The sequence below is a fragment of the Notothenia rossii genome (genome assembly GCF_949606895.1).
Source record: "Notothenia rossii genome assembly, chromosome: 1".
NCBI classification, from domain to species: Eukaryota; Metazoa; Chordata; class Actinopteri; order Perciformes; family Nototheniidae; genus Notothenia; species Notothenia rossii.
Window position 1 is genome coordinate 21563784 of NC_136912.1, and position 113278 is coordinate 21677061.

General features: G+C 41.1%; 1 protein-coding gene across 8 annotated transcripts; it reads left to right on the forward strand.

Annotated features, from left to right (window-relative positions):
- The first annotated feature begins 9079 nt into the window (after positions 1-9079).
- Positions 9080-97691, forward strand: adgrl3.1 (adhesion G protein-coupled receptor L3.1). Of its 8 annotated transcripts, none has more exons than XM_079668290.1 (24): positions 9080-9265; positions 19203-19416; positions 34993-35102; positions 42247-42261; positions 43379-44167; positions 55164-55601; positions 56625-56728; positions 58364-58549; positions 60108-60146; positions 67148-67331; positions 71269-71391; positions 71623-71828; positions 73158-73334; positions 74293-74502; positions 78429-78649; positions 82569-82635; positions 83721-83812; positions 86630-86798; positions 88603-88782; positions 89313-89406; positions 91463-91591; positions 92313-92330; positions 92842-93144; positions 95065-97691. In XM_079668290.1, exons 1-24 carry the CDS (start codon positions 9106-9108, stop codon positions 95706-95708), a joined length of 4872 nt encoding a protein of 1623 aa, XP_079524416.1. In that variant the 5' UTR covers positions 9080-9105; the 3' UTR covers positions 95709-97691. The 8 variants fall into 8 exon arrangements, with proteins under 8 accessions (XP_079524416.1, XP_079524418.1, XP_079524417.1 ...); XM_079668292.1 differs by having other exon boundaries at positions 91553-91591; XM_079668291.1 differs by having other exon boundaries at positions 88603-88731.
- Positions 97692-113278: the final 15587 nt, after the last annotated feature.

The window sequence follows — 113278 nt, forward strand, 5'->3', positions numbered from 1 at the left end:
ATTTATTTATGCTTTGCTTTTTTCCTTGCTTTTTCATTAGCTAGCTAGTCATGCACGAATCAGCCCTCTCTATCGTGACAAATGTTAATAGGTATTAAACATGTTTTGCTACAATGGAATTTGCTTAAAACTATAATAATGAAATACTTTAGTGTCTAACACTAGCAGAAGGCTAAATACATAAACAAATAAAGAAGTAAAGAAAAAAAAGGTTGTTAAGTGTGAAGGCAAACAAAAAAAATAATAAATAAATGAAAATATTGCACTCTGTAAGGACAATCTAAAGGGTATTGTAATTATGCTAGTTAGCATTTAGCAAAACCTTTATATCTGATATTCCTCTTTTTTCTGAATTGTAAAAATAATTGGTATAATGGTGTTGCCTCAACATAGATTTGACAAAGATAGACATCAGATTGGAGAAATCCTTGCTAATAGTAGAGGAATTCAATCGCTGCAGTTGTCAGTTTTACGTGCATTTTTTTTAATGTACATTTTTATAGCACAATCATTTTATTATGGTGGAACAAATGTCGAAAAGTCAGATTCCAACTCAGTTTCTGCTCTTTTGAAAATATATTTGCATTGTCGTTTAATTACAAATGTCCTATTAAATTAGCCAATCTTTGTTTAAGTATTTGACGGTATAGGGAGGAAAAAGTTAAATGCCTAAGGTTATTAACTCGCTTTAAGATTCTCCTCGGCTCTCTCTGATTTCTCTTGGCACTCCCACTCTCTCGCTGCCTCCCCCCGTCCTCTGTCTCCATCCCTTTGTATCTCCTCCTTTATCCCATCTTTCCATCTCTATCATCCTCAGCCATTTTCCTGACCTCATCTATGCTTCTCCTGGTTTAACTTCTTCCTTGTCTAATATCCTTCATCTCCCCCCCTCCCCTCCCCTCTTCTCTTGTCTCTTGTTCTCCACTATTCCTCACTCTATTCTCCCTCTCACGTCCTTGCCTTAGCCGTCTTCTCTCCGGAGGGAGCGATGCAGTGTAGAGTTGATTGGACTGAAGCATTAGAAAGTTCAGAGCAGAGCAGAGCATGGTGTCTGTCTAGCCGCCAGGCAGTGAGGAATCAAAACAGCAGTGCCTTACAGACGAGCTCACCGTCGGTTGATTTTCAGGGTGGTTTCAGTGCATCGGATTTCTGGGAGCGTCCTCAGAGCAGCCAGAGGCAGCCATGCGGAAACAGCAGTGGTCCGGTCAAAGCCGGAGCCTCCCCAGACGCAGTTTTCTGACGGGCATAGAATGTCTAACACGAAGGTAGAGGATGAGGTACGCAGCCAAAAGCTTTGAACTATTTTAGTGTGGAAATTATTTTAAAGGGATACATCTCTTTAAAGTATAAATGTTTCTCAGGCTTTTTGCAAAAGAGTTTACATACAGCCTTGCTCTGCTCAGTCCAAGTTCATTATACTTGATAATATCATATACAAATTGAATGAAAGATTAATTGAACATATTTGGAAAAAGCTATGAAAAGGCCTAATGGAAATGTAATAAACCAACAAATAGGGAGGTAAGAAAACCAACCATTATACGAAATATGACTAAACAGTAATTAATAATACTGCCATTATTTTCTCACAGAGGACCTTGATTTGAAAACCACAGTGACCAAAATGTGACACTGATGTGGGGGTGACCTATACCTTTAAGGCTACTCTCTGCAGTTCTTTGCTGTGAAGCCACACAAAGGATTTACAACCAGCGCTGTGTGAAATATATTGCCAGGCAGGCCACTTATCTTTAGGGCATGGTGACAATTGTGCACATTCCTACAGTGAACCCACCCCTCACCCACCCACTCACAGTCACATACACACATGTGCACTCGCCTGTGTGTCTATCCTATGCCTGTTAGAAAACAGCCAGTGGGTGCAGCCATACTGCATCTGGCTGTACCGACCGAATGTATTGAAAATGGGAGGCACAAGCTGACATGCGTGTTTGTCCTGTTGAGTTACGATTTGGTCGGCACAAACATGTGACATCAACTCGTTCCTAATTGTGATTTTAATGTGCTCCGAGGGGGCTTGTATGGGCACTACCCCCATCCCAAAACACCCCAACATGTAACAGTACGGATACATGTTGTGGCTGACATGTCAAGACATTCACATTGTTGTGGGTTGACAATATGCTACCCAGAAGCCTCTTGTCACACCGAGGGGCCAGTCGCCGCTAATCAGTATCGGCATCATCAGCACAGGGCAATTACGAGGGCGGGCCTTCTACTTTAAAATCACTCATCTTAGTGTGTGTATGCATGTCGTATTTGTGTGTGTTGTTTGCATTGTGCCCATAAGTGTGTGCCGGTGTTTGCGTCTTGTGTCTCGTTACAGGTCAAAAGGCCAGACTCCCACCAGATCGCATCCTGATTAGTCATCTCTTCAGCTGCTTTCTGCAAATTAGCTTACTGGAGTTGTGTTTGTGTGTGTGAGTGAGTGTGTGTGTGTGTGTGTGTGTGTGTGTGTGTGTGTGGGGGGATATATATATATATATATATATATATGGTCAGTAATCAAAATTCTCCCACCCTGCCACCTGCGCTGATGATAATTTGCCACACTACTCTGTCACCCACACAGCCTCATTCCATCCTACTCCATTGCACGCACACATACGCACAAACACACACACATACACACACAAAGTGGTTAAACCTACCCTAGCAAGCCAACTGGAGGTAATTTACCGTAGCTCGGTGGACACATGCCATTTTACTGAACACGTTGCATGGCCCCCTGAGCTTTGTTCCGCTCAGAGTTCTCTCCAACAGAGCAAAGAATGAACAACTGAAGAGACTAAAGCGAGGGAAGAAAAGAACAGGTGAAGAAAAACTAAATGGCCAGGGGAAAAAAGAATGCATAAACTGCTGAGGTTCTTCCAGTGCAGTTATAGCCGCCTGCATAACAAATTGGTATACCTAAATTCATATTAAAACAATTAAAAGGTATATGCATCAGTGCATTTGTATTGCTTTCCAAAAACATCTCATTTTGCCTGTTGATTGTACTTCATCAACAAATATCTTGAACATAATTTCTTCAAATTGAGGTGTTTTACTTATGATACGCATGTTGTATTTCAAAACCTTCACAATTCAATAATCCCATTTGTTTCCACTCTTATTAAGGAGAACATTTACTGTTACAGATAAGAATGAAAAATACAAAAATTAGAATCACTTTTTTGTCCTTTACACACGTTCACATAATATTATTTTAGGAATATGCACAGGGTAGACTACTATTGCAGCATGGACATATTTTAGACTCTGCCTGGAGGCTGAGGGAGTGTAGGGCATCTGGTCTCCTAGTGATAAGCATGTGTGTGTGTGTGTGTGAATGTGGTGGTGTGTGTGAGGGCGCATGCACGTGCATTTGTGCGTGCCGTGCGTTGACAAGGTAGCCCAGTCCGGTCAGCACTCATTAGTGAAAGAGAGAATCCCCGAATGAGGCGTGCTGTGACAGGCAGGACTCTCTCGTTAGGGGACTCTGCGTGCACACACACACACACACACACACACACACACACACACACACACACACACACACACACACACACACACACACACACACACACACACACACACACACACACACACACACACACACACACACACACACACACACACACACACACACACACACACACACACACACACCGGGTCAGACTGCCTGGGTGCACAGAATAAGCCCAACATCAATTAGTTCATGGATGCATGCAATATAGTCTGTGAATGTAGCAGCCCCAGCAACAGCTATGTTAATGCCGACCCTGTAGGAAAAGTAGTTTCAGGGCAGGAAAATATAAAACAGAGAAACCAAGTGACTTCTGGGAACAAAACTGTCCCAGTGTGGTGCCCTAAATAATAGGTAGTCATTGAAATAATAATGAACTGCATTTTAAAAGATTAAACTTTGAATATAATCTTAAAGTATATTGTGTCACAGATGTTGTGAGTCTTATACGCTACAAAGTTTGTTGGCAAAACAGTCTGAAAAGAAGAAAAAAAAGAATGTATATATTTCTGGAATAATTAATTGCCGTCTACCGAGCAGATCGGACTGGGGCAGAGATGGATGGAAACAGTAGGTAAAGGACTTTGATCTAGGGACGGCCATTTGTTTTTGTCTGATCCTGCTTATTAGTTGATGTTTTGCTCAGTTTTATGCAGATGCTGCTTATCTGCCAGGGCGGTCCTCATGGGATATAACTAGCTCAAGATCAGAAATATAGAATCCATTTAAAATATTAAGCTAAATAATTTCATAGTTTTAACCGTGAGTGGGTTCAGATGGAGCATAATATGTTTGCCAAACCATTATGCGATCGTGTGATAATACAAGGTGTAAACGCAACGCATTACTGTATGTTATGATAATTAGCATCATTACTGCCTGTTTATCCATAATATATTAAACAATGAACACATTACGATAATGGAAGGAAACAGGTTAGAGAAAGTGGGCAATGCTTAAGGCGATCGCTATTGTCTATGTAAAAAGGACTCTGTAGATGGAACATGTTTTAACGTCATTATCCAAACATATGGGAGTATGTCGCCCTGCTGAATAATGAACATAACTTGAGTGATTTGAGTTTCGATTCTTCCTGGATCGCTCAAGGCAGTAACACAATTATTGTCTGGTTGAGACATCCTGAGCATGGTGGAAAATGATAGGGTTAATTAACTGATGGGTGAGATGGTGGCGCAGCATACGGGGTGATGGAATAGCTTTTGAATGATGGAACAGTGGAATGCTGTGGCTGGTGGCGTCCTGCCATATGTCAGCGTATGCCTCCTGTGTCTAGATGGGGACAGCTGGTCAGATTGTTCATGTTCAACCGGGTTAGGGACAAATCAATCAAAATGGGGCAGCTTGTTGAGTTGTTTAAGCGGAAAGAAGAATAAAGTCTATCTATTGTGATGCACTATCCATAAATTCAGTTGCAGCTCCTTATGTCGAGAAAAGTTGAATACATTTGTAAGGGCAGCATTTGAGGGTATTTTGTAGACAGTTGGAAAAAAAGAAAGTTGTTGGATTAAGACATTACCATGCTGCCATTTTGACCAGTACGCTATTGAGAAATGTATTTTGTATGTCAAGACACCAAACTGGTTGAATTGATGTCACATGAAAATAAAAGAAACTTCAAACATTGAAGATGCACAGCATGTCCATATTTTTTCTCACAATAGCATAAGTGTTGTTAGATTTTAAACTTGTGAAAAGCAATGTTAGATAAAAAGCGTGCATCAGCTTTTGGTAAGCCTTTCGAGAGTAGCAGTTAATTGTTTTCTGTCAATAGATCAAAGGTTGTATTTTGAACATGAACCAAATAATTACTTTTTAGTCAATACAGATATATTTGTTAGTATTCAGAGCTTAACATTTTAATTCCAGAATATTAAAATTAACTGACTGGATAAAATTGTATTTGCCTATTTTATGCTGGCATGCAAATTGTTTTCCTACAATCACTTGACTAAAATAGATTTCAGCCTGTTTGTTTTTATCACAACAATTTTAAATAGATTTCCAATTTCTAAGATTTATTTTGACAACCCAAAAAGAACAGAGTCAATAAAAGCCCCAGATGACTACACAGTTATTATCATCGTAATTGTCTCTGGTATGGGTCTGTTTCCAGAGATTCAGAGCTGCAGTGTACATGTGCCTCTGGGTATATCTGTCTCTCTGTCCTGTCTGCAGCATGAGGCTTTTTGTCATTATAGATGTTCAGAAGATGCATTATGCATATCTTGTACGTCTCTAGTGGTTATGGAAAGGTCTGCGTCATTCTGAAAAATCTGGCATTCTAACAGCAATAGTTGTAGCTTTCCAAAAATATCTAAGGGCAACGCTGTGCCAAAGCAGATATTCGCCATCACAGCATGGCATGATGGAGATAGCTGGCTATTGTCTTAGTCTCTGCTGGGCCAAAATGATATGGTCACACTGATCAATAGTCTCTGTTACACATGATGTATTTCCCATGGCTCTGGCTGTCAGCTTTACTCCATCTGTCCCCGGCTGTTGCACTTTTCTGCAGTCCCTCTTTCTTAGTGTGACACACATACACACAAATGCTACTTGGCTGGGTATGAGTTCCCTTGAGAACAGTAAACATTTAGGCACAAAACAGAACTGCTGTTACCTTTGAACTACTCCCATGAAAAATTATGTTTATTTAACATCAACTATGTTGATTGCAAAAGGACAAAAGGTGATTCAATGACCCTTGTGAATCATTAAAATATGAGAACAACATACACCTCCGTTTTGTACAGATAATATGCATAAATCTAATAGTTTTTCATAGTACACATTTTTATTTTGGAGTGAAGAAGGATATTGAGTTAATTGTCGGTTGATCGAGTGGGCGAAAGAGCGAGTGATTGAACAATTCTGGTCAGCTTAATCAGTTTAGAAAAAGATAGAGACATGGTGCCTACCAGTCTGTCACTGCTATATCTAATCTTTGAGACCATGCTCTTATTAATTGTTTATCGCTGATAGACCATGAAATGAACAATTAGATTGGAACATCAATACATTTCACACTTTGATGCTGATGCGGAATTTCAAGTGAAGTGAAACCTAATACAGGCAGAAGCATCATTATGCTGGCATTAGGCACCAACTTGTTGTGTTTCTCTAAAAGCGCTTAGTATTACATTTCCTTTACATATTTTAATTAATCTGCATATGGTCTATTGTTTACCGTTATTGTTAGTGTTTATTCAGTATCATTTTGGCTGTTTTGGAGCTATAAATGCTACAGAAATATGTGTTTTTGTGCATTAGAACCAGTTAGAGCTTAATGTGAGATAAATTAGGACACTTAAATCAATAGAAAAAGGAAGAACAACTTAATGAAATCCCTAAAGCCCCTGTCACACTGTCCCAAAATTGACACCAGATGGACACACGATAAAGGAAATGTTCAAATTCGGCTCTGATCGTAACAACATTGGGACCATTTTTGAGGGCATCTTAATCCATCGTATGACCTTCAGTGGAGTTTCTCAGGCTCCGGCCGCAACTTCGTGAGCGGTGGCAAAATCTTTGGCATGCCAAAAAAGTGCCGAAGGACCTTGCGAAGGTTCATTTTCGTGTTGAATTTGTGTGTCCATTTTGCCCTTCGTAAAGGCACTCGTGTGGGCATCTTGTCAAATTGTGTCATCTTCGTCTGATCATCGGTGCCATCAGGCATTTTCCCCCCCACGAAGACAATACGAAGGAAACAAGAAGCTGCCCGATTTTCTTAGGAAGGCAACACGACTACGTGAAGCCCTAGCAATACCGTCGTGTAGCCATCGTATTATAGTACGATGACATTGAGATTGCATTTATGGCACAACAAAATCATGTAAACATATTATGTAAATAACCCAATTTGTGTTCTGTGAAACTAAAAGGATATTACATTGTTTTTGTTACTTTCATTGCAGTTGTCTTAAATGTAATTTAGGTTAACATCCTGTTTTATTTAGATGCTTTTATTTTGAAGGCGAGTTTATGCTGTTGACAGGAAGTTGTTGTTGCTATGGAAACAACATGAGATAAGTCATATCTTCTAATATACATATCGTAAGGGGCTGAGAGGCAGGGTAGTGGGAGGCACCTACATTCCCAACAGGTGGCTCCAGCCTCTTCCAGTTAGCAGTATTGGAAGCAGGTGTGGAGACCTCACACCTGGTGCTAATCACTCCCTGAAGGGAGACAAAGCACACAGAGTTGCTCAGTTGTGTGTGGCACATGGAGGGAGCAGGAGGCTCCCAGTGTAACGAAACGTTTTTGTGAGCTGGTAAGTCGGTTAGCGGCCCGGCTACGTTAGCCTTTGTTTAATGGAAGGTATTTTTGAGTTTGATTACAATAAAGCCTTTTTTTGGATTTGAACACTGCCTCTGTCGTGATTGCTGCACTACCACTTTCCTCTTTATATGACCAGTCCTGTTACAATATAAAGATGGAGAAAGTATAGAATAAAGTGTATGTTTAAATGTTAGCACCCCCCGGAAGAGGCACAAGCTCTTACGTTGAGTCTGGATACATTCTAAATCATCAGTAAAGTCTACGACCATATTTTCGTGTGTGGTTCGGGTACCATCGTGTGGCCTTCTGTAGGCATCGTACTTGCTTCGGCTGTTGCTTGGCTGTTGACCAAGTTCGGGGCCATCTTCGTGCAAAATTCACAATTCCATATTCGTGTGTCCATCTGGTGTCAATTTCGGGACAGTGTGACAGGGCCTTAACTAATGTGTGTGGGAGTAGAAATATCATAATGTAAATGTTTGAAATCTACTCTGTAACAATGTGCATAATGAAGGGATCAGTTTGATGGTTATCGACCTTATCTCCTACTTTCTTGAAATGTCTAAATATAGAACACTTGTAAATATTCTATATAGGAAGGCACTGTTCACCACCACTCAACCCTAAATCGGATTTTACTTTTTCTCATATTATACCTATTCTTCATAGTTTAAAAAGTTGTTTCATATAGCCGGCATGGATCCTTTGAGTTATTATTATAATGCTTCTTAATCATTCCATGCTCTTTGTATTTCTCTCATCATCGTTTAAGATAATTATTGATTATTATTAGTATTATTAGTGTCTAGTCTACTATGACATGCCTACAGGAAGCTGCATTGACCTAATTGAAGGGCTGTTTGTTAAGGCATTCATCTATAATGCGTATATATAGTAACTGTATATCAGAGAAATAGTTTACTTCCATACATTCACTTTTTAAACGTAATGTTTTAAGCTGTTTTATCGGTATGATCAGTAAGCTCCATTGTTGTTTGAAGGATATATTTCACAGATGCAATTTGCAGTTGGTTGTCTGATATGAAGCTGGCTAAACTGTTTAGGAAATGTCGAAAAAAACAACTTTAATAGCAATTTCACTCATTAGATGTTTAATGGTTGCTAAAGATAATTGCATAAGGAGCTAAGAAATGTAGAAGGACAAATACTGTCTGTTGTGATAGCTTATATATTCCTAATACACGAAGATAAGGCACCGTGTTTAGACGTGGCATCCAAGTGAACACATCCTCTCTGTTTATTTGCAGGCCTGTATGGTGTCAGGAACACTGAGCTGTGAGAAAAACAGCTCACCACAACACCGTCTGGGCTCAGCAGGAAGTACCTCCATATTTACTTCCCGGTCACCCTCAGACGTCATGTGGAACAGATGCCTGCTCTTCGTCTTCACCTTGTTTGCTCCCATTGCCATTGGTAAGTGAAAGACAACATTGAGGCTGCTTTAAGTGCTGTTTTGTTGAACTGCAATTGTTGTATGGTGTTTTAAATATATTTGCTCCGTAATATAAAACCTGATTAGAAAAAATATCTAAATATTTAGTCTTTTTATATAATTGCAAAAAACTATTTTGGTTTATATTATTTTTTAAACAATTTGATACATTCGGTTGATGGTTGATGGTTTTCTTTACAATTGCTCTACCGCTTGCTTCTTATCCTCCTTATCCCGTGAAAGAACGATATCTGGCTCTTCCTCAATATTTTTTAACATCATCTTTTTTATCCGCTCAATGCTCTGTTTCCTTGTGAATGGTTAAAGATGATAGAAAGACAATCCCATTGTCCCCTGCAAAGGACATGCCGTACAAAGTATTTTTAAGACTTTAGATGTACATACATTTATAATCAAATTAATACATATAAATCAGCATCTGAAGAACATAAACATTCATTCTTTATACATTTGATCACAAGTCCTCTCGGGTGTTGGCAAGTTACTTTAACATTAAGATCAATTACTTATTATATATACCTGAACTGATGGAAATACAAAAAAGCTCTTGTGGCAAGGACATGGGGCGCCCGTTAAAGGTATCAGGGCACCCCGAGATGTTGGGTTTGAACTTGTAGGCAGCCTACTGTTGCAGGGTATAATGATTATCTATAAATAGCTTAACGTAAGCCCCGCAAACTGTAGGCAACACTATAATCCTCAAAGCGAAGCCATTATTCATGTAAGGGTTTTTGACATGTCAAAGAAGGAGAAGGACAGGTGTGAATTGTACAATTTACGATGTCTGATACCAATTGACATGGTATTGTTCCTCCTGGCTCACTGTCACACTGTCATGGCTAACTGGGATGCTTGGATAGAACAGAGCCATCTTTAATGTCATTAGTAACACCTGTGCTGGTCTAACTATGAGAAGTCAGCTAAGATAAAGGCTTATTGTAAAAAAACGTTCTAGTCTCCCTAATATCTTCTTAGAAAACAAATTGTACAAGTTTGCTTCTTCAAGTTTAGATTGACTTTATGCAAACAACCAGAAATGAAATAACGGCTCTCGGCTTCGACTACTCATCCATCCACCCCCCCCCCCCCCACACACAAGCACTTCCTCCAAACAGCTGCAAAACCAAGTAAACACTTTGCTCATTTACACAAATCTTCTATCTTATTGCAGTATACATTAATATCTTTCTCTAGATATTCATGCTTTCTCTCTCACACACACACATTCTCACTGCACACACACATGCACACAATGCAGATGCCACCCCAGTAGGCAGTCTGTATGTTTCCTCCTCTCCCCTGTGATGGTGGGCTTTGAAGACTCCAACAGGGAGTGCTGGCCCACTTGGACTTAATCCTATTAATGGCTACTGTCAATCATACCGTTGTGAGGAAAACACACACACGCACACATACACACACCCAAGCATGTAAGTGTTCACTGACATGCATGTGTGCACAGATGATTTACTTTAAATGATGAGATACTGTACACCCACAGGGACACGGATCCTCTCCTAAACACACGCATACACACACACACACACACACACACACACACACACACACACACACACACACACACACACACACACACACACACACACACACACACACACACACACACACACACACACACACACACACACACACACACACACACACACACACACACACACACACACACTAAGAGCTTTGCTTTAACACCAGAAGATGAGTTTCAGTCAAAGGTATTTGCATCAACGTCTAAAGAATAAGTCGACATATGCAAATCATGCTGTTTATACTTAGTAAGGATTAGTTGAAACAAAGACAGTTTAGCTTGAGGACCCACAGCAGCAAGCACTCCATATTTTGCACTGAGCCGTGTTGTGTCATTATTTCAGGGTTATTTGAAGACAAATAAAAGAGAAAAGCAAAGACAGAAATTCACAGTAACATGTTTTTTTCCTTTTGTTACCCGGGGTTCAGAGAACATTTCTGCCTTGTACACTGGTTAACCTGAGATGGCATACTTGTTTATTAATTGGCTTTGAAAACGTTTATTATTGGGATAAATTCCATGTCTCTGCAGAGGACATAATAAAACTGTGGGCATTACTGAGTATTAAAAATAAGGTCGATGTCTTTTCCTGGTAAATTCTGACAAGAAACATGTAGAACAACAACAACCAACTATGTATTAGTCATTTCGCAATACATTTGAGCCTATCTGTGGTAGGCTATTCCTATTTCAAAATGAGATGATACTTAAAATATCTGTGAACTGTAGTTTTAGGTGTGAAAGAATAACCTACACTTCAATATAAGTATATTGTCCAGGGTCAATACTAATAATGAAACCCAGCTTTATATTCTGGATAAATAGTTTTAAACAGTTGCACTCTAACATAGAGGAAAAAGATCAGATTTTGCAGGCAGTATTTGTTAGTAGATTTAACTCATTTTTATTTTCTCATGGGATACACTGAAAGCAGGAAAAACAACATATCAAATGTTGCCAGCCATATCCTTATTTTTGCGCTTTAAAAATGTGGTGGGATTTGTATAACTCATAAGACCCACTTTGCAGACACCAGCAGCGGCCAAATGCTTTGGCAGTTCAAGTGAGAGATCACCTTTTAAATCTCTCTCCTCTTCCCTCTCACCCTCTCCTTCTTTCCATCTATCCACCTCTTTCGCCACTCTCTTGTTCTTGGCCCAAATGTAAAAATCGATATCCTTTTGTTTCAGCCCCCTGAGGCAATGAGAGTGTCTGAATAAGATTGTCTGTACGGTCTGGGCCTGCCAAGTTTCTGTCACCACTTACACAACTAATGACAGACAGATTAACATGCACTTGCCAGTTTACACACGTTATTGCATGTGTGCAAAGACAAAGGCTAAATATTGGCGCGTTCATGTGTGTATTGGGTCTCTATCAAAATGGGCTTTGTGATTGCACCTACTAGTTTGGGAAAAAAAAGTGACAGAGATATGCAGAGCGAGTTCTTTAGAGGCAGGCGAAACAAAGTGCATGTTTTATTGGTGAGGCAGATGATATAAATAGGTAAAGTAAACGGTGACAGACGAGACAGGACAGTTTGTGCGAGTCAGAGAATTTACTGCCGCTCATGAAGGCTGAGTGGCTTTTAATTGGAATACAGATAGACCCCTTATTTTAATTGTGTGTATGTGTGAGAGTGTGTGAGTGTCATAATGCTCTCTTTATGCCCAGCGGGAACCCTGTGAGGCAAAACTGTAAGACATCTGATCCAAAGCCAGTCTAGACGCCTGCCTTACAATACGGTGTATTGATCCACCACGCTTCAATTAACCCTCTGTTCAAAAATTACATTCATGCTCACGAAGGCGGACATGATGCATTGAGAAACGTATTAACTAACAATCATAAACACAACACAACACAATAATGACCCACTGCCCTAAGCACTCCCCTCACACACACACAAAATGTCCTTCAAATCTTCAACCACTATCAAGAAACATATCGCATCTGAAAGTATGCTTAAAGTCTAATCATAGCCTGTAGTCCAACCCAGTCTCATGGCATTTCGTGTTCACCAACACGATTTTTAATCTATTGATTCGTGTTCACCAACACGATTTTCCCCTTTTTTTCGTGTTGCACAGCACGATTTTAAAAGCAATGTATTTCTACTGGTAATGTGTTTCGTGCCTGCAGCACGTCTTTTTCTCCGGTCGGGTCGTGGAAGACCGGAAGCTGTGTGGTTCATAAAAACATGTTCTTACTCAATATCAAGCCACAATTATTGCTTTTATTTTAAATCTTATAATTTCGGACTTTTGTTTCCTTTTCTCTGAGGAAAATAAATGGGGCTCAGAGCCTCAGAACACTGAAATCTGTATTTTTTCAATCTTTTTTTCCTTCTAATTTGTTATTCTTTTCAAAATAACACACTGTTATTTACTCACCAATAACACACAATTATCCTTGCTTTTATTTATTGGTTTAATTCCATAATCTCGGGCTTTGTTGGCATCCTTCAGGAACTGAATTTCAAAATAAAAATAACCGGAAACAGACGTAGGCATTTCGAGCGCTTACCCAAGATCCTCAGCTATGGTTTAAGCTCGCTGATTGGATGTTTTAGCCGCAATGCATGCTGGGATTTGGTGTTTATATGATATGAAATCCGGAAAACATTTTAAAAGAATAAAATAATACTTAATTCCGAGTGTTCTTGGTTTTCTCTTTGAAAGTCATCACATAACGGCATTGTAATACACGGTCCGGCTACATTACATATTACAGATCTGCCGTAGTTCTTTATTTATAGAGCCCTGATTAGAAGACCTTTGGAAAAACTGGAAGAAATGCCGCCGAAACTGAATACTTAACGTGAATCATAAATATATCAACAATTAAACAACATCTTCAATTTCTCTTCACACAATACGTCTCCTTGCAGTATCAACCTTAATTCGGCTGACTTTTATATTTGATCTAATTCGTAGATAGGTTATATGTACACCATAACGGTGCACAGCTGATATAAAAGGATTTTCTTTGAATATAAGAATGTAAATACTGAGTCTGAAATAGTATAGCAATATGCTATAAAATTATGTGAAAACATGAATAAAACTACACATCTTCAGATGTTGTACATACATAAGTGTCCTACACTGATAATACACAGTTATTATAGCTGTGTGTACCTTGTGTGCACCGCCTAGTGGTTAAAGCACGTTATTTAATTATTGTTTTTATGTGTTATATTTGATAAAAAAAATATTAAGAGTACATACTTTCATAGGGGGAAAGTAGAAGGTCTGTGATAGAAATATAGAATATAAAAAATCAAGAAGATACTGTAAGTGATCTCTACAATAAAACAGCTTAGTGCCAGATGTACAAAGATATTAATAGGAGGATGTGCAAAACAGAAAAAAAACGAATTAACCTTTATTTAAACATTGAATAATACTTTAGATTAAGGTCCTCTTTTAAATAAGAAAAACACTTTGGGGGTATCTACAGATAAATATTAAGCCTGACAAAGTACTTAACGTCTAATATATTGCTTTCCTGCAATGTTAACTATGTTGAAGCACTTGTTTTAACTGATATTATACATATGAATTATACTCTTATGTATGTAGATAGTATAAGAAATGTGCAGAATATGACAGTTTAATGGTGGAGGTACAAACCCATGTTGATAGATGTCTTGTAATGTGCTGTTGAGGAACCTGTGACCCAAGATTTTCATTCATTGCATACACCGTAGTTTTGTATATGATAGGTCAATAACCTTTGAAAATCTTGAAATCTTGAAAGGGATGTGCAAAATAGCCATTATACAGTCTTTAATGAACTATTAGTAGAGAATAACGAGTAATGAATATACTTTATTACTCGTTTCCATTCATGTCAATTGCAGATAAATGTTTAGTCTTCTCAAGCACCAACTATCAAATATCTCTCCTGATTGTTGGCAATTGGCAATCAGGTTAACCTCTGAATTGTGGAGTAGAATTACAAAGTAACAATGAGCTGTCATGTGGGTATATATTAATGCTGCGCATTATGGACACAAGCGATTTTCACCCATTTATTAATTATATGTTTTACATTTGATAACACCAATGTGTTTAATACTGCAACTTCTAATTGTGGGAAAAACGAAAACGTTCAGTAGAGACGTCCCATGGAACATTTTGCGAAACACAATAGCCAGCATGTGTAGTTCTGGGGGGGGCGTTCGATTCCAGTTTTGGATAGTCTGGCGTGGTTTTGTTCCATTTCAAACAGCTGTTTGACGCTCGGCGTAACCTTGGCGCACTGCCACTCCAACATCCAATCCCAGCGCTTGAAGATTAATCACGGGGACTGTAGTCCTAAACGATAGCTGGGGATTATGGGTAGTGTAGTGTCTTCGGCCATGCTAAACTCCTAGAGGCCTACGTCTGTTTCCGGTTATTTTTATTTTGAAATTCAGTTCCTGAGGGACACCAAAAAAGCCAGAGATTATGGAATGAAACCAATAAATAAAAGCAAGGATAATTGTGTGTTATTGGTGAGTAAATAACAGTGTGTCATTTTGAAAAGAATAACAAATTAGAAGGAAAAAAAGATTTAAAAATACAGATTTCAGTATTCTGAGGCTCTGAGCCCCATTTATTTTCCTCACAGACGGAAACAAAAGTCAGAAATTATACGATTTAAAATAAAAGCAATAATTGTGGCTTGATATTGAGTAAGAACATGTTTTTATGAACCACACAGCTTCCGGTCTTCCACGACCCGACCAGAGAAAAAGACGTGTTGCAGGTACGAAACACATTACCAGTAGAAATACATTGCTTTTAAAATCGTGCTGTGCAACACGAAAAAAAGGAGAAAATCGTGTTGGTGAACACTAATCAATAGATTAAAAATCGTGTTGGTGAACACGAAATGCCATGAGACTGGGTTGTGTACATGTAGTCATATCAGAGGTTGCGCTAGACTTTTTCGCTGCCCGTCATTTTGCCGTACAGGATCGTAACATTTCCGTCAAAATCCAGTATTACCGAACTCTTTAGTTCTCATGAACTAAGTACAGATCGCGTTCACACCGGAATAAGTTCCTGGGGGAGGATTAGGCAAATGAAGCCGCTGACGTCATTTCTTCTTCTTCTGCTTTGGGTTTACTGGCAGGCCGCAAACAATTTCACAGCGTATACTGCCACCCGAAGTCCCCGGCCGGAAGTCCCCGGAGTTGGGGACTGGCTTCAGTAGAAGCTGCTGGGACTCCAAGCAGCTTCTACTGAAGCCTTCCGCCAGAACGCCGACACCTCCTCATCTCCACCGCTCCCATGTTTTCTTTTGTGTTGCCATAAGTTAGTCTCTCTACGTTTCTGCGCTGGGCTAATGCTAATGCTAATAATGCGAATGCGAGGATAATAAAATGGCGGCTTCACAAAACTTTTTGGGAGTTTTACGGGGCGTGGTTTGCATTCCGCCCAGCCATAGGAACCTTTTTCTCCCATGAAAGTACCTGCTCTATAAAGGGGGTAAAAAAGGTTCTGATAAACTAATTTTAGTTCCGGCTCTTTTTGGTGTGAATGCGACATTTCGGAACTATATTGGAACTAAAGTGGGAAAAGTGCTGCGGTGTGAATTTGGCTATAGACGCAAAATATTCGGTTAATACGACCTCTGAGTCATATACGTGTGTGTGTGTGTGTGTGTGTGTGTGTGTGTGTGTGTGTGTGTGTGTGTGTGTGTGTGTGTGTGTGTGTGTGTGTGTGTGTGTGTGTTCATTATAAGGGATATGTTCAGTAAATGTCACTTATATATCAGTCTTATCTCTAAGCTAGCGCCTGTTATTATCGATGTAGTGCCCTCAGGTACCAGCACCACACACTTTTCTCCCTCTCCATGTTATCCCTCAGACCTTTTTTATGTGTAGGCCTACATATGTGTGTGTGTGTGTGTGTGTGTGTGTGTGTGTGTGTGTGTGTGTGTGTGTGTGTGTGTGTGTGTGTGTGTGTGTGTGTGTGTGTGTGTGTGTGTGTGTGTGTGTGTGTGTGTGTGTGTGTTAGTGTGTGTGTGTGTGTGTGTGTGTGTGTGTGTGTGTGTGTGTATGTGTGTGTGTGTATGTGTGTGTGTGTGTGTGTGTGTGTGTGTGTGTGTGTGTGTGTGTGTGTGTGTGTGTGTGTGTGTGTGTGTGTGTGTGTGTGTGTGTGTGTGTGTGTGTGTGTGTGTGTGTCTGTGTGTATGTGTGTGTGATGTTGTGAAGGGCAGTATTAAGAAGAGCCCGAGTCGAGTGTCATTGAGCTCATTCAGATTCTTTGCTGCATTCGTGTAACCATGACGCCCCTTCAGCCAATGAGGGAGCCAAGGGAGGGAGGACAGGGTTGCTATGGTTATCATGACAGGGAGAGCAAGTAAGGTGGTGCCGGGCCTCGGATGTTATAGGTCTGTGTGATAAATTGCGGTTAGTCGCCTTTTCAATGGGTTTGTGTTCACACGTATGCGAACATGTGTATGTGCATTTAACAAAACTTGACAAGATTAATTCTACAATACAAATAAAAGCGATGGAGCAACAAGCAGTCACGATCACTGGGCGTGTAGCCACATCCTAATATATTTCATTTGTTTACTCAACAGGGACAATGTGTATTATGTATATTGCACTAGATATAGCTAAAATTCTCAGATGAGGTCCAAATATAATGCTGTGTAAAAATAAACACAATCAAATCTACCTTACAATAAAAGGAGGAGAGCTAAACAAAACAAGCAAACACCTGAGCTGATAACCTATCTATCTATCAAGGGAGGATGCCTGATGCTCCCAGGGCTCACTGCTCTCAAGAAACAGAGAATAACAAAAACCAAGCTGCGCCACAACAACCAATATCCCTGGGTACATCCAGCCCCAGACCATCAATATCAAAGCATGCTACTGTCATCAAAAGATCTAATCTGGTCTTGTACACATAAGTAACAGGATAATAAAACAAACAAAAGAGCCATATTTGTTTAATTTATTTCATTAGGTTGAAAAGAAATCAGTGTGGGTACCATGCTTTACTTTTAGTTTTTGGGATGGTAATGGAGTTTTATATCAAATATACATCATGCAAATAATTGTAAGCAGGATAATATAAGATACCTGAATTTAAGTTAGATTTCAAAGAAGATAAACTAACCCATGCTTTATCGTTTAACATATTCGTTGTCTAGCAATAACTCATGCAAACTATGTTACATTGACTGATTAATAATCAACACAATTATTCTACTAAGATAGGTACCACACATGGCAAAAAGTGATACAATGACATACTGGTTGACCTCAAGAGATCAATTTAACATCACATTAAATGATATGAGGAGTCAGCAGGAAAGGCTATGTGTTATTGATAACATCAAAAATGTCTATATTCCTAGCAGTTGAGTAGGTTTAGATTACAGGTGTTGGAACATGGCATACTGGATACTTGATGGAAATTAGCCCTCTTTAAGGACATTTGTTTCAACTAGGCTTTTAACAATGACAATGTCAAAAAGGTCGGCCATGTACAAGGTCTGAGATGTGATAGCATCACCTGTTGCAAGGTGAGGCATGCTAGACGTATAGCTGCAAAAAAAATGTCTTCTTAATTTTGATGTATTTTTAGTTTACAGCGTGTGTTGTCTCAGATGGGAATATTTAGAGCATATGTCCCATCATCTTTGCACCACAGGTGAAAACTGCAGTGCAGAGGCTGCTGCAAGCTCCCTTTGTGAAGATTGCCAAGCATATAGGATATAAGATATGGAAACTTAATTAGTCGATGGCAGCTTGATTTCCTTTTGGTCTGTTCAGATGTTTCATTATCAAAGACAGTCTTCACCAGTTCTAATCATTAAACAAGCAAGGAAGCAAAGCAGCGGCAGTAAAAAAAAGATCCGGGCAGATCAGTGGTTTCAATCTCATTGGAGTTAATGACATGTTTCCTCTTTCAGGACAGTAAGTGTGGATGTACAGTTTGCCACACATTTGAAACTTCTGAGAATAATTAGGCATTGCCATCTTTAAATAATCTCTGCAGCACTAAATGCCTGTTAACATTTCCATGCAATTATTCTCTATCTAGAGTGATGTCTAAAACTGCTAACTGCAAAACAATAATTACCAAGTTGGTTCACTCGCGACAGTGGCCATGCCCTTATGAATAATCTTCTGTGATGCTATTGTTTTCACATAGCCTGGATAATTAGTCTATATGACATGGGTACAAATGCAGTCTTAGTTGAACACATTTTATGCTTGTACAATTTAGTCCTCCACTGCACATATTTCAAAGACAGACATAAAAACAAGTAGCATGTTTCAGTGTAGCAGGGGCATTAACCTTGTACCAATGTGTGTGTGTTTGTGTCTTTGTTTCTAGCCGGTGGCCGTGCCCCTATCCCTATGGCAGTGGTGCGGAGGGAGCTGTCATGTGAGTCTTACCCCATCGAGCTGCGCTGCCCCGGCACTGACGTCATCATGATTGAGAGCGCCAACTACGGCCGCACCGATGACAAGATCTGCGACTCAGACCCCGCCCAGATGGAGAACACTCGCTGTTACCTGCCTGATGCATACAAAATCATGTCACTCAGGTCAGTGTGTGTTTGAATCAGTGCTGCAATGTGTTTTGTTCTTCGAGATAGCTCTTGTGTAGAAAGGTTGCCGGAAGATTCGAGATTCAATATTCAAGGCTTTATCGTCATGTGCACAGTAGCTAAAGTGTAGATATGGCAATGAAAAACTTAAGTCATGCATTATACATCTGCATTATATTTGTTACTGGAAAGTTTCCACATTTATATTTTCCTCATCCACGTTGAATATATTTATATATATATATATATATATATATTAACTTTGTAATGCTATTTTATTTCTATTTCAGAAATATTTTGGACTGTTTAGTTCTTGTGGCTTAATTTTTCTTATATTGCCTTGTTTTTTATGTTGCTGCAACGCAAACATTTCCCAAATTTGGATCAATAAAGTACCCATCTATCTATCTATCTAACTATCTATCTAACTATCTATCTATCTATCTATCTATCTATCTATATATCTATCTATCTATCTATCTATCTATCTATCTATCTAACTATCTATCTATCTATCTATCTATCTATCTATCTATCTAACTAACTATCTATCTATCTATCTATCTATCTATCTATCTATCTATCTATCTAACTATCTATCTATCTATCTATCTATCTATCTATCTATCTATCTATCTATCTATCTATCTATCTAACTAACTATATGTCTATCTAACTATCTATCTATCTATCTATCTATCTATTTATCTATCTATCTATCTATCTAACTATATATCTATCTAACTATCTATTTATCTATCTATCTATCTATCTATCTATCTATCTATCTATCTATCTATCTATCTATCTATCTATCTATCTATCTATCTATCTATCTATCACATGCTCCTCCAACCATGCAACATGAATATAACATAAAACAAATACAACAATAAAATAATAATAAATAATAAAATAGTGCAAGAGAATGTTTTGAGATGTGCAAAAATGTAAATACAAATACAATTGAAATATAAATAGTGTGAACTGTATAACAACATTTGATAAACACATTGAAATAATGAATTATGTGTATTGTCAATGGCGTCTGATTCATGGTGCGCCTTGGTGCAAAATGAACAAGGCTGGCACAAAGAGATGACCCAAAAAATAAGCTTGTTAAATTGTTATACTACGCACTAGAGACACCTCTCAGTCCAGAGATCCAAGCTATAGGCGTGTAACTGTTCATCAATCAATCAATCCATGTTTATTTATATAGCCCAATATCACAAATGTTACATTTGTCTCAGTGGACTTCACAGTTTGTACAGAATATCAGTATGACAATACGACACCCTCTGTCCTTAGACCCTCACATCGTACAAGGAAAAACTTCCGGAGAAAACCCACAGTTTAAAGGGAAAAATGGGGAAAAAAAAAGGGATCCCTCTCCCAGGACCGACAGACGTGCAATAGATGCCGTGTGTAAATTGAAAAGATAATACATTTGCAACATAGGTAGTCCAAATGTTTGGAAAAACATGTGTGTATAATAGGAAGATGAATCCACAAGGATATCCATCCAGGACTTATGATCCATGGCCACAGCCACGACTCAAGATCCAGGTCTCGCGAACCAGGATACAGGACCGCAGGATCATCCATGACTCCGGATCCCGGTGTATATAGACACCAAAAAGAAAGAAATTTGGGGAAGCTGGGTTAATCGGAACATGAGAGTACACAGGTATAGACAGAGAGAAGGAAGAAGTAAGATGTCCCCCTACAAACTAAGCCTATATCAGCAAAACTAGGGGCTGAATCTAATCAGCCCTAACTATAAGCTTTATCAAAAATGAAGGTCTTAAGCGCACTCTTAAAAATGGATAGGGTGTCTGCCGCCCGAACACAAACTGGAAGCTGATTCCACAAATGTGGAGCTTGATAAGAAAAGGCTCTGGCTCCCATTGTACTTTTAGAGACTCTAGGAACAACCAACAACCCTGCATTCTTGGAACGCAATGCCCTAGTAGGACAGTAGGGTATAATGAGTTCTTTAAGGTAAGATGGCGCCTGCCCATTAAGGGCTTTGTAGGCGAGAAGAAGAATTTTAAATTCTATCCTGTGTTCTATAGGGAGCCAGTGTAAGGCAGCCAGCACAGGAGTAATGTGGTCCCTTTTCCTAACTCTGGTTAGTACACGAGCTGCAGCATTTTTAATCAGCTGAAGCGACTTGACTGACTTCTTGGAACACCCTGATAATAAGGAGTTACAATAATCCAGCCTTGAAGTAACAAATGCATGGACTAGTTTCTCTGCATCGTTTTGAGGCAAGATATGCCTGATTTTTGCAATGTTACGTAGATGGAAGTAGGCGGTCCTTGAAATTGATTTTATGTGGGCGTTAAAGGATAAATCCTGATCAAATATAAGACCAAGATTCCTTACAGTCTCACTGGAGACTAAATTAATGCCATCCATAGTTAGTATATCTTTAGATAATTTGTTTCGTAGATTCTTCGGGCCAAGTACAATAACTTCAGTTTTGTTCGTGTATAACATCAAAAAGTTTAAGGTCATCCACGTTTTTAAGTCCTTGAGACAGTCTTGAATTTTATTTCGATGATTAATTTCATCAGGCTTGATTGATACATATAGTTAAGTATCATCCGCATAACAATGAAAGTTTACAGAATGATTCCTTATAATATTGCCAAACGGAAGCATATATAATGTGAACAAAATAGGTCCGAGCACTGAGCCCTGTGGCACTCCATGGCTAACTTTGGTTTGCGTGGAAAATTTATCGTTGACAGACACGTACAAACTGAGAGCGTTCAGATAGATAGGACCTAAACTAGCCTAAAGCAGTTCCCTTTATGCCAACTAAGTGCTCATTTAGTATTCATCCTGCTAAAGTATCAATTGTGAAGTTCTGTATTACTAACACGTAACCCACTCACCAAGTTGACAGCAAACAACAACAATGTAAAAAAAACAGCACAACAGTGCATCACACCTGTCAGACGTAGAGTAACAGAAACAAGGAGAGAGGTGATGAGAAATCTGTGGCAACCAGTTTAACCTGTGAGCCCACCCGGTGCTTGCAGTTCCTGTAGAATGCCCTAAAACTGTAGAACCTTATCACACAATGGAAATGACTCAGGTGACACTTCCTCCACAGCTGGCCAGTGCGATAGGCTCCTCTCCTGACAGCGTGGTGAGGAGCACAGCAACGGAAGACAGGGAAAACGCTGTAAGGAATTTGCAGTTTTTAATCCAATGAGAGTTACATTTAGGCAGGGTGATAGGGCCGAGCAATCATTTATTTCTCCGTATTTCTAGCTATTAGAATAAATGGTCGGATGTAAGTCAAAGCCATATCCCAAAAATGACATCAAACACCACAGTGTAACTACATTAGAGACAAATAATTGAATTTGACAAGTTCTACAATAGAATAATGGTGTTTTTAAAAGTGTGTTCTTCTGGATTACTCTAATGGTCTCTTTTCAACCGATCAGACCTAGGTTGCATTCAATAGAAAATATAAACACATCCTTAAATGCTTAAGAGCTGCAACATGTATGCATAAACAAACTAAAACCTGCATTGTACATACAGCATCACTTCAAACACTTCACTGTTCATTCCTCTACTCCTCCAAACCCCTACACTTTAGACGCTGTCTGCTTATCCACCTCTCTCCCTTTGTCGCTCCACCACACAGCGACACCCACATGCTACTCTTATATTCATCAAACTGTGGCAACACCTTACAGCTACAAGATTATATGTCCAAACAACATATACTGAACACATATACATGTGTCTATATTTCTATATAGAAATAAAATGTGTATGTATTGAGGGAGTGAAGCAGCTGTCAGACTGTTGCACCGTTTTATTGTAAAAGTTTATGTGAGTAAGGTATCATAGCTATTTTAGCCAATTACATCCTGACCCATGTTTAAGAGTGAGTTAATCTCATGTCCATAACTTGATAATTAAGAGTTTTTGTCTTACTTTTACTGGTAGAGGCTATAAATTATGAAGCAGTGGTCTTATGGTGAGCTGTATTATGCATGGCTAATTCTTTGTTTCACGCAGGTATGATGATGAGCATTATCTGGCAATAATTGTAGAACAAAAATAGCAATGAGGGGAAAGCAATGCTCTGGGAAATTAGAATATCTGGTTGTAAATAATTCATTAATGTCACCATTAGTGCCTCAATTTTTCCGACCACATGTTTACTGACTTTGAGTGCTATCTCCTGCTGTCCCATTGTTTTCTCTCTCATCCTTTTTCTGTCTCAATATTGCTGTCATCTTCCTCCCTCTCGCCCGTTCTGCTGTCTCTCTATCAAACCACCTGTCTATGTCATGTGGCGCTGCTCTGATTGCAATTGCTTTGGCCTGGCTCGGGCTCTCCACTCGCTCTGGCAGCTGCTTGTGTGGCCACTCTCCTACAGCCCTTGCCATACATAATTTATACACATGCGCAGCCACACACACACACACACACACAGATACACACAGCATGTTCCACACGCAGCATACACTGCCCAGAGGCTACACCAGACTTTAAGCTCCAATTAGCAGAGCCAGAGGCCAAACGTAATCTTGAGGGATCCTCTATGGAGGTGACTCAGACCGGAAACAACTGTTTATCGCATATTGTCAGTATGTGTTTGTTGCAAATAGCTGTGAATGAGCCTTTTTGTGTATCGATGCATACAGTAAAGTAAAGATACGCTCATGCAGTGTGTTGCATATTGTATGGTCGAGTTGAAGGCTGTATCGGGGTTTTTCCACACATTGCAGTTGGTTTGGGTGTTCGACTGTGAGTTTTTTTAGCTCTTTCCCATACTCACACCCCCTCTTCTTCAGTCTGTTTCAGCCTGTCTGGTTTCCACTCTCTCACTCCCTCTATGTCTGTATCGTCTCTGGTTTTCAAGTCCAGCTCGACTGGCTGATAAAATCAGAGCATGTTCCGCCTGCCCAGTGTTTCCTCAGTATCACATTCTCTCTTTGTTTTCCTCTCTACCATTCTCCAAGGCCAGGGTGTGGGTGTGTGGGTGTGTGTGCGTGTATGTGTGTGTGTGTGTGTGTGTGTGTGTGTGTGTGTGTGTGTGTGTGTATGTGTGTGTGTGTGTGTGTGTGTGTGTGTGTGTCCATACCACATAATTGGTCTTGATATCAAAGCCTCATATCTCCAGAGGGTCTCACAAGGCTTCTCAGGCAACCTAGAGAGGACCTGATATCGCTGCATTTCCCAGATTATCTCCCCATTGGGATACACTGGGTTGAAGGGGAAACGACGTCGTGGCCATGAAAGTTACGCTTAATCTGTTTTAGCGATATACTGGCCTCAGTTCAATGACTCACTCTGTTTTATCGTGTTTCGAACTGAAATGCCTCTATTTCAAAATGGCTTCTGAGCAATTTAGTTTTAAGGTAGTTTCCTGCCTTTATTGAATGTAAAATGATCATGCATGCATTACTCTAATCTTTTGTTTTGTTAGGCTCACTGCATTGGCTTGAGTCGCCTCTAATGCACTCTATATGTGTTTTCGTTAAAGGTTTGGGATCACATTTACTTTTTCTGTTTTAAAGAAGCCAAGCTGGCTACATCGTGGATGTTGTGGTTGGTTTGAGTATACATTAAAGTGTCACAGGGGAGCGTTATCTCAGGGTAACAGAAGCATTGGAAGGTTCGGGTTGTTCAATTCTGCACAGGAACAGAGCTGAGAGCCAACATGGTGGAATGCCTGCAAGTTAGAGCCATCTATTGACATAAAAGTGACTTGATGGCTCCTACGGAGATGCTTCACAATGCACTCCTTGTCCCTTACTGATACTTGAGTGCTTCATGGACCGAATACCTTTCAGCGCACTCTCTCGTTCCGTCTCTCCATCTCACACGCGCATTCTGCCACTTGAGGCTGGAAGTGCGGACACTGAAGAATTTGTAGACAGTGCACACAAACTCTGTTTTGCTTCCTCTATCAAATAGTCTACAATGGTAGAAAATGCCCCTCCCATCTTGTCCCCTTGTTAGCCCTTGTCCCTTTCTCTATGCCTATTGCTCCCCCTTTTGCCTTTCTTCCTATCTCTCTTGAAGTAGTTCTTCAATACAAGGGGAAAACCACACATAACACAAAGTAGGGGAGTCATTCCCCCTTCTCACTTTATTTCTCTCCTTTGCTTTTGGATGTGTTAAATGACACCATGTTTAGTTTCCAATCTATGACTCTCTTGGCATCTCAATTTTTTCGTCACTCCAGTTTTTTCTCCCGTTTTCTCATTCCTCAAATTGCTTCTCACCCCCTGCTTCTCACATTCTTTGTCACTTTCTTTTCTTCCTTACCATCTGTTTTAGTTTTCATTGCCCTTTCCTGTTTTTCAATTCACTTTTTTTCTTTTCCCCTCTCAGGGGGAAAGGTGTGGTAGAGGCTGAAATGCATGGGCTTATTGGGTGCAGCTTGCTGCCTGTATTTTACATTGTGTGTTCTATATATTAGCACCATTAGGAGAAACTGCATTAGAGCCAGGACACAGAGACATCCATCTCTAGATTAAACCCAAGCCTTTAGCGGCCCCAGTTTACCAAGGTGCACGATCCCTGTAAACACACATCTATGCACCAGCCCTCTGTGCACACATCAACGATTACACATGCATGGATTCATAAACAGGCGTAGTTGATCACGCATGCATGCTCATACACTTGCACACATGCATAGACACACACGCGGAGAGAAATTGAGAGAGTTGCTCATCAGTTCCTAAGCTCGGTCAACTTCTTCTGGCAGCCTGTCTCTTTGGAACAGAGTCTCAGTCTTCAAAGCACTAGGCTAGTGTGCCAGTGTGTGAACCATTTGTGTGTATACGTGTGTGTGTGTGTGTGTGTGTGTGTGTGTGTGTGTGTGTGTGTGTGTGTGTGTGTGTGTGTGTGTGTGTGTGTGTGTGTGTGCACGAGTGAAAAGCTTACATGTATGGCTATCTGCTTTTGTATGGTGTGTGTGTGGTAGAGAGCCTGCACCCGTACGTTTGAACCTTTCACGCGGGAGACTGTAAAGGAACCTCTGAAGTTATTTTCCCTTTGACTCTCTGAATTATAGAAAACCACTTGAATCACGGAGTGCAATCTAGTGCTAGCCATGTGCTGCAGTCCAATACTTCGTAACCAGTGAACTATGTCATACTGTCTGCCTCTTTTTTTTTTTTAATCAGGCATACCTGCACTTCATCTGTCTTCTCCATTTGAGTCTAATCTATCTCTGTAAACACAGCTGAAGGAGGGAAAGGAGGAACAGATGATGACAGACACACATATAAATGAATGTGCTACACCCAAACATCCATCTTACATCTTTGATCATTATTCCAGCCCAGTGACTCTAAGAACAAAAACAATATTATCTGCTAAATGGAAATGTTGCACTGAGGCAATTGAGGCTGTGACTAGTGTGTGTGTATATGTGTGAGTGTGTGCATGTGTGTGTGATGCCTTAAAGAGGTGGACTAACCAGGATATTTACACTTATATATTGGTATTATATCTTCCTCATATTTTTTCAGTTTCAGTCTGTTCTCTCGTCTTTTCTTCTCTCCATTAACTACCCTGCTTCCCACCGAATGAGGTCATATCTGGAAATGTCCTACTTACTGAGTTAGTGTGTGTGTGCATGCATGCTGCCAGCCACCCTCATATAGTCACCACAGTTACAGGAGATGCCCTACAGCACCCTAGGGGCCCAACTGTCACCCTTGCTCAGTGCTGTAATTAGGGCCCACACACATACATGCATATGAACACACACACAAACATACACACATATCTAGATACAACTTAGAAGTGGAGACACACTTAAAGATGGACAGTTTCTGGCAGACATTCAGTCCGGAAACACACCTACACAAATTCGCCTTCAGATAGGTGACAGCAATGAACACAATTGTTCCATTGTAAGCATATCATTATATAATATTATTGTCCTTTACACATAGCTGCTTTCTCTATCCACCCATTCACACACCAATATATATTCACCCTGACTGACAGCTGTGCTTCTCTCCCAAAAACTCTGTATTTCTACATGCCAGAGTCTCCACTGTCTGACCCTTTTCTCCTGTCGCCACAGCTCTGCTAACCTTAGTTATCATGCTTCACCGAGCACCTAAGCTACATGGCTGCCTGAGAATGTTCTATACACCACACACACACACACACACACACACACACACACACACACACACACACACACACACACACACACACACACACACACACACACACACACACACACACACACACACACACACACACACGCACACACACTATCTATATTCTCTCTTTCCTACACACACAATGGGAATCCATGCCTCAGACAGCGTGACATGAAGACAGTGACTGGCTCCCTGACAGACTTGCTACTTTGACATTGAAGTGCAAAACTAAACCAGGACACACGGACTAGCCCTCCTGTCCCAGCCTAAAACGCATATACGCAACTGCATACATTTTTTTGTGCATCATGAGGTGAGGCTGACTAAATCATACAAGACAGTGTCTCGGTGTGGCGTGGCTCGTCGTTTTGGCGTCGATGTTGTCTTACACGCTTCTCTGCGTTTCACCAACCAAGAGCGACAGCCCAGCTGTCTGAAATGCTACTCGTCTTTTAGCCTTTAGGAGGATTTAGAGTTTGTGCAGGCAGGTGGGATCTTGAATTAAACTCTGGAGAATAAGGTATCACGTAGAGCAATACACACACACACACATATGTAAAGCAGAGAGTAACACAGGGATGTCAGCACAGGAATGTTGCTAGGTGGAATCAGGAGGAAGACTCTTTAGTGTGTCCTGGAATCGGACGACGTGGAAGTTGCCATGGTTACCAGTGGAAGAGGGGAGGGGAGGGGAGGAGAGTAGAGATGGCGTAGTTTAAAAAACTGTACTTGGCCGTGAGCCTGCCTGCAGGAAAGAGGCCATAATATGTTTGTGTGTGCATTATTTGAGTACCTCTGTTGATGATAGGACATATTATGTTAACAAATAATCACTTATTACTTGTTAAACAGTTCAGTAACCTAAAAGATAGTGTCCTGTATATATTTTTTAATATGATTCACTGTCCTCTACGATGAACCTTAAAGGCTGAACCATGTGTCACAGTTGCTGTCCACTTCATATTTATAATTTCACAATCATTCTCACCTAGCATGAGAATACAAGTACGCAGGGAGGCGCAGATAGTTTTACCATACTTTAAGTACATACACTATATATATCTACATGTTGTATGTCAAAAAATGACACTTGAGATGTTTGGACAGGATGGGAGAAAAATAGGAGAGAATGACATCCTTCAGCCAAATATTAATAATGTAACACATTTCAAAGCTTTTTCCCAGTAGGGAAAACAACATTATTTTACCTGTGGCTTGTCTGACAGGCTGCTCGAGAGCTGACAGAAACGTATTCAAGGACCGCAGAGGAGTGTTGTTGTGTATGTATGTATATGTGTGCTGCTGGTGTGTATGTGTGTGGGAGGAATAGAACAAGGGAGATAGATCTGTCATTTCTTAGTACGCCTGGTGTGGTGGTGCTGGCACAGAATGTGATGCGTCTGCTTCTCTATACCCGCTGGTAGACATATACAAAGACCTTCCTACACAAACACACACAGACATGTTTTTTCCTTCCTTTTGCTTTACCTCTGTCAATCACAATCCGTGCATCACTCTTCAATTACTTATTACATCCCAGTTCCTCTGCATCCTTCCACGGTTTCCATCACTCCATGTGTCCATCCCCAAGTAGCCCTACTGTATATGTGTGTATATAACCACATCAGGGAACTAATAAAGCAGAAACGAGGCCAGTAGCAGCGGAATCTCATATGTGGTGTGTGTGTGTGTGTGTGTGTGTGTGTGTGTGTGTGTGTGTGTGTGTGTGTGTGTGTGTGTGCGTGTGTGTGTGTGTGGGGGTGTGTGTGTGTGTGTGTGTGTGTGTGGGTGTGTGTGTGTGTGTGTGTGTGTGTGTGTGTGTGTGTGTGTGTGTGTGTGTGTGTGTGTGTGTGTGTGTGTGTGTGTGTGTGTGTGTGTGTGTGTGTGTGTGTGTGTGTGGCCGGCCTAACAGCTTTCTATCCTGTAGCGAGATACAGTAACTATGCTCTGTCTGCTGTCAAATGGGTTTCCTGAACTCCCGCAGGACATAAAGAGCCCGGTGAAATCATCTCTCCCCCTTCCTTGGATTATTTTCACAAACTGTCTTTTGTTTTATGCTTTTCCAACGGCTCATTCTCTCCACTTAATTGCTCCCAGTTTGGGGATTTGAATTGTATTTCTTTTCAGAATGTGTTACACGCTTAATAATCAGCACATCATGTGATTATTTTTTCTTCTTTCTGGAATATTGTATTGTTTTTTTTCCTTTGATAGTTTGGACTGCTAGCACAGTGCAATTTATAATGTGATCATCTAGTACAGCTCTCGTCAAATGACAAAAGGGTAATCTGATTGTTTGTGGAACCAAATGTTGAATAACTTCCTGTCAAACGGCAGCGACATAGAATAACCATAAACAGTAAGGGTAATGTATGATTTATTACATTACATTACATTGCATTTAGCTGACGCTTTTATCCTAAGCGACTTACAATAAGTGCGTTCTACAAGATACAAACTTGAAGAAAACAGAATCATATAAGTACATCAGGTTTCATAGAGCTAAAACATTTCAAGTGCTACTCAACTGGCTTTAGATAAGCCAGCCCTTTATTAGTATATAAGTGCTTTGTTAGTAATTATATCGCTCGAAGTGGAGTTTATGCTGCTTTAAATATATAAATATGTATCACATTTAAGACACAGCAATGTGAAAGAACATAAATCAATCTTCATGATTGCATGGTCAAAAGGCAAACGCATTCATGTAATATAAAACATAATATCTGATCTTTACTTGTAATATGTTGCCGCTAGTGCAGAAGCAGCCCCCTTTACAATAATGACACTGTGGGCAGGCTTTTATGATTGTATCGTGAAGCAGAAAGTTTACCCATGCTTGATGAAACACATGACTCAGAGACTTTTCAAGATACTTGAGACCAGGCTGGAATATCCCTATGTAGATTTATACATCAAATCCTTTTAATATCCATTGATAAAGTCCAACTGTGTTAAACCATGTCTCCCATGATCTGCCTTATCCTGTGTTCATATAGTTCAACTGTCAACAGCAACAACAAAAATAGTTTTCCAATCTTTTTCCTGCAACAAACCAAGCTAAATAAAATGATAAGTATACACTTCATCAGTTAACACTGTCTGTTTTGACAACTGCACAACTCTCAGAGGGATCTCCAACTTTTAAAGAGATTTCACACTATTTGAAGGCATCTATGTTCTTGCTGGTTTGAAAGAGAGGGCCAAGAGACAATCAGTAATACAGGAAGTTAAAATAGTTGCCAAGCAGTTCAGGGATTAAATATATATTTTTTTTTTCAAGATGTTAAGGCTAATTTGAAATTAGCATAATTATGATGGCATTATATATACACAAGTATGCACTTTACACTTAGAATTATAAAATACAAATAAAATAGTGAAAGGAAAAGTATAGCGCACAGTAAACAATAAGCCAAATCTACATGAAATATGTTAGGATTTTTCAGACAGCACACAACAAACGGGGATATTTAAATCTATGAAATTAAAACGTTACTAGCAATATATAGAATACAAAATAAAGTGCCTCCAGCTTGTCAGTGAGGATTATAATAATGAATATGATGAGACTTGACAGTCGAACAATATGCCTATGAAAATAAATGAGAAAACTCAGGCTATAATTAACATTAACAGTTACTGAATATAACGCACAGTTAATATTATGGGTAAAAAGTAACTTTCACACATTCCTGATTCTGATAACATATCAATAGCACCCCAATATTATTTGATATTCAGACGCCATTCCAGAAATACCGTATATTTTAAACATGTTACTCTGACTCAGTCGGTGTTGCAGAGCTTTGAATCTATTCAGATGATGATTACAGAATACTGTGCTGAGGCTTTGTGCGCCACTCAATCTCAGACACCTCTTTCAACTCATGAGGATTAGTTCTCAGCTTTCACTTGCTCTGTAATTATATAGTTCTTCAACACATCTGCACTGGAGCACATGCAGCCGGAAACACACACACTCACTCACAAATATTTATTCTATCTTACATCTTTCTGGCAGACACATGCATGTGTTAGCACATATGCGCACACAAACCCACACACACTGCATCATCCAGCGCCAGCCTCATCAAATCATCAGACAGTCAGTTATGTTTATATGAGGGATCGAGGCAGAGACGGAGTGAAGGGAGGTCTGCCAAACAAAGTGAAAAACATCAGAGAAAATAACAACAGCAGCACCCACTGCAGCATCGCAGCTTTCTCTCTTTCCCTGCCTGCCACCGCTCGGCTTTGTTAGAGAATAGTTTGTTTGTGTGCGTTTCGCACGTTGCAGGGAAGAAAGCCAGCAGGCAAGGCGGTATCCAGGCCACTGCTTTGTTTTGATGTGGTCATGCTAATTTAAAAAAAAAACTTTTTCTGCCAACACTAAGAAAACCACACAGGAAATAATATACAGCTTTTTCTATGTTTAAAAAAAACTAAAAAGGGTTGCAAAGGTGCGTGTAGGGGGTTATGTGCATGTTCTGCATCTATTCATCATTTGTCGAACTGCAGAGAAGACGTGGATTGCGAATTTTTGCTGATATTTTTATGTTTTGCCAGACTGCTAAACACATTGGCAGAGAGGAAATTAGTATAACAGAGAGAGAGAGAAAATACGAAGGAGATGGAGGTACTGGGGACATAAGGGAGTATTTTTTTTGGATCCGACTCAGACTAGTGGCTCAGACAGAATGGTGACGTCAGCACAGGCTTAAGGATGGAGGGATCTGGGGAGAAACAGAGGGAGGCTGGAGATGACGCCCTGAGGGAGGCAGGAATGAGAAAGATATTAAGAAGGGAGAGAGGACAGATGGAGAAAGAAGCAAGCAATAAAAGGCCTACCACATATATCTGGGTGTGACTTGGGAAACTGCAGCTAAGTGGGTTTAAGACAGATAAACAGACAGGGGAAAAAACAGAGGAATGAGAGACAAAGAAGGAGGAACGGAGAGGAATCATTTCTTGGCGGGAAGGATGAAGACGAAAGCTGAGAAAGAAATTGGTTTATTATCTTGGCTTAGAAAGTGTGGGGTGAAGAAAAAGAAAAGTAGTGCAGACTAAAATAGATAAAGAGGTAGTGATGGCGGAGAGATAGAGCGTGCAAGAGATTATGTCAAATCTTTGCTTTACTTTCTATCTAAGAAAGCAGTCAATAACCTTCAGTACTTTATGACTCAGTCGTGAAAGTCCCTAAGAAATAACTTTTGCTGGGACATGAATTAGAAAACACATACCCACAGTTACAGAAAACCTAAAATGACTCTGTTTTGCTCTTCTGAACACATTTGCAACTTTCGGTTCTCTGCTTAGGAGCTTTTTTTTATGCATTATTTTTTCCTTATTTCAGCTTTCTTTTGCCTTATGCAATAACTTTCTAATGTTGTGTGGTTTCACTGGCCGGTTCACTAGCATCGTTTTGTGCTGGATTCAATCCTTTTTTTTCGTTTCAAGATGAGCCATGTTTTAAGCCCAAAAGAGTTCAGGATTCTTACCCTTTAACTTGTGTGAGAAATAATTATGCCCATGGCAGCACTCTTTGAGTAACTTTTGAGCTCTAATCACTTGTTTTTATCTCCCATTGGGATGACATCATAACTAAAGTTTTCTTTTTGTTGCAAAAGCAAATATGTGAGGTCATACAATAGCACTAACATAGCATTTGCACTCTGATTCACCACTGTGGGCCATGCAGTCGTGTCCATTGGTCGGTGTTGCAGACAAAGTTTGTCCCCCGAGTCCACAACTTGCACTGATGACAGGTGACCGATGATGAAGGCACCGGGGCAAGAAATTAAAAAGCACAGAGGCGAGAGAAAAAAAAGGGAGGGAGAGGAGTGAAGACTGGCGGGTATTGGTATTAGAATATGACAGACACATACAGTTTTAAATTGTTTTAAACTTCAATAACCCCACACCTGAACATAGTCCCACTGGTCAGCAATCCACATCATTATACGTCTCAGTAAGTGGGGGTGTTGCGTACATTGATTCTCCGTGTTATAAGTGAATATTGAACCAAGAATTAAATTAGCTCTCATGCATATTTCATTATGCAAATTGTTGAATGATACTGTAAGAAAAGAGACTTGAGGGGTTTGGCATGCTCATTAAAAATATCTCAATGGGAGAATCTGATTTTTTTTTATGTGAATGTCGCCTGTTTGACAGGTGTGCAGACAGAGAGGGGAAGAGGGAGAGACACAACAGTTGTACAAATTGAAAGAAAATATTTAGATGAGAAGAGAAATCTGACTTTCAAAAATAGGCCTTTTCCTCTTGGGTTTCAGTCCCTAGTCTCAAAGACGGTATATTCTTCATTTCACGTTATTACAATAATGTATTGAAACCAGAATGCACCGTTTCGATTAAGTGTATCTTCAGTATGAGGTTACAGTTTATGCTATTTCTTCAATCTATCATGATAATATGTCGAATCCAACCAAGCCTCAACAAATCATCTTTGGTTGTAAGGCTTGGCCTTAACATGTTTAATTACAAACACTTGAGCATAAATATCAAGATTGCATTTTTATTGCCGCCTGCATGCATGAAAACACAACAATCAGGTGCATAATAAATACAGTGGGCTGTCTCACATAGCCAGTTGTAATAAGAGTGAGGAATACTTACTTTTTGTGAGTCAGAGGAGAGGGCCCCCCTGATAATTACAATTAATTATCTGGAGTCTGGGGCAAAATACTCTTAAAGCTATAGGTTATTGTTCTCAGTGCTGCACAAGCACCCAAACACACACACACACACACACACACACACACACACACACACACACACACACACACACACACACACACACACACACACACACACACACACACACACGCGCACACACACACACACACACACACACACACACACACACACACACACACACACACACACACACACACACACACACACACACACACACACACACACACACACACACACACACACACACACACACACACACACACACACACACACACACACACTAGAAGTGTCCTTTCCACAGCTCTTCAATCGCCACATTATACCACCTTGTGTATGAGTGTACTCAATGATTCCATTAGTGTAATGTCGACTCCAGGTGTACATGTAAGGACACATTGTCTGCCCTCTTTTCAATCTAAAGGGTCCTTAAACTCACGACCCTTCACTGACAGGGTGAATGTAGTGTACTATAATAATAATACATTTGACTTATAGAGCACCTTTCATTGCTAACAGAAATCCCAAGGTGCTACTATGAGAGGAAACAAATACGTACATCTCAATATATATAATCTGTCTGTATTGAAGAGTGCTTTGGAATTCAAAAGACAGACCTGTTATTGAGGGTTTGTGAGAATATCTCTGTGCATCTGAACTAACCTTTCGTTTTTTCTAGATGCAACAACCGTACCCAGTGTGCGGTGGTGGCTGGGCCAGACGTTTTCCCTGACCCCTGCCCTGGCACATACAAATATTTGGAAGTCCAATATGAGTGCGTCCCATACAGTAAGTACCCTTTTTGTAAAATGATTTGAACATGTTTTGGCCTCTTATCTCTGTAGTGACATACGTGCGTTAGTTTTTTAAATGATGTCATCTCAACATGTGTTTGCCATTTCCTACAAGTTGGATTGTGAAGACTGCAGTGTTTTACAATCATTCATAAAAACCACAGACACTTTATATGGGGAACTATGATCACACTTCTCCCCTTGGAAAATCCAAGAAAGGAAGGAAGAGAAAGGAGGATCGGCTCCAGTGATGGCAGATGGTGATTTGACCTCTGACCATGTGATAACAGACTGAGAGGTCGTATTCACTGGAGTGAAACATTCCTGGGACAGGGTCGCTGAATATACCAACAACTGTGAACGTTTCTTTTTTGTTTTCTTTTACTGGTAAAGTTTTCCCCTAAAATGTAGGTTACAGCTCATTGAATAAAACATGCACAAGGGTTCAGGGTCTTTTTGGAGTAAAGACATACATTTGCTGTTGATGTTTTAAAACTGTATTCCAGCTTAGAAGATTTGTCCAAAGGCAAACCCAAAATGCGACTTCTGTGTCTGCTTTTTGTCGAAAAATCTAAAGTGATTCCCCTGTCGTTGCTCTCACTACTTTTCTATCACAAAAGGCATTTTGAATTTGTTTTTTCACACACAGTTGTTGCCAAAACAAAAATGAATATTGCTTTATGCCCCAAAAAAAATTCATTTAAAATGCAATGAAAGAGGACATATTACTAACAAAAGGACAGAAACAGAATGTAGTAGGAAATAAACAACAACTAACTTCCTCGATTCAATAATAGACCTGCTGTGCTTCAGTGGAAGAATCCAAATGTACTTTCAGCTCAGTAATCTGTTGTTAAACATGGTTGAACCAAATACTACTATTGCTATTACATTGTACATGGCGTTTTTTGTAAAGCTCATGGAAACATGGTACAAGAGGCAGCGTGGGTGTGGATTTGTTTCTATTTCTGTATACAAGTGAAGCTCTTATTGGTGACATTCTTTGTTCATTACAAACATATCCGCAGTTTAGGTCATCTACATACACAGTTGGATTTTAAATACAGAATAAAAGTCGTTATCCAAAAATCAATTTAGTAATCTGTGTAAATCTTACTTTTGCTTAAAAAAAAAGAAGATTGTTGGACAAGTGAACTGAGTCTTTCAAAAAATGTAAAGTGCCCTGTTTCAAGTTATTGTCAGTTCTTCAAAAAGATATAAACCAATAAGTAAGTTTCTCCTCAAGCATAATTATGTGCAAAAGGAACGTTTTGATTCCAAATATTCAACTTTTTTCTGTCTTCCTTCAATAACAAATGTGTGTGACAGCTTGGAACAAACGTTGTGAACTGTAGTTCTTTCAGCATAATTCCTTCTAAAGTGTTTCAGAAATCACAGATACTTATCTTGAATCTTTGCCTCCCATTGTCTGAGTGTACAGCCTTGGCACCACGCTCCATATAGACGGCCAAGGTGATCTCCCACACTGAAGCATTCAATTATGTCTGGCTAAACGGCTCTTGCCTGGCATCTAGAATGACCAACAGATTAAATAATAGGACTATCAGAGCCCTCTCTGGAGCAGAGGGAAACACAACCTGATACCTGCTTAATGCCCCTCTGAGTGCGCGCACACACTTGCACGCCACACACATCACAAGCATCAAAACAGGGTGTGTGTCAGTGTGTGTTTTAACTCTTGTTTCCTCCATTCATTTAGAACTTGTCTGCACATTCTGTCTTCATCCTTGTTTTAACTGAACGCCAGCTTGAAAACACAGCGCAACCGTATGTCATAGATTAATCACTGGAAAGAACAGTATCTTATGAACAACTGAGTGCAAAGGAAGATGAGTTGCATGCTGATCTGATAAACAATGAGTCCGTCAGGGTAACGTTTCCCCCAGCAAAAATAGACAGCATCTGAAACCAAAGTCATTAGAGAGCTCAGCTAACAGAGGGAGGGACAAAGGGAGAGATAGAGCATTGGAGGAAAGGATAGAGAGAGAGAGAGAGAGAGAGAGAGAGAGAGAGAGAGAGAGAGAGAGAGAGAGAGAGAGAGAGAGAGAGAGAGAGAGCCTTTAACAGTACATTAGCAGTTTTCGTGTACTGACTAAGTGTTCAGGCTGGATCAGGTAGCGCTCTGATACACTACCTGGCTCCTGTGGGTGTGTTTAGCAAAAAAGAAACGTTGCAGAGTAAAATATGATGTATGAAAAGTTGAACTAGTGCTTGGATACCATGACTTTACACTACACATTCTTATGTCAGAGAATATATTATGATTTTTTGTTCCCTGACCCCTCACAGGGCCCTCTCATTGCATCCTTAAAATATTTATGGAATCAATGTTCTTTGAAGGGGCGTAAGCGTGTCCGAACGTTAGAACTGAGATACTTTGCTCGCTGATATTCAGGTCGCAGATGCTTGAGCTCTCGTCTGCGATCAAGCTGGCGTGCGTGACATAGCAAATCAATGCTGTCAGCTGCGTTGTTGTGAAAGATACATTTGTAAGACATTAAGCGGTGATCTATCTCCAAAATGTTGCCATAAATCACGACGGATCAATAACCGAGGCTTGTTTTCTGAAATATATGAGAGTGTACTCAAACTGTCGCATCCCTTAATAGTCAACAACTTTAACAAATCATCATATTTACATTATTACAGGGTTGGCATTAGCACACTCAAATGGATGCAACATCAACGGGACAGCCATAACTCAAGCCAGCGATGCGGCGTCCCCTTAAACACACTGCTAGTGCTGCCTGTTGAGTGCAAACACCTGACCCAGAGCCATCATCCCTGAGGCCGGGCGTTGCTAATCAGAAACTGATTGCACAGAAAGAAAGTGAGCTGAGCTTCAAAGCGACACCACCTCGTGCTGTAGAGGAGCTTTTCCCCAGTACGGGCGTTGAAGTAGAGCGGTTATGTTTCCTACCGCATAGATATTGTAAACAAATCTGAAAGTGGGTTGTAAAACAGGTAATTAAATTGTGTACGGTTCCGTTTTCTGGGAAATGTTGCCCCTCCACCTCTCCTCCTTGGTTTTTTTCTTGAGGATTTTTGGCTTGCTCTACCTACCAAGCTCTTCATCTCTCCTCCCCGCACTGCAGGATTCTGGCTCCTTTCCAAAGCTAAAATCAAGTGCTCTCTCGCTTTTCTCTCTCTGGCTCTCAGTGGTATGAGTGTGTGGCGGTCGTGTGCCAAACTAGCCAGCTAGCTTTGGCAGTAATTAGCCACCTGTGTATACTTGCTCATTGCACTGCAGGCGGACTATAAATATCCATACATTAACACACTACTGTACAGAGTACTTTCTCAAGCCAGCTCTCACACATGGATACATGAAATCTCTACAAATACACAATTGGTGAAAATGATTTGGATCGTTTCATGTCATTGTCACTGCTACGTGCCGTAGTGTCACTATAAAACAATTCAAAAAAAGCCTGGAACGCCTGGGATTTTGTCTATCCATGTCCTCATCTCCACGCAGCAGACCCTGGCTCTCCAACTGTTATTATGAAGCAATTAGCCTACTACCACATTTAGTGTATTAATCAGAAAAGCCAGTGATATGTTATGCAATACCCATGCAGTCTATTTTAGACAATAGACGTGGCTCAGTAGGAGAGCTAATTAAAAGATAAAATCACCTTCTTGTCTGGCCAATTAAAGACTTCTGTCAGATTGGACCCTTGGAATAACTTCATCATGATAACATGAAAAGATCTGTGTGTGTGTGTGTGTGTGTGTGTGTGTGTGTGTGTGTGTGTGTGTGTGTGTGTGTGTGTGTGTGTGTGTGTGTGTGTGTGTGTGTGTGTGTGTGTCATTAATATGATTGCTCTATGTTATGTCCATGTGTGTGTGCATGTCTCAACGTATGTGAATGTACATTATAATGTATGTGTCCTTGTTTGCGTGTGTGTTTGGCGTACACGGGCAATTGTGTGTTTCCCGGGGAGAGCGAGGGAAAGATGGAAAGCAACCAAAGAGACGGAGGGTGAGCGAGCGTACGAGAGAGCGGGAGCGACAGCTGAAACAGAGATAGAGGGAAATAGGTTAGACGAGGCCAGCAGACGAGGAACAGAATGAATGAATTAACTGATAAAAAGACACAGCGGTGAGGTGGACAGGGTTAGGGTTGCGGGAAGTGGTGGAAATACAGAGGACAATACAGAGGACAATACACAGAGAATGAACGAGGAGAAAAGCACAGCGTGAAAGGACGATGGAGAATGCCAGCAGGTGAGGATGAGAGGACAGAGTAAACGATGAGAATAATGGAGAGAGGAAGAAGAAAACTGTCCGTGTCCACAAATGACCTTGGGTTTTAGCCGCCTGAGCTGATTGGAGATCAGAGATAGTAGTGGTGAGGCTGCTGTCGCCAGTCGTCTGCAGGAACACGCACACAAACGCACATATTACACACACTCATGAGTCCACACACTCTTTCCTCCTAGATGAATACCTCTTTAATAAACCGTATGCTTTCAATAAAAATGCTAATTACCTTTACACTGTACCAGAGTCAGGTTAACACTGCTTCTGTGCGAGTGTGTGTATGAGGAATAGAAATGGAAAGAGAGAGCCTGAAAAAAAGCAAGAGAAGGTATCCACGGCAAAGAGCTTGTCATTTGATTAAAGTTACAAAAAAAATAGAAGATACGTTGATGAATATTCATTTTTGTATTTATTAAACTGAAACTAAACAGGCGACACACTTTCACTAACAAAGCATTTATGTAAGTGTTATTGTGCTGCTATTGTTTTTCTAATAATTATTCAAAGCTTTACTGGAAATAATTCAACATAATTATTTTGAAGCTCACTATTCAATTGTCTAGTCTTAGTGTTTTTACAAGCGATCAGTCGAAGATACTGAATAGATAACATGCCTCAACACTGCAGAATTCAATTATGAATTACACTCAGAGATACTTTGAGAAATTATGCTCTGGTATTTATGTGTTCTGGGAAACAAGGACATGTTGTGCAGTCTTGCGCACTCTCTAGGCTAAATTAGCAAAACACCTCTGATCTTTTACACCTCGCACGCTTGAGCTAACCTTGAAAAAGCCTTTCAACAAACACGTCATCCACCTACACTACATTCACTCTGTAAAAGCCTGCCCACTGAAAGATGAATGACTGCGATTTGTGTAAAACTTTCATTTTTTACCCTTGTCATGGACATTAAAACTAGAGATGCCTAAAAAAAAAGAATCTTGCACCGAGGTCACAGACGGGGGCGTCCACTAATCTGGTGAAACAACAGGCGGCGATATAAATTGAATGACATTTGTTTGACATTTTGTGTGCCATTTGCTGTACTTGTTATCGCCACACTTTTTCATTTGAAATCTATTAGTCGCTGTCAACCTTGAACTCTGCGTGTTTTCCTTTGAGTCTGGGAGGTTGTATAAGACACTCAGGTGATCCGAAGGCCTTGTTGTTCTGTGTCATTAATCCCCATTGTGGCAACCACACAGTGTCTCTTTGTATTGTTTAAATACAGTATGTGTGTGCGTTTGGTACATCAATATCTGTCGTCCCATCGCACACATCCACTCAGCACAGACACACTATCTGCTTTCTTTCACAGATTTTCCTCACAAGAAAACCACTTCCTTGTGGTGAACCATTTTATATCTCCACTAGTAATGGCACAGACTCACAAAAAACACATATACACACACTTGTTTTAGGTTTAACACGATCTCCTTCCTGAGATTGCTTATTTATCGGGAGTTGTGCTAAGCCACACCAGTTATCATGCATTTTTCATGGGCCTAGGATTTAATGGTAGCTTGTGTGTGTGTGTGTGTGTGTGTGTGTGTGTGTGTGTGTGTGTGTGTGTGTGTGTGTGTGTGTGTGTGTGTGTGTGTGTGTGTGCGTGCGTGCGTGCGTGCGTGCGTGCGTGCGTGCGTGCGTGCGTGCGTGCGTGTGTGTGTGTCCTGTATGTTTCTGTATGTCTTTCGGTTGGTGATGAGTTTTGGCTGTAAAGTGTTCAATAATTTATGCAGTGCAATATGTTGTGCATTTGTGCTATATATAAACATGTCCCATCCGGAAGTCCTTCTAAATGTTTTTTTTTCCTTTGAAGACTATGCTCCTCTCCTCTCTTCTCCTCTCCTCTCCTCTCCTCTCCTGGGACCAGTTCCATTCGGCAGGTCTCTAAAGTCTCGAAAGACACAAGGGCACTGCCTCCAGGATTAGGTTTCTGCCATGTTCACATTCCACTCAGTCCCCCTGAGAGCAAGGTGGAATGGAATTCATATGTTTAAGAGGCTTCGAGCAAGTGTGCACATTTCATTGCGGGGCGAAATGAACCATCCTCCGTTCGAAGCTCTAAGGATAACACTTTGAAAATAGTAGACAGGGAATTGGTGTATGGATAGAAGCAAACCGCTGCATTCAGTATACTCACATTTCAACACACAGATGATTGTACACTCAAACACAGAGTGGCACAGAGTAGGTGACATACAAATAAGCGTTACTGTGCGTCAGTGGCAGTTTTGGCAGGTCCACTGAAATGCAAACCCAGTTATCAAATCAATGTTCTGGGTTTCATTGCTCTGTTGCTATAAGCATACATTAAAGAGCTTATTATCTCAGGTCGTTTTGCATCCCTGTATTTTGTCCTGCGTTAAGTACCATGTATAAATCTGTGTGAGTTTGGCTCTGCCGTATCCCTCTTCCTTTCTCTGTGCCTTCATGGCATGTGTGTCTGTTTCCCCATAGTGGTGTGTGTGTGTGTGTGTGTGTGTGTGTGTGTGTGTGTGTGTGTGTGTGTGTGTGTGTGTGTGTGTGTGTGTGTGTGTGTGTGTGTGTGTGTGTGTGTGTGTGTGTGTGTGAGGCATATGCAAGATGCATTACTGTCAGATAGCTTCCCCATTGCAGTGTGGTCTCTTCAGACGCTTACGTAATGTTATTACCAATCACACATGGAGAGCATCCTGGCACTCTCACAAGGTTAGGATGAAATATGAGAATGGTTATGAAGATCTGAGATTGTATTATCATGATTTCCTTATTATTGCATCATTAATCTATTTTTGTCTCTTGTCTCTGTCCCCTATTTCCCTCCCACTTTCTCTTTTCTTCAACTATTTTCCCTTTGGCTCATGCAGAAGTTGAACAAAAAGGTAAGTCTGTAAAGCAAGCACTCCCACATTCACACATGCACTCAAAATGAGGGGTTGGGTGTCACTTTTTGATGTCGGCGCCTGAAACGTTTTGTAGCTAACGGCAGAGCGACATCTCTTTCAAAGTCACTGCTGCTATTTTAAGACAGCTTGATCTCAGTGTATAGAGGCAATTCAGAAACACTGGTTCTCATTAGACACTCTCTAGACCCATATTATTTCATGCTAGCACGTAGAAAATGTCACTTAGCAAGCTCTCCATGGGGAGAGCATGTTTTTATGAGGAACCAATATACAGAAAATTACACTGACATTTAATATTTCAAATGCTTCCCCGGGATATGAAAATTGTGCCAGTGCTTTGAACAGCCAATGGAAATCCAATCAATATTCCCAGCCCTTTCTGTGGGATCTGAGATTGTTATTTGGAAGAATGGGAAAACCACAGGGCACATCTGGCCCGTCTGTGAGAGTATCTGCCATGTATGTGTATGTGACAACATTCCAGTTAAATTACAAAGGTCCCTAAGACTCCGGTCGCACTGGCTTCCCAGAATTTACTACATCTCCCACATCTCCCACATCACTCATAAAACATGACCCCAGAATTCAAAGATGGGAATACTAAGCACAGAGTGGGGAATGAATTATTGTAACAATTGGAGAAACAGCAGGCGATAAAAGACGTGTTCTGCTCTACAGTTGGGCGTTCATGACAAAGATAGAAAGGGAGGGAAAGGAAGAAAGAGCTATGAGACTAATGAGGAGCAGGGGAGGGAGGAAGAAGTGGGAATAGCGGGAAAGGGGGTGGGGGTTGGGAGGGCTGGTGGTAGAACAAAATGTGCTATTTTCTCCTCTACTTGTAGTTGTGAGAGCAGGGTATTATCTGTGGAATAGGAGACATGCTGTTGCTGTTCTTGAGAATGACAGTGACGATACAAAAATCAAATCACTACACAGTCTATCATGTCATCGTCAGTCAGTAGTGGTTAAGGTTGAGTTACAGCACTATTTAACATTTATGAAAAGAGGCAAACATTTCACAAACACTGTCATAAAAACTAGACGGAATAGTTGAAATTTTACAGAGTTGAAATTGCTATCATTCTTTCCTCAGTATTTCTCTGCCCTGGCATTCTGCGAGGAGTGTACCAGAGTGAACATCTCTTCGAATCAGATCACCAGTCCGGTGCGTGGTGCAAAGACCCACTGCAGGCCTCAGACAAGATCTACTACATGCCCTGGACCCCATACCGCACTGACACACTGACAGAGTACTCGTCAAAGGAGGACTTCATAGCAGGACGTCCCACCACCACCTACAAACTCCCACACCGTGTGGACGGGACTGGTTTTGTAGTCTATGACGGTGCTCTGTTCTTCAACAAGGAGCGCACACGCAACATTGTAAAGTTTGACCTGCGCACTCGCATCAAGAGTGGTGAGGCCATCATTGCCAATGCCAACTACCACGACACCTCACCATACCGCTGGGGGGGAAAGTCGGACATTGACCTAGCGGTGGACGAGAACGGGCTGTGGGTGATCTATGCAACAGAGCAGAACAACGGGCGAATCGTGGTGAGCCAGCTCAACCCCTACACCCTGCGTATCGAAGGTTCCTGGGACTCAACGTATGACAAACGCTCCGCCTCCAATGCGTTCATGATCTGCGGAGTCCTGTACGTGGTCAAAACGGTCTACGAAGATGACGACAATGAAGGGACTGGAAACAAAATCGACTACATGTACAACACTGATAAGAGCAAGGAGATGACGGTTAACATACCATTCCCCAATTCCTACCAGTACATCGCCGCAGTGGATTACAACCCGAGAGACAACCTGCTGTACGTGTGGAATAACTACCACGTGGTCAAGTACTCGCTGGACTTCGGCAACAATGGTAGGTCCCACTTTACACCCAATTCTTCTCTCTCCACCTCTGGCTTCTCATTCTTCCATTCTTAATGTATTTTTTCAACTTAGTACCATGCGTAATACCAAGAACAAAGAAGTCGGTTTAAGCACTTTTCCCAACAATATTCATTAGACAGGCTGTGATGTGATTTGCTAAATCTTCACATGAAATACCTTGGCATGTTTGCAATGCTTTTAATATTCATTCCTTTTAATATCCATGATGATGAATTACTTTCTGTTGTGGCATAAGGAATGGTTACAGCCACTAATCTTTCTCTAATAATTAATTTTAAGAAAAGACTTACAAAAGGAAGAAAAAGGAAAAGCACCATCTGTGTTCTCAATTATGATTGTCTCCCACTACTCCACCCCTTGTGTCTGCAAGTTTTTAGAATTAAAAGATAAAATACAAAATAAACTAAACTAAAACCAAACTTGAGAACACTCTGAGAGCTAGTTGCCATTTGTGTAAATGTTTCTACTTTTGTCAGATAAAGAATAATTCACAATGGTTTCTTTTATCTGCACCTTAGCGGAATATCTCTAAAGTTATTCTGAGCCTTATATACTGTATTATGTTATTTTGCCTTTTACTGTACAGTGTCACTTGTCAGCCTTCTCTTTAGTTTCCCCCGCTGCGTAACAAATCATAAGGCCTTCCCCAAGAATGAAGCCAGGAGTGTGTGGAGGAAGGACGAACAGTGCCACTTTCAGTTCATCCATTTATGATGACATTCTAAAGAAACTTGTGCTTGAAGTTTCACATATGTATTGACTGTTGACCTCTTTTGAGTCAAAGGTTCATCCCTGGTTGTCACAGCTAGGCATACCACAATTTGCAAATGTAGTTGAATACATATTAATACAAACAATAGCAGTCATCTGTTTTTAACAAAATGCTTTGATAACCAAATGTCAAATGTAAGTGACAAGCTGTTAAACATAGAAGATGGTTTGACTGCAAACATTTCCCTAAGGGGTTGATAGAGACCAAAACAGAGCTAAAAGGTGAGTGTTTCCTGCAGTGATTTCATGAGGTGTTGTGTCAATGTTGTGTTTACACTGCCAAGAGGCCAAACAAAAATCAATCATTCCTGCCTAAAGTGTAGCTTTCAAATCCTTTGAGCACCACCCTGGGACGGTCATATGTGAATCAGTAAATCTGTGCAAGTGCGGTTTGAAGGTGAGTTTGGTGAAAAACTCATGAAATTGATAGATATGCCTATTTATCCGAGATGTACAGGGTCTGACCCATTTTCAGCCCAGGTCGGAGAGGTCATGAATCCAATTTGAAGGTCGGCTCATTTACTGTAGATCAACCACTGCTAGTATCACTGCGTCCGTCTGAAAGGAATACTGTGTAACCCAAAGTGACTCTGTTTTCAATTCTGGTGAGAGGTTAGAGCCTACCCACCCCTCCCTCCTTCCTCTGGATGGAAGGGCTTAGGCCCCTGGAGCCTGAAGGGCTATTTGCCAGTGTAATTGCCTTTCAGCACCTTTCTATGGAGTGGTCAAGGCAGTCTGGCTGGCGTGTCTTATTAAATGATGTCTGAATTAATGCATGCTCTTACACGCAGTTAGGAGGCGCAGTACAAGGAATTATAGAGAGGCAGCGCGAAACTTGGTTTCTACCGATTAGTGTGCGTGTGTGAAGGGAGGCCTGGCTGTAAAAGTGTGTGTGTGTTTATGCGTGCATAATGATGTGCAGGCCTGTGTTCTTACGCATTAATGTACTTAGGCTATGAGTTTGTGTTTCTCTATTCATGAGTGTGCATACGTGTTTATTGGTGCATGCTAGAGAGTCTGATCACTCTCATAATGGAGCTCTGGGTGTCTCAGGAGGCTCTAAAGAGGAGATCAATGAGGATTCAATGTGGAGAATGACCTCCAGTGCACAGCAACAAGCCAGACTGCTGACCAGCGGGAGATAAATACATACAATCAATTCCTCCCCGCTCCTTTACTCCCCTCCTCGCTCTGCTCCCTCACTCAATAAAGACAAGGAATAAATTAACTACCTTAACTGCATGATTTACTCATTCTTCAGAAAACGAGGCAGCTAAGTCGATTCATTCGAGTTTGATTTTGTTATTGTATGCAGAGCATACGCTATATTTTGCTCTTCATTCATTCTAGATTTGTACATGATTTTCAATATATAGTGTGCATATACTGTAGGGTCAACCTTCCATGTTTCAGCCCTGGTGTTTTTTTCCTTACTTAATTCAGGAAACAGGCAAAGGAAAGGGGCCATTCTGAGGGTTTCCACTTATAACCAATGTAGCGTAATGCTTACACTGTTTTTGTTTCGGCTCATATGGACTTCCTTAAAGATATAAAATGAGACAGGAAATAGGCTAAAGTAGGCCACTGAGGACTGAGTGCAATTGGGGTACAACGCAGGAGCACCAATTACTGTGTTCTGTCGGCCCAACTGGCGAACAAAGGCAGCTAACTTGACGCTTCAAAAGAGGTCATTCTGAAGCATTTGCTCTGTTTGTACTTGGCAATTTGTTTAATTGCAATTATAATCAGTTATATCTTCATTTAAGTCATTCATTTTACAATATGTAGCATTAATGTTAGCTGTGTTTAGTGTTGGGGCTTGTGCTAAAACACAATGTAAACTGCTGAGTTTGAAAAATGGGGCTTTTGTAAGAGAAAGTCTTGAAAAAAGGTTTATATTTGCTTCAAAGTATAAAGGTACTCAATCAAATTGACCCCTGTATTGAAAGTCTAGCCCAGCCCTCTATAACACATACGGTTGGCTTTAAGCAAGATTTTAAACATTCCAGGAAAATAAATAAAAGATCTTCAGTGTAGTTTACCCTAGGTCAACAGAAACCATACAGGTTTACTACCATGAATTCCATCACACCATGAAGCAGAAAATGTTCTTTTTGAAATGCATATATTTTTCTCCCTTGGCACTTGAGAAGAAAGCCGGCTGCCTCTCTGCATTTATTTTCTCCGGTGTCCGTTTGTACTTACTCTTTATCTTTTTTATACAACCATTCTTTCTCCCCTTTCTTTTGAATACCCATTATTTATCCCCCCGTCTTTGAAATACCTATTCTTTCTTTCTTTTCCCATCCCTCACACAAACTCATACACTCACAATGGCAGGAATCTCAAAATTCCCCTTTCCGTACATCTGTCTTTAACTGTGTTTTCCACTTTATTTTTTCTCCGTCTTCCTTATCTCCCACCTAATCAGCCCTCCTTTTCTGCGCCCAACCCTTTCCAACATCGCACAAAGTTTTTTCATGTAATGTCTTCAGATGTATATATTATAGGCCTATTGCGTGATTGCTGTGTAGTCATAGTCAAAGTCGCTTGTCTCTGCATCACCCTTTCCTCACGCCCCACACTCCCCAAACACTCTCTCACTCTCTACTGTTTATAGAATTGTTTCATCATGTCTTCTTACATGCATATTATAGAGGCTTGCCCTACGCAAGCGGCATGGCTCCGATGAAAGATTTGAATAATTTATCACCTCCAGTCTGCCTTGCCACACTTTAGAAAGTTTTCCCAACAAAGTCGCACAATTATTCATGTTATCTGCATCTTCGGCAAGAAACGGCCAAACAGGGATAAAACTAAACAAATTTCCAATGGCGCATGCTGCCTTTTCCATCTTGTATCTTTCTCTGTATGTTATTCTGCTGCCCCAGTTCTTACTATAATATGTCCTGCTCCTAGAATTTAAAGTGATGATCTACTTAAGCTCTTATGATCCATTGAGACAATCTGATTGCATATTGTATCGTAAACCAGCACCTTTACACTTTGGCACAAGTGGAATGGTACATAACTATGAAAAGTTTCCTGAACAACCCTGAAGGTATTTTTAAAGGACAATGTAAAAGAAATGTATCAGAAAGTGACAAAATCGGTTTTACAACTTGTTAACATCATTGTTTTTGATAAGTACTACAGCGTTATCCAAACAACTTCGAAATGGCGTGTTGCTTAAGTTCTATCGCTGAAAGTCACCCACAATAACCCCTCCCACTGTACAGCTCAACCTCCCAATTATGCCCTACAAAACAACAGTATTGAAAAAATAACTCAAACGTGACAGTTGGATAGCTTACTATCACTAATTTTAATTAAAACAATATTTTCGTCTGACCTTATTTTAGAGGGTGATTGCAATTTGGAGCATTATATTACTGTTGACAGTTTTGAAAAAGTCAAAAATATAACTCAGACATCTATTTAACTACAAATAAAAACTCAATTATTCTAGCTCATTGCTTACGCCAGTCAAATACTTAAAGTGTCTAAAGTGATATCCTCAATCTTAATTAGAGAGTAATCAAATGCTGGCATCCTATTCTAATCTAAATACAGAGTTATAAAGAGATGACCTCTATTTGCCACTTGTCAGTTTACGGAAATGTAAAGGTTCACCTTTGAACTCTTAATGGCTGGAATCACAGAGTTCCATTTCCTAAGGAAGTCAAGCATGGCGTTTCTATTGTCTTCACCCCTCTTCACTTATTTACACCACCCTCCCCACCCCAACCTCTCCACTCCTCTCCCTTTTTTGCCTTCCTTGGCACCAGATTGCAATCAAGCGACATGGCTAAGCAGCAGTGCAGGAAATGTTGGAAACAAGCTGAAGTGGAGAGAATAACAAGAGTTAATGGCTCAAGTGGAGACCCTCTTTCACCAGTTCACTGATTAGTTCAACCCTCGGCACATTTCTGGCTTGAGACACACAGTTGTGTATTTATGTGTGCGTATTGTCCCTAAAATAACTGTTCATGTCACCTGAGATGGTGTCAAAATAAAGGAAGGTTTATTTATTATCTTAAATGAAGTATAAAGCTTTTAATACAAAATGTTAGGTCAGAGTAGTATAGTATGGTATTCCAAAAAAGGAACATATAAAAAAACTACCCGGAGGTGGTTAAACCTAGAATCTGAAGATTTAATACTGGATCTAATTTCCAAAATAAAACAAACCTTTAAAGAAGAACACAATCTTGTACACCAGTATGCTAGCAAGGTATGACAACATACTAGTGCTTTCACAGTTTCACACCTTATTCTACACTCCCTCCTTCACTTCCCCCCCTCTCCCTTCTTTGTCTTTTCCCCTCTGTCTCCTCTCTCCCTGCTTTTCCCCTTCATTCCCAAATGGGTTACGACACAGCCGTCTGAGCAGAGTGAACCCTGTTTCAGAGAGTCTTGTGCACCTGTTCCTTGCCTGCAGTGTGTCCTTATCGATTGCATTGCCCCAGCCGGGCCCTCTGCGTGCATTTGGCCCCGCACCACTTTTCTTCTGCCAAAAATCACATGCCAAATGAAGCAGGCCGACAGGGTGGAAGGGGAACCCACAGCCCCATGGGAAGTAAATACAGGAGAGAGCAGAGGGCAGAGCCTGTCATCATGGCTCTACTTGGATTTCATTTTTTTAATTATAAAAATAGTACAAGGTGGGGATTAAAGTGGATACAATTTTAAATGTTCAAATCATGAACCAGGCTGATCAATTATATGGAGCAAAAATCTTAAATAGCCACAGGGTCATTTGCTGGAGGCTACAGCCCTCATTCTAACGCAGTAGGACTGAGCTCAACGCCTATATTCATACCCGTTGTCCTTACAAAATGGACATAAATTCAATATATGTGTATCAATGGTGAGGAGAGTCTGGAATTTATAGGAATATGCTGATGATAGCCTCCATTATTAAACCAAAAAAAATAGAAGAAAATGTCCTGAACCCTTAGCTTTTTGCTTTGAACAAGGGAACTTCCCCTGATTAAGTCAAAAGCATATAATTGGCAAATTTGCTTCAGGTGTCTCTGACCTCAGCGGAGGGAAGACATGATTAGGCAACTGGTAATCCAACAGGGCTGAGCAGGGATGTGTCTGTATGGGGAAGCATTAGCTGTGGAACGTGGTGGTGCCTGGCAGCCATTTTGAGGGAGGCTCTATTAGTTGAGGTTGTTTTCTATCTCCAAGTATCGCTGCTTTGAAGTGCTCCATTCTGTCTTATCAGCGGGCTCGAGCCACCCGCCGCAAGCTCTGTGTGCGTACGAGTGTGTGTATAGCAAGTGAGTGAAAAGTACATTTCTGCTCAAGTGTGTATCTGCATGCATTTGTGTGTGTTGCTTCGCGTACAACTCAGTGAAAAGTTAAGTGTACAGGGGAGTGTGTGTACGTCTGTGTGTGTGCTCTTCAGCCATAGGGGCAGTGAGTTATCGCAGTATGCAGCCTTATTCAATGTCTGTGCTTCTACCACTGCCTAGAAAGCTTTGTGCCCTTCAGTCAGATTATCATTTTGCTGTTACCCCTCCGGATCTATCCCTTCATACTGTTCAGCATGGTGTGTTTGTGGAGGCAGTAACTTTGAAGGAAACTCTAAGAAACTAATCATCTTGCATATTAAGAAGCCCATATGAGTGTTATAGACACTTCTCAGTTCTTTGAAACTTCTGTCTTAATTTAAATCCCTTTTCTCTTAGCTTCAGCTTCCCCCCCCCTCTCTCACACGCCGTCTGCCACTTCTCTGATGTTGTGGGAAACTTGCCAGAGGAAGTTCATTTTTCCCTCTCCTCTCTGCCGTCTACCTTTTGTGTTGTGGATTCACGATCCCTCTGTTTACCGAGTGAGAAGTCAACAAGAGCATTCTCGGCACCAACGCAGAGGCAGAGACAGGCAGTCGCACCCACACAGAAAAACATAGCCACACACAGTCACACAAAAACACACATGCACACATCTGTCTGCATGTCAGATGATCATGTGCCACAGCATCCCAGGGTGACTGACAGCATCTATATGGCCCCTCCAGTGTGGTGACAGATAGACAACTCCAGGAACAATTGTACAGCCAGCCTGCCATTGTCTCACCTTCCCCTGGGCTTACTACAGGTCAGGAAAACAAACAGAATAGCACATAGACCAGAATAAAATATCTCACCAATTATTCCAGAGCTTTCAATCTGCACAAAACAATTTACCTCACCATATGGAGTTGGCCCTTCATTATGGAAGAGTAGAAGTTTAAACTGGCTTTTTTTGACTGAGCACTTTTGAAAAAGGACTTGATTCCATGGCAGCAAAAAATAAAAAAACAGAAGGTTGACTCTTGACCTTGTAAATGGCCGAGGACAAATTAATCTCAACACAGTGTCCATTAATCATAACCATTAAAGTCCATTCAGTTGTATCACACTCCTAACTTAGCAGATCCATAAAGTGTTTTATTTGTCAGGATTACTGTTAAAAATGAGTTCTTCCAAAAAGAATGTAAATAGTAACAGTTTAAGAAATGTTTTTTTATTTATTATTTAGTTAATAAAACATTATCTGATCTTACATGTACACACAGTTAAACCTCCAAAACAGAATCTCTTTATTAAAACATTTAAAAAGATGGTTAATATACTTAAAGTCATTTATTCAATGATCGCATTTCCAGCATCATATCACCTAAATGTCATCCGTGTATAATAATGCTTAATCTATTTTGCATAGACCTACGTAATATTGCTTGTCCAGTGCTTAACATAATAGTTAATGCTGCAAGAGGATTCATCCTTTAGCACAGGGTAACCTGAAATGAAATGCAGAGGCAGTGTATTATCATAACTGAGCTTTTCTACTGTCAAAATGTGTCAGGCATGGGCAGGTCCGCCATTTATAGGAACACATCTTAACTGAATTTGTAACTGTATTTTGGTTCTGTCAAATGCTTGTTCTTTTGACATCTGCCCCAACGAAGCGCACAACGTTTAGGTTAGCTGACATCCTGAAGTTGTCACGGCGCATTTAGTCAAGGCTTCCTAAGCTTAAACGCGGTGAGATACATCAGTCCCCATGAGTACAACCTCTAGCCTTTTTTCTCTATAAATGTTTCATAAGGCAGTTATGTCATATTCCGGTAGTTCCCTACAGCATCTTCCACAGCATCTTCAGTCATGCCAGTGATGAATTCATCACATTGCAAGACCTCCCCCCACCCCATCTTAATGCCGTGAAAATAACAAGCAAGGAGGACAGAGTAAAGACACGGGCGAGCACACTTGAAAAATCTAGAAATTAAAATGGGTTGAATAAAAGTGTGGCAAAAAGGCAAAATAAATGGATGTGTGAGTCATCCAATCAGACGGTAAATGTCTAGGAGACAGCGGAGGAAGGAGAAGGGATGGAGCTTCATGGTGTGTGAGGTGGTGTGGCCCGCTGCCTGTGATGCTTGCATGTGTTACCTCACCTCAAGCTGCCCGCCCCTGTGTCTCCTGCCCTGTACTTACTGTAAATGACAGCAGACATCAACCTCACACACACATACACACACACACACACACACACACACACACACACACACACACACACACACACACACACACACACACACACACACACACACACACACACACACACACACACACACACACACACACACACCATTACTCTTCTATTGTTGTGGCAGAGGCCCTAATGGAGCTTCCCGTTTGAGTGCAGATAGACACACACACACACACACACACACACACACACACACACACACACACACACCGACTCACTCTCCGCTTCATAAGTGTACACACACACAGATTGACAGCTAGTCCCTAGGCCACTGCCGCTACGCATGATTGATGGCAATGTTCCGTGGAGAATGCATGAAGCAGGGCGGCAGTGATTCAGGAATGAGGAGCAGCACAGTTTAGGTACGGAAACACTCCATTGAGTTGTGGAGGAAGAGAACAGAACGTACAGGAGGAGCGGGATGTTTCATGGCTGTCAGTCAATCAGACAGACAGACAGGCAGGGAGAGGGAGACAGAGAGAGACAGAGGGAAACAGAGAGAGGTACTGCGCTTTGATTAAACTGCAAAATCGACTTCGGCTCACAGTAAATAATATAAACACAGCCACTCTTTACTAAAACCCACACGTCTTAATTCTCCACACATTGACACATTATTTTCATTCCCAAACGAACCAAAAAAGCATCACAAAATGAGAAGGTTTTCCAAAAACACTGCAGTCAACTAATTTTGTGCCCAGCACATCCCCAAATTAGGCAGTCAATATGCAGTAGACTAACAAAACAACAACATAGCAGTAACAAATACAGCCTGTAGTATCACAGTCCTTTCCTGTGCAAATCACACGGCCTCATTGAGATGACAAATTCTATAACCCTTCAATGTCAGGGACCCGCATGTAGTACATATTATGGCCTTAGGCACACCAACCCCTTAGACAGAGAAACACAAGCGCCTGTGCCTTCCATTTGTGCAGAAAATCATATAATCAAGAATGTTAACATCATGGCAGACTTGAGGAAAGTCACGCAAGGCAACTTCACACTTTCGCTACCCCACCTGGCAGCAAATGATAGCTTGAACACCCAGAGGACCCCATCACCCAGAAATCATGTAGCATGATGTTGGTATACTTCACACTTTTCAGAATAAAAATAAATCTTGTTGATATTTTCTGGTCGGCATGGAGATGGTGGGGAAAATCTTTTTAGGAGAGTTCAACCAGGTTCAGTCGTCCCTGTTCTTACAGTGTGTAGAAAATATGTCCATTCTATAAATCCAAAATGTATCTTGTCAAGGTGACATTACATGACACTGTGACAATTCAGCTTTAAGCTGCTTTGTGATCTAGGGCGTCTGTCTGTTTTTCTTTTTGCTTGTTGCCTGTATCCGTACTTCAGGCAATCCACATGTTATGGGTTTTTAAATAGGAATACAAAGTCAAAAATAAAGTCTAAAATAAAATGTAGGGTTATTATAATATTCACATGATGTGGAAGCTCTGCAGGTTCGGACATACACAGGATGTATGTTCTGTTCTTTGATAACAAATTCCCCAAAATATTCTTGGAGATCGTTTATCCTAACATAATTTAAAGCAATCTCAGCTGGATAATTAAAGTGTTCACAGTGAGGGACAAAGCTATTCCCTCCTTTGTTAAAGAATGTTTCCAAGCAAAAAAGTGGCTATTAAAATGGGCCCCAACTGAATTCAATATTACACATAATAACTTCCAAATGATTGGAGACCGAAAAAAATGATTCAAAGGGAAAGTGACAGCAAGCTTTAAATAATTATTTCCCTCTACTCAACTTTCGATTCCTTCAATATTGATTTGTAGCATGTGCAGTTGAAAGCCACAGGAGGGAAGCAGATGAAGTGAGATACCCTGGTGAAGTATTTTAACAAGAGCACATTAACACTGCACATGCTCTATTCCTCTCTTCAAAACCCCTAATCCATCTATTCTTTATTTCTGTCCCCTGAACAGGGTCATTCTGAATAATTTAGTATTTTTACAATGAAATATTGACAATAAAAGAGTGTGTCATATGCATCTAAGTGACCTTTCTGCCCTGCGTGATGTCATTGTGTTATGAATCATGCATGAAAACGTTAAAAAACCAGTCCCATAGGAAACATTGGTAACCTTGCACACATTTTCAGGACAAACCAATTGTTAGTTTTGCATTCATACAATATGTCATATCCAGTTTGAACACAAATTGTTGTTTGAAAATACATTCTGAACTTGGAAGTAAGAAAAAAAAAAACACAGAAATCTGGCATATTGCGACAATGATGAGGAATGAAACACTAACATAGGGAAGTCATCAGAAACACGAGCTACTCCCTTTCACAGCTATTTAGTGCTGTCTAAATGAGTGCCTGCAAATGTGTTTGTGTCAGTTATTTTAATACTATTTACGCTTGCAGGGCACTAATCACAACATGTTGAGCTGACACAGATAGTTTGCTTGATCACAGTTCTTTTAACTCGGTTGTTTTTACTTTAGCATCTAATACATTTTGAAATCATGTCCTCGCACAAGGTGCTCATAAAAACATCCAGACTCCAGTTGTGTTGGGACCTACAAATCTGCACAACACATATTGGGTCCTGGCTCTTTGTTCAATATCCAAGGTGATGTCATGTTAGTTTAAACTCTCTCTCTTTCTCTTCAGACTATCGCCCACCTCCCATTATGCCTCCAAACCGAGGAGGAGGAGGCGGAGGAGGCGGAGGCGGAGGGGGTTCAGTTGTAGGCGGAGGTTCCTCCTCTTCATCAACCAGCCGCACCACCACCACTCGTTCTCCTCCCTACTTCACCACCCCCCGGCCTCTCCTCACCATCTCCCCTGGCCAACGCTGGAGGACCACCACCACGGTTCGTCAGCCAATCCCGGTTCCCGCCGGTGGTTCAGCATCCGACACCAACCAGATTCCCGACACCAACCAGAAAGGAGGGCGCTCTCCCCCGGTGCAGGTCCCCCCAGCGGCCCCTCAGCCTGCTCCCCTGCCTCCACAAGACTTCTGCAGTCCAAGGCTGACAGCCGAGATATCATGGCCCCGGACGCAGCAAGGCCAGAAAGCCAAGCAGCCCTGCCCTGTAGGAACCCTGGGTAAGAGGCTGCAAGGCAGAGAGTAGGGTGTATAGCTGAATTAACATGTTAGGATGTTAGTAGATGTTTGGCAGGAGTATGTCCTAAAGGTTTATCCATTGTCTTCTTTGCAAACTCTTCCTATGAGTGTAAACATGTTTCATTTGCAAAGGTGGAAACATATTTGTACCTTTTCCTAAGTAACAGCATAACCACCATTAGAAAAGTCAAAGCAGCAGAACAGCATCTTTTATGATCTTAGTCTCAACCTGTAAAAAAGTATATAAATGCTGTAGCTGGTCTATATACTCCACATTCTGCTGGCCTGTTATTCATAGAGTGCATCACACTTTATGAGCTGCATGTGTGCTTGCACATGAAACCTTACCCTGTAAAGTAACAAGCTACTACCTCCAATAAACAAATGTAGTCAAGTCAACACAAATGTAAGACCACATTTAAAGACGACAAAATGTGATCAAAGTGTTAACAAAAAACATAACTTATAACAATCATTCAATTGTGTTCATTGAAAGTAATCTGTCGATCTTATATTTGAAATGAAAATGAATAGACAAATGGTTGTATGCAATGGACACACCAACAAGAGGTAATATCTGACAGGGAGGAAAAACGTTTTCTACAGCAATGGTCAATCCTTGATCACCCATTTCTGCATTGTATTGGTTTTGGCAGAGACAGAGTACTTGAGAGCATTTAGATGAAATGGGTCTAAAGGTGGAATATGGGCTGTCTTAAAAGTAAGACGTATACATTACAACATATACAATTGAACATGTATTTCAGCAGAGAAGTTTCTCACAACACACAAACACTTCCGTAGAAGAAGTTCTCCTATTTCAATCTATTAGCCAACATGACAATGGTGATTCTTCAATCCTCCTTGCATCCATCCACACACAGACACACACACACCCTGCAGATACACACTGCTTTAGTGAACCCAAAGCATCTCAAGAATCTTCGTGTCTCCTGGTGAATGTCAGCTCTGTCTTACCCTGTTTGTTTTTGCTTGTTTTACAGGCGTGGCCACGTACGTGTGCATGGCCCATTTGGGCTACTGGGATCCCAAAGGGCCTGACCTCAGCAACTGCACGTCGCCCTGGGTCAACCACATTATGCAGAAAGTAAGTCAGCCCGCGCTGCTGGCCCCAATAGCTCCCACCGAGCCCTCCTAAGGTTATATGTTATGGATATGGTCCTTGAGCAATTTCTCACACATGAAGACACACTGACTACAGGGGAAGGTTGTAGCCATGTTTCCATCTTCAGCTGTTAACCCTGACTTGTTTTTGAGATCTAAGAACGTTCATTTAGCTGTAGGGGTATGGAGATTCACACTGTGCTTTCATCATAATAGGCTACCATGCATCGTAATAGGTTAATTTACATAGAAAGCATTCCTTTTGCATGGGAAAACATTACTGTGTTCTTCGAGATGCTTGTAGATGTTCTCAAATGGGTCACAATACTATAAGGCAGGGCCCTCAGCAAATTCAAAAAGTATAATGGAATATGACCCACAAATGAAACTTGGGCTCGTCTTATATTGTACTTCCTAAATATATATATATGTAAAAATATATTGCAAAGTAGTATTCATGTTTTAACAAGCCCACTTATCAAATAAATTCAGTTCAGTCAGACAACTCACGTGTTCTTTAACATGTTTATTAGAAGTAGCATTATAGTTGAGTTTGGCGTCTAGGCTCGGGCCTCATCACTCCACAGATATACATAGCATGATGAGTGATGATTAAATAACTACCCCCCGAGCCTACAGGTGGAAGCTGGGGTGGAAGGGGTGGTGGTGGGGCAGGCAAGCAGCGACGTGGAAGTAGCTGCAGCAATAGCAGCAGCAAGCAATGCATAGAGAGAGGCAGGTTAAATAGAGCGGCAATTAAGGAGACTCTGTTTGGTTGGTTGTAGAGTGGCAAGAGGCGTTATAGTATGTATGAATGCAGCATAAATGCTCGAGTTGACTGTCTGTACTAGCTCGCAGGCTTTGCCCCATTTAAATTAAAAGGTTTATAAGAAAAAAGCCATGTTTCCCCGTATTATGAGCAATCTGAGGCTTCTGTTTTAAGGGATGAGCTGAACACTTTTTGTAACAAAATAAATGAAGCCCTATGGAGAGCTGTGAAGTAGGCTGTTTTTTTCTTAAGGCATTTTCAAGTATCTGATTGATTTTGCTGACTTATAACTGAATTTATGAGTCTTTATACCTCACCCCTAGTGAGTGGCCCAGCCCTTCGCATATTGTTCTGTATGTGGCCCTCGGTGAAAAAAGTGTGGACACCCCTGCTATGAGGGTTTTCTTTATAGGACAAAACAAGGAGAAATGGTCTCTGTGAAATCAGCATTTCAGCAGAAGTGCTAAATATGGGAAATGTCTCTGAATTATTCTTAAATATTTTTTAACAGTTATCAGTTGCTGGAAACAACACTGACCTTCTCTTGCCCTATTGCACCCCCACCCCTTTCTTCTTCTCATCTTCCCCATTCATCTAAATGTACTTCCCTCACTCCTTCTTTCCTTCACCTCGCTGCACTTCATCTCTCCTTTTTTTCATTTTAACTTTCTTTCTCTGTACCCTTGGTACACCTTCCTCCTCTTCACACTCTCACTAACTTTGCTCCCAACTTTCCCTTCTCTTCTCACCTCATCTGACTTACTTTTCTTTTCTTTTTTACTTTCATCCATCTGTCGAAATCTTTGACTTTTCTCCACTCCCCGCCCCATCACACTGTTTGGCTCACAGCTCCGTTCCGGCGAGACAGCAGCAATCGTGGCCAGAGAGCTGGCAGAGCAGACCAAAGGTCTTCTGCGTCCTGGCGATGTGCCATCCACCGTGCGGGCCATGGCCCAACTGGTGGAGCTGCTGGACGTACAGCTCAGGAACCTCACCCCCGGGGGCAAGGACAGCGCAGCCCGCAGCCTCACCAAGGTACTGCTCCAAGAAACCCTCCGTTTGAAGGTTAATGTATTGTGAAGGGTTGAGTGAGATGAATGATTTTCTTGCAGACACTGATATGGAGAAGAATTCAGGGTTAAGGAAAGAATACCAAGTGAATGAGGGACAGAAAAGGGAACAAAAACCTAGATAAATAACGTCAGTGGTTAGTGGTATTGTCTTATATCCATCTTCAGGGGTTTGAAATGTACATTTCCAGATAATAATAGCTGCTTTTAGAGATTATTTTATCCTCTTCTAGGGGTCTTAATAACACGTTTTGCTCAACATTATAGGTAATAGAAGGCAACTTATAGTATTTGGCAACTCAGATAGAGAATGACATTTAATAAACCTCTGTTTTGCCCTGGGAGATATTCTTATTAAAACATACAGTACTTTAGATAAAAACAGGCTTGGGACACACTTTATTTCATAGCTCATTGTTTAAAGAACTTCAGACCTTTGAGCTATGGCTATGAAGATACTGTCGACTAGCGGGCTTGAGTGCTTACTTCTGGATTACATTAATGGAAACTCAATCCTGAGTATGCAAAAGATGACTTTTACATCTCTGGTAAACGAGGAAAGAATTGTGTTCTGTACTTTGTTTCATGTAGGCAATCAATTACAGTGAGATAAATCATTGGGAATGGCTGGCCCGGCTGGCTAATTGACTAACTGACTGGATGGCAGACTTTTTCTTGATCGTCTGCTGAGGTTAACAGTGATAGGCGGGGTTTAGGAGCCAGATTGACAGATGCTGCCACCTCTTATAGAATCACTTTTTTTTTTTTTTCTCATCTATGGCTCAGTGGCTTCACTAAACAGTTCCTCTGCTCCCTCTAAGTTATTCATTAACACGTGTCGAGTGAATACATACCAGAGCATGTGTAAGTGAAACGATTAATCTGCCTTTGCTGTTGACCAAATGGCTTGTTAAAAGGTTGAACTTGTAGAAAAAAGTCCTCCATAAAAGAGGAAAAGCATTCCTCTTGTTTTCAATAATAGCCCAATTATATATACCTAATTGAGTAATGTGTCAGCTTATTATGCAAATTTGTGTTAGGAAATCGAATATGACCGATCAAGCACGAGTGGCGTAGTAATTAATGCCATCAATTAACTTGACAGTAGATGCAGAGAATGAGGGGAAAAGGGAGCAGAGGAAAAATAAAATGATAAAAAAGATCTGGAAGAAGGAAAGGAATAGTAGAAAGATGGTCATGGGATAATGAATGAAAATAAGGGGCGAGAGAGGAGAATTACAATATCAGTAATTGTGTGCAATGTTAATGAAGTTGGTGTCACTGCCTGTATTCACGCAAGTGTGTGAGTGTGTGTGTGTGTGTGTGTGTGTGTGTGTGTGTGTGTGTGTGTGTGTGTGTGTGTGTGTGTGTGTGTGTGTGTGTGTGTGTGTGTGTGTGTGTGTGTGTGTGTGTGTGTGTGTGTGTGTGTGTGTGTGTGTGTGTGTGTGTGTGTGTGTGTGTGTGTGTGTGTGTGTTTCTGAGAGGTGTTATATCGCTAACAGGTAAATTGTTTGAATTTGCAGCTTCAGAAGAGAGAAAGGTCCTGCAGGGTTTTCACACAGGTATTTCAGCTTCCTGGTATTGTTGATTACTTTACCACACCATATGACCCACATGTTTTGTTTTCATTCTTTACACTCTGCATGTAATTCGCAATTTCAGCTTGTGTGTGATTACACATTGCAGCGCTCGACGTAGAATGTTAATTCCATGCTGCTGCAGTTGATTGAATAATTTGCATCCCAACCCTTTGAGGAGGTCTGCCATTAAGCGGCTCGAGACCACAGCGTGCATCGGGGTCACTGCTAACAAAAGTTTGGGTCTCCTCAAAGGGTTTGCATTCTGTTGTTTTCAATTTCACTTTTTATCAGAATCAATGGCACTGATAAGAGGCCATGATCAATATCAATAATAGCTCATCTATTGTGCGGTTTTGTCTGCAGAATTGTAAACAGGGCTGCCTGAAACCAAATGACTCGCTATCCATCTCCATTCACTGAAATGCCCTCTCTGCTGCTGTATCAGAGAGAGAGAATGGAGTGTGATAGATACTCTGTTCCATATTGCTTGGTCACAGCCTTCAGTGCCTTAAAAAAATAATACCAGCTTTTGTTTGTGGCTCATTGTTCATTTATTTGCATCCTTGTTGGTCTGCTTGCATTGATGTTTGTTCGTGTTGACGCCGCGGGCTAACACTGTGAACGGAAAAGCCAACATAATTTAGGCATGTTTCTGGTCAGCTAAAATCACTATTCAGATCATCAAAAGACCCCGCCTTCCCCAACCATGCACTGTAGATAGACTGCAGAGTCTCTCTTTTTCACTCCCTGCATCCTCCGACACACACACACACCCTTGATGGGCTAGCTCTTTTTCTCCTGATGCAGGCTTTTTCCTCCACTCTCCCCTGAAAAGTCTTAACGTCAGCACCAGTCAGCAATGTCACATCATAGAACATGGCTTAGGACTATGCAAACTGACACACACACACACACACACACACACACGCACACACACACACACACGCACACACACACACACACACACACACACAAACACAAACGCTACAAATATGTATTTATTTTCAACAATGATCTCATCCCGTCATATCAAGACAGTAAGAAATGTTGATGCGCCCCTCCTTAAACCAATACATGCTGAATCTCAAGGAGTGTCTGCTTTCGAGTTACAGGTCAAAATCAAAACGTTTCACCATACACCTTTGATACGGCAGGAGGCTGGGAGTGATCGATTATATAATTAGCCTTAGTAATGTGAAGCAAAATTATACCAACAGTCCCTTACTCTGCCAGATAGAAATGTGCGTGATTAGGGATGTGGTGTGGTGCTGCCCTCTCCTCGTTAATTATCTACAGCACTAATTGCCAAGTGAGGAGAGTGGGCAGGAGGTTTGGGTTCTTAATAGAGACGAAAAATAATTGAATTCTTTTTTTTCTTCCGTCTCTCTCTCCTTCTCTTTCCCTCTCACACTTCATCTCTCCTCCTCTCTCACTTAGTTTGGGGAACTGGGGACTCGTTTCATGTATACTAAATTGGCAATTTATTCATGATGAAGTTGGTGGTGTGGAGAGGCTTTCATGCTGTAGGGTGGATTGATGGAGGGAGGTAAAGTCTGCAAGGTAGACTGAGAAACAGAGAAGGGGGTAAACTAGGGGGGAGGGGGAGAAATTAAACAAAAAGAGGAGAGTCACAGAAACAAAAAATGGAATGCGAGAGAAAGAAAAACAATAAAGGGGGCAGTGAGGAGACAGTGATGCTCAATGACAATGTCTAATTTGCCCTCTATTTATGGATGGCGGATCAGAACATGACATGCTGCAAATTTAAAGCCTGATTTAGCTGCAAACTCATCCTGTCAGGGAAGACAAACTCCAACAACAACTGACAGATAAGCCAGCTTCTCTGATGAAAACATTTTCAAAACATGCTCTTTCTCGCAGCTCAGCCAAGCGAATAAAAGAGGAAAACCATCCATTCTTTCTTTCCTCTTCTCTCACCCCTTTCTTACTTTTTTAATTCTAACTCTGCCATTTTGCGAAGTTTGTCTTTACTGTGCACGTGTGTACACATACTGTACACATGCTCAAGTGCCCATACTCCCCTTCTGTAGCTGGGAGTAGTAGAACAGCCCAGTTCTAGTCTGTCTTGCCGCTGCTGTTTACGCTGGATTACCCCAACGCTTCAAAGCATTTCACTTCTGCCCCATTTAATGCCATGTGAGTGTGTGTTTGCATGCCGTGGGTACGCGTACACTCATGCGCGTGTCTACCCTGTTATACATAGACACACACATGTACACCAACTACACTCTTATCTGTCTCTGCAGAGTCTCTCCCCTCTTTGAGGACATCTAAAAAAAAAAACCTGTCTCCATTTTAGCCCTCAAGTCCTCATACTTCTGCAGATAGAAATGTCACCAACGGCACTAGAGCTTACAGGCACACGCACATAGAAACACACACACACACGCAAACAAGTTGATTACATCTTTGAGTTTCTGATGTGGAGATGTCTGGACCTCAAGGAAATCGCACCCTTTCTTCTCCTTACCTATCCCTCTGCTCGAAAGATCCAATCGCAGCGCCAGCGAATTAAATTTCAATGAAAAAATTATATGAAATTGAAAATGCAAGGTAATCAAAAGTTCAATAAAAAGCAATGAAAAGTTTAATGAGAGTAGAAAACGGGGGTTATCTGAAACACATCAAAGTGAGAGTGTTTGGGACTAGCACTAAGATCGTGAGTGAATGGAAAGCAGTGCTTCTGCTGTCATATCTGCCTCCAGAGCACCCCCCCCCGCCCTCGTCTATCTCTCTCTCTGTTGCCTCCACTGATACTGTACAGCAAGTGGAGCAGAATGATGCACTGCAATGCTTCTCCCAGCCCCTTGTGCACACCCTCCAACACACACATTTTAATGCCATCAAACATAAAAGCAAACTTTCATCCCGGACACTTAACAATGCATGGCAACAGTGTATGGCATTTATATGTCACTGCATATGGCCTCGTTCAAGCACAAACTGCATTAGAACAACAAAGAAAGCATTACTTCCACAATTCAGGCAGTTGACAGGAAAAGCGGGTTTTATCTAACTACTATGTTTGTGGTTTTGGCAATAATTTCATTAATAATTGCACTCATCAAGTTAATTGCAGGGATTTGGGTACATTACAATATTAGGACATCCAACAGTGCAAGAAACACAAGCAGTCGGAAATCATTCAGGTTTTAAACAAGTCTCCTTTTGACAAAGCTATTAGGAGGAAAATGGCAAATTGTAAAAGGATTACTAAATAAAGTGTTTGCTCACATTTTTCATGCAGGGTTAAACGTTTTTTGTAGGGGGAGGAAAACGAAGGCCAATATGGGTATTATTGTTTATCTCAAGTGAATGTTATGTTTCTTGAAATAAATTAACTGAATAAATAAGTGTTACCCAAAAGTTACCGGTTGAATAGCTGACTTAAACTGTACTGAGAAAAAGTAAGAAGTAGGTCAATAACAATGTACTGTGCAAAAGTTCTATATTCAAGTTTTAAATAGGATAAGGGGAGAGAAATGAATATCTATATGATAATGCTTTATGTAAACCTATTAAATTATATTATGGTTCTACCATAAAGTGCATTAATATGACAATGTGGAGTATAGCCTTAACATCCCTACAGAGCTCTTATATCCATAACATAAAACACGTTCACTGTCTGTAGAGAACATTCAACAACCTGTATGTCAAACTGAACTATCGATTAGGGCTATAAGCGGGAAAGAGAACAAAACACAAAAATGACAATAAATAAAACGATTTAAGATATCGCAGCGAGTGCGAAAAGCTGGCTACAGAAATCAAATAACCCAACACTCCTTATAGAATCAAAGGCAGAATAAAACATAACCAAGGCAGACAACAGAGAGATGTATAAACAATATAAACAGCACAGCGGCTGCAGCCACAAACACATTAGAGAGCTTTACGGTTATAACGCATAGCGCACTTCACACACGCATAAGCACGCACACGCAGCTTCCATGACGGTCTCGGGAGAAATACAACCATCAGATGCCCCTTTCACACCAACACGGTTCTAGGGCCGGTTCGGAGCTAGAGCCTGATAAACACCGTTTTTTCCTGTTCACACCGCAGCAGGGCCGGCCCCAAGTACCGAAAACTGGTGCTTACCAAGCACCAAAGAATTGTCGGCCTCGAAGCAAGAACCGCATACGTCACGCTTACGTTGGAGGGAGGCGAGATTAACCTGAGCTAACAGTTTATGGCGAGTACAGCAAATTGTAACAAGCAGTAGCACTGAGCACACTTATACAAAAAAACACACAAAAAAAAAAAACAGCATCAATTCATACTGAAACACATTCACTTATGTGTAATTGGGGATATGTATCAGATGTTGGAAAGTCATTCTGTGAGTCTTTTGAACCGCAAAGTCACACTTCTTTTTCTCCAGGTATCACTTCTCTCGCTCGTTTATTCTCAAACATACTACACCAGGCTATGTTAAATTATATCCAGTCCACTTTAGCCTCTCTGTCACACCGTGCGCCTCAAAGCTTTCAAACATGCTGAGCTGGATGAGGCTCAGGAAATGTATCAATAAAAAACAACAAAAAGCCTTAACACAACTCACTAGATGTAAAAGTTCCGGACAAAATGTAAAAATACTTGCTGCAAGGACCAGCAAGCATTTTAGCATTTAGCATGCTAGAAAGACCGAGCATGCACCTGTGTGTGTGTCTGTTGATTTGGGTCACTTAGCGGACTGGCCGGCAGGGGGGGGCATTAATTAAGGGAGACACAATGTCTTGTTTTTGTTTTTTTTATTTGTTTTTTTTCCTTTAGCCCACTGTTCACAAACAGCTGCGTCCAGACCTAACCTCGTTCAGATAATCTAAATAAATTGTTGGCTTGATTCAGGGCTTCAACTAATTATTATTTTAATCATGAATTAATATGTTGTTTTGCATATAAAATAACAGAAACTAGTAGACTAGAAAATCCATGTTTTATCTGATCAATATGGAAAAACCCAACCACATTAAAAAGAGCATGTCGAAATGGCAAATGTTTGGAATTGTTACAAATGAAAATGTATTATCAAATGCATAATTATTTTGATTATCAACATTTATTAGTATTTGCCACATTAAACGATTACTTTCTTGTCAAGAACATTTCAGAGAATATTAAAAAAACAGAAAAAATTGTTTTGCCTGGAAAATGGCTCAAATAATTTGCCTAATATTACATTTTCCATAAACCACAATTTGTTAGAAACGCGTATTGAAGCTTGTAGTCTTCCGTCACACTCAGCTAAATGACTGAGGCAGAAACAGATTTGCCGGTGTATACGTATGCAAGGGTGTGCTTCATATCCACTCCTGCTTATTTTGCTGGTTTACTGAAGCAGTGGATTAATTAGTTTTTGTTTACATGTTGCCCTCCCAAACTCATCCAATATGCATCCTAATTAACTGCTAGCGCTAAAAGAGAACATAATATTATGATATTACCTTGTTGGCTAAGCACCCATTTTTTGTGTGTGCTACACTGTATCTACATTTGGATATCACACCCCCAAAATAAACAGGTAGGATTAGCTCTAATTCCAGAGGACAAGTGCACATTTTGTAGCACATGCTATCAACACTGGAATGAGTCATTACCTGCTGTGTTTCTCTACTTACTACTCCTTCTCTACATACTGCAGACAAAGACAATTGCTGTTGCAGCCTTCTTTCCTCCCTCTTTGCCTTAACACTGAGTGAGAAGAGAAGGAAGGACGTCAGATGGTTGATGCGTGAATGCCAATAAACTGATGTCTTTCACTCTTCCTCTCTGGCCTTGCAATTCCCCACTGGACACCCCCTTTGCTTATATAATGGCACCTGCGTCCCCTTTTCCATTTTCCCATCCACACTCCTTAAGAGAGAGAAGCATTGAAAACGTGAGTGATAAGTGAGGGATGGGAGTGCGTTTGCAGAATGGTGGTTTACAGTCTGCGAAAGAGAAAATAAAGAGACAGATGGGACTGTGAGATGTGTGTGTTTGATAGCACCTGTATTCGCTTTTCCGCCTCTCTTGTTCCCAGCGGACGCCTGTCACAATGGACTCACTGGACTGTTTTATCGCTCTCCCATGGCTCTCCCCTTCTTCTTCTCTCCCACCAGCTCTATTTTCTCTCCGTTTCTTTATCTCTCCCAGGGTCTTTTAGGATGTGACCATAGGATGTGACTCTGTGTGCCTGTGTGTATATGTGGGGTGTTCATGTCTGAAAATGAGTTCTTGAATTCTTAAGAGCAGAAAGGAATGTGTGTTGGAGACAAAATAAGTATTGTTTCCTGGAGAGCGACTCATCTATGTGAGCCAACTCTTCTCTGTTTGGTAATATTTTTGGATTCAAAACCGTTCAGCGCGGCTGAATATGACCCAGCGGACATTATCTGATAAAACGTTAATCTTTTCTCAGCCCTTCAAGCACAAGTTTTCAAACTCAAAGATAAGACTGTTGCTTAGTCTTAAACAGAGAGGAGAAGGCGGGGGAGAGAGAGAGAGAGAGAGAGAGAGAGAGAGAGAAATTAGCCAGGTTTGGGGGTGTAGACACATGGTGATTGCAATCAGCTAATTAGCTTAGCTTGATTTTGAGGACATCTGTGATGGATTTTCAATCAAAACATTCTTTTTATAAAGATAGAAGAATAAGAAGGTAGTAATGAACATTATAAAGTGCAGACCATAACTTTAGACATTTATTTTTCATTTAACAGCTGTGTTTTGCCTTTGTTACGTCTGCATGGGAATGCCACATTTGCATCGCTTACATCTTATTTTTGCGTGTCATGATTTATCACCATGATAAATGAAATTCCACTGCATTCTCAATGTTGCATCACACTGACTGCTGTCTTCAGTGGGGAAGCATACACTTTTTTACTATGATTGATTTGCCATAATTAGCTTCAGTGACTGAAAGTGTTAGCATTATCTTCCTCCTTGTGACCTCCGTGATTCTGCTGCTGTCCTAGGCTATGGTGGAGACGGTGAATAATTTGCTGCAGCCACGAGCCCAGGCGGCCTGGAGAGAACTGCCCACCAGCGGACAGCTGCACTCAGCCACTCTGCTCCTCGACACTGTGGAGACGGGAGCTTTTATGTTAGCCGACAACCTCCTCAAGACCGACACTGTGCAGGAGACCACAGACAACATCCGTGAGTACATTTGTTTTTTGTCCCTCCCTATCTTCAAAACTCAGTTGGACCCTGCAACTGTCACAGAGCCTGCTGAGATGCCCTGGAGCAAAGCACTTAACCTCCATTTGCACTGGTGAAGCTTCACAGTCACCAAGTGTTGAAGACAGTGTGGCTGCAGCAGGCGTGTCTCAAATGTTGAATTTATGGCTAGGCTAGAACAAAAGCATCTTACATCTTGTTGAATTTGACCTAAGTACAAAGTCCTAAAGAAAATCATTTGTGCAACATGCTCAGATTTAGGCAAAAATGTAATTCTTAGATTTCACACATTTCCTTCTTATATCTTATCATAACGTAAACCAGGTGGCTGCTAAAGATCTAAGAATATGAAGGCATTTTTAAAACCCGTCGCCTCAGATCTATGTTTTATAAGACAAACCAGAAACAAAGTATACTGTACAAAGCTTCACACGGCGTAAACAAAAAAAGGTGATTGTTATCTTTTGTAGGGCAGAATAATGCTATTGTTTCTCCTCTTTGACTGTTAAGAGAGTTACTGACTGGCTGCATAATACATTAGTATTTCATTTAAAATTACATAAAGGGTAGTAGAGGTGGCATTAAACATCTTGGATTGCCAGCAACGATACCTAAAAATCCTGCTTTTTAAATATAATAAACATCATTACAATACTGTATACAACATGATGTGTTCATACTATGTAGGTTTTTAGTTAAGATACATTTTCTTTCAAGAATAATTTCAGACTGACTCCTCAGTGTAAAACATTTCCTGGTATTTGTGTGTTTTACTCCTGACATTTCCCTGTGTTTTTTATATTTCTGTTATTATTATTGTGATTGTAGTAATGTGTTTTTATTACATGTACAGCACTTTGGCTCGACCAAAAATCGCTTTTAAATGTGTTATATAAATAAAATTTGATTTGATTTGATTTGATACTCAATTAACCACTCTGACAAATGAATAATTTGTGTGCATGAGTAAACACAACAAACAGAAAACCCTGTTGAATTTCATGTATCCCAGTCTCGAATTAGAATACAACTGTTAAACAGAAGTATCTAATTTTGAGTCCGGAAAAAACATAATATAACCAAATTGGAGGGAGTCTAATTTCACAACACTTTTACTAATTAAATAATCAAATCTCCTCCTTAAATGATGGTCATTCCGTGATTGGACTTGAAACAATAATTTGTAAACTCATGTCCTTGAGTTTAGGCTACCGAAGAAATTACTATTCCAAAAAGCATTATGTTCAAATGACTACCTTATACCTGTCAACCTCCATAAACATAGCGAGGCAAAAAACATAAGGGAAAGATGATATCTCTGATTGTATTTTCCAAAGATTATTAACTATGAATTATACATGTTGCTAACATTTCTACTAACAATGTGTACAATATACTTCATTTACAGCTTTATGCGCCCCTATTATGTAGAGCCTGTTTTATTATGTATAGCAGGCGTGTTAAAGAGGTCCAGGTTATCCTTTCAGAGGTATTGAAGGGTCACATCCACAGAGACCCATGCTCATCTAGCAAAATGCAGAGGAAAAACTGTCTTTAGGGATCTAAGGCAGGGATGAATTGTTTTCCAAAGACAATAACACTTATTTATTTATATTTCCGTATTTTCTTCACTTTTAGGCAGAATTGACAAAGCAGAACAAAGCTAGTTATTATGGGGTTGTGCACATCGCTCTCCTCTCCTCTCTTTCCCCCCTCCTTCCATCCCTCCTCAGCCTCTCTCACTAATCCTCTCATCACTGGGCCATAGAATAAGGCAGAAATACTGAAGAACAAAAGCCCTCTTTGCTTTTCAAGCCTTTGGTTGATGATATATCTCTGAGCCATCTTTTTATCTGCCAACCAGCGAGATGCCCCCACTTGTGTTTCCCTTGATTATCTCCCTGTTTATTTCCTTTTTGATTTGATATTTCAAAAGCTCCTACAATTATTCCCCCCATCACTAGGATTCACTGGGCTTGTATATGACCCAGGAGGAGATGAAAAGTCATGAAGGAGGAGCTGGGGATGATGAGTAAAGAAGAAGAGTGGATGAATGCATGCTTGAGGGTGATGATTGTGGTGGAATGTCAAATGATGCTCTAAGGCTTTTCTTTGCTCACTTTCGCATCAGTAAGCAATGAAATCAAATCTATTTAAGTCACACAACACAGGGATATCATTAGAGCATTTATTTCACTTGCCGGAGACAGAAAGCAGAGAGAAATTCTACAAAATCATTGCTTTCAACATGACTCTTGCTCTCTCTGAAACAATCCCAACCATTGCCATCCTACACATTTTTTACTTTATATAATTTCAGACTTGTAACTCATCCAATTTCTTCTGCTCTCCTGAACGCACATATGGTTACATAAACAGTAATTGAGATGTAGGCTACCAGATCTCTGAAGAAGTTAAAGCAGGAAATCATCTTTTTTGTGGGAAATTTGGTCTCTGCATTCCTCTCCTTTTTGTGCCGTTAATCTTCCCTCCCAGCTAATCCAGTGGGCAGATCCACCATGATTATCTCTCCCTTTTATTCATAACCGCCTCTCATCTCTTTCTTTTCTCTCATCCTCACTTTTCTCTCTCTCCGGTTCCTCCCTCTTTACTCTCCTCATTGCACTTTTAAGCCCCCCGTGTTTAGTTTTTTTAACAAGTCTTTCAAAGGAGAGTGAGCGACAGGAATAAATTATTTGAATGACACATTTTAAAGAAGCCCCTGCAGCTACAGTAGGTGATGTTATTGTGTTAGATTATTTGTGTGACTATGAGGCGCAGTATTAGGCGTCTGAATAAATTGTATTATTATTAGAACCAAAACAGTGATTTGAAAGGATAACACAGCGTGCACGTGTGATAACGATAATGAACAAGTGTGTATCTTAGGAGGAGGATTGTCATTACAAGCAAGCTTTAATTAGATTAGACTCAGCGTGCTTTGATATCCCGCCGTTGTGTGCGGGTGTGGATGCGCGTGTTTGTATGTGCGCTTCAGTGTGTGGGTGTGTGTGCTAATTTATGTGTGTGTGTACATAGCTCGAATGTTTAGTTTGGCTCGTGTGCAATAAGAGACACTTAACCAGTGTTTCTATTTCTTTCTGCCATATTTGCATATCAGTGTCTGTGTTTATGTCTGCCTGTCTCACTCTGCCTCCATTTCCTCCCTCCCATCCTCAGCACCATCTCTTGCCTTTGTGCCCTATCTATTTTTCTCTGTGAGAGAACATAGACTTCCTTCCTCCTATCTCTCCTCTAACTGTCTCTGCTCATACCCCATGTATTGTGCTTTCTCTAACTACCCTCTTTCCTTGTTAGCTACTCCAGCACTTCACTCTGACCTCATCAACTTTCTTTTCATTTCACCCTCTTCTCCCACTCCACCGCCTCCTGCGCTCTCTTTCCCATCCCAGCACGTCCTTGTGTTGTTTATTTGATCAAGGAGCTGTTTTCACCATGAAAGCAGTGTCTTAATCACCAAATCACTCAGAAGCATGAGATAGAGGTATACAGCAAAGGTATAATTAGTCCTTAATTAGAAACTTTATCTAATACATTACACGTCCGTAATCAGGAATGCGCTAACGAACCTCGATGTTGAAATTAGTTTCCCACAAAACAACAGAGAGGTTGATTATCCACCTCGATATGTTGGACCAGTTGCCTGGAGACATTGTTGCCTTTTTTAGTATGAAAATTGAAGATGTTTCATTTTGCCAGCTTTTTTTTCATTTTCTTTGTTTAGACGAAGCGAGGATTCAGGATTCATGCTCGTGTTCTGCTGTGAAGCACTTAGTGAGAAAACATGGTTATTACAAGAGGCTGCCAAACAAACCTGATGTATCGTACTATGCTGTGACTTGACATAAGGGTGTGTGTGTGTGTGTGTGTGTGTTCGTGTGTGTGTGTGACGCAGAGCTGGAAGTGGCCAGGCTGAGCACGGATGGGAACCTAGAAGACCTGACATTCCCTCAGTCAGAACTACATGGAAACTCCATCCAGCTGTCAGCCAGCACTCTCAAACAACACGGCAGAAACGGTACAAGAGAACTCTCTCATTATCTCTTTTTCTCACTCTCACCATTATGAGGTTTATGACCTCTCTGTCTTTTTCTCCCCCTCTCTCTATTTCTGTCTGTTTAACCCACTTGCAATATTTTTTTCCCATCATTAAATTGTTCTCTTATATATCCAGTGCCTATTTGTATCATGGTTTAAGCCAGCAGCTATCAAGTGCATCTCCTCCATTTTCCCGTGTGTCTTCTTACAGGTGAGATCAGGATGGCCTTCGTGCTGTACAGGAACTTGGGGGCCTACCTTTCCACAGAGAACGCCAGCGTCAGACTGAGCAGCGATGCAGTCTACCCAAATTATTCCGTTATCGTCAACTCCCCGGTCATCACGGCATCCATTAACAAGGACAGCAATAAGGTTTACCTGTCTGAGCCTGTGGTCTTCACTGTCAAACACCTACAGGTAAGGACGATGCACGTTGCTGACTTCTTTTTTAGGATAAAGGATAAGGCTGATATTGTGTGTGTAACCAGGCTTAAAAGAGTTTATCCCTCTGTGGCAGAGACTTCCACTGCCATCCAAAAATGTAATGAAACATATGAATGAGCCACACAGTTGAACAGGGAGACATGTTTCTTCATTAAAATGAACATGGGAACTGTAGTTTATTATGATTACATTTCACACGGTTCTTGTGCTATAAATACTCGAACGAGCACTAAATATCTGTTAATCCACAGCTTAGAATAGTTCCAAGCAAATGTACTATTTACTCTTGAAGTAGCTGTTAATACTAAGATAACATCTAGAAAGCCCAGCTGTCCAGGAAAATTATTCAGCATTTATACAAACAAAAAAACATATATTTGTGGATTATTTTTGAATATTTTTGACTTCATTAGAACAGACTAAGCCTGAGCCAAAAATAATTAATGATTAATTCAATGAATAATGAAATAACGTAAACCCTGTCCTTTAACAGACTCTAGACCTGAGACACAAACATGAGTATTTGAGACTTGATTTTGATTTGATTGATGTGGGCTTGACTTAATTGAACATTTCATTATTATGCCTAAGTATTTAAAGTTCTTGGTCTTCATTGTAACTGATTTTCGAGATGTCCTTACAATAATTGACTTGATTGACTTGCCCAATATACCACAGCAAGGCCTCTGGTATTGACAATAATTAGAGACTGAATAAGAGAAAGATTCCATGCTTCATACTTTATAAATTGTGCTACTCAGCGCACCACTTTTATCTTGTGTTGCTCACTCAAGAAGGAAATGTTGATCCAGTTGGTGATCCAGCTTGTTGGCAGCAAAGAAATCCTCAATGTGTCACTTGCTCATTTTAAGAGTAACTTTACAAAACCAACACACAAAGCTTCATCAGTTGACACAACACAAGCAGAGTATACACTTTACAATCTCACACAACAATCACGGACACAGCGCCTCCTGCCATGGCTCTTTATTTATTTGTTGCTGCACTCTCGCATTCTGTCCCTTCTGTTTGTTGTTTTGTTGTCTTGTGTGCTTGACTCCCTCTCTGTGTTCCTTCCTCTCCATCCCTTTCTGCACCAATCCCTCCCACCATTTTCTCACTTTCATTGGCTCTCCCAACACTTAATCTTTCTACCTCCCACCTCCCCATGACTAAGTATCCGTTCTCTGCCTTCCCGCTCCCCTACCCATCCTCATCTTTGTTCCTCTCTCTCTCTGTCTCAATTTCTTGCTCCATGTCTCGGATTTTCTCTCACTCTCTCTCCTCCTCCCTTGCCCCTAGCATTCGAAAGAGAACTTCAATCCCAACTGTTCATTCTGGAGCTACTCCAAGCGCACCATGATGGGGATCTGGTCTACCAAGGACTGTCGTCTGCTGGCGACCAATCGCACACACACCACCTGCTCCTGCACACACCTCACCAGCTTTGCAGTGCTTATGGCCCACGTTGAGGTGAAGGTAGGCGTTCATTCTGCTGTGCCTGCCAAGCGGGGATGGGCAGGATCAAAGGGTCAGTTGTTCATCATTTGATTAGCAGTGGCTGGCAAGGCTGGTCGACAGAATCTCAAAAGAGGCAAGGAAGGAAGGGAAGGAGACCACAACATCTGGGAAATAGATTAGCCCTCTGCAGGCTCTCCACTACTGAGTAATCATACTTGGCAGGAGACATTTTACAATTGATTCGTCAGGCCAGATGACATTAGTTTGACAGAAAATTAAAAAAGGAAAACAATACAATCTATGGAGTTCTGTATTACTAAAACAGATGCTTTTTTAATTAACTACAGAAACTTGAACCAAAAAAAGGTGCAGGTCCTTTCTTATTGTAAAAATTACATTTCACAGATCAAAAAGTGAAAGGGGCTCATTTATTTTGATATCCATGAGTCACTGTGGGCGGTGGATAAAAACCTCATTGTCCCGCCGTGTGAGGGATAAGCACTCTTTGTCTCCCTCTTTTGTTACGTTAAGACCAAGTTCCTTCACCACAAATCGGCTCTTGTAACTCTGGATATTGTGTGACACCCAATCTCTCCCTCTGGGCCACAGGATGTGTGTTACTTCTAAAGGGGTCATGGTCAGAGCTAGCTTGGCAACCCTTTGTGAACACAGTGTGAGGGTTTGAGCAGTAGATCCATCACAGCAGTGCTATGTTGAACATTGCTCTGGCTGCCAGGTCGCAGGACACTGATGGATAGAGCCAGCACACCTGTGCAACGCAGCGTAACGCTGTGGCCCTGAACGCTCAGCGACACACAGCCCCACTCACATCAGTCAGGGGAGGGGGGATGTGTGTATTTTATACAGTATGACTCATGTATGTTATTTTGAAAACCAAAGCCAAACGTAATACATAACTAAATACAGTAGTTTGAAATGGCTATTAAATAATTCACTTTTCTTGCACTTCCCACAGAAAGCAGACAGCATGCACGACCTGCTCCTGGACGTAATCACCTGGGTGGGGATTCTGTTGTCGCTGGTTTGCCTGCTTATCTGCATCTTCACCTTTTGCTTCTTCCGTGGGCTGCAAAGTGACCGCAACACCATCCACAAGAACCTCTGCATCAGCCTCTTCATCGCTGAGTCACTCTTCCTGGTGGGGATCAACAGGGCTGATCAACCGGTAAGACTGCCAAGACTTTCTGTGTGTGTGTGTGTACAAAAGGCAGCATGTGGGCATGCATATTTGTATGACTATAAGCTCATTAATAAATAAAATCGATAAATAAAAACAAATATATGGCACACAGGCTACATTTCAAAATGTTTAATTTATGCTGTGTTGGCACAGACTTGGCATAACTTTCTACTGACCGATACCACGGATCATACCGCATTGTTGGCAAAGTAAATTGTGAAATATTTAATAACTGGCTGTCAGTGGTTTACCACATTGCAGCAACATGAATAAGGAACAGCAGATTTGTTACATTCATCATTCCCGGAACTAATCCAAAGCAGAGTTTTCTCTTATTGGCTGTTAAACATACCATACATTTGTATTCAAACCAGCCTGGATTGTGGCACCTTCCAAGATGAATCGTTTTACAGTCTGTGGCTAATTCAGAAAGGATGGCCAACAAAGGCAGAAGCAGACAAAAAATCATCTTTAACTTCAGGCTAATAGCTCAGTCAGGTTGTTGTGTTTCTTAAATGGCAAGTTAACTTTAATATAACAAAATGTAGGTACAGAAAGAGCTAATCTGTTTGTTCTTTTGTTCCCAGTTGTAACAGAGGTGATTTACAGTGCATAACACAGACTTTGTTATTGGCTATTAGGACCATTTGTTTGCTGTGTTTTAGCTTTGTTACATGTGTTATGCTGTGCCTCAGTCCAAAGTGACTTTTGTTAGTCATTTCCTCCCTTAGGCTACAAAAGCTGCAGTCTTTCTTGCTAAGGAATCCTGTTGACTTCGTTGTTTTCTTTTTTCAAACTAATCATTTCACAAACAAAGGCCATGTAAGGCAGGATACTGAATGTGGGTTCAACCTGATTTGACCATTCAGATATTTCTCACAAGATAGTGTGTGCAAACATCATTATTAAACTGTTAGATCATCCTGGTTGAATCCAGGCCTGTGTGGGTAACAGAATGTTGGACATGTTATTGAAATATTTATTCCAGATATTGATCCTAAAATTGGTGGCAAAGTGGTGTCACTTATTTAAATTGTTGTAGTCTTCTTCTAAAAAGTCGATGCTATTGTATGGGGTCAATCATGTGTAAGTGCCTCTGAGATTGGTATGAGCAGAATTCATGTTTGGGGAAAATATGCTGCCAATATGTAATACAAAGGCAGGTAGTACAGTTTAGTAATTCAACAGATAGTAGAAAAATACTTACATATAATGTACAGTACCAGGTTGTAAATGGCTTATGAGCGTAGCCAGGCCAGGTCAGATAATATTGACATTCAGACAAACCTCTGGGTTTATTCTGGGCCACTGTGTCAGTCTTTACTGGCTCTGTGTGTCATTATGTGCGTCAAAATGTAATACAAGGATCCTTATTCTTCAGCTATGCATTCAGGTAAAGATTGTTTATGCAACACTTTTTCTATTTTTAATATTAATTTAAACCCAACTATTAATGTTGTAACCAGTCAACAAAATTACATTATCAATCTTAAATTAAATTGAAAATTGAAAAATTGCTTTATTCCCCTTTATTCGATTTGAACTTTTATTTTTAGATTTAACATTGTAAACTGCTACAGGCCCTATTCAAAGGAGCAGACAGATTCAAGTGGACTCAATATTATTTTAAAAGGGTTGCCATTCACTGCTACCATTGCTGCTTGTGTGAAAAAGGCTAACATAACTTCACTATTATAACCTAATTGCTCACTTTCTACTTTTCGCTTCCACTGCCCAGACCTTACCAGATTGGGACTTTTTGTTACGGTTAATGATGCATGGCTGCTGCTGCTCATGTGGAACTGCACTCAGCTTCTTCAACCCACAACTGCAGAAGAGGAGGAACAATAACAAAATCTAAAGCTATGTGGAAAAAGAACCAACTGGAATAAAGCGAATAATGATTCAGTTTTGGCTCGACTATCAGGGTCCACATGGTCTGCATTCTAGTCACAGCCCTTGTTGTATAATCCATATGGTTCGCATTCAATACGCCAATCATGGATGGATTAGGACCTTAAACCTCACTTGGATGCAAATACTTACACAAAAATCGTACGGGTCAGATTCTCAGATTCTCCTCTAATTCCTCTGGGCAAGGTCACCCAAATATAATCAACATTTACTGCAGGCAGCCTTGATGTGTGCTGTCATTGTCTAACCGTGCAATGTAATGACATAATGCAGTTTTGGACATTTTACGCATATTTGTGCTAGGGAGCCTGTATTAACTTTGTGAGCTGCTTTGAATCTTGAGATTTTTTCTGTGAGGGAGAAAAAGCTCAGGTCTGTATCTTTTATCCCCTTCATAGTATTCAAGAAGGCTAGAACAGCCTGAGGCCTTTATATCCAGCTGAGCGTTCAATAATAAAACATAATTGACTTGCCTTGACATTGAGGTGTTTGTATTCCTCCTTGTCAGTGTATGTTTGTGTCGGAGCAGCAATGTTGTTGCTTTGTATGTACGTGTGCCGACGTATTTGTGTGTGCCGTTAATTACTGGTGACTATTTGTGACCTCCATTAACATCTTCAGCGTCACTTAGCTCGCAGCCGGTTAAGCCAGTAATTCCAGCAGGAAAAAACGAAATGACTTTGCATAAGCAGCCAATTTTTTTAACCTGTGTGTGTGTGCTTGCATGTGTGTATCTTGGTGTGAGTAAGCTACACTGTGTGATCATTAGAAATGGAAATGAGTGACTCCCTAGCCCCCTAAGCTCATTGTCTCTCAGACATTAGGTAATTGTCTCTCGCTGCAAACCCCTCCATTATAAAAGTCTGTCTGTTAGCTTTCCCATTCAATGATTTAGGAGGAACTCTTTAGATTAGGACAATACAATGAATGTGAAGCGCCGGATATAACCACTCAACTTCTTTTCTTGAGCACCCCTCTTTTCTTCCCATCGTCTTGCCTCAATTGTTAATGTGGTTTTAGGTTTGATACCCCTCTTTCATTCCCCTACTGATTCTCTTTTTAATTCAGGAGACTCTGTTTTCTAAGTATTTTATCATCTGCCTCCCTCTCTCTTTTACATTCCTTTCATCCAACCTTTCACTGGCTACAAAAATGCGAGCGTTAAGCCACTGATTGGTACAGGTCGAAGCAAATATTATTATTTATATTTGATATTTGATTAAGAACTTGTACAGTGTTTTGATTTTGAAGGTCATCTTAAAAAATTCAGTTCAGCTCAGCACAAAAATGCAATTCAGCTCTAACAGTGGCATGAAATCACAACAACCTAAAATGACGTTACTGCTGGCTTTTTCCAAAAATGTGTCAAATTGAATGTGAGCTTTGTCTCTTTCATACCAAAGGGCTGAGTTTCATAGTTCGACTCGTTTTGCTATTCGTTGGCATTGAACATAATCATAATGTATTTTCAACAATGTTGCCAAGTTGTTCGCCCCTCTCACTATTTCCCCCCCCCCTCCCTTCTCTCTCAGCCTCTTTTGAAAGTGTTTTGCTATTTCTGTATGAAATGTGGACAATCAGTGAAGGCTGCCGCACCAACTTGTCACTTCTATTCTCTCATTAATCTTCTTAGATATCTTGCAGATGTAGAGTAAAATGTGAAGGAGGCTCAGCTAATATTGCTGTCTTGAATTGATTTTCCGTCAGTCTGTCGCCTGTAATTGCTCTTATAGTTCACTATGATTGTGAGATCCATTTTCTATTTTACTTGCCCTCTTCCTCTCCTATCTATTCCAGCATTGGCAGCCCAATTGTTAATCCTGCACATTTTCTTCCTTATGTGAATATGATAAATGATGAAGTCTGACTCATACCCTTATTGCCTTCAGGGTTTGTGTTTCTTTCTAAACTCATCAGTGCAAATGTCCATAGTGCATTAGTGTTTGTAGGCTCACTGTATTTTTAAATCCTCTCCATCTTTTTCTTTCTCTCACCAGATTGCCTGTGCGGTCTTCGCAGCCTTACTCCATTTCTTCTTTTTGGCAGCCTTCACCTGGATGTTCCTGGAAGGGGTGCAGCTCTACATCATGCTGGTAGAGGTGTTTGAGAGCGAACACTCCAGGACTAAATACTTCTACCTGGCAGGCTACGGAGTGCCTGCTGTCATAGTGGCCGTCTCCGCTGCAGTGGACTACAGGAGCTACGGCACCGATCGAGTGTAAGGATAGAAGGGTGGCGAAGAGAGCATAGTGTGAAGGGAGGATGGATGATTGGGCCAGGGAGGAAGGGAGGGAGGAAGGGAGGAAGGGAGGGAGGCTGGAGTGCCTGCTGTCATTTTGGCTGTGTCTGCCACAGTAGACTCTACAAGCTGTGGCGCTTCTGAAGAGTCAATACAGAGAGGTTGGGAGGGGAGAGAGGCAGAGAAGAAGGGAGAGGGGGGGGGTTGAAGTATGGGGACAAGCAGGGGAGGATGCACCACAGAGTGCCTGCATGAGCACAGCAGCGACAATGTGTGAATATGGAAGGATTTACAAGCAAGATAGAAGGAGTGGGTGCACAGTGGAGCCGATTGAGGGAGAAAAAGGAGGGGTTTTTGTGTGAGAAGGGAGTGATGGAATAGCGTTTCAGTATGAAGGGCCGTGTAGCAAAGTCCTGCACGGGTCTGATTTTCAAGACCGGCTCCCGCCCCGCACCCGCGACGTGCAATACCGAACCCGCCCTGCCACCCGCACATATTGCCAATTAGTTCAAACTTAGTGCAAACCGACACGACCAGTCGGCACAAGATCCGCAAATTGACCCGAACCTGCATATAGGCCTATATGAGCAGTGAAAACGTGCAATTATTAACACACGCAGTTGCATATTTGTCTCAAAAAGCGTGGGATGTTGGTTATTTTTCTCCATCTAGGATGACACCAAAAGCCTCCCAGACGTTGGATTTCGCTCTTGAGGAAGTGTTATTGAAAATGCTGTATTCTCCGCTAGAGAGCTTCACCTCAGCTATTTCTAATGCAGCAGATTGATGCGCTGCAGAGGTTATGATTATGAGAGAGGTCTGAGGATTTAAACATTACACTCAATTATTATAATTTGTATATTATTTATTATGCAACACCCGCGACCCGACACGCATCATCTTTGTTTTACCCAGAACCGAACCCGGAAAAAAGCGTTTGAAAAAATACCACCCGTGAATCACTTTTTTTGTGGGTCACCCGATGCAGGCCTCTGTCGTAGGCCAACATTCAAACTAACCGCGCACACACACTACTGAAAACATCTGGCCTTGCACACACACAACTGAAAATTAAACATCACGCACATACTACTCAAAATTAACCTCACACACAACACACACACACACTATTGAAATATTCTCACATTCATAGTGAACACCTCACACACACACAACTGAAAATTAACCTCACACACACACTATTGAAATACTCTCACATTCACTAGTGAATACCTCGCATATACAACTGAAGTGTGTGTGTGTGTGTGTGTGTGTGTGTGTGTGTGTGTGTGTGTGTGTGTGTGTGTGTGTGTGTGTGTGTGTGTGTGTGTGTGTGTGTGTGTGTGTGTGTGTGTATGTGTGTGTGTGTGTAAGGTTTTCAGTAGTGAATGTGAGAGTATTTCAATAGTGTGTGTTGTAGTTTGAATTTTGGCCTATACACGGCCCCTCATATTTCAGAGTGTGTACACGTTCACACTGCTTTGTACTTGTTTGTGCTAAGAAGAATAAGCTGGCTTCTCCCCTGAAGTGAGTGCAGCGTGGGGAGTGGGACGAGGACATACATTAAGAGCACATGGCAACGTATTGATGCATGCTTGACTTGTACAACCTGAGATACATGGTGAATCAGTAAGCATCTCATTCATATTTAAAAAAAATGCATAATAGGCCCCCTACAAATACAGAAAAGGGAAAATAATATGACTTTCACATGCTTGAACTGTCCACCCCATTCATGCATGGATTCACAAAGTAGGCCAACCTTTTATTCATACACATGCATATTATGTGCATAATGTGAATATAATGTATATGGTACATTATACATGTCCCTGACCTGTCCTCTTTTTTGGTTACTATATAAAATCATAAACACTAAAGAGGGTATTAACAATGTGGATGTTGCATTTAGAAATGTATCCTCCCTCAATCGCTTATAAATGAGCAGCATATAGAAAATTACAGGACACTATAGAACTGGTAAATGATTCACATGCTTAGATGCTCATTCTTTGCTGCTCTTGGGGCCTTTGTAGTTAAGACCTCACAGTTACCCCTGTCTTCACATCAAATCGAGGAGGTTAGAGGAACGGGAAAAGAGTTGAAGTTAACGTTGTTTAACCGTCAAGCCACTCCAATCTGTATGGCACTTAAATCAATATTTCATTGTGGGGTGATCATTAAAACATGAGAGTCTGAATGCCAAGCTCGGGATGAATAATCAGCCTCATGCCATAAGCTAACAGATAAGAGATTTGCCTTGAGGAGATAGCTATGTTTTGACAAAAACATACATAATAATGTCAACAATTTCATAGAAATGTGAGATATATCTTCCTTAGTTAGAGAAAGTTTAAACCATTTATGTCACAAGAAAATATTTTCTTGTGGTTGAAAAGACAATTTCACTTGAGCAATCACTCTTGGTTTTGTTGGCCTTGTGCCTTGTAGATTTAAAAGGCAATTGACACCGTTGTTTTAATGACAAAGAACATTAAATCCAGATAAAATAACGTGTATGACTCATTCATCAGTCCAGCCTTGAAAATGGCACTGCTTATCATGTTTGACACGACCCTCTGAGACAAAACCTCCGGGAATATCATCTGCCATCCCTGCTGTGTCACCTTGTCACATAACACAGCTTATTCTCCACATTAGCCAGTGGCACTGAGTCTCATTCACCTCCAATAATGAAGGTGGCAATGACTTAGCAAAGGAGCCCTAATGGAGGATACAGTGACACAGTCAGGGACCCATAATGGAGGGCTCTCTAATGTGGTGGAAATTGAAAGATTAATAATTCAAAAGCAGCTGGTCATGAATCAGTCGGCCATTTTGCTCCAGCGGTTTTTCTCTGTACCGTTCTCTGCAACCCGTTGGGTCTGACCTCAGTGGAGGGCACTCTGGGGCATATCCCCCCCGCCCCTGTTAGCTGCAATTGACGAGTGAAGATGTTTGGGATAATATAATTTAGCATATAGCAGTCTATATTTTACTACCAATGCTAACCTTGGTGTCAGCAATTGATGTGTGTGGGTGTATATGTGTTCATGCATGTCTTGTGTCTGTGTGTATGTGTGTTCTCTCCTTTAACTTCACCGCAGCCATTCCCACACCCCATAAATAGCATGATATGAGGGCTGCATCCATAACTCAGTATTCAAATGAACACAGTCATGTCATATTTTTTGCGACCACAGGATGTGGCCGTGTCATATATCTGTGCCCTAAGGGGGAAGTGAAGGTGAATTAATCACAGGTGCTCATACCTCGCTGTCTCCCTCTCTGTGTGTGATGTATATGTCGGAGGTATGTTTATAGCGTGTATCCTTCATCCTGACACACTTTTCTCACTTTTCTTCATCTTTTTCACTTTTGTATCGCCCCCCAATTCCTTTATTTCTCTCATCATGGTGCATTTGATATACTGTGTATGTCCTGTAATTTACTATTTTCTTCCATCTTTGTGTGTGTGTGTGTGTGTGTGTTGTGTGTGTGTGTGTGTGTGTGTGTGTGTGTGTGTGTGTGTGTGTGTGTGTGTGTGTGTGTGTGTGTGTGTGTGTGTGTGTGTGTGTGTGTGTGTGTGTGTGTGTGTGTGTGTGTGTGTGTGTGTGTGTGTGTGTGTGTGTGTGTGTGTGTGTGTGTGTGTGTGTGTGTGTGTGTGTAACTATGATGTATGTCCTGTTCTCTGATGGTAAATCCTTGCTAGCCTACATCCATCTTGAGACTGGAGCATGTTTTTAATCCCAATGCATCTCTCTTCTCCTGTTCTTCTTCCCCCTGTTTCTCATGCATGATGTCTCCCTCTCGCTGTGTCTCCCTCTTTGTATCTCTCTATCTCTTTCTATCCCTTGTTCGTCTCTTACTCACTCTCTGTCTATCTCCGTCTCTTTAGGTGCTGGCTGCGATTGGACACATACTTTATCTGGAGCTTTATAGGCCCTGCTACGCTCATCATTATGGTGAGATGCACATACATGCATGCTTACACACACTTGTCATGGCACTACATGTACATGCCTGCCAAATGTTAGTGCAGAAACGACGGGTTCAATTAAGGTTTATGTTAATCTTCCTTACACTTACAAGGTTTGCCAGAGCTCCTCTGCGGTGGAAGTAAAAGCGTAAGAAATGTTATGTCAATTTAATAATTTCCCACTCATGGATTAACTCTCAATTGGGCACACATTCCAACAAGCTGGAAATCTTCAGAAGGACATAGAGAACGAACTGCAGATTACGATAAGGACTCAACAAAGTTATGTTGCTCTTAAGCATTTATTTAATGATCCAAGCCCTGTACTTTCTCCTGGCCTAGCTACTTTATTACAATACAGCTCATTACACAGCAAAAAGGGGAACTCAGTTGCACTACTTCCCTAGTCCTTTCACGGAGAAATGTCAATGAATTATGCTTTATCGGTCAGTTACTCCTGGGGAGAGGGAACATTCCTTGAACCTTGAATGAGTAAACAGAGACAGAACTGGCCAGACACAAAGACAGAAAAAGAAATAAAAAATATCAGTGTTATGGAAAGAGAGAATGAAAGCAATGGGACATGTTCCCAATTAGGTGAATGTCAGCATGTACACTGATGCTCTGTTCTCATTTAAGAAATGTCAGGCAGGCTATCACTGAACTAACTGTAAGAGGGAGCTGTGCAGGTGGGACTGCTTTGTTATGACTAGCCCATTGTAACATATAAAGCCTTGGAGACTAGGCGCAACAGTCATTATTCAACCAGCCTATACAGTATCTGCATTAGCAGGCCAATAGCATCTATGATGATTGGATCTCTATTGTAACAATGATCCTTGGTGGTTATAATGACTGGCTGTATATTCCCTGATGCTTAAACTGCTGTGTTTTCAGCACATAAAGAGCTGTTGGTTATGTGTTGATACTGTGTCCCCAAGCCAATTACTGCCGGAAGAAAAAATGAAATATTATACACTGTGTGTGAGTGAATTGTTGCAGTGACGTTGTGTCTTTAATTAGGCCTGTTGTTGCCGAATATTAACTTGTATGCTTGTCTGTGTGTTTCAGCTGAATGTAATCTTCCTCGGCATCGCTCTTTACAAGATGTTCCATCATACGGCCATTCTCAAACCCGACTCTGGATGTCTGGACAACATCAAGTAAGTTCATGTATGCATACAGTCCTGCCATCACACCAGCAGGCCTGGGTTTAATGAGCGGATGTGATTATACATGCATTTGTGTGTGTATTTAGTAAAAGGGATAATTCAACATTTTGGGAAATCCAGTTATTTGATTTCTCTGCCGAGGTTTAATCAGACGATGGCTAGGACTTAACAACTGGTTAGCTTAGTTTAGCATAAAGGCGTGAAACAGAGGAAAACAGTTAGCCAAACTCTGTCAGAAGATAATACAATTATCCTCCCAGCACCTCTTACGCTCTCTAATGAACACATATTATCTTGTTTGTTTTATCCAAACAAAAATAACAAGCAGAGGATTTACAGGGGATTATGAGCCGACTATTTCTTAGATGGGAGATAAATTGTCTTGCCCTCGACCTAATGTAAAAAAAGCAGATTATTGTTTTTACACTTCCTTTTATTTCAATGGATCAAACAAACAAGATATAATGTCTTAATAGTAAGCTTTAGATTTTGTTACAACTTCATATTCACCTAAGAGACTTGATCTATCTTCTCATGAAACACACACATTGTAGCCACTAAGTATATTTCCCAAATGTCTACCAATTTCTTGTGTACCACTGTTCATCAGGCTTATTTATATAAAAAGCAACATGAAGCACTCTTTTGGCATACATTGTTTTAAGATGCTTCTCATTAAATAGATCATATTATTATTCCCAGTCATGTCATTACTCATTTCACCCTCAGAGGATGTTAAAATATGACTTCATTTCCACTGCACACTGAAGCTCTGTCTACAAAGCAAACTAATCAGGATTGTGTTATTCCTCATTCCAGTACAGCTCAAGACAAAAACCTCAATCTAATTCAAACAATGTTCCATGGCTCTGAGCTCAATGCCTTACTGAGGCACAGCTCAGAATGTATAATGTGAATCACAAAATGGCTTACTCATTTGATTTATCATTTAAATATGGCTGTCAATGTATCTTTCATGCAGCAGTTTTAAGTAGGACTTCAAGTGGGAAACGTTTCAGAAATAAAGCGAAACCAGCTGATACTTGCTTCTGTGCCATTCAGAGGAGCGTAATCAAAAAGCCTGATGAAAAATGAAAATCAAAGAACGATTTAGAATATGATGCTTTTGGATCTTGTTTCCCTTTTTAATAACTTTCCACCGCCTTTTAGAGCACACTAAAAGCTGAATGGATTTTAATATATTTCACTTCATTGGTCATGTCTTTTGTGGTTCATTTACTTGTTAATCATCATCATCATCATCATCATCATCATCATCATCATCATCATCATCATCATCATCATCATCATCATCATCATCATCATGCCCTTTTGTCTTATTGTTTTTCTTTCTTTTGTTTTCTTTGTCTCTAACTCCAAGCCGTCATGAGTTGTCTTTGTTTTGGATTGGCTCTGGTAAGGCCACTCTCCAATCAGGATGCCTCTCGTCTTCTGAGAGACATTTTGATTGGTTTGCTTGTCGTTTATTATTTGTCTGTAGAACCTGCCTTGTCTATCCATATCCCTAAATTAACCATTAACCTGCCTTGTAAAATGGATTACATGTTGATGTGTGATTTGTGAGCTCCTATGACCTATAGACCTGTGCTAATGTGCTATTGAAATATTATAATGGTGAGATGTGAACGAGGGGAAACAGAGCTGAGAGAGAAACCACGACTCTGGGGAGCCCTGGAGGAAGAGGTGGAATGAAGGGATGGAAAAGTGAGGGATGAGTGTACCCTTTATTGAAGGGGGTCGTCAGACGAGCTTTATTGGAGGTTCTGTCTCGCCTGAATGGTGCCACAGAGGGCAACAACGAATCAATCACCTTAGTCTCACTCACTTACTCTCCTCCTCTTTCTCTCTTCCTTTCTGCTAACTCTTCTAATATCTCAACCTTTTCTCTCTCTCTCTCTTTCTACCTTTCTTTGTCTCCGTCCCTCGCATTAGAGGTGATCACTGTCCAGTCAGCCAATCAGATTAACAGCCATCATCGCAGCTGTGGCAGACCAGAAAGTGTGACCTTTAGTGGGAAATGTCATTTATAATGGCTGTAATGTCCCTCTACTTACTGCCCAGTGGAGCCACCCACAAGGCTCGCACGCTCAGATGAGGACGTACAGTGCATAGACAAGCTTCAACACAACCGCATTCCTCTGAAATGTGGGCCTTATGACTCACTTCTGCTTACCCTTTATATAAAATGTAGGTTTATAGCCTTAAACTTTTAATAAAATTAATTCCATTAAATTCTTATTGTCACAATTGGACTTAAAGACTTCAGTAACCACTTCCGCTATTTAAAACATATTTTACCCTCTGCCATGCACTTTAAGTGATGGAGTTTGGATGTAACTTGGACAAAGTCCTGTGTGCTTGACCTTCTCGGTATTTGTTGCTGACGTCAGCTACCATACAATCTCCCTTCCTCTCATGAGACGTTATCGAAATTAGCAAATCCACTTTCTCTCTATTCTCCCACCCTTTTCGTTAGAGTGTAATTCTTTTTTGGCAAAACCTCCAACTGTTTACTCCATCCCACTCCAACAGTGTTGGGACGCCGAATGAACCCTCTCTAACCCCTTTCTCCTGCCTCATGATCCCACGTGTATTAAACTTGGCTGAACAGCTTTTTACTGATCCAGGAAATAGACAAGCCTATTATGTTATCCTTCTTATAATAAAACCTGTAATGTATACTTTACATTTAACGGAATAAGTGGTTATGTCAAGAATGTATCACATTGAGTGACATTTGAACTTTTATAGCATTTCTAACTCTCAATTACTCCCATTTGCTTCCAGGTCTTGGGTGATCGGGGCCATCGCCCTGCTTTGTCTGCTGGGCCTGACCTGGGCTTTCGGCCTGATGTACATCAATGAGAGCACCGTCATCATGGCCTACCTTTTCACCATCTTCAACTCTCTGCAGGGCATGTTCATCTTCATCTTTCACTGCATACTGCAGAAGAAGGTGAGCGAGACAAACTGAGACAAAGTTGTACAGAAATAGACAGACAGGCACATGGCATTGATCAACAGGGACAGCAAAAATATCCACAGAGCTTTGACAGGTTTGATTGGTCATTTAGTAACCCCTGCTGGCTTCTCAATTCTCTCACTTTTTCTCACCGACTACCTCCTTGTGGCAGGTAACAAACGGTGTAGTTTCTGTCTTACTCCAGCAGAAAACAACGTTTTTATCATCAGGCAGGGTCATCAAGCCTGCAGGGTTTCATACTTTGATAATATTTTGCTCACATTTGTTTTACATTTGGACATACATGGAGGACATTTAAGTCTATTTCGATGTCTAACGGCCCGTCCACACAGCGGCGTGCGTTGAAAGCTTCACCATTCACTTTGAATGGGGTGACGTCACTTTTCGCCGAACTGCATTGTGGGAAGCGAAGCGGAGCTTTGCTGGCATGGCTCGCTGCAAAAGTTGAGCAATGTTCAACTTTTGAAGCCTCGGCAGAAGCGTCAGCCAATCGAATCATATGCCAGTACAAGCTCTAGCCAATCAAACCGCTGCTTGTGTGTCAGGGGCGGGAGATTCATGTGATTGGTTGTTGGTCGAGTTTCAGACACGCAAGCTTCAACGCACGCCGCTGTGTGGGCGGGCCGTAAGTGGATGTGGTTACAGATACTCTCCAATGATTTCTTGAAATAATTCCCCGGCCCCCCCTTTTCAATCCTCCTTTTATCTTCAAAAGATTACCTCCTTTATAGAGTGTATTTTTTGGGTTTGTTTTGCCCAGAGGGTTAAAGGCACATTTATATCAAGTTTTAAAATGTCTGCTTTAAATGTGGCTTCCAGGTAAAGCCTACACAACCTGGGATATTTTTACAGAGTCTCTCACACACTGGGAGCCCAACAGAGGAGTAGGATATGGAGAGAAAAATCATCAAATGCTTAATACTCTTGTCTGGCTGCAGTCCCGCAGAGTTTTTAGTTTGAAGTTTACAACCAGTAAACAAGTGAAGTGTGTGTGTGTGTGTGTGTGTGTGTGTGTGTGTGTGTGTGTGTGTGTGTGTGTGTGTGTGTGTGTGTGTGTGTGTGTGTGTGTGTGTGTGTGTGTGTGTGTGTGTGTGTGTGTGTGTGTGTGTGTGTGTGTGTGTGTGTGTGTGTGTGTGTGTGTGTGTGTGTGTGTGTGTGTGTGTGTGTGTGTGTGTGCAATTTACTTAAGTATGTGTAAGGCCATGGGATCAGGTATCCTGAGAGATGTCCTCAGAACAGTGCTGAGGTTTTCTTTGGCTGCGGCCCAACATGGTTTCTCCCAAGATGCATAGGGCAGCTCACCACACAGCTGTTCAAACAGAGCATGTGGCAATACACGTCTGCCAGTCCAACAAGCTTGTTAAAAAGCAATTACAATCTTATTTGTTCTAACTTGATTGGGATCTAAATGCAGATGTTCTGTGTGTGCAAGTGCATCATATATCTCCCTCAGGAATATGTCCATTTCAAAAGTGGCAGTGTTAACATTTTGGGTGGATGTTTATGAGGGGGAAAGTTTATTAAGTTAATCTGTTAATGTCTAAATTTGTATGGAGTAAGTGTTTGCACAAGGAATTTGAGTACAAGAAGTTAACAGGGACACTACATCAAGTTAAGCGTCTGTTTCTTTCCTGGTGTGTCATCTTGAAAATATGCTTCAATATACGCCAGTTAAGTGGGACATCGGTCAATTCCTCCTCCATAGGTGCTTTCTATGTTATGTAATGTATGTGCATAGTATGTCAGTGTGTAACTCACTCTGCCTCCCCCTGCCCAGGTACGAAAAGAGTACGGCAAATGTCTGCGCACTCACTGCTGCAGCGGCAAGAGCGTGGAGACGTCAATCTCCTCCTCCAGCAAGACCACCACCTCAAGGACCCCCGGCCGCTACTCCACAGGCTCACAGGTGAGCTTACCTGCCTGCACACCTGGACGATACAGCACAGCAGACTCTCAGGTGAGGCAGGAGCACGCCATGAGGGTTTAGGGTTATCGCTAATCACTTTCACAACTACATTCGGCACAGTCTCAATTTTATTATAGGCAATTTAAACAAAAACACTTTTTAATGGGAACTTTCTGAAATTGTGATTAAGTTAGAATACTATAAAATTGTGGAAAGTGAGATAGCCCAAACCCTGACACCTTTTGAATGTTGATGCTGACACAAAGGTAAATGAGAATAAATATAATTGACGGGTGATTATTTCTCCCCACCTGTTTTCCCTCTTGCTGGCCGCAACTTTGCTTTTTCCTTTATTGCCTCTCCTGCACTAATTTTCCCTCTTTTTGCACACCATTCCTCCTTATATCACTTTTCTCTTACCACATTTGTTTCCATCTTTTGTTGTTACGTCTTCCGTCCTCTTCCTTCCTTTTATTCCTTCTCCCTTTCATTATTGCTACTCCTATGTGTCTTTATCCATACCTTCTCTACCTCCTTTTCCTCTCTCCCTCTTCTTTTGCGCTCCTTTCTCCTGTGTATAGAGTCGTATCAGGCGGATGTGGAATGACACTGTGAGGAAACAGGAGTCTTCCTTCATCACTGGAGACATCAACAGCTCCGCCACGCTCAACAGAGGTAACCACGGGATACCTAGCATTTGCATCCTCATCATTGTCACCATATCTATTTTATTAATAGCGGGAGGCTCTGGCAGCATATCCTGTCATTTAGTAAAGAGGTAGGAGTCCAAACTTCTTTCTTGTAGAGAGGTAGATTAGCTGAATAGAGTGTAAATATCACTTACTACTTTTTTTTTGCTACTTCAAAGGATGACTTTACAGGAGGGAGAGTTGGGAGTAGACTGTTGTCAAAACTGGAACATCAACCAGTCTGTTGTCCCATTTTAGATTTACAGAGTTTACTGTTCTACAGAAGCTTCTATACTTTTTTGTCTGAGGACAGTCTATTTTTGAATCATTTGTGGGAGATAAATCTTTTAAGTTAAAGTATGTGTGGAAGTCTAGAGCTGAACACCAGTGGTTCCTTTATTAATGTACTGTACGTTATGCATAGTTGCATTAAATTAATGCTTTATTATAACCAGAATGTCGTAGTGTGTCACTTCAGGCGAATCTACTGATTCTAAAATGTACTGTGAGACATTACTTTGAATGTTCGGTAAAGTAGAGCAAAGTTTTAAAATGTAATACAAGTTTATCTCATTATATGAAGGCTGCTGTGTCTAAGCTTTTAAATGTTAATTAGGATAGTTTGCTGGATTTCCACTGTATTGGTAGCTGTCTTTCCTGTCCCTCCCGAGAAAGTCACTGTGAGAAGGGATTCTATGTCTGAGGGCTAGGGTAATGAGGACATTGACACACAAATGGCTAGACATTTTTGATACACACTCTTGGGACGTACACACATACACTGCCATTTGTTAGTCTCTAAGTTGAGGTGTGGCCCTCGCTTCCTTCGGGCCACTAATAAGCTGTTAGCATGACAGATTGATGCTAAAGCAGACACGGTGTGTGTCAGCGCCTGAATTATCACACACTTAGCGAGGCAGGGCTTAAGACACCCCCGCCCCCCTCCTTCGCTCACACTTTAAAGTATGGTGCAGAGAGCTACTTAGCAAGTAGATTTCAAATGACTATGTACTGAGGCTTAGTGAATAAGGAATGGGAGGATTAAATTGGATATTCTGATAGCTAGAGATTGACTTGTTGAAATCAGGAGAAAGGATAATGGAAAAGGAATGTGTTCTTTTTAACCTTGAAGTTGGCAGACATATTGATGTCAAATATATTATTACTTTTGTTTCTTTTTAGTCGTTAAGACAATGGGTGCGAACTAGCCCTTTGGTCACACTTATATATGAACCTTGATTTATATTATGTCAGTAAGGATTCATGTATATTGTCCTCTATGATTAAAAAACTATTTTGAAGGTTTATAGTTTATAACTTAATATATATAGCTCTTTTGTTTCTGCCAAGTTAAGGCTGCTGGCCAGCCACTATTTCCGAAATAGTAGTAAAGTTATACAAATAATCAAATAAACTATGCTAAACTAATATTGGATTTGGATTCATTTAGGCTAGACACCATACATTGTGCCTATTAGCATTATAAACTGTTAACCTTTTCTTCCCCTCTTACCATGTTTTTGGCTATGTTTGATAGAGAGGGAAATAGACCATGAGAATGAATGTAAAGGAACTGTCGCTTCCAACTTATCTCCCACCTAGGAAAGAAAATGCACTTTGTTTGTGGCCCCTCCGTTTACTATCCTGTAGTCATGCTGCTCTGCTCTAGCGTATTGAACTGCAACACAGACTTCTCTAAGCCAGCTCTCCCTTTGTCTCTCCTTCGTGTCCCCTCCCTCAGCCTGTATGCTGTGGCTGCAAGAATTACTTGTCAAGCTTTTTCTTGGCTTTCCCCTCAAACTATTTGCCTGTTTGATTTACTTGTCCTCTTCTCTCCCTCCTTCTTCCACACACTCACTTTCCATCTTACTCTCCCTTCCTCCTTTTCCTTCTCGCTTACCTGCACTCTGTACCGTCTACATGCTCTCCTTCAACCTCCCTCTCTCTCCGCTTTCCCTTTTTTACCCTCGATTGCTTCTCTCTTTTTCTCTCTTGACTTGGCTGTTGCTCTTCCTCTCTCTCTCTCTATCTGCCTGTACCAGGAGCCATGGCTAATCATCTTATAACTAATGCTCTCCTTCGTCCCCATGGTACTAACCATCCTTATAACACTCTCCTGGGGGACTCGGCAGTCTATAACAACCCCGCCGTGGGCATGTACAACACCCAAGGTGTGCTTGATGTTTCTATTATAAACATACAACATGCAAAGTTATTTTTTTACTATGTTTTAATTGATGTTGCATGGTAATTTCATTTGAAGCCGTTTGCTACTGTGATACACTTTGTGATGCACATGATCTGGCTCCCAAGTGAGGCAATCAATCACACTGCAATAATCTTTCACAAAGGACCCCCACTGGGCACTTTTCCCAGCACATAAAAGTGGAGATGAAATTTGGTCTATGATTTATGTAAAAAGTCAACAAGTTCACATGCTGATTTGTTGTATGCTATACATGCACACTATGTGTTGCAAACTACACTGTATCTTTTATAACCTACTTGGGAGCCATGAAATATTCATACTTTTTGTATTGATTTTCTATTTTCTACAGCATGTGCTTGACTTTGTACGTGTCAGTTGTGACTTTTAATGCTTGTCTTAGTGCACGTCTGCTGTATTCAAACTATGTTTTAAATGTAAGTTGTGTTTTTCTGTTTTCTCTGTGTTAAATAAATAATGAACCATATGGTAACAGCCAGTTAACGACAAAGCCAGGAAAACAGACTTTGATATTGAGTATCAGAGATGGTTTCTTTGTAAGATGTTTTCCATCAAGCCTCCAATTACTGTCCAACTGTAGATGTTCTGCCCCTGAAAGTTGTTTCTCTCGATGTTTGAACTCACGTCTTTCTGTTTTCTCTCTTCTCCCTCATGCTGTCCATTAGCACCGTACCGAGACACAAGTATGGGCTAAATTAATACTCAACTTCTTCAGTAACATATGAGTTTCTTCTCTCTTTCCTTGGTTTTTAAACTCTCTGGTTCAATCTTCACCCAAATTATAGTTTTGTTTGCTACTTTCCTCGCCCAAATAATTAGTCAATCCGTGTTATACGGTTTTTTGATTTGATTTCTCACACATTTTTGGACTCCTTTCCCAGAAATGCTATTTTCTTGAAGGCAATTTATGTATAGAAGTAAAACAAACAAGCGTTATTATTGATTACATGTAGTGTTAATCAAATGTGCACATTTTAGTTTAAATCCCAAACTCTTTTTAATGTATTGCTATAGTGCTGGCTGTAGTGAGAAAATAACAAACTTCTGAGGTTCCTTTAATTAATTGAGTAAAAATGTTTGTATCCAAGGAATTAACATATGTACCTTTAATCTTCAATTCACAGCATATTCTATGATAGTTTATTCAGGACTCCTAATAATTATGACTGTTATTATTCCTTATTTGTTTCTCAGAGGGCATCCTGAACAACGCAAGAGACTCCAGTGTAATGGATACACTCCCTCTTAATGGTAACCATGCCAACAACTACAGCATGGCCAGCAGCGAGTACCTGAGCGACTGCGTCCAGATCTTGGACCGTAGTGGCGGCTACGGCACCCACGGCAATCATAAGGAGACGACCCTGGAGAAGAAGATCCTTAAGGAGCTGACCTCCAATTACATCCCCTCCTACCTCAACAACCATGAGAGAGCGACCACCGAACGCAACCACAACCTGATGAACAAGCTGGTCAACAGCAGCATGGCCAATGGAGGTGACTGGTTTGATTTAAGTTATTTCAGGTTAAGATCGCCACAAACATTTTTTCTAGACAGGGACACTATTGTAAAGCACTTAACTTATTTTGGTTCATGAACTCTATTGTGCCTAACTTATTAGAAAGAGCTTTATCATGGCCTATTATCACTTTTCAACATGGTAGCATACAGTCACCTTTTAACAATCTACCAGACAGAGTTGTGTTCTGGCAAGTCCAATATTATCCGTTCTTTTACCTGATCTTCATAAACCCGTAAAGGCTATGTCAGTCTCTTAAGCTTCCAAATGCTCCGATATGTTCCTCAGCTAGTTGCTAAATTTGCCTGTCTGCCGTACGCTCCTGGCAGGTAGCTGCAGTGATTTGGTAACAGCTGCCTGCTGCTACTGAAAACAAGGCAGATGAGAGCGCTGAGCTGAACCAAAACAGTAAAGTTGCAGGCTGGGAAACAAAAACAATGCGATTAATTAAAGATGCTGAAATTCTTTGTGAAGCCAAGGGGAAGATTTTCTGTGGGTTTGTGTAAGCAACTTTTTTCACACATACACATGGTAAATGTAATCCGTTGTTAATATAAAAAGGTTATAGACACAACCAGTCAACTTTCTGGCTGGCTTACTAATACATCTCCACTGTCAAATGCTAAAACCATCATACTGTGTATATGTATATGTATATGTGGATGTATGTATGTGTGTATATTATCCATATATACTGTAGGTGTATGTACACTGAACAAAAATATAAACTCAACACTTTTGTTTTTGCTCCCATTTTTCATGAGATAAACTCAAAGATCTAAAACATTTTCTATATACACAAAATAACCATTTCTCTGAAATATTGTTCACAAATCTGAACAAATCTGTGATAGTGAGCACTTCTCCTTTGCCGAGATAATCCATCCCACCTCACAGGTGTGGCATATCAAGATGCTGATTAGACAGCATGACTATTGCATAGGTGTGCCTTAGGCTGGCCACAATAAAAGGCCACTCTGAAACGTGCATTTTTGCTTTATGGGGGGGGTCTGAGGGGATCCGAAAACCAGTCAGTATCTGGTGTGAGGGTTAGGGTTAGGGTTAGGGTAATGTTGTGAATCGAGTGGCCTGTGTTCATCGTCCATAACATACCCCTGCCCATACCATAACCCCACCACCACCATGGGCCACTCGATTCACAACATTACCCTAACCCTAACCCTAATCCTAACCCTCACACCAGATACTGACTGGTTTTCGGACCCCCCCAGACCCCCCCAATAAAGCGAAAATGCACGTTTCAGAGTGGCCTTTTATTGTGGCCAGCCTAAGGCACACCTGTGAAATAATCATGCTGTCTAATCAGTATCTTGATATGCCACACCTGTGAGGTGGGATGGATTATCTCGGCAAAGGAGAAGTGCTCTCTATCACAGATTTTTCAGATTTGTGAACAATATTTCAGAGAAATGGTTATTTTGTGTATATAGAAAATGTTTTAGATCTTTGAGTTCATCTTATGAAAAATGGGAGCAAAAACAGAAGTGTTGCGTTTATATTTTTGTTCAGTGTATGTATGTGTATGTATGTATACTTACATGTTTGTATATATATATGTATGTGTGTGTAATATATATATATATGTGTGGGTGTTTAAGTAGATACATACATTTGTAGATATTTGTCATTTCAAACTACCAATGTACTTTTTCATTTTTATTTTATTTTACTTTTTTTTTTGTTCTGTATTTAATTTGCCATTTTTCGGGTCTCTAAAGAGATATGATTCGCAAAACTGTGCTTTTAATATAATGTGACCCCAAATAAAGAATATATCTTCTTTTTTTTTTTTAAATCATCATACTAGCTATAGGAGCGCTTTTGTTTAAATGTCAGAGAATATGCTTTAACTGGTCTCCCTGCTCTGGTCTTCCAGGGAGCATAGCAGGAGGCAGCAGCAGCAGCAGCAGCAGTGGCGTTGGAGGGTGTGTGGGCAGCGGTAAAGAGGACAATTGTCCCATGGTGCTGGACAACCCTGCAGCCTTCCCCCACGAGGAGAATCTGGGTTTGGAGATCATTAGAGAGGAGTCTAATGCTCCACTCCTGCCGCCACGTCCTCCTCCACCAGACAGTCACCCCCCTCCTCCGCCTCCCCCGCACAGCTTCTCTCGGCCACGGCGTATTCCCCAGGAGACCAGCGAGAGCTTTTTCCCCCTGCTGACCAACGAGCACACTGACGAACACACACATTCGCCCAACCACAGAGACTCACTGTACACCAGCATGCCGGTGCTGACGGACCTTCCGGATGGACAGATGAACGGTTTAACAGACGGAGAGGAAGACAGCTCCGGGGAGCTGCAGCCCTGTAAGAGTGCCACTGCTCCGGAGCTAGATGACGTCTATTATAAGAGCATGCCAAACTTGGGCTCCAGGAATCAACTTCACGATCTGCAGAGCTACTACCACATGGGCCGTGGTGGCAGCGATGGATACATGGTGTCCGGCAGCAAGGAGGAGTCCGATTCGTCGCCTGAGGAGCCGCCTGTAGACCCTTCCCATCTGGTAACCAGTCTATAGAGCCAATAAAGAGACTTCTATCCCTCCCCAGCCCATTCTCACACTTCCAACCTTCCAATGAAAACATTTTGTGTTGTTGATCGACAGACTGAGCCGGCCCACCCCTGGATTGATGTACTATTTGTGACATTGACTATAGTTCATGACGACATGGTTAAGAATTGGCTGGTCAAATGAAGGCAGGGACTGAATGTATCGTCACAAATGTTGCAGACCGAGAGGGTGGTTCGGAGAGACTTTACCTGGAAAGGAGAGGAAGGGGGAGGGATCCTGTAATTTCACCCTACCTGTTACTTTAATATGAAATATTGGATTGAAGTTCCCCAATATGAACCTCGAGCAGATCATAGCATAGAGTCTCCACTACCATGGCAACAGTGGCGTGGCCATCCAGCCCTGGTCAAAGGAGCTGCCTGTCTGAGTATCTGTATGTCCGTCTCACGCTTAAAGACATGTACTGCGATGACGTTTCCACCTTTTCAAAGGGTAGAGCAGGATATTGAACTCCGTTGTTCACAACATAAACTGGCCTTACATAGGCCCCGCCCCACTATCTGCCAATCAAGTGGAGGATGTACGATAAATGTGCTCTCTACCAAAACATCCCAAAAACTATTTTATTGGGCAACCGAACTGTAATCATATCACGTTGATGTTCTGAACTCTCTTCCTGTTCGTATCTGCTAAACTGGAGTTGTGTCTGGGCTGGTGTAACATTCCTGCAAGTTGTAGTGACTGCGGCTACTGTGTATTTCACTGAAAACAAAGAAGGGAGATCATATAACAACAGACTGAACAAAAAAAAAAAAGAATGGGTTCTGTTTCTCCTCCTTTCTTCTTTAAAAGTTTTCAGTTATCAAAGGATTATAAAGAAATCACAAACTGTTTCTATGTATTGTACAGAATACAAATACAGATACATTGTTGCATATGACCAAGTCTTTTATTTTTTACATTTTTAAGTTGCAAACCTTTTGTCTGTGGAACTGTTCTGAAATGTCATGAGTTCTGGTCACGTGTAACTGACAGAACAAACAAGGAACAATCGATCTGTAATTTGTTGGTAAATACAGCGTTAAGCACTTCTTAATTATACTACGCATATACCCTACACACACTTCATTCCGGACCTTTTTATAGCAACACCACTGTCACCTACATTTTGCAAAAACAATTGTTACTATATACTTTACCACTGTGTAGATTCTAAAGTAAAGGGTAAAGGAAGTGGCTAATTTATGAAAGAGATGGTTGCTATGGTAATTATACCATTTAGTCTTTGCTGGAAGTGGGTCTCATCTCATTTGTTCTTGAATAAAGCGTTTCCTTCCTTAAGGCACAAGCGTGAACGAGAGTGGATTTATTTTACAAAGATATTAGATATTTGGAGCAACACAAGAATGCGTTATTAAGCATACCCTCTCTATTAACATTACTTTGCTGTGCTGTTTGAGATTGTACAGATAAAGAATGCTGGGAATAAAAAATGTCATTCTCTAAAGAAAAAAAAGAGACTTTAGACTATTTGAAACAGAGTGGGTCTCTGTGAAATGACATGATTACACGATATATGTGTACTGAAGATATGAAGACTCTGCACACAGCAGCACTGTCCAATGTGGAAAGCCAATGTTTACTTATTTAGGAGAGAAAAAATCATAATTGTATGAAGTGTAGCTTGCACATGTATCCCACAAGCCCCCGCCATGTCCCCAAGAGAGAACTTATTTATTTATCTGTTTATTGGTTTGAAGACAGCAAAACAAGCTTGGAGGAAGAAAGCTGGCTTTAGGCAGGAGTAAATATGATGGCACTGGGTTTGTTTCATGGTTCTTTTTTTAAATTATTATGATCATGACTATTATTACAATATTATTGATAATTATTTATTCTTTTTGTATGGGTTCCAAGTTGAATGATCTCATAACTAATATTTGTTGTAACAGTGAAAGTTGTTTGCCAACAAATAAATTACTGACATAGCTTTGCGGTTTTCCGCCTCTTGAGTGTTCTCAGTCATTACATCAAAGTTAAATGAAACAAAGAGGGAAAACCAACAGTGTACTTTTACTTCACATTTAATTTCTAGTAAATAAGAGAGATTATATATTGTAGGTATGCTAACACTTGTTATTATGTGAAAGCTTTTATTGTCTTGGTTGCATGTATAAGACAGTCAAAAGTTTACAGAGTTCTCCATTGCACTAAGACTAGCTTTCCATCTTTTTATATATTCAATTAGGATCTGAAGATTGTTATTTTCATTTTACTCAGGTACAACTCATTTTGCATGCTCCTCTCGATTCATTTAATGTATGTAAGTAGGACTGACCCCCGAGGATCATGAGATGAGAATAATTACTTCCAGACAAACCACCTGTGCAGTGGTGACGCACAACACAAAAGCACTTGTGCGCTTAACCTTCCCTGGTCACCTGAGGATATGAGAACAAGATGTTGTAATAGACGTATGTTTGTGTTAGAGGGCAGCCTTTGTCGAATACCTGCTCCAAGATCTCTCTATGAAACAATGTCCCCTGCATGTAATATATAATGTAATATATACCATGATGAACAACAAGATGCCGTTTATTCACCTGTGAATCGCATTTGCATAGAACCTGTGTTATGCTATAGGTATAATTTCTGTTTATTATTCCAGTCACCTAAAGAAAGTCAGGCATAGCACCTGGATAGTGCAAACACTTTAGCTCAAAATCCCAGCAGATGTGCTCTATACATATATGTATATGTCTGCAAGGCATAGTTGCAGCATCTCGCATAAAAAGGCATGGTAGTTTAGGTTTCCCCTGCTTCTGCACAATGGCAATGGATTCCTTTGTACACCCAAGAAGAGTCCATGTGCAAGGACAAAACAGCTGTCCAGGGAAGGTCTTTACTCTGGAGAGTGGAAGGACAGACCATTGACTGCCCTACGGGAACCACTCCACTCACATTCCAAAGCGAGCTAGATTCCGTCAATAGCCTCAGTCTCGGGAGAGAAGGTGAGCTCTGTATTGACAACATATGCCATGGTTCTCAGTCATCCTGAGAAAGCCTGAAACCACCTGGGGCTCCCTATCTTGGCAAGACTTATTATTACTGATATGGAGCAAGTTGAACTCAGATTTTGTGCCTACCCTCTGAGTGGTGGCTAGGTGGAGGTGGAGACATTGCACAGTCCTTGGGCACCATCAGTGATTTAATTCAGGATTGTAAGACACACCAAGGAAATGCTGGCTAAAAATGTAAACAGCTGCCTTTCAACTAAGACTGATGCAGACTGGTGCCTAAAAGTAAAGGGTGTAGTCCTGCAACCACATTTGCAGTCCGTCCTTTCAGTGCTCTGAAATTCGATGCTGTACTTAAAATATATCATAACATTTTATTTGTCTTCGTGAAACGTATTATTGTCACGGCCTCCCCATTGGATGTAACACAACCATGATTGGTTAGGGCACATTCTATCCTTGGTGTTGTGGGCATTGTAGCGAAGGTACACTCTTCCATGTAACTCTTTTTTCCTCGGACTATCCCCTCAACGTTTACACTGTACTACCTGCTTAATGTACTGTAGCGGTAGGCACCTCCTATGGGAGCAAGTGCTTAGCGTTGCCCAGCAATAACCATTCTTAATGTATCCCTGGGTGGACTGTGGTAAATCCCAGATGTGGGATGCATGGTTACCTTTTCCACTCATTTGAGCCTCTGCAGGGCAAGACCTTTAGCAGCCACTACGCCCCTCTACACCATAGTGTCCTGAAGGACTGGGAAAACCATGGTTACATCTGACATGTTTGCTTCAAACAACAGTCTAGCAGTGTTTACAGGCCTAATGGTTTGTAGTTAGTCAATATGTAAATAACTTGGTTGCACATAGTTAGTTTTCCTTAGAACTACCAACAAGTTTTGACTCCTTTAAGTTCAGAGATGTCAAAAGTAGACTCATCCTTTACTCAAGTAGAAGTATAGATACTTGTGTTTAAAATACTCTGGTAAAAGTAGAAGTACTGACTAAACTTCTTGACTCAAGTAAAAGTAAAGAAGTATGTGCTTCGAAATGCACTTAAGTAAAAAGTACCCATAACTACCAGCTGTTTTAAAGAGTAACCAACCTCCCTTTATATTAATAGAACAATAATGTCATTGTTAGCTAATGAATGTTTCGATGCTGAACAACGGCAAAATGACAAAATGTTCATTGGTTCCTCTTGTTTAGAGAAGACCAGGAAATGATGGATACACGGATCGTGTTAAAATTAATAGGCACGCAATGACTCTAAATAATAATGATCACACCACCAAACACAGATTAAAGCTAAAGTAACAAACCTGTTTTGAAAATGTAAGAAATAGAAAGTACAGGTATTTGTGTTAAAAATGTAAGAAGTAAAGGTAAAAAGTTGTCAGAAAAATAAGTAGTGGAGTAAAGTACCGATACCAGAAAAATGTGCTTAAGTACAGTAATGAAGTATTTGTACTCCACTACTTCCCACCTCTCTTTAAGTTATTAAAACTAACTGGAGCCACCTAAAGCTTGCACTCCCCCTGTCCCTTCCTTCCTCACTCCCTCTCTCTTTCCCCGCCACGCTGCCAGTCGCAGGCTGATTGAACGAGCATCGGTCTATGTGGGTCATATCTCTGCAGGAGTGCTCTGATCGGTTAGTGCTGCCTGGCTGTGTTATCTTGCCGCTTGCTCTGTTTCCCTCCTTGAAGGGAAGGAATTCAGAAAGTCTTACAAGGTGACATGTCTCTCACACTCAGCTCACGAACCAAAGGCAGACTGCGAGGATGAGCAGGGGTATAAACTAAAAGGATCAATCTGTTTATTGTACATGATTTATTAATGATTGTGGCAAGCTGATGGAATCTAAATGTGGAATCTATAATGCAGGAACTTCAAAAAGCTAAACAGAGAAAGAAGTGAACGAATCCTTCCTGGAAAGGCGCTCATTGCTTAAAATAGTTCTGAGAATGTTCAGAGATGTTCTAGCAATTATTTAGACAATGTTGAGGAATTTGAATGTATAAATTCAACTCCAGCATTCCAGACAACCCCTGTTTCCTACAAAATGATTTCCCCATACAAACTTGGTTTTCAATTATGCTTTGAGGGAAGTATTTTTTCTCACAGTCAAAGTAAATATCTGGTAACGTTGCAAACTGAAACAAAACAAACGTACTTGTTTATGTTAGACAACAAATGTACTTGACAAGAGTTGGTAAAGGATCGGTATTTTGTTTAAAACAAGTGTTTGTCATTGAAGTGTCAGACATTCACTTGTTTGGTTTCACACAGGACTCCTTTTTGAAAGTCCGTTTTTACAAGGACTTTGATATTAAAAATGTGTAGTAGTCATGAGTCAAAAACAGTATAAGAACAAATGTGTAGTAAAAATAAATTTCCCTGAATTGTAATGTAATTGAGATGTATAGATATTTCATATTAAGAGACCGGAATGAGTCAGAATTATGTAGATGATATTATTGTATTTGATTACTGTAATCAAAATACAGATTTTGAAAAATAACTCAAGGTCCACTCACCGTTTTCCCCCCTGTGCATCAGCGAATGGAGCTTACTCATGTCATAGAGAAGTTTTTAATTTGTTTAAAGTTTCAAAGGTTGATTGATTACTTGGCTTTAAAGCTGATCAGTGTGCTCTTTTCTCCCAGTGAGTCTGTCCCTCTTTGTGATGGATGCAACCTGCTATGCAAGTGGAATCCAGTGTTAGCCATGAATGTGAATGAATGGCATGGTATCAAGCAGCCCCCATTGTGAAAGTGATATTATATTGTGGTCTCTGTTAATTAAGGCAGCTATGACATTTAAGGCTGAGTTAGAATTTGATTAAATGCGGAAAATGAGCCCATATACAGTATGACATTTCTAAATTTCCATCCCATTTCCTTCTTCTGCACTGTTGAGCATTATAAAGCACAAGAGGCATATTTACCGGCTATTCTGGTATCCAGTTTAGGTTTTAATAGAATAGACTCGAATGAAACACATGACCTCACAATCTAGTATACCTGTCAGTGGAATTTATTGTATTAAATTACACAATTTTTTAATTGTATTGTCTCAGAATTAAATCCATCACTATCTGGTCATTCTTTAGTTGATTAGAAGCTCGCTGTGAGAGAAAGTTAATTAGTCTTTCTCCAAGCCATATTAGCTTCTGAATGGCTAGCCTTGCCCTGACCTCTGAAAACACATCAAAATGCACAGGGGTTCCTCCACTGACCTACATGTGTGTGTGTGTATGCTAGTGTGTGTATGCATAGCCATGTCTTTAGCTTACCAGCTCATCTGCCTGCACTGCCCAGCCTGTGTGCTGCAGAATATGCACTCTAGCTCATCGTCTCCTCACCTCAATTTTCCGTGAGAGTGCTCATTGGAAGAAAAACACTTAACAGATACATACAGGCCACCCTGAATAATTCACTCTAATTGGCTAAAAGATAAAACAAAGGAGCAATAGCAGCAAAAGAGTGACAGAGGGTGAGCTATGGAGTGGGAAAGATGAGGGTGAGAGTGGCCATCAATCTACTGGGTTTTTTTTCTTTTCTTTTGAGGTCACATACACCCCCATGCATGTTTAATTGGCTTTGGGATGGAATGGTGTTTCTGCTGCCTCTGCTGTGAGTCAGACTCACTACGCTTTTTCTGGAGCGTGGCTTTTCACGGAGGCTCAGCGATGGAGATACTATTTTGGGAACACATTAGGAGCCCTGAAAACACTGACATTTAGACTATCTATATGGCTGTGAGAGGCAGAGGGCTAGTCACAAGTATATTTGACAGATAGACACTGGGTTAGTGAGGGCTTGTTTTCAGGAAAGAAAGTACTGTAGGTAGGAAGTTAGGAACCATGTCAAATTACTCTGTGAAATGGGTTTATTTGCTTCTTTAAAATAGATAGAGCTGGACTAGCAAAATAACTAATTAGATTATCCTGAATGTGCAAATCACACAGAGTTATGACTGTACACTGCAGCAAAGGTGGGAGAGAGGAAACCCTTGTTATTAATAATGTATTGTGGTCACACAGGAAGAAAGCCAGTGCATATACAGAGATGTACTGTCGACCCTCATAGCACTTGTGCATTTTTTTCCTGTAGCAAGCTATGGGAGTGCATTTTGAACTGGCAGTTTCTTTATTGTGATTACTACCTAACTTCCTTATCTTAAATATATATTCTAATTAGAATTTGTTTAACGTTTGAGCCGTTTGCAAGCATAAAAGGACGTTACAATGGAGGTATATTGTGACTCTATGACCATTGTTTTCTATGCTGGTATGGATTGTCAGGCTCAGACTAGAGATAAAAGTCTAGCCTGCCTCTTTACAGAGAAATGAAAAGCTAAAGCAGTTTAGCCTTTCACAGTTTAATCCTTTCTACTGGATGCAAAATATAACCAGTGTGTCTGGATATACTGTGCCTCTATTACCTTGATCTGAAACACCAGTGTAATGAAATTAAATTACACATAATTAGTCAGGTTTAAAGCACCAATATCAGGTAATTGCATGAATAGCTAATAGGGATTATAGGTGATGATATAAACCTTTGGTGTAGTCTAAAGTAAATTGCACAAACACCTCACACTGTAACCAAGATAACCCTTTTGTTTCCTCACCATACTTTTCTTTATCTTTCTTAATTTGAATATTGTTGAAACCAAGCAGGTTCTGTCTAATGTGCACTCGTCTGAAATCAAATAAGCTCTCAGTTGGTACTCAAAAGTGGACATACTTTATTTAAATACAGGGAATGAAAGCTTTGCTTCTCTTAAACAGCTTGTAAATATAAACCCTTTGGTACAAACAAGGATATTCACTGAGGAAATACATAATAAGAATGTCAAAAGCATTTGACATGAGTAATTAAATCGTTATAATAATTACTTAGAGCAAGCCATTTAAAATGTGATGGACAATTAGCCTGCTTGTTATTTCTAATTCACTAGGTTTTGCAATAACCAATAGGAACCTTTCTGTGTACCCCAGGCTCTGTTTCCATATTGTTCACCATGATCTATTACATTAGGTAAAGCAGCAATATGAGGCTACACCTTGTTGAATGTATTCTTAAAGCTGACTGTGATGTTGGGCATATCTGCCATACAACACACAGAAGTATCACTTTTGACTGTGACAGTAAAATAAAGCCTAGCATGTCAATGTACTGTGAATAAAGGTGGTAACAAAGAGAGACAAGAAAAAAAAGAGACAAAGCTAGCTGGCATCAGAGAAGTGATACTCTTATGAAGGTGGGAAGTACATGCAGAAAACAACACGAGACAAACAGAAGAGGATGAGCATCTTCTGTGCTTTTTCTCCACATGCTGTCGCTCCGCAGCACAACTGGTGTCTCCCAGGGGCCCAGTCTCCCCCTTTCTTCTGATTGGTAATGAGGCGCAGCTGCTTTATAGTGGACCCAGCAGGCAGGGCCTTGATTGCTGCCGCTTACTTGAGCAGGCAAAGTGTGGCAAAGCCAACTGGATTGCAATGTGAGTGTGTCAACTTTTGGTAATGAAGAGATCCCAATCTCGGTTATTATGATTCAGAACATTTTCCGCTCGACACTGAATACGGTTTACAAGTAGTTCTGGTTTGCTTATGTTTTCATTGGCAGTGAATAGCTGTTTTTTGTGAAGGCTGTTCTTTCTGGGAAATAGTTTTGCAGAGTTGCACTGCCTCAGAGTAGATTGAAACAACTGTAATGCTGGTTGCACTTGCATATTTGGTACAAGAACATGAGGATTTTGTGGATTTCTAAATTTTTTGGTTATACTTTAGCCCTGAAAATAGCCAAATATTATCCCAGTTTATGAAAATTGGCAAGATGTAAGCATAATCTGGCTCCATTTGACCGGTGGGAAAACATTGCAGTGCACAGCACATAGAAATGAAAATATTAAAATAGTGCCAATGGGACAGTAAAGCTTGGAAAAACTAAATGGGAATAAACACATTTCAGGTAACATCAGACTTGGTGGGGGAAAAAAAGATTTGTCATGTATACGTTTATAATTGTTGTTTCTGTTGCATTTGTTTTCAACCGATAGATCAACCACCTCAGCCGATCAGAACACTTTTTTATAGTATTTCCACTCAAATGTATTTATTGGGCTGAAGGTAGACAAGAAAGGGGGGAGATAAAGGGGGGGACAACATGCAGCAAATACCCACAGGTCAGATTTAAACCCAGTGTTTCCCCTACCATTGTCTTGGAGGGGCGCTGCGCCCCGCCACCCAACCTCCCCCCCCCAACCCCGCCCCCCCCCCCAACGCTCAGGCAGCACCCCCCCAAAGCAGTAAACCTAGGGGAAACACTGTAAACCCGAGCCACTGGAGTAAGAATTTAGGCTTAAAGGGGACCTATCATGCAAAATGCACTTGTTGATGTCTTTTATGCATAAATATGTGTCCCCTGTGTGTCAGGGAACTCCCGCAGCGTCAGAAAATAAAACCCTCTCTCTTTTCTTCCGTACCCAAATCTCTAAAAACGGGGGTACAACGGAGCTGATCCAGATTTGCGTCCGATATGACGTAATATCGGCAATGCAGACCCACAGCACTATCAGAAACGTTGCTATCTGAAACAATGCCCAACTATTTTGGACGTAATATAGTCGGTGTTTACATTAGCATCGCTAACACTCAGAGCTAACCTATACTGGAGAGAGCATGTCTGTGAAGAAGCAGGGAATAAAAAGGAACTCACCTTGTGGTATAACCGGCAAGAGAGAAAGCCTTTGAGCTCCATACTGTTTCAGAAATAATCCTTGATAATCCATGATATGGCGTTTCATCACGGCAGTGTCTGCCACTAGAATCTCCCGCGTGAGCAGGCATAAGATCCGCCCTCTTTTTTAGCAAATTTCTTTTTTTAAAGCTTTTTACCCAAATCAGCACTTCTGAAACAGGAAGTGAAATAGAGGGATATGAGGCATGGCTAGAATGGGTGATCTGTCTGGTATTTTGACCAAAGCACTTCATAGACATGTTTTTAATATATTTTTATATATCTGAGACCTATGCTATTGCCTAAAAATAGCATGATAGGTGACCTTTAATACATGTGGTGGTAGCTTCACCAGGTGAGCTTAAAATAAGGGCGATGAAAGAACACCTAATAACTATCATAGCTAATCATGTCCTTGTAATTCATCCATTTCCTTATAAATAATTTCGTCTTAGTGCGTGTCCACAGGAGCTGACTCACTAGCACAGCTGCCAGTCATACCTTATTCCATCCCTCTGGTTTAAAGTTATTACATCTAACCATCATGCAGTTTGGCAGTACGAGTCAACATGGCTGAGATCACAAGTGGCAAACAGAAAACAATGACCACCAGTGTTGCGGTTTAGATGAAGCGAACAGAAGGTGAATGTGATTGTTTTTGTTTATTTGTTTTCTGCTTGGCCCCTCCTCGTCACAGCTGTCCGCTTGACAGTCTGGGGGTGGCAGTTTACCTCAGTATATTTGGATTCTCAGGCTGTTTTTGTTTGGATATGAATCATGGATTCTTTTCGCATTCCCCTCAGGAGATGCTGGGCGCCAGTTGCTATGGCTACAGTACATCGTGGCTCAGAAAGACACCTTGTGAGATAAATTTGACCAGTGAGACAGATATTTGTTGACTTCCTTTACTTTTAAAGACGTTGTACTAGTTTGCCCGTAACCTTGTTCATTCTGTAGGATCAGGTGATTATTGCTTGTATAAAGCCGAGTTGTGATTTAATCATCAACGGTTCAAGTGCAAGCTTGAGGAAGGTCACACTTTCACAAGTTTTTGCTTTTGAAGGTCCTAAAATGTATACTCAAAGCCATATTGAAAAGATCTCAGAAAAGATAGAACATTTGGGTATGTATTTATTCTCATGAAATGTAAGCAGAGATTTCTTCTTTATATATATGCAGCACCATGGCTCTGAATCCCCAACTCCAGTCAGGTTTCAGGAGATTTATGTGAGCTATAGTTAGCTCACATAAATCTCTAAAGTGAATGCAAGAATACTGAACACCTCCACAAAAATCCTGAAAACAAAATGTTTGGCTTTGGCTGCACTGCTGGTGAAGTTATTTGGGTTGAATTTCGGTTGCAAACATTTACAGGCTCATATTTCCATACCTGCATTATTTGCAGAGATCATAGATATTTGCATAGAGTCAGTGGGTGAGCCGGTTGTGCACAGTATTGACAATAAACAATAGGTATTTTGTGTGAGAAGTTGCTGTGCAAATATTGGAGTTTACTGAAGAAATTGCAGATGCATCATCAAACATTGAATTTGATTATATTTCTGCTAGCATGATTACCTGTTATAATGGATGTGCCTGATTGAAAGACTGTTAATTAATTTCCACAGTTCAAAAAACGTAACATTACACAGGCACTTGAGCACACACACACACACACACACACACACACACACACACACACACACACACACACACACACACACACACACACACACACACACACACACACACACACACACACACACACACACACACACACACACACACACACACACACACACACACACACACACACACACACACATATACATTTCTCACAAAAAACGTGCCTGATTATCAAGGGTGCAGTGTGCAAAATGAAGCTCCGTGCATTTTGATTGGCTGCTTGGTTCTTCCTGAATTGCTTCTGTAGGAACGAGATGCCCAGAGCCCTCCCTTCTGCGAGCAGGACAACACATGTGTCAGCTAACTGAAACACCTCATTTAAATTTAAAATGTATTTAAGAACCATTTGAATGTATAAACTGCACTGCACCTCACAATATTAACAATTTACCAACACGCTCTCAGCATGAATGCGGGTCACCTGGGAAGATAAGTGTGTGTGGGTTATTGTGTATGTCCATATTTGTGTGTGTTTTGATGAACTGCATTCCATTTGTTTGTACTTGTTCAACATCCTCCTGAGATCTGGCCAACTCAAACCCTGACACCGCGACATATCGGTACATAATCAACCCTCAAAGGCATGAAAAGGACTAAAAAGTGGTAGCATCCAAGGACTCTTCTTTATGAATCTCCTGCCTCTTTTCAAATCACTGATGCAAGAAGTACGCTCTCACATGACAGAAAGAGAGAGGGAGAGCATACACACCTGTTATGTGAAGGAATGAAAATCCTTGTGCTGTTATGTTCAAACAAAGGTTTCCATGGCAACCACATGCACCATTAGTCTCCTTATCAAAACTCAGGGATGACTCGCCTCAATTACCCCTTGTTTTGATGCACTCACTCACACGGACTCTTAACCCTCAGATCTAGAGTATCTCAACCTTTGCTTGAGGGTTGCTTTGCACAAATGGTACATAACTGTATGTATGGAGCTAAATCTGGGGGCGAAAATGTTGAACATTAAAAAAAATGCATCTGCAAGTTTTGATCCTGAACTTTGAAAAATACAAAATGTAATCAAACTATTTAGTGTATGAACAGTTTGTTTGGACTAAATATTATTTTAATTCAGTAGGAATTCATATTTGACTGTCCCATTCCCCATTCATATTTATTTTGATATTTGAGTCCTTCATAAAGCATGTTTTAAAGTTGAATGGACAGGGAGAGAAAAGGGGATTCAGCTTCAGAAGAGAATATTATTGGTGAACATTTCAAATTAAAAGCTCAGGCAACAGATTGGATTGTCGAATTACTTAATTAAGATGTTATCGTTATTGTTTAAGGCTTACAAAGGCTTACAGTTAGGAAATACACAATAACTAAGAAGTGCACTACATCAAATAGATCATTTGTATATTGTTTAAATAAAATGACCCAATCATTTGTCATTAATCTTTGTAATGACAAATACAGTTTTTATAATAAACTTTGGGTTTTCCACAAATAGGTAATTTTCAGTTTTTGTTATTTACCCAATCCTCCCCCCCCCCCCTTTATTTTTCTCTTTTCTGTGTTCCTGTGATGTATATTGAGAAAAAAGGATATTATAGCCCTGTCTACAAGCTCAATTTCCCAACCAAAATATCTGAGACTTTTCAGATATTTTGTACGTAATTCCAAATCAGTCATTTTTAGTATTTTCTTTTGCTACCATGCAAAGCCTTTGAGACATTAGCTTGAAAGAATGTAAGAAAAACAGTTCAATATCAAAAAGGAAGAAGAAACAGCAGGGGAGCGATGAGGGTCAACACTTTTACTTTCAGGTCATTCAAACTCAACCAGGCACACAGGAAGAGACACACACACACACACACACACACACACACACACACACACACACACACACACACACACACACACACACACACACACACACACACACACACACACACACACACACACACACACACACACACACACACACACACACACACACACACACACACACACACACACACACACACACACACACACACACACACATACACACACACACACTAACAGAAGCAGTCCCTCATCCACGCTGCTGATCCAATCATAGGGCCTGGCGCAGGATGACAGTCTGGGGATTGCATCGTCATCAGAACAAATCCAGCCCAGAGGATCCCAGCTCTCATCCAGACAGACAGCCGTCTCAGCTCATCAGGTCACGGGCAGCAAGCTGTTGGGCTGAATACCAACAGGCATCCTCTGGTATCCGTCTGCAGATTGGGCTGAATAACAATGAGAAGGAAACAGGTGCTTTCCCATAGTTCTGACATGTTTATGTGTTCAATAAATGTCAGTTAAAGGTCACCTATTATGCAAAATCCACTTTTTCACGTCTTCTATACATGAACATGTGTCCCCTCTGTGTAAGGAGATTCTGAACGTTTCAGGAAAAAAAGGTTAGCCCACTTTTTGTCCTGATCCATTTATATAAAAACCTGTCTGAAAATGAGCTGATCAGATTGTGGCCACTTTATGATGTCATAACGATTTTTTGGCTTGTGTAACCATTAGCCAATAACTAACCAAGGTAACCCCCACCCACTTTATCACCTAAATCTCCTCGTAGAGCACCATTGTGTTCTTTTTAACCAAATATCTCTCAGAGGGGCGTGGGGAGTGGCTCCTTATTTTCATCTAAAGTAACAGACAGAGAATCAGCACTTTTGAAACAGGGTTGAAGCAGAGGGGTTTATGGGATGCTACAATGCATGATCTGTTTGGTGTTTGGAGCCAAACACTTCAGAGACATGTTTTGTATATATCTGAGACCTATTATATATTAATAAAAAACCGCATAATAGGGGACCTTTAAATGACCCCCTGTACAAAGCCACCTATGATTGTCTTGTATTGAAAGATGAATTTATATGCTGCTTCTGCGATGTCTCATTGATCTCTTTGTACTGTCACAACTTTGTGCTAATGTTTTTCTGACTGCCTTTTAACTGCCTATGGTTAATATTGCTTTTTGACATGACGTCACTCTTTAAATTCCTCAAGGTTTTGTTCTCGATTAAGTGACACTAGCAGTGAATGGGACATGTCAGTCTGTCAATCTATGCCACAAATATTGGATTGATTGCTATTAAATGTTGTATAAACACTCATCATCCCCAGAGGATGAACATTTTATGGATTTTGGCAAGGATTTTTCCATTTTTGGTGATATTGGTTTTAAATGCCTTATCAACTACTGGATGGATAGCCATGAACCTTGGCCCGCATCAAATCCAAATGTCTTTAGTGATTGCCTGTTTTCCCTACGGCTGAACCAGCAGGTTGACAGTATTGGATGAGTTGGCATGAAATATCTGGCACAAACATGCTTGTCCGCCTTAGGTTGAATTTTAATATTGCTGGTCACATAACCACTACCACTACCTCTCTGAAGAACCAGCACCTTACCGTGGTAGAGAGGTTTGTGTGCCCTGATGAACCTGGGGGTTGTGTTGTCTCGAACCTTGTGTTCCTGGTAGGGTCTCCCATGGCAAATTGGTGTCAGGCAAGGGGCCAGACTAAGATTGGACTAAGACAAGACCTCATGAAAGACGACACACGAAGTGAGGATACCCGGCCCGGAGGAAGCCCGGGGTCCCCTTCTGGAGCCAGGCCCAGAAGGAGGACTCGTCGGCGAGCGTCTGGTGGCCGGGCTTGCCACAGAGCCCGGCCGGGCACAGCCCGAAAAGGCGACGTGGGCAACACCTCCGCTTCTCCGTCCCGCGGGCCCACCACCTACGGGAAACAGCGATGGGGTCGGGTGCGCTGCCAGAAGGGTGGCAGTGAAGGCAGAGGGTCTCGACGGACCAGACCCGGGCGACAGAGGCTGGCTTTGGGGACATGGAACGTCACCTCTCTGGGGGGGAAGGAGTCAGAGCTTGTGCGGGAGGTGGAGCGTTAAAAGTTGGATCTGGTTGGGCTCACCTCTACGCACAGCGTCGGCTCTGGAACCTTACTTCTGGATAGGGGTTGGACTCTATTCTTCTCCGGAGTTGCTCAAGGTGTGAGGCGCCGGGCGGGTGTGGGGATACTCACAAGTCCCCGGTTGGGTGCTTTGTTGTTGGAGTCTACCCCAGTGGACGAGAGGGTCGCCTCCCTACGCCTGCGGGTTATGGGGGGGAAAACTCTGACTGTTGTGTGTGCTTATGCACCCAACAGCAGTTCAGAGTATACGGCCTTCTTGGAGACCCTAGAAAGAGTCCTGTATGGGGCTCCTGAAGGGGACTCTTTAATCTTGCTGGGAGACTTCAACGCACATGTGGGCAATGATGGAGACACTTGGAGGGGAGTGATTGGGAGGAACGGCCCCCCTGATCTGAACCGGAGTGGTGGTTTGTTACTGGACTTCTGTGCTAGTCATGGATTGGCCATAACAAACACCATGTTCGTACATAAGGATGCTCATAAGTGTACGTGGTACCAGAGCACCCTAGGCAGAAGGTCCATGATCGATTTTGTTATCGTATCATCGGACCTGAGGCCGTATGTTTTGGACACTCGGGTAAAGAGAGGGGCGGAGTTGTCAACTGACCACCATCTGGTGGTGAGTTGGGTCGAGTGGCGGGGGAAGCCTCTGGATGGACCTGGTAAGCCCAAACGTGTAGTTCGGGTGAACTGGGAACGTATGGAGGAGGCCCAAGTTCAGGAGGCCTTTAACTCACACCTCCGGTGGAGCTTTTCGGGCATTCCTGTGGAGGTTGGGGACATTGAACCAGAGTTGTCGGTGTTCAAAGCCTCTATTGCCGAAGCCGCGGCGGGGAGCTGTGGTCTCAAGGTCCTAGGTGCCTCAAGGGGCGGTAACCCTCGAACCCCCTGGTGGACACCGGTGGTCAGGGAAGCCGTCCGACTGAAGAAGGAGGCTCTCAGGGATTTCTTATCCCGGGGGACTCCCGAGGCAGTTGCAAGGTACCGACAGGCCTGAAGGGCAGCAGCCTCAGCCGTGGCCGAGGCAAAGCAGCGGGTGTGAGAGAAGTTCGGAGAAGACATGGAAAAGGACTTTCGGGCGGCACCAAAGTTGTTCTGGAAAACTGTCCGACACCTCAGGAGGGGGAAGCAGGGAACCATCCAAGCTGTGTACAGTAAGGATGGGACGTTGTTGACCTCAACTGATGGAGTGTTAGGGCGTTGGAAGGAGCACTTTGAGGAACTCCTGAACCCAACAACTCCGCCCTCTATGTTAGAGGCAGAGCTGGAGTATGACGGGGGATCGACACCAATCTCCCGGGGGGAGGTCACTGAGGTCGTCAAACAACTTCACAGTGACAAAGCCCCGGGGGTGGATGAGATCCGCCCAGAAATGCTGAAGGCTCTGGGTGTTGAGGGACTGTCATGGTTGACACGTCTCATCAACGTTGCGTGGAAGTTGGAAACAGTACCGAAGGAGTGGCAGACCGGGATGGTGGTTCCCCTTTTTAAAAAGGGGGATCAGAAGGTGTGTGCCAATTACAGATGCATCACACTACTCAGCCTCCCCGGGAAAGTTTACTCTAAGGTACTCGAAAGGAGGGTCAGGCCGATTGTCGAACCTCAGATTGAGGAGGAACAATGCGGATTCCGTCCTGGTTGTGGAACGACAGATCAGCTTTTTACTCTCGCAAGGATCCTGGAGGGGGCCTGGGAGTACGCTTATCCAGTCAACATGTGTTTTGTAGACTTGGAGAAGGCGTATGACCGGGTTCCCAGGGAGTCACTGTGGGAGGTGCTGCGGGAGTATGGGGTGAGGGGGTCTCTACTCAGGGCCATCCAATCTCTTGACTCCCAAAGCGAGAGCTGTGTCCGGGTCCTCGGCAGTAAGTCAGACCCATTTCAGGTGAGGGTTGGCCTCCGCCAAGGCTGCGCTTTGTCACCAATCCTGTTTGTAATATATATGGATCGGATTTCGAGGCGTAGTCGTGGGGGAGGGGGTCTGCAGTTCGGTGGACTAAGGATTGCACAACTGCTTTTTGCAGATGATGTGGTTCTGATGGCTTCATCGGTCTGCGACCTTCAGCACTCACTGGATCGGTTTGCAACTGAGTGTGAAGCGGCTGGGATGAGGATCAGCACCTCCAAATCTGAGGCCATGGTTCTCAGCAGGAAACCGATGGACTGTCCACTCCAAGTAGGGAATGAGTCCTTACCCCAAGTGAAGG

Coding starts and splice junctions, on each gene's coding strand:
- adgrl3.1 (XM_079668290.1), top strand. CDS start 9,106: ATGGTGTCAGGAACACTGAGCTGTGAGAAAAACAGCTCACCACAACAC. Junction 74,503..78,428: donor TCAACAGGGCTGATCAACCG/GTAAGACTGCCA, acceptor TTCTCTCACCAG/ATTGCCTGTGCGGTCTTCGC. Junction 88,783..89,312: donor ACAGCACAGCAGACTCTCAG/GTGAGGCAGGAG, acceptor TCCTGTGTATAG/AGTCGTATCAGGCGGATGTG.